Genomic DNA, 138958 nt, shown 5'->3' on the forward strand with positions numbered 1-138958 from the left:
GGTCAGCGCTGGGGGAACCTGAGTGTCCCTGGGGCCAACGCACCCATGTTACAGAGCAGCAAACTGAGGCCATGGGCTGAGCGTGGGGCCCGGGTTTCGAGCCAGGGAAGCCTTTCTGCTCAGGTGCCATCGAGGCCGAGGCATGGTGATCCCCCTCGGTCCCCGGGCCCCCAGGTGCGTTCCTCGGCTGGCGCCGCCCTGGGCGCGTTCCTCAAGGCGTGCAGGTGGGTCTGGGCCCGCTGAAGGTGCAGGGCTGGGCCTCCCGTCTCCCACCGCCTCAGCTCGGCCGGCATGAACCGTGTCTGCGACCCGCTGAGCTGGGCTCCCGGAAGGAAAACACTCACCCTGGGGCTGACTGTGGACTGAGGGCCTCTCACTCCCAGGAATTGTTTGTTTTTAATACGTTTTTATTGATTTCAGAGAGGAAGGGAGAGGGAGGGAGAGATAGAACCGTCCATGGTGACAGAGAATCACTGGTCAGCTGCCTCCTGCACACCTCCTACTGGAGATGGAGCCTGCAACCCGGGCCTGTGCCCTGACCAGGAATCGAACCCGGACCTCCTGGTTCATAGGTTGACGCTCAATCACTGAGCCACGCCGACCGGGTTCGTCTCAGGAATTTTTATCTCCTGTTCACAAAGGGAAGGAGAGCCACGGCCTCGAGGACTTGCCACAGGGGCCAACAGCTTCAGGATCTCCAGCGTGCGGCCAAGACAGAAGCAGACCCAGGGCGCGGACTGTGGCCAACGTGCCCACCGCTGCTGAACCTGATTTGTGTTGCTCAGCGACGACAGTCCTGGGAGGGAGCCATGACGCTCCCACTTGGCAGACGAGGAAACTGAGGGGAGCACCTATCCTGCCTGGGTCACCCCACCAGTAAGGACGGGGACAGATGGAGCCTGCTCCTGCCTCCCCCCCCCTGCCCCACCCCCCCGCCTCCGTCCAGGTCCCTCTGGCGAGTGAGCAGGGGGAGGCGGTTGCACTTTACAGGCGGGGAAACTGAGGCCCTGACTGGCCCCAAGAGGGTCCCACCACTGGCCCAAAGGCTCCGCCCAGCCCGAGAGCCCGAGCCCAGCGGTTTTCCCAGCCTGGCCCGCTCTTCCCAGCCCCCCTGGCTGACACCCATGACGGAGCCACCCCGGGGTCAACCCCTCGGCGTGGGAACCCGACCTCAGGCAGCCGGCGGGAGGGACCTTCCCAGGCGCTGGCACAGAACTCGGCCGTTCGGTACTTTCGGCTTTTTGCAAATCCTGAAATATCGCCTTGTAATTGCTTAATTCTCTGCGTCCGTTCGTTTTACTTACGCTAGCCTGGGGCTCTCCAGCCGGGCGTATTAGAGAACTTTCTGCTTTTTAATAATAATACTTCGCATTTACAAAGTGCGTTTCATGTTCAAAGTGCTCTGCGGGTTCACTAATTAATCAGAACGCCAACTGCCGCCCGGGCAGGTTTGACCAAGTCCTCGGGCTCCTAATTGTGAGGGCGTAATTCTTCCCGCTGCCCGACCCCTGGCCCTCTCCCGGGGCCCCCATTTCTGTCCGCAGATGAGACTCTGGACCCTGGTCCTGGCTGGGCCCCTGGGTGCAGGGCTGGGGACACAGAGGTGCCACCTCCGGGATCCCGTGCAGGTGGCCCCGGTGCCGGGGTGGACACGTGGGGCTGAGGAGCAGGGACTGGGGCACAAGGACACGGGGACGGGGCTCCTGGAGGGGCGGAGAGGGGCGGAGAGGAGAGCCCCGGGCAGGAAGGGCGCCCTGGGCAGAGGGAACAGCCTGTGCAAAGAGGCGGCGTGAGAAGCAGGAGCACGGGGTTGAACGCGGGAGGAGCAGATGCGCGGAAGCCGGGCCAGGCTGCAGCGGCGGGGCCCGCGGAGGGCCTGCGATCGGCACAGACCACGGCTCCTGGGGGAGATTATTCGCCAGCAGCTATGGGCTGAGTGAGGGCAGGAGGGAAATGGAGAGGCCGGAGCTGGGCAGACGGAGAGGGGCACAGACCCAGCCGGCAGGGACCTCAGGGGCCATTAACCGGACTCAGCCCACGGTGACCGGGAGTGAGGGGCACGCGAGGCGTGGGGGGACAGCCTGAGCCCCCCGTCACTGTGGGAAGGGCCCCGAGGGTGGTGCCTTCCTTCAGACTCCCCCCCAGAAGCCGAGTGAGACGTGCCCGAAGCCGTGAATGACCCTGTGCGTTGGGGCTGGCAGGGTCAGGAGAGGTCCGGAGAGAAGGCCAGGGCAGGGCTAGACTTGGCGCTCGCTGGGTGCAGGTGCCACTGGGGGCATCCATGAGGGGGGGAGAGCAGGGTAGAGGAAGGGGGCTGGCGTCGTAGATAGCTGAGATGAGGTAGGCAGAATGGGGCCAGGTCAGAACAAGGTCAGGGCAAGATCAGGGCAAGGTCAGCTGGACAGGACGGTGCCGTGGAAGCCACAGGAGGAGAATTCCAGGGCAGCGCTGGTGTGCCACGGCCCGAATGCGGCCTGCAGGGGCTGCTGCGAGGGCCTCCAGGATTCTGGGAGCCGATGTCAGAAGGACAGGCGGCTGGCTGTGCAGAGGCGTGTGGCGGGAAGGCGTGTGCGGCCGCAGCCGATGGAGGAAAGAGTAAAAGGAGGTTTCGGAAACGGAGAGAAACTCATGCGGGGAAGCGGGAAGAGCCTGGCGGGAGGGGTGCCGCAGAGCTGGGGGTCTGTCTCCCACGTGCTGGGCGCGGAGGGCGCACTCGGGTGGGTGCCGGCAGCGGGGAGAGTCTGATCTGTGGACGCTGGTTTTCTGGGTGGAGGCGGAGGCGAGGGCTTCCACGGGGCTGAAGGACCTGGCCCACCCGGCATCACAGGCTGTGGCCCAGGCCGGGCCTGCCCACCTCCTTCCGAGGAGCCGGGAGGAGCCGGTCTGCAGGATGGTTCCACCACCTGGAGGCGTGGCCACACCTCGGGGCCCGCCGTGCCCATCGAGGGCCCCGGTGTAACTCCCACCTCCTCCTGGGGACCCTAAGGGTCCAGCGGGGGCTCCCTGACCTCCCCCCGCCCGAGGGTCCCACGGGGATGGGGCTCAGTTGTTTGCTCAGGCTCCATTTCTACTGGACCGGCCAGGGGCCCAGGGAAGAGGGCTCCCGCCTGCCGGGAGCCGGTCCATCCTTGCTGTTTCAAGGGACCTGGCATCTATGGCATACGGTTCTTAATATGTTTGCTCACCTTCTTGGCACTATGTGCTTTAACCAAGGTCACCTCTCTGAGAAAGGTTGTTTCCCCAGGTAGGGATTTTCCCCTGAAGTTAGGGAGGGAATAAAACCCCTTAACTAAGTGCCAGGCGGGTAATTAATCACTTTAACTACGAACAATCATGCTTAAGCTACATAATCTTTACTCCCTGGAATGGAGATAAGAAACGCCCTAACCTTTGGAATAGAGATTGATAGGATTGGAATCAACTGGTATAAATACAGATGTAACAAGACAACAGGACACAGAACCTAGATACAGAACCTACACAGAACCTAGAGACAGAAGAACTTCGCTGGAGAGAACATGGCAAAAGATCCTGGACAGAAACTGGCCACAGAAACCTAGAGACAGAACCTAGTGAGAGAACCTGGCTGAAGAACCTAGAGACAGAACCTGGCTACAGAACCTGGATAGAACATGGCAAGAGAACCTGACTAGAACCTGGTGACTGAACCTGGCAAAAGATCCTGGACAGGACCTGGCTACAGAACTTGGTTGGAGAACCTAGCCAGAACCTGGCTGAAGAACCTGGCTATAGAATCTGGTGACCGAACCTGGCTGGGGAACCTGGGGAACCTGGCTGGAGAACCTAGCAAGAGAACATGGACACAGAACCTGGCTGGAGATCCTAAGCGGAACTTCGCTGGAGATCCTGAACAGAACTTGGCTGGAGATCCTGGCTAGGCTGCTGATCAACTGAACGCTGTCTCCGTGTCATTCCTTCTTCGCCGACTCCGTCCACACCTTTGGGGACCCCTGGACCTGCTGGGGTTGGACCCCAGCACCCCCCCCCCCCCTCGATCTGTCCTTCGAGCTGAGGCAGCATCAGGGCTCCGGTGGCTCGCCCTCATCCCCAGCTCCAAGGCCTAAAGCTCCGAGTCTGTGGGCCGCCAGGGTGCAGGGTGTCACCTCCCACTGCCCCCTGGCTCCCCGCGCCCGTGGTTGGATGCACCCCGGCCAGAAGCCGGTGCAGGGGTGGGGGGGCAGAGAGAAAGGTGCCCGGGAGCAGGGCAGCGGCAGGGCCGGGCCCTAGTCTGTCTGATGGTCGCAGAGACAAGGCCCGCTGTCTCCTGGGGCTGGGCCGCTGCCAGGTCTGGGGCGACGGGAGCCGTTGCTGCCCCGAGGGACGGGGAGCACGTGGTTCCTGTCTCCACTCGGGGTTCTGACTAAGGGGGCGTCAGCGCCCCGGCCCCGCAGAGCCCCAGGGCTGGGAAGGAGAGGAAAGTTCACGGAACGGCGCGTCGGTCACAGGCCCGGCCTAGCATCATAATTACCTTTTATTGAGCCCTGTGCCCGACACTCCCCTCAACCCTTCCCATGAACTATCTCACTGACGGTTCGCAGTAGCCCGAGGAGAGAGCTGCCTCTAGGCTGGTCCTCGCTCTGCAGGGGGGAAACTGAGACAGGCTGCAGTCAGTGATGTCCGAGGCCACGGGGCCAGGGCTGGAGCCGGTGCCCAGTGTCGTCCATGGGAGGGTGGGACACCCAGGGGGCGGGGTGTCTCCTGACCGGTGGGGGCTTCCTCGTGGTCAAAGGAGCACTTGAGACCAGAAGTCCGTGCTCGATCTTTTCCTTTTTTTTTTTTTTTTTTTTTTTTGCCGCCAAACAGTGTCAGGCGTGCCTTTACTTTCCACACGCTCACTGCCCGAACCCAGAAAGGGAAGCACCCCGATCCGAAGAGTCCAGATTTCAATGGGGCCTCACAAGTGACTCCCCTCCTTGACAGCCGAGGCCTCATTGCACTGAAGCTCCGACCAGGAGGGCGCCTGCCCCGGGTTCGAGCCGATAGCAATGGGCAGAGCCCTGGTTAAAGGTACCGCTGCTTCCTCGCGCTCCCCGTCTTTTTAACCACAAACTCTTACTCCATGGGACTCTGACCTGGGATCCCCGAGATAGAAAGCAGGTAAGAAAGGTCTGCTCCCCACCCGGCCGGCGTGGCTCAGTGGTTGAGCATCGACCTATGAACCAGGAGGTCACGGTTCGATTCCCGGTCAGGGCACAGGCCTGGGTTGCAGGCTCGATCCCCAGTGTGGGGCATGCAGGAGGCAGCCGGTCCATGATTCCCTGTCATCATGATGTTTCTGTCTCTCTCTCTCTCCCTTCCTCTCGGAAATCAATGAAAATATATTTTGAAAAAGAAGAAAACATACTGCGAAGGCCCTTCTTCCCACAGGCGCCCTGTGTCGGGGTCTGCCTTGCACTTCTTTCCCATTCACACATCCTGGCGTCCAGCTGGGCCCAGGCTAAGGCGCAGGCGGCTGCCCCTGGCGGCTGCCCCGGGCCCGGGTGCCTGGCCATCTTGGCGTGGGAGCTGCACACCCCGTCGCCCACAGTGGACGTGTAACAGCGTGGACAGCAGGAACGTCCGTCCGTCGCCCTGCCACCGGAGCTGCCGCAGCCTGTTCCATCACAGCCAGCGCCCCGGCCGCCTGTCACTCACCTGAGCGCGTCGGACCACACCCTGGCCTGGCCAGACCCGTGAGACATCATGACTGTGACTCCCCCGGCTCCCCGAGCAGCCGGCGGGCCTCGTCTTGCCTCGGCAGCTGGCTCCTGTGCGCCCCGAGATCATTACGGGGAGTGTGTGGCGTGAGCAGCCTCGCTGTCTCCGGTGAGGCGGCTCTGAGCGCTTGCTCAGGGCTCCCCAGGCCCGGGGCTCCCTCCACGGGGGCCTCTGGGACCGGCCACCAGCGGCCAGGGCACAGCTTCCGGTGGCCATGGGCTGAAGTCGTGCCGATGGGCTGTGGGGTGGGGGTGTGAGTGTGGGTGCTTGTGACTGCGAGCACCACCCAGCTCCCCTGAGCCTCGGGGTCACAGCTGTGACTCGGGGAGAATGATGGGTCTACGCTGCGGAGTTTAGGTTCAAGGAGATAAGGCTTCTGAAGCCCTGAGCGCAGGTGCTCGCACCGAGGGGGCGTCCTCATGCAGGGCCCGCCCGCACGGGTCGCTGTCGCTCACACAGCCAAATGCAGATGCTCTTCTGGGAGAAACACGTGCGGAGAAGAGAGGAACACAGCCTGATCTTTGAATTATATTTTTAAAAATCAAGTTGGCCCAGCCAGCGTGGCTCAGTGGTTGAGCATCTACCTATGAACCAGGAGGTCAGGGTTCGATTCCCGATCAGGGCACATTCCCCAGGTTGTGGGCTCCATCCCCAGTGTGGGGCGTGCAGGAGGCGCCGATCCATGATTCTCTCTCATCACTGATGTTTCTCTCTCTCTCTCTCTCTCTCTCTCTCTCTCTCTCTCTCTCTCCCTCTCTCCCTTCCTCTCTGAAATCAATAAAAATATATATATTTTTTAAAGCCAAGTTGGGGCAACTGGTGCTGAGGAGGGTGAACCGGAAAAGGCCGAACGCGGGTAAGTGTGAAAGCGAGGTGGTGGGCGAGGTGGTGGGCGCGGGGGTGGGCGCGGGGGTGCGGATGCTCTGTGTGCACCTTGTATGTTTGAAACGTTCACCATGGAACGGCTGAATGGAAACCATGGCCAGGCCACCCGGGAGTTGATTCAGGGCGCACACGGACTGAAACGGGGTGCATGTAACACCAGCCTTTCCTGAGGGCTGACTCTACGGCAGGCTGGGACCCGGTGTGAGGACAGGAGCCCCGCCTCGGGCCGCTGGGTTCATAGCAGAGACGCAGACAGGCCGCTCGGCCATGATCACGAACGAGGAGCCTTCAAAGGAGGGACGCCTGCTCCGAGTCTGCAGCTCACGCAGGGAACAGCCTTCCAGCCGTGGGAACAGCCTGAGCACGTGGCGGGCGCACAGCGGCCCCAGCCGTTCTGTACCAGCTGACTTGTGAGGCCAGTGGCAGGTGACACCTGAGGGCCGCCTGCGGGGCTGGGCACCCGGGGGTGAGAGGAGGTGAGGGGAGGGCGCAGCTTTAGAGCCGTCACGTCACAGCTGCGGGAGATCGGGGAGCCGGATACAGCTGGACGCCGGCGAGGCGATGAGGCCTGAGCCGGGGCCGGTGGGGTTCGGGAAGTAAGAGCAGGACCAGGCTCTGACTCGGAGGTGGGGCCAGGCCGCTGGGCGGCTCCTCCGGCCCCCACTCCTGGCTGCGGAGACTTGCAGAATCTGAATATTGGGGAGGAACATGCAACCTTTTGGCTAAAAGTGAAGCCGCCGTTGGAACCTTCCAGAAAGTGATGCCTACAGTTCAGCCGTGACGCACACATAGGTTGGCGTCTTGAGTGAGGAAGTGACAGTGGGAGCAGGTCGGCCACTCGGGAACCTCGATGGAGTGAGAAGGGCAGGGTCGGAGGGCAGGAAGGAGAGAGGGTGTTCATGGCAACAAGCGGGTTTGGCAACGGGCCATCCCTGGAGGCCTCCCCCAGAGGGGGCCGGGGCTGGGCCACGGCTGAAGGGCCTTGGGGAGAAGCCAACCAGCTGGAGCCCAGCCAGGGCTCCCGATGGGGAAAGTGGGTGAGTCCTGGGAGCAGTGAGGGGCAGCTGGGGCAGGTGCTGCGTGTCTAGGCAGTGGGGGTGGGGGGGAGGCGGGGAGAGGAGGAGTGAAGACTCACCCAGCCTCCGCAGAGGGACCCTCCCCTCTTGTCCTGCCTGGGGGCGCATCCCCCCCAGCCAGAGCCAACCTGGGCCCATCCCACCACACTGACCTCTTCCCGCGCCGGCACCCCTGGAGCCAAGACAGCGCAGAAAGGCCACGACTGAAGACCGGGCTCTGCTCCCAGCCCACCAGCCTCGGTCTCCTCATCAGTGGAATGGGCGCAGACACGGTCATTTGTTGCCGAGCTCGGGCCAGGTCGCACGTGGGCGCGCTTGGCAGGTGGTGAACCGCTAAGTGGGCACGGGAGGGTGTGGACAGCACTGCCCCGCCCACGGGCATCTGTGCTGCTTCCTCCTCAGGGGCCCTCAGAGCATCCCGGTCCGAGGATATTTTTTCCATTGATTTCTAGAGAGAGTGGAAGGGAGAGGGAGAGACAGAGAGAGAAACGTTGATGTGAGAGACACATCGATTGGCTGCCTCCCATACATGCTCCGACCGGGGCCAGGGATCGAGCCTGCAACCAAGGTCCATGCCCTTGACCGGAATAAAAAATTGAACCCGGGACCCTTCAGTCCACAGGCCAGTGCTCTAACCACTGAGCAACCACCCAGGCTGCAATGGTCTTCCTTTCACCGTAGCTCGCCTCCAGCGCCAGGGAGCTCATGGGCCACACGGTGTCTCCTCCTGCAAAGGTAAGCACCCTCGCCTGGCTGCTCCCCGGTGGTTCTGGGTGACTCAGTGACCGTTGGCACGTCCTCTCAGGCGGCCATCCTCTCACGGGGCCTCCCCTCTTTCCAGGACGTGAGCTGCGGAGAGCCTGCCGTCCAGGGTGTCGCGCACCACGGCCAGGCTGTGCAAACACAGGCGGTGCGGTGGGTGCGCCCGGGGGAGGGGACGCGCGGGCAGGAGGGACCCAGGCGGCTGCCTCGGGGGTTCTCACCCAGAGCCCAGGCTCCCCGAGGGCCGCTCTCATCTTTATTGTTGCTATTCAGGTGTCGAGGGGTCAGCCCAGGGGAAAGACAGACGGACATGGTCTCCTAACCGACAAGGCCCCTGGCTTCCAGTTAGACACCTGCTTCTGCCTGGGTAAAGGCCTCCGTACCGTGCAGGCAGCGCAGACTTAGGGCCTAGGACAGTGATGGCGAACCTCTGACACACGTGTCGGAGTTGACACGCGAACTCATATTTTTGGTTGATTTTTCTTTGTTAAATGGCATTTAAATATATAAAATAAATATCAAAAATATAAGTCTTTGTTTTACTATGGTTGCAAAGATCAAAACATTTCTATATGTGACACGGCACCAGAGTGAAGTTAGGGTTTTTCAAAATGCTGACACGCCGAGCTCAAAAGGTTCGCCGTCACTGGCCTAGGAGGTAACTCGCGCCCCCCTGGGCGCTGCCCCACCTGCCCCCCAGGTATTTAACCACAAGCCCACGGCTGCATGTCTCCGCTCACACTTTATTGCTTTGTTAGCTGAGATGGAATTCACAGACCATCAAACTGCCCTTTTACTGTGTACAATCCAGTGGTCTTAGTAGATTCTCAAGACTGTGTACCCATCACTAGCCACCCGATTCCAGAATATTTTCGGCACCCCACCCCATCAACAGTCCCTCTCCGTTCCCCCATCCCCAGCTGACGACCACGAATGTCCTTCCTGTCTCCGTGGGTTTGCTGACTCTGGGCTTGTTATGTAAATGGAGTCAGAGCGTGCGGCCTTTTGCGCCTGGCTCCTCTCACCGAGCATCATGTTCTCAAGGTTCACACATGTCGTAGCGTCACCGGCCCTTCACGCTCTTCTCGTTGCCAGATCACGTTCCCTGGCGTGGCCAGGCCACACTGTGTCTGTCCGCTCACCGGCGGGTGGGCATTTGGGTGGCAGCCCCTGTGGGCTGTTCTGCAGGACCCTGCGTGGAGCACTCGTGAGCACGTTCATGTTTCCCATTCTCCTGGAGACGTGCCTGGGAGGGGAGCGCTGGGTCAGATGGTCGCTCATGTTTATGTTTTGGGGCCACTGACCAACTGTTTTCCAGACAAACACAACATTTCACATTCCCAACGGCAGTGCATGGGGTCCCCATCCCCCCACATCCTCTACCTCTTACTGATCATGGGCATCCTAACCAATGGGTGGGTGCGAAGCGGTAGCTCACTGAGGTTTCGCGTTGCATTTACGTCATGGGCAATGGAGTCGAACTTCTTTGCGTGTGCCTGCTGGCCATCTGTATACCTTCTTGGGAGAAATGGCTCTTCAAAGCCTTACCAAGCATGTCAGACTCTCGGCTGGCGGGCCACAGGCGTGACATGCTTGCCTTAGCCAATTTGGATTATGTGTCTCTTTACTGTTGAGTTGTAAGAGCTCGGTATATATTCTGGATACCAGGCCCTTATAAAACATACTAGAGGCCCGGTGCACGAAATTCATGCACGGGTAGGGTCCCTAGGCCTGGCCGGCGATCAGGGCCAATCTGCGGGGCAGTCAGGGGGGACCCGCTGGCACCTGCCTTGGCCAGCCTGGCACCACACGCTCACCAACCCCGGTCCCCCTGCCGCCGCCGCCAGTCGCCTCCTTCTGTGGGGTGATGGGGGGGCCCCCATTGGCACCCACCTTGGCTGGCCTGGGGCCTGCAGGCTAGGGGCAGCGCCTGTGTTGAGCGTCTGCCCCCTGGTGGTCAGTGTGCGTCATAGCGAGCAGTCGTTCCGCTGTTTGGTCTATTTGTGTATTAGCTTTTTATTATATAGGATGTGTGCATATATATATATATATATAATTAAATATTTGATAGTAGTCATGAAATACTCAGTACAAGGCCTGGAAAACGAAGTTGGAGAACTCTCCCAGGAACTAAAGCCAAACGGTGAAGAAAGACAGGAAAACTAAAGGTCTGGTCGAGGAGGCCCATTAAGAAAACAAAACAAGACATTCCAAGACTGTCTCCCGCACTAGAGGGCTGCGTGCCCAGAATGAGGTCGAGTTCCTGCACAACGATGGACACAGACCAGTCACCGAGGCGTTCCTGGGAAGGTGGCCGGTTTCAACGCCTTTGCCTCTGCGATGGGGGAGCAGAGAGGCCTCCGGTGGGTCCCGGCCTGGGACGGCTGCGCGGATGGATGGCCCGAAGGAAGGGGCGGCCCTGCCTCCCAGCCACTCCGCACCCCTGAGCTCCCTCCGCCTTCCCTCCGTGGGCCCTGAGGGTTCCCAGACCGATTTTACAGCATGAAACCCTGGCCTGAGGGGCGCTAACCCCTGAGAGGCTCCCTGAGGGCCAGGCCCAGCCCCCTCTCCCTGGGGAGCTGTGGACAGAACAGGTTTCAGGAACAGGGAGCTCAGGGCCTGGGGCAGAAAGGGACCTTTGGTGGCGGCCACAGGGTGAATTTGTGGGGGGAGGGGTGCTTTAGATGCGTCTTGCCTGAGACAACAGGTATTAGCATCCCCCCGACACCCCCCCCCCACACACACACACCCCTTGGTTTTTGAAGCCACCTGGTGCAGAGCAGTGACGCGTGTTCTGGGGCGGGTTGAGTGGTGCACACACTTGCTCTGGGGTTAGTGTGAGGAGACCAGGGCGAGGATGCCCTCGGCCGCCCGTGTCTGGGGGCAGGACTCAGGGGTGATGGCTGAGTCACAGGGCGAATGGGAGAGCCTGCAGCCGGGCAGAGCAGCGGGTTGTGCAACGGAAGCCGGTGAGCTGGCCTCGGGATGAGTACACTCTGGGCAATTATCATCATTATTGTTATCATCGTCATCATCATCGCTGGCTAACCTCCTCAGGTTAATCCAATTAAACAAGGGCATTTTGCAATCGGGTCACTCAGAGGGAGGCCGCGCGCTCTCTGCACAGGCAGCAGTGACAGCCCCTCGGTCTGCACGGTGCTGGGTGGCAGCCCCCACCCGCACGGCCTTTTAGGGTCTGATCCACACAAGCAATTGTAAAGGATGTCCCAAACTTCACGCAAGATTTGAATTTTGCATGAGCATTAACAACAACAACAAAAAATAAAAGCCTAATTTTACTTGGTTTATTGAATCAGTTTCTAATATCTCTTGCCCTTTGATTTCAATCCCTTCAATTTGATAAGCATTACCAAGTACCAATGATGGCCCAGGAGCAGGGACAATGAAGACCAATGAAGACCACAGCTTTGCGTATGTGCCAGCAAAGCCGTGGAGGCCATTTACCCGATGTCCTATTCCATACATAACCCTATACTGTATACTTTATGAATCAATAAACAATTTATAATTTTTAATTATAAACATGTGTTTTCTATCAAAATTACTTCTTGTGTGAATTTTGGGACACCTTTATAAAGAAACTAGCATGATTTCCCCCATTTTAGGAACAAGGGGTTGTTGTGTGGCTCAGAGAGGCCAAGAGACGTGCCCACAGTCACCCAGCAGGAGAAGAACAGCCAAGGTGGAGTGCACCCCCGGCTTCCCCGCCCCAGGGGGGCCGCAGAGGGCCTCCTCCAGGTGGCACCGTCCTGGGCTGCCAGGGCAGCAGGGACTTTAGATAAAATAAAATACGGTAATGTGGGTCGCTACATGGAAAGTACGTTTACCCAGGAAAGAAAACTCAGAATCAATTTTAAAAAATAAAGACAGATACGTTTGTCAATATTAAACTACTTAGAATTGTTTATGGCCAAAGATACCTTAAACAGCGTGTCAATCTAAACTAATAAAAGACAAAGATGCTAATTGACCGTACCTTCCCTACGCCCACCAGCCAATCAGAGCAACTATCTGCAAATTAACCCAACCAAGATAGCGGTTAATTTGCACATACCGGCTGGGAGCGAAGACTGAAGACAACGTGGAAGTAAAGCGCTACAGAAGGGAGCAAAGTAGAGGCGGTGGAGACAGGAACAGAGCTGGGCGGCCGAGGCGGGAGTGGGAGGAGACCCCCACCAGCCGTGCGGTGGACCGGGAGCGAAGCCTGCCTCAGCGGGTTTCGCTCCCTTCTCTGCTTTGCTCCAGCCACAGGAAGCCCTGTGCTTGCAGGAATCTTTCTGCAATGGGCCTCTAGTTGTATATATTTACAATCCAGAGAAAGAGAACCGCTTAGTATCTGTGATAAACAAAGAGTTCTTACCAATTAATGAAAGACAACCACCCAGTAAAAAACGGACCAGGGATATAGGAAAGCAATTCACGGAAGAGCAAATTCAAGCGGCGGGCAAAGTTTTCCTTACGATTCTCGAACACTCCGGTGGGATGGACACGCAATGTATAAAAAGAGTGAGACAATTTGTCACGACTGTAAAACAAGCCAACTTTTAAAAGGGCAGTAACAGCCCAGCCAGTGTGGCTCAGTGGGGACGGGGCGGCACGTTCGGGGCCTTTTTCCTTGGCCCAGACCCAGGGGAAGTCCAGTGACATCTGCCGTCCCCGCAATAAAGACACAGCGAGGCGTCTTGTCTGCTACTTAGCGAGAGGGGACGCGGAGGCCGGGCTGAGCACGCTCCGTGTGGCTCGGGGAGTCGGGAAAACTGCCCCTGGAGCTTCTTCGCCGGACGTGGCGGTCTCAGCCGCCGCCCTCCCCGGGCGGCTGCCCTCCCTGACTGGCCGGTGGGCCGTGCGCCCCGCCCCCTGGACTGTGGCCTCGAGGGCACAGGTGGCAGCTCCTTCCTCTGTGGCAGCCCCAGCACCTCTGGGTGGGCTCCTGCAGCCGGGCCGCGCAGGGGACGGACGAGATGGAAGCACAGGCCGGCCCCGGCTGAGCCCGCTGGCGCCGTTCTGTTTGGCCCAGAAGCCGTTTCCCATCCTTTCTGCCTCGAGGCCGAGAGTCTTCGTTGCTCTGCACCCAGTCGCAGAAGCAGCCGTGAGCACGGCGGCGTTCCCAGCCCGACTCTGAGCCGCCAATGGCAGCCCCCAAAACGGGCTCCGCTTCTCCTTGTTGGTCTAGAAATTAACGTCAAAGGAAGACGAATGGCAAGAACATCACACCCTTTGAAAATAATAAATTCTCTGATCAAAGAAGAATGTTTGGTAAACTTGCCCCCAGTTAAACTAATTGGTTGGTCAAGACGTTTGAAGTTCAGAGGAGAGCGGGCTCTCGGGGAGAAGCCATTTGAGTAATTGGCATCACGCGGCTGCGTTCCGACCCTCCTGGGGAGATGAAAGAGCCCCCCCCCCCCCATCCGGCTCCCGCCTCGGAGAGCTCGGGTGGAAACCTCTGCAAACTCTGCCCCAGGGAACGAAGAGAAGAAACCAGTGTGGAGGGGCGCCTTGTCCAGGGCTGGGCCTGGGGACCCGCTCATTCTTGGGGGGCTGCCCTAGCGTGGTGAGCTGTGTGCAGCATCCCCGGCCTCTCCCCACCAGAGCCCGGAGCACACACCCTCCCTGTGGCACAAAAATATCTCCAGACGTTGCTGGACGCCCCGGGAGGCCAGGTCACCCCGCTGAGAGCCCCCGGGCCGGACCCTACGCCTGCTCTCCGGCTCTCAGCAGAGATTGGCCGTGAGCTTCCGTCCGAACGCGCTTCCCTGTCCTCCCGGTGCGGTGCCCGACGGAGGCTGGGAAGGCCATTCTCGACGACTTGCCTGTGTGTTGCACTGAGTCCCAGTCCCCTCGCTCCCGTGACCTGGGGTGAGGCCTTTCTTCTCTCAGAGCCTCGGTTTCCCCCCGCGGGTGCGGGGAAGCCTCCTGTGGCATGGAGGGGACTCCGTGAGCCCCGCGGGCGTGGCCAGCACACACAGGGCTTGCTGAGCGGTGGCTGCGCTCACTGTCCACACGTCTCCTTTTACACGCGCACGGCACACGCACTGCTGCTCGCTCTCGGCACAGCTCGGAGCTCTCTCCACGGCAGGAGGGGACATTCCTCACTCCTAACAGCCTCTTGCATCCTGACAGAAGGATGCGGAGGCCTGAGTCCCGTCCGTCCACTGTGCCCAGCACATGGGCGGGGGGTGGGGTCTGCGGGGCCACGGGTCAGGCGGGGCTTCTCCCCCGACAACCCCGTCACAGACAAGACTCTGCAGGGGGGTCATGGCTGTGCAGCGCCCTCCCTGGCCCAGGCAAAGGGTCTGAGCCCCACAGGGACCTGATCCAGACCCTGGGCCGCGGGCTAGAAACCCTTAGGCCAGCGGTTCTCAACCTGTGGGTCATGACAATCGGAAAACACATATAGCATATCAGATATTTACATTGTGATTCATAACAGTAGCAAAATTAAAGTTATGAAGTAGCAACAGAAATAATTTTATGGTTGGGGGGCACCACAACAGGAGGAACTGTATTAAAAGGTTGCGGCATCAGGAAGGTTGAGAACCACTGCCCTAGGCAACCCCTAAGCCTGCTGGCCCCACAGACAGCAGCCTCAGGCTGGGGAGGAGCGTGCACAGTCCGGGCCGGGGGCCCCCGCCTTTGGGGCAGGAGGCAGGGGCTCTCCCCGGGAGGGCTGCGGGGTGGGGGCGTGGAAGGTGGGGAGAGGTGGGAGGGGAGCCCAGGGGACCAGCCTCCGCCGTCCATGCTGTGTGGCCTCAGACAAGCCGCCTGACAGCACTGGCCTCGGCCCTCCTCTGCCGCACGGCCCCCCTTCTGCGGGGCTGGGTGCGGGGTTGGGTGGGTTGGGCTCTGTCACCTGTGGGAGCTGACAGCCAGGTGTCCTCGAAGCGTCCGGCTCAGAGCCTCAGCAGGCGGCTCCGGGCACGTTGGGGGCCTGGGAGGGTCTCATCTCTGTGGGCCATGAGGCCACAGATTTCTCTTTCTCTCCGTTCCCATAAGAAGGGGCTTCGGTGGGAAACGCTTTTTGAAGGTAAAGTGAAGGTCCTCACACTTGGCCTCAGAGGTTCCTTGTGGGGAATCAGTGACGTCTGATGGGACAAGCACGCTCAGCGAGGAGCTGGCCAGAGCCGGTGGCACAGGGCCCTGCAGGGCCAGGGGCCTCCCTGTGGGCACCTCGCCAAGCGCCAGGACACACCATGGGGGGAGGGGGTCCCCATTTTCCAGAGAGGAAATGCCACTGCCCTGAAGTCACAGAGCGTGAGCGGCAACGCTGAGGTGTGACAAGAGCGACTAGAAATTGTTGGCTCTTCACTGTTCAGAGGAAGCGGCCTCGGGGGGGGGGGGGCGGGGGGCTGGACCCCGCGTCTCCTCCCGGGACCCCACTCCAGGCGTCCATCATGCGCCCCCTCCTCCTCCATCAGAATGCTCCCCCCACTCCCAAACCCCTCCCCGGACCCATGCTATAATGTCCACGTCTAAATGTATTTTTTTATTTATTTTAGAGAAAGAGGAAGGGAAAGAGGGGGAAAAACACATCAATTTGTTGTTCCACTTATTTATGCATTCATTGGTTGATTTGTGTGTTTTTTTAATTGACTTCAGAGAGGAAGGGAGAGAGAGACGGAAACATCAGGGATGAGAGAGAATCATGGATCGGCTGCCTCCTGCATGCCCCCCACTGGGGATCGAGCCCACAACCCGGGCCTGTGCCCTGACGGACGGGGAATGGAGCCGTGACCTCCTGGTTCATAAGTTGACGCTCAACCACGGAGCCCCACTGGCCGGGCCGGTTGATTCGTGGCTGTGCCCTGACCAGGCAACGCTGGCGTATCAGGACGATGCTCGAACCGAACGAGTTACCTGGCCAGGGCCTCAACGTACGTTTTAAATTTGCCGGGTAGGTTGGGAGGTTGCACGACTCCTCTGCCCGCGTTGCATTCTCTGTGCATCTAACATAGAAAAGGAAAGTAACCATGGCCTTCTTTTTCAGTGTCGGCTGCTTTCATCATGGACGAGGCGGCCCCAGGCTATAGCCTTCACCCCACATCTCACAGGTAACGGGGGCCCCAGCAGAGAACCATCCTGAGGCCTGGCTCGTTCTGCCCACCCCCTGGCAGGGCTCCCCAGCCTGGGACGTAGCTGCACGTACAGGCGGGCTTCCGGGAGAGATGAGAGTGATCGGCCGCCCAGAGCTTTCCCGCACACAGGCCTTGTCTGAGAGCTCCATCTCTCTATTAATCATCTGCTCACTTTTTATTTTTATTGATTTCAGATAGGAAGGGAGAGGGAGAGAGAGAGAGAGAAACATCAGTGATGAGGAAGAGTCATTGACCGGCTGCCTCCTGCACACCCTGCACTGGGGATCAAGCCCGGAACCCAGGCCTGTGCCCTTGACCAGAATCGAACCTGGGACCCTTCAGTCCTCAGGCCAACGCTCTATCCACTGAGCCACACCATTAGGGATGCTCACTCTTTAAAAGAAGGTAACTGACTCACCAGCACCGCTCAGGGCAGGTGGAGACGGCTTTCCTTTTTTCTTATGAAGAAAGAAGCCTAAAGCCCGGCTGGCATGGCTCCATGGCTGAGCGTCAACCTACGAACCAGGAGGTCACGGTTCAATTCCCGGTCAGGGCACAGGCCTGGGCTGCAGGCTCCATTCCCAGTGTGGGGCGTGTGGGAGGCTGATCAATGATTCTCTCTCATCACTGATGTTTCTCTTTCCCTCTCCCTTCCTCTCTGGAATTAATAAAAAAATATATATTATTTTTTAAAGAAAGAAAGAAGCCCAGAGACATGAGCTGGGCAGTTTTGGGCGGGGGGGATGGGTATTTGAACTTTAACTTCAATGCAGAATAGCAACACCTCATTTCTCCTTTATTTTTAATTATTTTTTAATCCTCACCCGAGGATATTTTTCCATTTATTTTTTAAATATATTTTATTGATTTTTTAAAAAATATATTTTATTGATTTTTTACAGCAAGGAAGGGAGAGAGATAGAGAGTTAGAAACATCGATGAGAGAGAAACATCGATCAGCTGCCTCCCGCACATCCCCCACTGGGGATGCGCCCGCAACCCAGGTACATGCCCCTGACCGGAATCGAACCTGGGACCCTTCAGTCCACAGGCCGATGCTCCAGCCACTGAGCCAAACCGGTTTCGGCATATTTTATTGATTTTTTATAGAGAGGAAGGGAGAGGGATAGAGAGTTAGAAACATCGATCAGCTGCCTCCTGCACACCCCCTACTGGGTATGTGCCCGCAACCAAGGTACATGCCCTTGACCGGGATCGAACCTGGGACCCCTGAGTCCGCAGGCTGACACTCTATCCACTGAGCCAAACTGGTTAGGGCTTTCCATTTATTTTTTTAAAGAGAGTGGAAAGGAAGGAAGGAAGGAAGGAAGGAAGGAAGGAAGGAAGGAAGGAAGGAAGGAAGGAAGGAAGGAAGGAAGGAAGGGAGGAAGGGGAGAGAGAAACATCGATGTGAGAGAGACACATCAATTGCTTGCCTTCTGTACACACCCAGACCAGGGCTGGGGATCGAGCCTACAACCGAGCTACATGCCCTTCACCGGGAATTGAACCCTCAACCCTTCCGTGGGCAGGCCGGCGTTCTAACCACAGACCCACACTGGCCAGGGCAGAACATATTATAATTTTTAAAAATTATATGAATTAACCTCTGGACTTTTTTGTTAAGCTTTCTGTGACTATATCTGCCCTTGTTTCTGCTTGCATAGAAATTAAATTTTTGCCTTTTCCTGCAAAACGATCTTTTATAGCCTCCTGGGTCACGATAATAATGCTGCTACTTCTGCAGCGCCTTTTATCCGGGCTCAAAGCACTTCATAAACTTTAATTAATTCTTGCAACAAGCCCGTGAGGTAGGTGAGTATTATTATCCCCATTTTACAGATAAGGAGAGCGAGACATGGAGAAGTTAAGTAATCTGCCGTAGGCCCCAAAGCAGTTAGTAGCTAAGTCTGAACAAGACCACAGAACACAGAGCGCCCGTCTCAGCCCTCGCTGGGCCCCCAGGCGTGATGGATGGGGAGGCCTCAATCCCTGGCAGCGCCCATGTTAAATACATGTTGTACCGCTCCCAGGCATTATGAGGAATTATTCGGGCTGACTCATATGTTTCTCCCATGGGTACTGGCCTATGTTCAGGTGAGCTGGGCAAAGCCTGCAGACCCACTTCTCAGCCCTGAATGCTCCTGCTCCGACATTGTCTTGGCCAGTGGAGTCCCATCCCCTCGTATTTGGACTCAACCAAGCATCTGCTGCGTGCCCGGCACTGCGCCCTCGCCTCTAAATGAATTCTCATGGCAGCCCCATTGTTACACCCATTGTACAGATGAGGACAACTGAGTCCGTGAATGGCACTTATGAGGTCACGCAGCGGCACCAGGATTCCAACCGAGTTCTGACGCAAAGATGAGTGATCTTGTCGCGCAGCCAGCCGACACCCGGCGCCCAGGTCTATCACCGAAAGGGTTATCGATCCTACGATGGCATTTCCAGGGGCAACGGTAGGCGAGTAAAGAGCTTTCATTGTTTTCGTGAGGCAGGGCAGGCTGGCGGCTCCTGTTCTTGGAAGCGTGATTGGCAGGGAACACCCGAGGAAGGTCTGGTCATAGGTGAGGGGTCAGAAAGGGCCGTGTCCTGCAGGGCCCTCCCGGAGGTGCGGGCAGCAGGCTCTCCGCGTCTGCCCAGCGACCCCTCTCCCCTCCCTGGCCTCTCACCCAGACGGCAGAACTCCTTCCCTCGGGCCCAGGCTTGGGATGGCTCAGGGTGCTTCGCTTCCCTCCCTCCCAGGTGACCGCTGAAGCCGGACGGGCCTGGGTTTGAATTCCGGTTCTGCACTCACTGACGGTTAACCTGGGGCCAGCGCCGACCTCTTCGCGAGCCCTGGCTCCTTATCAGCAGAGGAGCTGTGGCGGAGAGGCCTGGCCGATAGCAAGGCCCAGTGCCCCCCTCCTCGCCCAGGATGCCCAGTGGTGATTTGCCCAAGGGCACACCACCGGGCACACCACTGTTCAGCGGAGGCTGGGATCTGACCCCAAGCTTATCTGCCAGAGCCCTTCTCAGAGGAGAAAGGCGCTCCCCGCTGAGGTCCTGGCGACCAGCAAACCTGTTCCTGCTGCCCTTCCCGGGAGGCGGGCGGTGAAGCTGGCGTGTGCCCTGCCGGGGGCACAGCTCTACTCACGCACCGAGGCCGGAGCTCTGCCCACGTCGCCACCCGCCTCCCTGAGCAGATCTTTTCCTCCCTTTGCTCTCTTTTTCCTTTTTCTTTTTTAATGTTTTTATGAATTTTAGAGAGAGGAAGGGGTAGGAGGAGAGATAGGAACGTCAGTGATGAGAGAGAATCATTGATCGGCTGCCTCCTGCACACCCCACACTGGGGGTCGAGCCCGTACCCCGGGCATGTGCCCTGACCGGGGATCAAACCTTCTGGTTCTTCTTCGTTTTTTAAAATCTATTTTTATGGATTTCAGAGAGGAAGGGAGAGGGAGAGAGAGATTGAAATATCAATGAGCCCTGGCTGGCTTGGTTCAGTGGAAAGAGCGTCGGCCTGCGGGCTGAAGGGTCCCGGTTCGATTCCGGTCAAGGGCACGTACCTCGGTTGCAGGCTCCTACACAGCTGGGGCCCTGGTCGGGTGTGTGCAGGAGGCACCCAATCAATGTGTTTCTCTCACATCCATGTTTCTCTCTGTCTTTCCCTCTCTCTTCCACTCTCCCTAAAAATCAATGGAAAAATCTCCTTGGGTGAGGATAAAAAAAAAAGAAACATCAATGATGAGGGAGAATCATTGATTGGCTGCCTCCTGCACGCTCCCTGCTGGGGATCCAGCCTGCAACCCGGGCCTGTGCCCTGAGCGGGAATCAAACCGTGACCTCCTGGTTCCTGGGTGGACATTCAGCCACGGAGCCACACCGGCCGGGCTCCCTTCACTTCCTTTTAGAGCTGGAGAGTCAGCATCGCAAGGACCCTGGAGCTCAGGGGGGCCACCCACCTCCCGTTTTATGGAGAAGCGAGGTTCGTGGCTAAAGGGACCCACGCAGACGGTGCAGAGCCAGGCCAGGCACCGGCCTCTGCCTGCCGCTGGCGGCGCGTGCGGCTGCTCCCGGGTGCAGGTCCGGGCCCTGCCGCCCTCAGCCTCGGCCGTGCACACGTGCAATGAACCCCAGGAGCCGCCTCGCCGCGGTCTGCGGCCACAAGGCCGCTCTGTGCGCTGCGTCAGTGATGTCACCGGGAGGTGTCCGCGTGTGACTGCACGGAGGTGGGACGGTGGCGCGCACTCCTCTGGCTTCAGCCCGGCGGCCCAGCATCTGCCCGGGCCTTCCTGCCGTCAGCGTGCGCCTCCCGAGAGCTAATGGGTGGGTGGAGTCCATTTAGTGTAAAGAAGGGGTTGGTTTTACGAGCAGGAAGAATTGCTTTTGTCCAGCAGCATGAAAAGTGGTTTTAAAGCTAAAATTATGTCACGGGTGGCGCTCAGACGGGTCATTTATGGCACCTCGCGGGCGCTGTCTTCCGAGGCCGGGGCCGTCCCCTCCGGCTCTGAGTCCCCGGGCTTCCCAGGACGTCCTGAAGGGGACGCGGGGACGTGGCCCTGGCAAGCTCAGGGGCCCTCCAGAATGCAGGTGCCGCTGGGCATGTTGCCGTGTGTGCCCCCGACACCAGCGTTTATGGCTGGGACTGAGCGGCAGGGTCCGGGGCGGTCACCACCCGCCCGCATGGCTGCTGGAGCTTCCACGAGAATGAAAACTAAATGCAGTGACAGATGCGGCTTCCCCGTCACTCCAGCCACATCTCAGGTGCTCAGGAGCCGTACAGCAGTGCCAGAACGGACAGCAAAAATACAGTCACCCGGCCGCTGGGGGTCAGTGGGTAGAGCATCGGCCCACACAGCGAAGGGTTGAGGGTTCGATTCTTGGTCAAGGGCACGTACCTGTGTTGCAGGTTCAATCCCTGGCCCGCTCAGGGTCAGGGCACGTGCTGGAGGCAACCAATCAATGTATCTCTCTCACATCAATGTTTCTCCTCCTCTCCCCCTCTCTCTCCTTTTCTCCCTCCCGTCCTCCCTTCCACTCTCTCTGAAAATCAATGATATCCCGAGATGAGGATTAGCAACCTAGGAACACAGACAATATAGTAGTGAAGGCCTGGGGTAGGGGTGGGGGCGGGCTAGAGGGGTCAATGGGGGGGGAAAGGGGACATATGTAATACTTTCAATAAGAAAGGTTTTTTAAAAAGATATTACTGTATTTCCCTTCTCCCCCCAAAATCTCATCCATTTTCAAAAATCACGGATGTGATTTTATGCAGATGGGAGCCGTGTTCCCCTGTGCGGTCGTTTACCCGTCACTGTAACAACACGTTAGGAAACAGTATCTGACGACGTCCGCTGATGCCTCCACGGCCACCCTTCCCTTAAATACAATTCAGGTTGTTTCCAGGATAATATTTCCATATATTTGCTCACATCTCATCTGTTACCTTTTAATAAGGGGTTAGGGGAGGAGTGAGCCTCCCACAAGTTTATGAGATCGTTCCGAAACCAATCTTTATGGCTGGTTTTGTGAACTTACTAAGGGACCTCGCGAAGCTGGGAAGTAAAATACAACAACGTCTCAGGTGGAGGTGTTCCAGAAGAGGGAGCCCCCCGCGCAGCGGCAGAGGCAGAGACAGAGCACTGACAAGGTTTTTGTTTTTTAATCTTCACCTGAGGATATACATACATTTTTATTGATTTTGAGAGAGAGAGAGAAAATATAAAAAGAACAAAGCAGCGATCTATTGCCTCCTGCACAAGCCACGGCAGGGGGCTGAAGCCAGGACCTGGGCAGGTGCCCCGACTGGGAACTGAACCGGCAACCGCCTGGTGGACAGGACGATGCTCCAACCACTGAGCCACCGGCCAGGGCGAGAGAACTGACACACTGTGAGCCCCTTGAGAGCTAGCATCCTAGTCGATAAGCCTACTGGTGCGCAGTCCTCTGTCCAACAACCTGATAATGTAACAGCTAGATGCCCAGGCTGCCAGCGGCGGACAGACTGTGCGGCTGGCTGGCACGGGAGCTCCCTGGCGCACCCTCCCCCCCGCCCCCAGGGGCTGCAGGCTAAGGAGGGCGGGGCACGGAGTGGGCAGTGGGGCCTGCACGGCTGGGGATGATTTAGAAAACCGAACACAACCCGCTGCACGCTGCTCTGCTGGCTCTTCCCACGTGCCCACCGGCTCTTAGCAGCGTCTCTGATCACAGGCTCCCCCTGCAGAGTCCCTCTGTCCCCAACCGCTGCGGAGGGATGCGCGCGTTAATGACATCCATGGAGCCGCGCCCTGCTGCCTGCCCTCTCAGGAGCGTGGGGTTCCGCACCTCACGTCACCCGGGGACTCCCAGCTCCACCGTGGCTCCTGGTTCCCACAGGCGGGGGCCGTGAATTCATGGTGGGGTTTCTCCTGCTTTCCCATCCTTCCCCGGGCTGGCCCTGATCGGCACACCACCAGCTCCCTGGCCAGCAGGTTCGGCCCCGGCAGGAGCCCGGAGGCTGGGAGGCGCTGTCCCCGCGTTGGCTGCTCCCTCTGCGTGGTGCCAGCCCCCCGGTCAGCGCCTCTCTGTGGTGGTGTCCGCTGGGCAGCCCCTGTGACCACAGCTCCGCGGACCCTCGCTCCCTCAGGCCCTCCCCCCGTGAGCGGCAGCCGCTTCCTGAGCGGTGACTTGTTGTCATCCTGTCACCGGCTCCCGTGTTCAACTCCCCCCCTGATCTGCCTGCTCAGGCCTGAGTGACACGGGCAGGACATGCCAACGGCAACGTTCCACGCTGTTGCGTGTGGCTGGCCGCCTGCTGAGGTCTCCGGGGCTGTCGTCAGCGAGGATCTGGCTGGGCTGGTGGAAATGCAGGCTGAGGCCGAGCTGATTGTCTGCACCACAGAGGAGTGACCCGCGGGGGTGGGTGCTGCCCCAGGGGGACCCTCGGTCCGCTGCCTCTGAGCTGGACGTACGGATGGCCCACCAGGCTTGTGCTTCCTGGTGCCTGACCCCTCCCCAGCTCACCCTCGCCCTGCACAAGCCTTTCCCAGCCCAGGCTTCTCCAGGAGCTGTTTCTAATCGCAGAGCAGAGCGCACGGGCCACGGGGGCACCCTGTGCGGCCACTGTCCTGGTGACCAGAACACACCAGAGCCCAGGACTGGGCTCAGCGCCCCCTGGACTGTGAGCTCATCTCCTCCTTGGCAGCCGGAGGGCCCAGCCGGCCCAGGCGCTCACAGGCTGCTTGCAGGGAGACCACAGACCACAGCGTCCCCTCCAGGCCCCTGTGGCTCCGCCCAGCGTGACCTCACTGCAGGCCCTTCGGACTGGGCAGGAATGCGGAGCTCACGCCACCCCGGGCAGGGCGCACTCCCTCCAGCAGCCCGGGTTGTGCAAGGCCCGCCGCGTGCGGTTTCCTAGCGTTGCAGACCTGGGGCTTCCCGAAGGTGGGGCCCGCTAGGGTGGGGCTCCAGCAAAAATGGGGCAGCGGCAAAGCCAGCAGAGGTGCTGCGACATGCCGGGTCAGAGGCGGGCACCCGGAGCCCAGGAGAAAATAAAACACAAGAGCGGCTTCCTTAAGTGGGAGCCTTTGATCAAACTCGAACCCAGGACCCTTCAACCTCCGGGCCTACACGCTAACCACTGACCCAAACTGGCCGGGGCTTGGGAAGAAATTTGGTGCAGAATATGACCAGAGACAGTACAAACACCCATTTTCCAGGAAGTTCTCAATGTTGAATATTCCAGTATACCTGGATACATAAATGCTTGCTATTTCTTTCCAGGCAAACATGACTCCTTAAATCTGTAACCACCATATACCTTTATAAGCCCTTTTGTGTAAATAAATTAAGAAAAAACACCTTCTTCATTAGACGCGTGGCCTCATTTTCGGTTCAAAAATGTGGTCGGAGCTCTCTTTGTGAAGACGTCAGAGAGTCTTAGATCAGACTGCCAGAGCCTCCATCTTCAATCAGCCCCATCAGGCGTGAGAGCATCTTACAGAAAGATCCCGAGACCCAGACAGGGGAGCGATGCCCGGGCTTCCTGGCGAGCTGGTGCCGAGTAGCTGACAAAATTGCAGTGGGTCCCAGAACTTCGGTGGGAACTCAGGATGCGGGTCCGACGGGCAAGGTCCACGTGCTTTTTGATGGTTTGATGGATGGTTTGATGGTCACTTCTTTACTCCTGCGGCAAACACTAACATGTCATCTCCAGCCCTGGCCAGTGTCTCCCAGTGGTTAGAGCGCCAGCCCATGCACTGAAGGGTCTCAGGTTTGGTCCCTGGCCTGGTGGGGGCACATGTGGGAGACTACCAACTGATGTGTCTCTCTCACATGGAAGTTTCTCTCTCTCTCACCCTCCCTGCCACTATCTCTAAATATCAGTGGAAAAATATCCTCGGGTGAGGATGAACAAAACAAATAAAACAAAACAAAAAGCTTATCTCCCCGTTGGGGCAACTTCTGGGTGTCAGGAGGCCAGGAGGCGTCACAGTTAACAAGGACGCGTTGCTTCCCCTCAGGAAAAAGCAGTAGGGAGGACAGAGTCTGCTGAAAATATGCATCTGAGCGAGGCCAGGCTGAGTCACCAGCTTTCCATTCTCAAATCCAGGTTAGTAACCCGACTTCATGACTCAGCCCTAGGCCAAGGCCCCCGAGAGTCCGCCTGCGGTGGCAGGGCCAGCCTTTAGGGAGCAGCGTTGCCTGTTTCCCCATCTGAGTCAGATGCGCCATCTGGGCACAGCCTGAACTCTCACGGCCTGGCCTGGCTCAGTGCTTGAGCATCCATCTATGAACTAGGACAGTGGTCGGCAAACCTCGGCTCTTTGGCCCTTTGAGTGTGGCTCTTCCCAAGCCTTAGGAGGACCCTAATTAAGTTAATAACAACATACCTACCTATATAGTTTAAGTTTAAAAAATTTGGCTCTCAAAAGAAATTTCAATCGTTGTACTGTTGATATTTGGCTCTGTTGACGAGTGAGTTTGCCGACCACTGAACTAGGAGGTCACGGTTCGATTCCCAGTCAGGGCACAGGCCCTGGTTGCGGGCTCGATCCCCAGTGTGGGGTGTGCAGGAGGCAGCCGACCCATGATTCTCTCTCATCACTGATGCTTCTATCTCTCTCTCTCTCTCCCTTCCTCTCTGAAATCAATAAAAAAAAATTTTTTTTAAGTTCCTTCAGCCCCTCCCTGGGGCCAGCAGTGGGGACCATATACACCCATAGGTGCTGTCCTCCAATGGCGTTACCAGCTCAAGGGGTCCACCCCTTGGGGAGCTCAATTCAGAAACTAGAGGCGGCTGTCGCCAGGTAGTTTCATTTCCTTGTAGCAAATAAGGAGAGGGGGACTCGTGTCCCAAACTCTGCTCCCTAAAGGGAGGCGTGGCCATGGCTTCTACAGGGTGTCCCCCCCGAAAGTGTAGGCATGCATTTTAGGAAACGCTGCCTTTCCAGTTATTCCCAGTGTGTCTATACCTTTCTGGGAGGAACACCCTGTATGGACCACCTGGTCAACTGCATGTTGGTTTCTTCTTTGCAGTTGGCTACACACTCAGCTGACCCAGTTCACGGCTGATGTGCAGAACACTGCGCGCCACTGTCACACTGAGCAAGACCCGCCCGGACCCCGGGACTCGTGCTACTGACGCGGGCGCACCCGCTGCGTCTTCGGGACAGTCACTGCCTGCCCGGCCTGGGCACGTGCACTCGCTGCTGGGCCTCTGGGCCTCGGTGTGCGGGCGCTTAGGTAACCCTCCACTGGCCACCCACCCACCGCGCCCTCCGCGGGGACGAGGGCAGGGGCGCGCCTGGTGGCTGCGGGCCCGTTACCTGCCACCCCTTCTCCGGACGCGGGGCCCAGCCTCGGGCTTGATCAAGCCCCGCGTGCGGCTTTGCGTGCCCACTGCTGCCGGCCACCGGGTCGGAGGGCACCTGGATGTGTGAGACGTGGTTTCAGGGCGCAGTGGCTGGCGGGTGGTGTGGGGGGGCCCTCGCAGAGGGGACTGGCCGGGTGCCCCCAGCACTCTTCCCCGTCAGCGTCCCTGTCCCTTCCGGGGGAGACAGTGGCGGCCGAGTCCTTCCCAGGCCCCTTCCACGGGAACGGAGGCGGCGGGGTCCACGTGGCCCACCCGCGTCCGATCTCCTTTCCCTGCCCAAGCGCAGGAGGCCTTTAAGGCCAAGCGCAAGGACAGCTTTGCGTGGCGCGGGTGCTGAAGGACGGCGGCGGCGGCTCCCGGCCCGAGGCTGAAGGTCCGGCGAGCTGCGGGCAGTCAGCGCCCGCGGGGTCCCTGCGGTTTGCTGCGTGTGCGCCGACCTGCCGCAGGGCCGGAGGGCGCGAGGCCGCCGGCGAGGGGCGGGGCCTGCGGGGCGTGCGCGTGCGCAGATCTAGAAGGCGCGAGGCCGGCGGCGGGGGCGGGGGCGTGGCCGGCGGGGGCGTGCGCGTGCGCGGACCTGCCGCAGGGCCCAGAGCGGCGCGAGGCCGGGGGCGGACCGGGCGGCGCTGGGCGGCGCCGGGCGGCGCTGACGTTTAGCCGCCCGCGCCCCCCGCCCCTCCTCCAGGCCCCGGTTGGCCGCCGCCGCCGCGCTCCGCCCCCTCCCTCGGAAGACGCCCGGACGGAACCGATCGCGGCTGGTTTGAGCTGGTGCGTCTCCATGACGACACGCGCGGCGCTATAAGTAGCGGAGCAGCGGCGCGTCGGGCTTTGTCAGTCCCCTCAGCCTCCGCCGCCGCCGCCCCTCTGCCAGCGCTCCGGCGCCACTCGGGCCGGCGGTCTCCGCGGGAGGGAGCGAGGCGGAGGGCGGCCGGGCGGGCGGCTGACGGGGGCGGCCGGCGGTCCTGCGCGCTCGGCGGCGGCGGCTCCATGGGGTCGGCGTGAGGCGTCCGGCGCTCCGAGGTGAGAGGGGCGCCGGGGGGCGGGCGGGGACGGCCACGTGTCCCTGCGCGCCGGGCCGGGGGTCGGAGGCCGGGACAGACCCGCGCCCGGACCTGCGGGGGACACGTGGCCGCAGAGCCGGCCCCCGGCCTGGTGAGCGGCTCCCGCGGGGCCCGGGTTCCCGGGGGCGCGCCGGCCCGAGCCCTCCCCGCGGCGCGGCCGTCCTGGCCTGGGGCCCCGCCTCGCCCCGGGCCCCGCCGACGTGGGGTTCTGAGCCGGAAGCCGCGGGGAGGCCCGTTGCTTCCTTCAGCCGCTGTTTCTCTTTTTCAACCCACGTGGCCCGCGGCGGCAGGTGCCGCAGGTGTGAGCGCCCGCACGGTCGGGCCCCGCTCGCCCGCCGCCGCCGAGACCGGCTGCCGTTCCGCCCGCGTTCGCCGCTTGCTTTGGGTGGGTTTCGCTCTCTGTACGGAGCGGAGGACCCGGCGGAGAACCAGAGCGTTGCCGGGGCTGAGGGTCAGCCCGCCAGCCTGGTCCGGGAGGAAGGTCCAGCCACGGGACCGGGAGGACCCGGGGTTTAGGAGGAGCCCGGGGTGTTCGGCCCCAGTTCAGGGCCTTGGGCGTGGGAGCCCCCTCCCCCGCGAGGCTTCCGGGAAGCCTAAGCCCTCGGTGCCAGTCGGGGAGCGAAACCTCTTAGAAAAGTGGGGGACACAGGGTGCGTGACTTGTTCAACCTCAGGTTGCGCCGCGTTTAGCTGGCGGGGCAGTGCTTTCCGTTTCTGTTGGAGTCAGCCCAGGCTTCCTAGCAGGTGCCGCTGGGTCCGACCTGTGGGTAACGGCCACCGGCGCCCTGGAGGTGTCCCTGGCCAGCCCTCTCCATCGCCAGGTGCTCAGATGAGCTTCAAAGATGCAGGAGAGCAGCGGTCTGTGTAAGGAAGACGTCCCAGGTGTAAGCCTGCGCATCGCCTCGCGCGCACACTCATCAAGACCCTAATTAACGCAGGTGCCCCGCTGCCGCCCGCCCGCGGGCTGTGATTTATGCCCCAGAGGCCAGAGGGCTGTGCCGGCCCCAGTCCCTTGCGTGGCCGGAGGGCCGAGTCGGGAGGTGGGCAATGGCCGACAGTCACATTAGAGGGAGCTGAAACGAGTTCTGCCTGCACGGGCCGGGTGGATGGATGGCAGGCCGCCCCCTGGGCCTCAGATGCCCGGGGCCAGAGCGAGCTGCGGCCTCTGCCCGTGGGCTGCGGGCACTGAAGCAGGTTGCACTCCCCGGCAGGAAGCCGGTCAGTTTCAGTAATGGCGTTCACCGCGGTCATGGTGTATCAAGTCCAAGGACGGTGGCTCTGATTGTTCGAGCTTTTTGCTTACCCATAAGTCACTCGTGTTTGTTTACTTAAGCAAATATTGCAGATAGTAGAGTGCCTGTGGGGATTCCCAGAATTGCTAATTTAGTAGCCACACTAGTCTAAGAATGCTGACTTTTCTGATCAGACACAGCCACTGTGATCTATTATGTTGATTTGAAGATGCAGTTTTTAGAAATACATGCCCACCCTGCACATAAAATTAGCTCATAAAATTCCCAGGAAACTTGAGAGCACCCTGTAAGTTGAGCCCTGGATGTTTCCATGATGCCTTTTAGTTACTAGAAGTGATTCTGTGTAAAGTGCTTGTGGAGATGCACGGTCCTGGGTACGGGACTTCCGTGTGCTGCTTAAAAAGACCCTGAGGTGCTGCGTCTGGTGTCCGCAGATGCTGTAGAGGTTTGTGGGTTCGTGACTTCTGTCGGGAGTAATGGGATTCCCAAACCCAGAGTGAGCTGTGCAGGGTCTGAGCAGCCCTGCTTCCTGGGTGGGCGGGTTAGGGCCCAGTGTGTCCGCTCGATGTGTCCTAAGGGGACAGCACATCTGTGTTACCAGGCATTCCCGCAGCTGCACGGAGAGGACCCGTGTCCCGTGGACTGGGAGTTCCTGGAGAGCCGCCTCTGAACAGCTGGCAATAACTTCCTAAGTCCCATCTTCATTTTCCTTGTAAGTATTCTTGGCTGCTGCACGTTAATCTTGTTCAGAATGACTAAGTATCTAAGGCTTCTGAGTGAATGTCTCCACCCTTTTGCAGAGTGTTGCGTTTCGGAACATCCAGAAACCATGAACGTGAACAACGTTAGTGATGAAGCGTTTGACTGCCATTTCCTCGATGAGGGCTTTACTGCCAAGGACATCCTGGACCAGAAAATTAACGAAGTGTCTTCTTCAGTAAGTGTCTGCAGTCCATGCTGGCAGCGTCGCCGGGCAGAGCGGCAGCGGGGGAACTTCAGTGGGGTCTGGGAAGTGCGAGGGAACTTACGGTCTTGTTGGGGAATTTAGAGTTTAATTGGCTGTGGATCGTCCCAAATAATAGTGAGTCATGTCGGTGAATGAATCGAGGTGACGGAAAGAGGAGGCCGTGGGTGCACTTGGTTTACTGCTCACGTCTGCGTGCCCACGCTTTCTGTAGGACGACAAGGATGCCTTCTACGTTGCGGACCTGGGAGACATTCTAAAGAAACATCTGCGGTGGCTAAAAGCTCTTCCTCGGGTCACCCCCTTTTATGCAGTCAAATGCAACGACAGCAGGACCATAGTGAAGACCCTGGCTGCCATCGGGACGGGGTTTGACTGCGCCAGCAAGGTGAGCGAGAGGAGAGGCCGCTTAAGTTGTTTCCTGGGCGGTAGATGGGGGGCGGGGCTGTGATGTGACAACTTCCCATGTTTCTGTTTCTTTCACTATTTGCTACATGTGTATAGTGTAACATCTCTTCCTTTTCAGACCGAAATACAGTTGGTGCAGAGTCTTGGGGTGCCTCCAGAGAGGATCATCTATGCAAACCCTTGTAAACAAGTGTCTCAGATTAAATACGCTGCCAATAACGGGGTCCAGATGATGACCTTCGATAGCGAAGTCGAGCTGATGAAAGTTGCCAGGGCACATCCAAAGGCAAAGTGAGTTCCTCCGCGAGGGCAGGGTCGGAGACGGGATCTGTACGTTGCCAAACAAGCACAGATTTCCAGTTGCTGATCTTTGTACTCCAGTGAATTCTCTGTGCTGGGCCAGGGGCAGCGTGGGAAAGAGCTTAAACCCTCTTGGCTAGGAAAGCCGTGTGAGACTCACCACAGGACCAGAGCCGAGGGGTCTGTGTGGTGAGCGTGTCCGTGGGCCGCCCTGTAACGTCGGTGCGCTCCCCATGCTTCTAGGCTGGTGTTGCGCATTGCCACCGATGACTCCAAAGCAGTCTGTCGTCTCAGTGTTAAGTTTGGTGCCACACTCAAGACCAGCAGGCTTCTTCTGGAGCGGGCCAGGGAGCTGAACATCGACGTCATCGGTGTCAGGTGAGACTGGTGGGTGGTTAGAGCCTGAGACAGTGCAAGTTTTACAGTTTGTTCCCCACAGTGAACAGTTGCCTTCAGAAATAATAAATGGCGTGTTCTCCTTTTTATCGCCTCAGCTTTCACGTGGGCAGTGGCTGTACTGACCCTGAGACCTTTGTGCAGGCCATCTCTGACGCCCGCTGTGTCTTTGACATGGGGGTGAGTATATGTAAACCTCGGTGCGAGGTGGGCAGGGCCGGCAGAACTAGTCTCAGTTCTAGACTCGGCCTTTGGGGGAGTCCTCAGTGCAGAGGCTGGAGCCTCCTCCATTCTTCATGACTTGTTACAGATCTCGCTGTTTGACCTAATTTTCTTGCCTCCAGGCTGAGGTTGGTTTCAACATGTACCTGCTGGACATTGGCGGTGGCTTTCCTGGGTCTGAGGATGCAAAGCTTAAATTTGAGGAGGTAATTCATAGCAAAGCTGATCAGCGGTAGCTGCTTTAGCAAGTCCCCTAGTGGAGTACTTTACAACCTAAGTGTTGTAGCTGATAACCAGAGGGACTATACAAACATGAAAATAAGTGTCCTGAGCGACTTTTGTGCTATTTAAAATTGTACTTAATATTCTTTGGTTTTCTAACATATGAGTCACTTCCTAAAATGTCTTGGGAAACAATTAAGAAATGTTGCTGTGGTGATGAGAGAACACGCTGACTTTAGTACAGCAAGTGCTCACTTATGTCATTAATAGGTCCTGTGACTTTAAATGAGACGACTCAGAGCAAAACTGTTTTATCCTGGGCTAATGGGTATACATGAGGGTTCAGCTCCGATGGCTGCTCATGTGTTACAGCAAAATGACAACATTTGAACAAAGCGACGTAATTGGGGGACCTGCTGTTCGTCTTTATACCAAATGTGCTTTGCTAGAACTTGTATTTCCTCTATTAAAACATTAAGTGTTTAGTCACTTAGGAAGTTAAGCCCCATTAAATGGTGTTGAAGTTTATAAAATATCCACATTGTTATTTGTTAAAATTATGTGAGGTTGACAGAATAGAGTTTTATCTTGTTGGCATGTATTTGCTAGATAAAAATATTTGGGGGCACGCTGATCCCTTAGTAAGTAGTAATATGTTTGTTTTATCGTTTGATAAAATGGTCCCTATAACATCTTGGAGGACAGAAGGATAGCTAGAGGGGAACCCAAGGGAAACCACGGGGTACGCAGGCTGGTTCTGAGGGGCAGTGTTTAGTTTTTGCTGTTGCCTGGTGATAAGAGCCTCTGCTGAGGCTGTGCAGACATTTTATATCACATCACAGCACTGCGCTCTCCACCGCCTGGTTCCCCTGATGGCTGACTGCTCTTGTCTGTCTCACTCCGTAGATCACCAGTGTAATCAACCCAGCCCTGGACAAGTATTTTCCATCAGACTCGGGAGTGACAGTCATAGCTGAGCCGGGCAGATACTATGTTGCATCAGCTTTCACGCTTGCGGTTAACATCATTGCCAAAAAGCTGGTCTTGAAGGAACAAACGGGCTCTGACGGTAGGTATAACGGGGAAGTCGTTGCACATGTAAGTGGAAGCTGGTACGAAGGTGGTCGCTGAGACTGATCTTCCTCCTAGATGAGGAGGAGTCGAGCGAGAAGACCTTCATGTATTACGTGAACGACGGAGTGTACGGGTCATTTAACTGCATCCTCTACGATCACGCGCACGTGAAGCCCCTGCTGCAGAAGGTACGTCCCGTCAGTGCCGTGGGTGCGTCGGTGTGCCGTGGGTGTGTCAGTGTGCCGTGGGTGCGAGGGAAGATGACTGGTCAGAGTGAGTGTAACTAGGTTCGTTTCTCTCTCCAATGCAGAGGCCCAAACCAGATGAGAAGTACTACTCATCCAGCATCTGGGGACCGACCTGTGACGGCCTCGATCGCATCGTGGAGCGCTGCGGCTTGCCCGAGATGCACGTGGGGGACTGGATGCTCTTTGAAAACATGGGTGCTTATACCGTGGCTGCTGCTTCTACTTTCAATGGGTTCCAGAGGCCAACGATCTACTATGTGATGTCAGGGCCAACATGGTTAGTGACAGTGCGTGTGTGTGGCCTGATAAGAAAGACCTTGGGGCGCTCTCCCTTCCTGGAGCCCCGCACCTGTCCCTCCCCCTCTTCTTCCCCTACAGCATGCAGCTCCTAAATGCTAAGGGTTCCCACAGGACTTACTACCAGGGCAGCAGTGGGCAGCTCGTCCTGGGCCAACCCCTGGACCGGTCTCCAAGACCCTCTTTCTGCCTTCTCAGCCCCACCCAGTCCCTCTCCTTTTGCTGCTTCTGTTCTTAGCCCTTTCTTGTCCTCAGCCCTTCCTGGTGTCAGTGTCCCCAGCTTTAGTAAATGTACTTTTTAGGGGAAAAAAGGAATAGATATCTTCTTCAATTTATGCTCACTCATCTCTCTAATTGAAAGGAATTATGTTGCTTGATTAAATAGAACGTTTTCTATGTTTATTTTCTCCCTATTAAGGGAGATGCTCTAGAACAGCGGTTCTCAACCTGTGGGTCACGACTCCTTTGGGGTCGAACAAGACCATTGGAAAACATATAATTACATATTGTTTTTGTGATTATTCACTATGCTTTAATTATGTTCAATTTGTAACAATGAAATTGGGGGTCACCACAACATGAGGAACTGTATTAAAGGGTCACGGCATTAGGAAGGTTGAGAACCACTGCTCTAGAAAATTTGGAGAATACAAATGGATGGAAAAATCTCTCCAGTAATTGTGATTTGTATTTTCAGATGGTCCCTGATCCATAACCATTTTAGAAAAGTCTGGTTAAGATATTTCTATGTGGCGGGAATATTTTAATGAATGCATGTGACCTGTGGTTTCCTTATTGCCCAAAAGGGGGTTCCGGAAAAATGCTAGCTTTAGAAATACTAGGTGCTTCCTCATGACAGGGACCAAGGAAGGAAGTGGCTCATGGATAAGTTACTGGGAGCTGCTTGGTGTGGTGACTTGGGGTCCTTAACGTGCCCTTCTCTCTCTCTCAGGCAACTGATGCAGCAAATCCAGAACCGCGACTTCCCACCTGAGGCAGAGGAGGATGCTGGCGCCCTGCCTGTGTCCTGTGCCTGGGAGAGCGGGATGGAGCTCCTCCCAGCAGCCTGCACATCAGCCCGCGTGAACGTGTAGACGCCATTCCTGTAGCTGTTACGCGAGTGTAGCTTGACTTAAGGGATTTGGGGGGACCACTTAACTTAATGATTGCTAGTTTGGAATGTCTTTGTAAGTGGGGGTGGCACAGATGGAACAAGGTGGAAGGCCTATGCGATGGGGTCACACGTGTTCCTATGGAAACTATTTGAATATTTGTTTTATATGGATTTTTATTCAATTCTCAAACATGCTACCACAGAGCGCCCCTCAGCTGCCAGGCAAGCATTTGTAGCTTGTGCGTTGGCAGAACCAGCCCAAAACTTAGTGTTGTGACCTGTTTTAACAATAAAGTACCTTGGAAATTAGGCATTGGGAGATCTTCAGTGTGTCTGTTCCACACGGCTCGCCTTGCCTGTGTTTTCACAAGTGGGAATCCATGTTTTCATTTCCCCAGAGGACTTGAGAGTTGGTGAAACTCCTCGGACATGCCTTTTCTGTTGGGCATTTCTGTGTCAAGTCCATGAGTCCTGCATGAAGTTTGCTGGGGATTCTGGAAGGGAGCAGGTCTAGCCCCAGGCAGCTGGAGGGAGCAGGATGGATGAGCAAGGCCATGTCTCTGCAGCTGGCAGTGGCCAACGTCTACCCTCGTGGCTCAGTCCGCCCGAAGGGCCACGGGTGCTGGGACTGCAATGCCCAAAGCCCCTGGTGACTGGCCCCACGCTCCCTCCCGTCCCAGCCAGTGCCCGGGGGAGGTGCATGAGGCCTCGGAGCCCTGCTTGTAGACCGGGGCGTTCCCTTCCCACCTGGGCCGCACTCCCCCGGCAGGCTGCGCGGCTACAAGTCAGGAATGGAGTGCAGTTGGCAGTCAACTTAATAAATCCAGCGACACTTGTAGATCTTTGCCTTCTCTGACCGCTACATCCCCCCAAAAGAAGGCGCATACAGAGGCAGCTGCACCCACAGCCGTGCACAGGCCGCTGCACTCAGAAACAGCAGCTTCTTCACCTTCCCGCTGGCCATGTTTCTTGCCTCCACCCTTCTCATGGGTTTGGCTGGGGTCTGGGTTCAGTGAGGGTGCCGGATGGATGGGCCGTAGTCCACTGTGACTGGTGTCCCTTAAGAAAAGAAAGCGACACGGGGTGGTTCTCCGCCCCGTGTGGGCCCAGCGCTCCTACTGACAGTTACGAATGTCGGTTTCTTCTTGGGTGAGGTTCCCTCACTTTGGACTCGGATTTTTAAAAAGAAAACAAGAACACCATTCGCAGTGGCTTACCAAAACTCCCCAGGCGTGTGCTGTACCAACCCTGCACTCGGGGGAGGACCCGGCACCCTGGGGAGGTGGGGCTCCCTCTGCTGGGCTGTGGAGCGCGTCTGCTCCATGGGCACTCCAGCAGGACCTGTGGCCGGATCGGACCGGTTTGCTCAGCCATTTACACCTGTTGCGCTCTTCCCCGCCTTCTTACCGGCCTCTCCGTTCTCAGGTGCCTGTGGTGCACAGGTGAGGGCGTCTGTGAGGAGGGAGACACGTATTGCTGCCCAAACTTGCCAATAGCTAGGTGGCACGTGAGGTCAACGTCAAACCGCGTAACCCCGTTTAACGGCAGACGCCTGTGAGCACCTGGTCCAGCTTCTGGGAACCAGGCTGGGAAACGAAAGTGCTCGAAAACGCTAAGCAGCTGCTCACGTCGGAGAGCCCGGCGTCTGGATTTCTACAAGAGCGTTTTCATAGAAGAAAGAGTAAACTCTGTTTTAACTTGTAAGTTAAGAGTCAAAGATGAAATGCGAGTGTCAGGTGACTCAGGCTGGTGGAGGGCCCACTTTGGTTAGTGAACCACAATGATTTTCCAATGTCTGCTATTTTGTTGTTAATCCTCACCCAAGGATATTTTCGCCACTGATTTTTAGAGAGAAGGGAAGGGAGGGAGGGAGAGAGACGTTGATGTGAGATACATCGATTGGTTGCCTCCCGCACGTGCCCCGCGGTGGGGGGAGGTAGGGTTGGAGCTTGCAACCCTTGACCAGAACCAAAACCTTCAATCCGCAAACCAACGCTCCAACTATAGGGCCAACCGGCTAGGGCTGCCTGCTACCCATTTAAATGTTAGCTCCGGCCACACTAAAACTCGCCTGCATCTTCCCCGGTAACGATGAAGCTCTGAGAGGTGCCGGAACCGGGGTGGGGGGGGTGGAGGGGTGGGCATTACCAGAGTGGAGGGTGACACTGCCAGGCCCCGCAGTCAGAACCCCCTGGGTGCCAGCCTGGACCAGCCACTCCCCAGCCCCTGGCACCGCCTGAGCCAGCAGACAGATACCATACGTGACTGAGCTTCAACCTGAAATGACGGAAACTTACCAATAGATAGATGGCATGATAGATAGACGGCAGCTGAGAGCTGAGAGTTTGCTCTCTGCCGGGCAACGGGACCGGAGCTCAGCGGAGATGAAACTGGGACCCAGTAAAGACAGGTCCCTGGAGGCCATGGCCTGTGACTGGGATTGGACACTCCCCATGTTAGGTGAGCTTTAGGGAGTCATTGTAACGTGAACCGAAACCTGCTGCGCTCGGCTGCCAGGCCCTGAGCAGGAGCCTTTCTGCGGGGAGCTCGCCAGCCCGGCGGCAGCCCCGCAGGCGCCTGACTCACGTTTCACGGAGCCGGGAAAACCGGAGCCGGGAAAACCCATGGGCTCGCAGACAGAACTCACATATGGGAAGCCACCTGGAAGCTGGCAGGTGGGGAGCTGGCTTCAGCGCCCAGACCCCCTGCTGTGGGTCGATGCCCTAACCCCTCAGCCCTATGTCCCCTAAACCCGTGGTCGGCAAACTGCGGCTCGCGAGCCACATGCGGCTCTTTGGCCCCTTGAGTGTGGCTCTTCCTAAGCCTTAGGAGGACCCTAATTAAGTTAATAACAATGTACCTACCTATATAGTTTAAAAAATTTGGCTTGCAAAAGAAATTTCAATTGTTGTACTGTTGATATTTGGCTCTGTTGACTAATGAGTTTGCCGACCACTGCCCTAAACCCATCACTTTTTTTAATCCTCACCCAAGGATATTTTTCCATTGATTTTTTTAGGGAGAGTAGAAGAGAGAGGGAAAGACAGAGAGAAATATCAATATGAGAGAAACACATCCATTGGTTGCCTCCTGCATGAGCCCCAACCAGGGCCCAGGCCGGGGAGGAACCTGCAACCAAGATACGTGCCCCTGACTGGAATCGAACCTCTATCCACTAAGCAAAACCGTCTAGGGCTAAATCCATCGCTTTTAAATATATATATATATACATTTTTATTGATTTCAGAGAGGAAGGGAGAGGGAGAGATAGAAACACCAATGATGAACGAGAATCATTGATCGGCTGCCTCCTGCACACCCCTCACTGGGGAGTCAAGCCCGCAACCCCGGGCCTGTGCTCTGATGTGGAATCGAACACTGACCTCCTGGGTCATAGGTCGACGCTCACCACTGAGCCACGCCGGCCAGCCCCTCAGCCTCTTGTTTCGCAGCTGGGATGCAGGCCAAAGAGGCCAAATGATTCGAGTCAAGAGAGGCAGCCAATCAGGAGGGCCTGGGAGGAAATAGGTCCCCGCTGCCCTGGCCATTTGCTGAAGAAAAACCGAGGCTGGAATGAGCCCCTTTCTGCGTCCCACCCGGGCGGGGACGGGGCTCCAGTCCTTGCTGTACCCCAGCCTCATCCCAGCCCAAGGCGGTGGCAGTGGATGGCCAGGGCACCTGTGGCTCCCAGCCCTGCGGGGTTGGCACCGTGAGCTGTGGTCATGCGTGGGCTCGGGCTGCACTGACCCCGCTGAGTCCAGCTGGCAGTGACCAGGCCCCTAATGGTCCCACCCCCCTGAGCTGGGGGCTGGTGCGTGTGCACCTGACGGGTCATTAGCGGGAGGTCAGGGACGCTCTGGGCTCCAGGCGGAGTGAGCACCTGGGAATCCTTGCTGCTGTCCTGGGCCACGGAAGGATTTTTCCCATCCTGACTCCAGAATGAGGAGGGTCAGGTCATGAGGGGACAGTCTGTGCCTCTGGCCACAGGGGTCACCGAGGTGGAGCCTGAGTCCAGGTGACCTTCCTTGGGCTGTGGTCTCGGTGGTGAGGGCTGAGCAGGGTCTCAGGGCCTCTGAGCCGGCCGAGCTCAGGAGGCCTGAGCTGGACTGAGGTCAGCCATTGGCATGACCCTCATGTGCCCTTGCCCTGGGGGTGCCTGGGAGCTGCCCCTCCAGTGTCTGACCGGCCCTGAGTCCAGGGTACCAGGCGCCCAGCCTCACATTCCAGAGGCTGGGTCATTCCCAAAACACCAGGCTCTGGGAGGCCCTCCCGGCCACAGCCACCAGGGGGCAGCAGCACCCAGCGCCCAAGCTCCTCTGCAGGCGGGGCCCTGACCCAGTTCCCAGGTCACCCAGTCACTCAGCAAACGCTGGCGGAGCCGATGGGGACAGGGCTGTGGGGACAGGGCTGTGGCCTGGCTCAGAGGGAGATCCGGGGCTTGAGGAAGGGGCTCCCGCAGCCTTGTCCCCAAACCGGGCTGCTCCCCCCGAAACGCCTCCTGAGCCCGACAGGGGAAGCCCAGCCCTGGCCTCCTGCCTGGCCTGTGAACAGCTCCTGGGGCCCTGCAGCCTGTGCCTGCAGCCCCTGCCTGTCGGGAGTGGGCGATGCCCCCAGTCACCTCCTGAAGTGCCCACAGGGCCCCGCAGCCCTGGGCTCTGCTCACAGCCGCCCCGCCCTAGCGTGCACAGGTGGGTGCTGTGGGAAGGGAAGGGTGCTGCCTTCACCCATCCTCCCCACCCCCCACCCACGGAGCTGGCCCTGAAGCCAGGGTCCAGGTCCACCCCCATGACCAGTGTCGCCTGCGTCCCATCTCTGCACATCTCCATCCGAGCACTTCCCACACTGGGACTGCCCCACAGGGTGCCGGGTCCTAACCCTGGCTCTGACCTCACATCCACAGGAGCAGGGGCCACTCCAATGCAAGGCCCAGGTCAGTGCCCCTGGCTCCCAGAGTCCTGTCTGGCTAGTGGGAAAGGGAGGGCCTTGTGTGCCAGGCCCATGTGGGTGCGTTTCAGGCAGGGACAGCGGGTGGGCCACATACTGACTCACTCGTCCATTCACTCAACTCACCGCTGAGCAGCTGGTTCTGCCCTCCTGGCCCTGCGGAGCAGCGCATGGGCGGCTGGGGGAGTGTAGGGGTACCGAGGGAGGACGGGGACAGCTCCTGGAGGGAGGGACACTGCACGGAGTCTTAGGAATGACCTGGCATGGAGGGGGGTGGGAGGAGAAGAGGCCATGGGGGTAGAGATAGTGATGGAGAGAAACTTGGGGTGGTGGACACATAACAATATACAGATGGTGTGTTATAGAATCATACACCTGAAACCTGTATAATTTCATTAACAAATGTCACCCCAATAAATTTGGTAATAAAATAGTAATTTAAAAACAAAAGGAATGGCCTGGCATATGGATGAGATGAAGTTCGAGGCCACGGTCAGCCCCCGTTGGGACCAGGGGCAGGGCGGTGCCCACAGCAGGGGCAAACCTGGGCTGGCTGATGGCTGGAGGGCAGAGGCGTGGGTTCCCCCACCCCACCCACCGGAAACTGGCTGCGAGGGCTGCCACTAAACGCAGCCGCAGACTCGTCCCTAGGAGCCACCCACCTGCCCACAGACCCAGGCCACGTCCTCCGGAACGTCCGCGCCAATTCTCTGCACAGGATGTGCCTGGAGGTGCGTCTGCAACACCCCATGCAGGACAGACACACTTCACACTGGGCCCGTCCCACAGCCGCGCCCCAGACTCAGCCACAGACCACATCTCCCGTCCCTCCAACCACACAGACCTGCACACGCCCAGGGAAGGGGCGCTGCTGGGGCCGCATGTGGCCTGCCTGGCTTAGTTCCCATTCTGCCATGGGCATCCCGGGACCGAGTGAGCCCGGGGAGGGCCCGGCTGGAGTCGGTGATGGTCTGTGGGGCAGGGCCCGCCCCTCCCGGCTCCTCCACCTGCAGGAACCTCAGGCCCTTGTAAACTGAAGTGCGCGGGAGCCGGTCAGTCACGTGGGGGAGGAGTGCGCAGGCGGCCAGGGCATCCGTGCCACACGTGTGTGCGGGAGACAATGGCCTCCTCCTCTGGGTGCACCCTCCGGTCATCTTGCTGATTATACCACAGGGTAGGGGAGGCAGGGGAGGGGGCAGTGTCCCCGGCAAACCTGCCAAGAACAGGCCTCTCTTATTCCCACCAGCGCTTCTCGGACCAGGCAGAGGCTGAAGAGCAGGCTGGGCAGGTCTGTAGACACAGCGACAACTACAGGGACACCGAGGGGTGAGTTTACCAGCAGCGGCTGGGCCCACCCTCCCGAGGGCGCGAGCGGAGGGCAGCGGCTGGGGCTCTCAGGGGCCAACACACGACTCGGAGGATTCTGTTTATTTGATCATTTTAATACAGGAAACGCCGGGCCGGCCACAGGACACCCCTGACACAGACCCTGCATTCCCGGGGGGGCCTCCCCGCAGCGGGCGCGCATGCATTCCTCGGCCACGGGCGGGTTGGGCATAAATACCACAAGAGAACCGGCTCGGGAGGATCACAGGCCACAAGGGAACCACGCTCGGAGGCAATCGAGGCGTTAAATACGGGACCTACACGTGACACTTCACATCACAGCACGGGTAGGGACACAGGACAGGGAAGGCGACCGCGGCACAGACGTGCGCGTGGCTTCGGTTGAGAGAAGACGAGCTGGGTGCTGCCATGCATGGAGGCCGCCTCCTCGCCGCTCCCGTCCTCCCTCCCCATCACCTGCCATCACAAACACACCCGGCCTGCGCCACCTTCAGAGTCCCACCGAGTCCTCGTGGGTCCGGGGCTCCCAGCGGCCATAAGCCCTGGACGCGGGCGGGAGGGTGGGGGGAGGCCAGGCGGAGGGGGCGCGGCTGCAGGGGGCCGGGTGAGTGCGGGGTCACCTGGCCGGCCGGGGTAGCGGGGATGATGGAGGAGGCATCCGCTGTTGTGAGCAAAGCTTAACCGGTGAGAGGCCTGCGCTCTTGCCATCGGGCGGGCGCCGGGCTCAGAACTGGCTGGCGCTGCTGGGGTCGCACTGCAGCAGCCGCACGATGGACGGGTCGCTCTTGGCACCTTTGATGAACTCCTCCAGGGACAGCTTGCCTGGGGGGGGGGGGGCAGGAGTCAGCGATGCTCGCGGGCTTTCCCTCCCGAGCACGGGGACCCCTCAGCCACCCCCTGGGCCGTGTGAGCCTCACGAGGCCGGTTGCCATCCCGGTGCCGCTTGCTTCGTGGGCGTTTCGGGAAAACCCTTTTGCTTCCCCTGCTCACGGCTGACGGGCACACCCAGTGTGGCCACATGCGTGGCCGGTGGCGATTTCAATCCTTTTAGAGTCGCCCCACGCTTTACCTAAGGAAGGTGTGACTTGTCCAGAAAACACAGGGCCTCTGCCTCTCACCCGTAACCGAGCCAGGGCTGGGGGGCCAGAAGCAGCCCCGCCCAGGGTGACTGCCCACGGGGGGAGGGGGGGCCCGGCCCAGGGTGACTGCCTACGGGGGGAGGGGGGGCCCGGCCCAGGGTGACTGCCCACGGGGCGGCATGGCCCAGGGTGACTGTCCACGGGGCGGCCCGGCCCAGGGTGACTGCCCACAGTAGGTGCTTCTGGCCCATCTGCCCCTGGGGTGGGTGGGGACTGGTGACACATGCGCCGCCCGCACAGACGCAGACGTGGTGGGCAGGACGGGGTTTGAAGCAGACACTGTCGGAGCCTGTGCTGCGCTCTGCTGCCACCAGGGGGAGGAGACTGGGGGGGTCGAGGGAGGAGAAGGAGGTTATGAGGGGGCAGTAGGAGCTCGGCCTGTGCCCAGCGTGTGCCCAGCGCTGAGGAGCGGTCAGCCGCCAACCTCTCCGCCTCAGGGACTTCAGTGCATGGCGGGGCCAGGGGGACAGCCGTCGCAAGGCCCCTGGCAGGACTGACGGGAGGAGGTGCTGGAGGGGTTCGGCCCAGGCCTGGTCCGGGGGCCATCTCAGTTAGGGGGCTTCTGCCAGGCCGGGCGCGGCTGCAGTGACAGGTCCGGCTGTGGGCAGGGCGCCGCCTGTCCAGCGGAGAGGGCCCCCAGCAGGGGCAGGCTGGCCGGCCCCACAGAGACTAACAGCGTCAGGCTGGGGTGTGGGGGGGGGGGATCCTTCAGCACGCGGGCCACGCCCACAAGGCTGCTCGTGTCCCCATTTTAGAAGCTCGGACACCGGGGCTCAGGGGTGCAGCCACAGGTGCGAGGACAGAGTGGGGTGCAGCCCCACGACCCTGACCTGCCCCCGGCTCTCCCGCAGGCCAGCGGAGGGCGGGTGCCTGGGGGACACGCTGCAGGGGAGGGACCCGGCGCCCTACCGTCGTTGTTGGTGTCCATCTGCCTGAAGATCTTGTCCGTCCGTTTCTCCGGAGTGGACTCGTCCTCCGGCATCTTCATCACGGAGGACACCATCTTGTAAATAGCCTGCAAGGGCACATGGGGGCGTGAGCTCAGATTCCGGAACATTCCTGGGCGCTGGGGCAGGAGTGAGCTCCCGTCCAGCCCACACCTCGGCGCAGAGAGGGGAGATGCTCGCCGGCCCCCAGGACCCCCAGCTGGAGGCACGGCCCCGCCACTCCCAGCACCCGGCTGAGGATCACGGGTGGGGAGTCAGGCAAAGGAAGCCGGATACGGTGATGGGGGCTCAAGAGCCGGCCAACAACCCCACCGCAGCGGTCAGAAGAGGGGGGCCGCCTCGGGGGAGGTGCCCAGAAGGCACGGAGGGAGCCTTCGGGGGGCTGGGAGCGCCATAGCTCCCTGAGGGGGTGACGCAGGCCGGTCTGTACAGCCCCTCCCGCTGCACACACAGCTGGGAGCGTCTCACTGTGATGCTGGACCTCAGTTCAGAATAAAGACTCCGCCCCTGAACCCCCGAGAACCACAGGGCCAGCCCTGCCAGGGCAGCTGGGGCGGGGGGTGCACCAGGTCGCCAGAAGGATGGAGAACCCCTCCTCAGGCACTGCCGTCGAGGGCTCAGCCCCAGGGTCCCGCCGGGCAGGGGCCGTGCGTGGGGTGCGTGTGTGTGCGTGCGTGTGTGAGTGTGTATGTGTGTGCGCATGTGTGTGCGTGGTGTGTGCATGGCGTGTGTGTGTGTGTGCGTGTGTGTGTGTGTGTGTGTGTGAAGGGCCTCAATCAGGCCACTGACCAGCAACTCGTCAGTCACATGCTGGGCAGACGCACGTGGGCTCGGTGCCCGATCCGAGCCTGCGCCGTGTGTCTGTGTGGAACCAACTACAGGGGACCTGGGTGGCCACACCTTTGCTCACGGAGCCCTGAGGGCCGTGCCGGTGGAGAGTGCCTCCGCGGGACGTCTAGACCCGAATCCACGGGGGCGGGGGTCTGATGGCAGCCCGGCCCTGAGGGCCCTCTGGCTGCACATCGCTAGGCACCGGGAAAGCCAGCTCACCCGGCTTCCCTCCAGAACCGCCACACAGCAGAGCCTCTCACAGGTGCGGCCGCTGATGTCCGTCTACCTCACAAGTGCACGTTCCTGGGGGCACTGCCAGCTGCTGGGGCCCCTCAAACCGGGACTCACAACTGCCAAGGGTCCCCTGAACCACTCAACGCTCAGCTGCTGATTATCAGGAAACCTCCTCCGAGCCTCAGCTTGTGGGACGTGCAGAGATGGGCCCTGAGGGCTGTGGGACCCAGCTGATGGCCAGCACTGACTCGCCCTTCAAGTGACAGCTGCTCACTTTCAGGAGGGCACGCCAGAGGGGCAGGCACCACCGGGACAAAATGCCTGCACGCTGTGGGCGGGAGGGGGAGGGGGTGGAGGGGGGAGGGGAGGGAGAGGGCACACAGAGCCCTGCCTGATGGTGGGCCTGGCCCTGAGGACCCTCAGCCTCTCCCCTGGTCCTCCCACCTGCACCATCTCAGCATCCCCCCCGGCCCCTCCCACCTGCCCATCTCAGCATCTCCCCGGCCCCTCCCACCTGCCCATCTCAGCATCTCCCCGGCCCCTCCCACCTGCCCATCTCAGCATCTCCCCCGGCCCCTCCCACCTGCCCATCTCAGCATCTCCCCGGCCCCTCCCACCTTCCCATCTCAGCATCTCCCCGGCCCCTCCCACCTGCCCATCTCAGCATCTCCCCGGCCCCTCCCACCTGCCCATCTCAGCATCTCCCCGGCTCCTCCCACCTGCCCATCTCAGCATCTCCCCGGCCCCTCCCACCTGCCCATCTCAGCATCTCCCCGGCCCCTCCCACCTGCCCATCTCAGCATCTCCCCGGCCCCTCCCACCTGCCCATCTCAGCATCTCCCCGGCCCCTCCCACCTGCCCATCTCAGCATCTCCCCGGCTCCTCCCACCTGCCCATCTCAGCATCTCCCCGGCCCCTCCCACCTGCCCATCTCAGCATCTCCCCGGCCCCTCCCACCTGCCCATCTCAGCATCTCCCCGGCCCCTCCCACCTGCCCATCTCAGCATCTCCCCAGCTCCTCCCACCTGCCCATCTCAGCATCTCCCCGGCCCCTCCCACCTGCCCATCTCAGCATCTCCCGGCCCCTCCCACCTGCCCATCTCAGCATCTCCCGGCCCCTCCCACCTGCCCACCTCAGCATCTCCCGGCCCCTCCCACCTGCACGATCTCCAGCATCTCCCGGCCCCTCCCACCTGCCCATCTCAGCATCTCCCCGGCCCCTCCCACCTGCCCATCTCAGCATCTCCCGGCCCCTCCCACCTGCACGATCTCCAGCATCCCCCGGCCCCTCCCACCTGCACGATCTCCAGCATCTCCCCCGGCCCCTCCCACCTGCACGATCTCCAGCATCCCCCGGCCCCTCCCACCTGCCCATCTCAGCATCCCCCGGCCCCTCCCACCTGCACGATCTCCAGCATCCCCCGGCCCCTCCCACCTGCCCATCTCAGCACCTCCCCCGGCCCCTCCCACCTGCCCATCTCAGCATCTCCCCCGGCCCCTCCCACCTGCACGATCTCCAGCATCCCCCGGCCCCTCCCACCTGCCCATCTCAGCATCTCCCCGGCTCCTCCCACCTGCCCATCTCAGCATCTCCCCGGCCCCTCCCACCTGCCCATCTCCAGCATCTCCCCCGGCCCCTCCCACCTGCCCGTCTCAGCATCTCCCCGGCTCCTCCCACCTGCCCATCTCAGCATCTCCCCGGCCCCTCCCACCTGCCCATCTCCAGCATCTCCCCCGGCCCCTCCCACCTGCCCATCTCAGCATCTCCCCGGCTCCTCCCACCTGCCCATCTCAGCATCTCCCCGGCCCCTCCCACCTGCCCATCTCCAGCATCTCCCCCGGCCCCTCCCACCTGCACGATCTCCAGCATCCCCCGGCCCCTCCCACCTGCCCATCTCAGCATCTCCCCCGGCCCCTCCCACCTGCCCATCTCAGCATCTCCCCGGCCCCTCCCACCTGCCCATCTCAGCATCTCCCCCGGCCCCTCCCACCTGCCCATCTCAGCATCTCCCCCGGCCCCTCCCACCTGCCCGTCTCAGCATCTCCCCGGCCCCTCCCACCTGCACGATCTCCAGCATCTCGCTGCGGCTGATGTAGCCGTTGCCGTCCAGGTCGTACATGCTGAAAGCCCACTTGAGCTTCTGCTCCAGCTTGCCCCGGGAGGTGACGCTCAGCGCGATGATGAACTCCCGGAAGTCGATGGTGCCGTCGCCGTTGGTGTCGAAGGTGCGGAAGACGTGCTCGGCGAACTTGGAGGCGTCGCCGTAGGGGAAGAAGTTGGCGTAGATCTTCTTGAACTCCTCCACGGTCAGGTGGCCGGTGGGGCAGTCCTTGAGGAAGCCCTTGTACCACTCCTGCAGCTCGTGGTCCGTGAACTCCGTGTTCTCCCGCAGGTCCTGCAGCACCTCGGGCCGCAGCTTGCTGTTCTGCTTGCCCATGGCGGCGGGCGGCTACACCTGCGGGACAGGGCTCTGCTGGGGACACGGGCAGGGCCTGGCTCCCCACCCCTACAGCCACCCAGCGGGCAGGGACTGTCCCCTGTGGGCCCTGCACCCAGGGCTGGAGGGGCCCCCAAGGGCCACCACTGTGCCCGGCCGCCCTGGCCCCTCCAGGCCCCCTGGGGGGAGGGGGCCTAGTCTACGAGGCACTGTTCCTTCTCTTCCTGGCACATGCCATGCCGGACCACACTGCCCGGGCCAGGAGGCCTGGTGGGCGGGGACTGCGTTCTGGAGATGGAGGGGGCATGGAGTGGACCCTCCACTTCCGGGCCTGGCTCTGGGCCACTCTCCCAGGGAGGACTGGGGCCCGTGGGGCACAGGCCCGAGTCTTCCTCACGCGGCTCAACCAGGCTTCCTCACCTGACCACCAGGCTTCCTCACCTGACCACGCCCCTTTCTCCGTCTCCTGAGAAGGCTCCTAATTACCCCGTTTGGGGTGCTCGGGGGGAGCCATGCTCTGCTCACAGCAAGCACCCATTCTTCCCTGATCCCCCCTGAGCTGACGGAAGGGAGCCGCCTGAGCCCGGGATGACTGTGTGGAGCACGTGGCCCTGGAGCCTGGAAATGCCCCGGACTGTGTTAAACAAGGAGATTTGGGCCGTTTGTGCCAGCAGTTAAGCAGCCCCTCAACGGGCAGTCGGGTGACTGCACCCCCATCTCCAAGGGGGGGCCTGTGGGGACTCTGAGGAAGTGGGTGCAGAGCCAGCATGGGAGTTACAGGGAGGCCTGCTGCCCGACCCGCCAGCCTCAGCCCACATCACTGGAGGACCTTTCTCTGGAGAAACTGACCCACCCGTGCACCCCCTCCCACGACAAGACCTTTAACTACATTTGGGGTCCTCCACAAAGCTGGCCACCCTATCAGCTGCTGCTGTTTTTGTTATAAAAAATGATAAGGTCTAGTCACAGAGCATGAATGTAATCCAATGTGGATCATCTTTGGGCATCTCAAATAAACTCTGAACAAATCCTATATAATAAAAGGCTAATATGCAAATCGACCGAACGGCAGAAGGACCAGTCGCTATGGTGCGCACTGACCACCAGGGGGCAGGCACTCAACACAGGAGCTGCCCCCTGGTGGTCAGTGCGCTCCCACAGGAGGAGTGCTGCTCAGCCACAAGCTGGGCTGACAGCTGGAGAGCACAGTGGCCCGCAGGGAGTGGGCCTAAGCCATCAGTTGGACATCCCCTGAGGGCTCCCAGACTGTGAGACACACACCTGCCCCCGCCCCCAAGTGCATGAATGTCGTGCACCGGGCCTCTAGTATTTATTAAGAACATATTTCAAAACCACCACTATCCTGGGGTTTGGGGGTGGGGGTGGGGAAGGGGGAACACAGGCATCGGGCATAAGTCCTATTTCAAAGCATTCATCAGGCCCGAGCGCACAGCAAGTCACACACTGGTCCATTCGGGCAGCAAATGAACTAACAGCAACTTACTAACCGCAGCCACCATTCGCCAAGCGCTCAGGCTGTGCCAGGCGGGCGAGGGCAGACCCTTTCCAAACAGTGACACTGACGCCCAGGGGCACCAGGCAACCTGCTGAGGGCCCACAGCCCATGCCGCTGGGATGTGAACACTGGTGCGTCTGAGCTCCACCATGGACCCTGGACCCTGGGAGGTGGGCAGGGCAGGCCTGGCACGTCCGGCCATAACAGAGAACAGCTGGGAGACAATGAGTGATGCTCAGGAAACGAAAAAGATAATTTTATTTTGGAGAAAAACTATCAAGAAATTATGGATGACGCGGAGACACTGCAGCTCTGACCGAGGGCGCCCACCTCCGCCTGTATGATGTCTGACCAGGCCCATTTAAAGCCATTTTTAAATTCGGTAACTTTAATTCTAGTAGGAAGTTCAAGGCCGCTGGTGCTCTCAGAGGCTGAGCACTGACCTATGAACCAGGAGGTCACGGTTCGATGCCCAGTCAGGGCACACGCCCGGGTTGCGGGCTCGATCCCCAGTAGGAGACGTGCAGGAAGCAGCCGATCAATGATCTCTCTCCCTCTCCCTTCCTCTCTGAAATCAATAAAAAATATATATTTTTAAAAAACAACAACTGGATGATGACTTTAAAAGGCCTCTGGAGGTTCGACCCCCCCCCCCCAGGCCACCTCTAGGGGGCAGGGTACGCCGCAGATTCCAGGCGCTGGGGAGGCAGTGCCGTCTCATCTTAGAGGCAAGGCGCTGAGGCCATTCTGGGCATGCGCTGTGCGCAGCAGGTGGGCTGTGAAGTGTGAGGGTCCCTGCGCGGAGGGAAGGCACCAGGGCGCCCCAGCCGGTGTCCACCTTGCTCCCTTGCCATCCACCCTGCTCCCAGGACAGGTCCGCTCACCAGCCTTCCCGCTGTGACGTGAACGGAGCGGGAAGTGGAGCCCCTGGGCGCCCGGCCCAGCCCACGCACCCCGGCATCGCTGGGCCGGCCACGGTGCTGGCCAAAGCTCGGCTGGCACAGGTCCTAAGAACCACACTTCCCGCCTCTCCTGAGGCTCTCGGCGAAGCAGGCGGCCTCGCGGGGACAGTGGGACCTGCATGCGCGGTGACCCGTTGCCAATGAAGTCAGGGAACCAGCTGTATCGATAGGCTGGCTGGCGGGGCAGACAGCAGACAAAAAGCAAGCTTTTCTGCAAAGCCAGCGCCATCACCCCGTTAGCCAACAGAAATGGCCCCCTGGGCAAAAGCTCCCGGGGAAGAGGAGGCTGCCGGCACTGCGCCCCTCGTTCCTCCAGGTGAGCAGGGGAGGCGCCTGCCCGCAGCCCGGCTTCCAGCGCAGCTGCCCAGAGGAAGGGCCGCGCCCAGGGCGGGGGCAGCGAGCTGGGGAGGTCAGGCTGCAGGGAGGCGGGGCGGACACCAGAGGGCGCAGCGGGGACAGGCTTCCCAGGGCCTGAGCTGGAGGCCCCACCTCCCTGCTGCCTGACCCCGCCCCGGCCACGCCCCCCGGCCTAGTGGCTGCCTCAGTTTCTCCATCTATAAGCCAGATCTGTCCAGGACAGTAACTACCACTCCCATGCGGCCCATCTGGATCCGTACATGTGCCCTGAGGGTAAAATACACACTACATGCGGACGGCTTTAGGAGGAAGACTCAATGCACAACATCTCACGGATAATTTTTCCATCCTGATTACATGTGAAATGAAACATGGTGTCCTGTGAGGTACAGCGGGCTCCATTACTCGGTTGGTAACATTCATCTCACCTGTTTCCTTTTACGTGTTTAAATGTGTCTACGGGGAAAGTCAACCTCACACGTGCAGGTGGCACTGTACTTCTCGTGGCTGCTCGGCCCTGGGCGACCCCTGGGACACACTGTGTATGGATCTGGGGCCACCAAACGGACCTTCTAGTTCTCAGGTCATCAGCATCCGGCTGGCGGCGTGCAGCCCTGACCCAGCTGGGAGTGTCCTTGTTTACTTCTCTCCCTAGTGCCCTTGAGGGAAAGATAATGGTGTTTGCATTTCCCAATGGTGCGAGTCCCACCAGTTTCTATTTTCAGCAGCTTCAAGAACTCTGCCAGGGGCCAGCTGCAGTGGGGACCCAGGTCCGATCCTGGCGATCCTGGCTGTGGCTCGGGGCATGGGGTGTGAGGCGTGGGGCGTGAGGCAGAGGGGCAGGGGCTGTGGGGCAGGGGCTGCAGGAAGGGTCGTCCCTGCCCCCTCCTCGAGGGTGAACTGGCAAAGCCGGATGACGGGGAAGGAAGAGGTCAGAGGCTCTGGAGCCCACGGTGCAGGGTGTGCCTAGATCCAGATCCCCCTGCTGACCGGGAGCCATTCCCGAGGGCTTCCTGAAACCCTGTTACATCATCAGTCTCACTGGCGGGATGGGCTCCAGGCCAGTGACTGGGGTTTTGAGAAATCCAACGGAAAACCCTCCTGACTTCTGTGCACATCCCCAGCAGCTTAAAGTCCCCATGACTCCCCAAAGTTTAGAAAATAAATAAAAGGGGGGAGGGAGGAGGGGGGAGAGAGAGGGAGGAGGGGAGAAGGGGGAGGGCAGGGAAGGGAGGGGGAGGAGGATGGAGGGAGGGGGAGGGCAGGGAAGGGAGGGGGAGAAGGATGGAGGAAGGGGGAGGGCAGGGAAGGGAGGAGGAGGAGGAGGGCGAAGGGGGAGGGCAGGGGAGGGAGGGGGAGGAGGATGGAGGGAGGGGGAGGGAAGGATGCAGGTCAAGCAAGGCACAGAATCCCTCCCCACTTAGCCATCCTCCCTTTCCACTCACCGGAGGCTGAAGTGCCCTAACTGAGGCTGGGAAAGGAAGAGGTGGGGAAAGGAAAGAAAAACCCCTAAAAGAACTCTTTCCTTGCAGGCAGGGCTAATGCCCAGGAAGAGGACCTGTGGGCCACCCTCCCACACCTCTGCCTCGGAGACACCAGTCCCTGCACGGGGCTCCTTGCCTCAGTGCCCCGCAAACTCCTACTCACCCACCAAAGCCCGACTCAAATGCCACCTCCTCCGGGAGGCACTTCCCAACTCCCTGCCACGGCTCTTTACTTTGCATCCCAGCGGCATTTCCTTAGCCTATTTCCAGGAAGGCCTCGGCTACTGTGATTCATTTACTGTTTCCCTGTGAGCTCCTGGAGGAAAGAGAATACTGCCTCATCCGTGCCAGCAGGAGAACCTGCTAAGCCTGTTCTAGCCCCCGGGCCTCACATGGCCGCTCCCTGCACCCCGGTTTCCTCCCCTGAGGACCTGCAAGGCCGCTGCCTCAGCTTCAGGCCTTCCTGGGGACGCAGCCCCTGAGGACAGCATCGGCCCTCGGACCTCGTGCCCAGCCCTCGGCCCTTGGCCCTCGGCCCTCGTCAGAGCGGCTCTCCTCTCCGCCTGGCACCATGTACATGGATCTGTTGGCCGCCTGCCTCCTTGTGTTCGCTGTGTCCCCGCAGCGCCCGGAGCAGAGCCTGGCGCATCAGTGCTCGGCAAACACACGTGAAAGAACGGCTTTTTTTCCATTGATTTCAGAGAGGAAGGGAGAGGGAGAGAGAGAGAAAACTATCATCAATGATGAGAGAGACTCACTGATCGGCTGCCTCCTGCACGCCCCCCACCGGGGATCGGATCGAACCTGCAACCCGGGCCTGTGCCCTGACCAGGAATCGAACTGTGGCTTCCTGGTTCATAGGTCGATGCTCAACCCCTGAGCCCCGCCGGCCGGGCTAATGGAGCATTTGAAAGAAATGTAAGCAGTCCCGGCAGGCTGGTCCCTGCACCTAAGGCAGGGGCTACTCAACATCTCCGGCCCCTGCCCAGCCCCTCCATGGATGTCCCCCCGCGTGGGCAGCCCTGGCTCAGGGTGCGTGTCACAAGTGGGGATGTCGGATGCCAGCCCCGCCACGTTGGAGTCCCACGGGCTTGGCACGACTCGGGGGCCAGCCACTGTGGGCCAGAGCCCGGCGGATGGCAGAGTCTGGGTCCCAGCCGCCCTCCTGCCGGATGGGAGCCGCAGCCCTGCCCCGGACCAAGTCCTCCCAGCGGGAGGGGGATGGGCTACAGTGCCCAACGCCCCTGGAGCGGACTCAGTGGGTGCAGTGGTTGGGGGCGCCCGGCAGGGCCCTGGAGTCAGGCAGTTCCCAGCCTCGGTGCTCCATCCAGACCAAGCCCCTCTGCTCCCCTCCACACGGGACCAGACGCAGCTCCAGGACTGGGTGGTGGCCCTGCACAGAGGGGCTCACCCCGGGCAGCAGGCGCCCAGCTAGAGGCCCAGCCCAGGGCTCCTCCCAGCCCCTCCCCCGCCCCAGCCTTTCCGTCTTTTGTCTCTCTCTCTCTCTCTCTCTCTCTCTCTCTCTCTCTCTCTCTCTCTCCCTCTCAATTGATTTCAGAAAGGAAAGGAGAGGGAGAGTAAGATAGAAGCATCAATGATGAGAGAGAATCATTGATTGGCTGCCTCCTGCACGCCCCACACTGGGGACTGAGCCTGCAACCCGGGCCTGTGCACTTGACTGGAATCGAACCTGGGACTCTTCGGTCTGCAGGCTGACACTCTATCCACTGAGCCACACCAGCTAGGGCTCGGCTGTCTCTTAACGTCTCTGGGCCTCAGTTTCCTTGACGGTAAACTGAGAATAAAGGTCCCTACCTGTGATTTTACAGCGTAGCCGTGAGGAGAGAAAATGGAGGCTGTGAAAGGACTCGGACAAACTTATAGCAGAGGCTGAGCCCAGCGTTTATGATCAAATAGCCGGGGCTGCTTACCGGGCTCAATCCTCAATCGCAGCGTCAGACAGAGGCCGGGACACATGCGGGCGGGAGAGGGAGGGCAGTGACACTCCTGCTCCCCCAGAGGAAATGCGGGAAAGGATGGGCGGAACCCGGCGGCCTCGGCCAGCTCAGCTCCCGGGCTGCAGCCGAGGCTCCGGGGGCTGCCTGGTTGTGGGCCCCGGGACACCCTGACCGCCAGCCCCCAGGGTGGCCTCTCAGGGGAGGGCCTTCCCACCACATCCCAGGTGCAGCGACCAGGACTCGGGGAATTTCCTCTTAGAGAAAACAGCATGAGCCACGTTTACCACTCACTCATCCATTAACTCCAGAGCCACTTCGCACACTCACTCATCCATTAACTCCAGAGCCACTTCACACACTCACTCATTTGTTCACTCCACAGCCACTTCACACACTCACTCATTCATTCCACAGCCACTTCACACACTCACTCATTCATTCCACAGCCACTTCACACACTCACTCATTCATCCCACAGCCACTTCACACACTCACTCATCCATTCCACAGCCACTTCACACACTCATTCATCCCACAGCCACTTCACACACTCACTCATTCACTCCACAGACACTTCACACACTCACTCATTCACTCCCCAGCCACTTCACACACTCACTCATCCATTAACTCCAGAGCCACTTCACACACTCACTCATTCACTCCACAGCCACTTCACACACTCACTCATTCATTCCACAGCCACCTCACACACTCACTCATTCATCCCACAGCCACTTCACACACTCACTCATTCATCCCACAGCCACTTCGCACACTCACTCATTCATCCCACAGCCACTTTGCACACTCACTCATTCATCCCACAGCCACTTCACACACTCACTCATTCACTCCACAGCCACTTCACACACTCACTCATTCATCCCACAGCCACTTCACACACTCACTCATTCACTCCATAACCACTTTACACACTCACTCATTCATTCCCCAGACACTTCACACACTCACTCATTCATCCCACAGCCACTTCGCACACTCACTCAGTCATCTCACTGCGACTTCACCCACTCACTCATTCATTCCACAGCCTCGTTTACCACTCACTCATTCATCCCACAGCCACTTCACACACTCACTCATTCACTCCACAGCCACTTTGCACACTCGCCGAGCTCGCACAGGGATTTTATGCACGAGGACCGTGAGGTGTAAAAGGGACCGCTGTGGGCCTGACGTGAAGAAGGTGTGGCGCAGTCAGAGCATCAGGGACAACGTTCGCGTGGACAAGGCCACGCCCCGGGGAGCTGCCGTGCGCCAGGAGGTGTGAGGTGGAGAAGCACGTGGCTGGGCAGGGCTGGCTAAGGGCGCCGTGGCTGGAGAGGGGCCAGGGCCAGCCTCCAACTTATCCTGGGAGGCAGGGAGCTCAGGACAGCGTCTTGGCCTCAATGATTCTCAGGCCGGAGTTTCTGGGGGACCACTCCCAGCTGACGCCAGTCCCGGCCACACAGCTCTGGGCCTGTCACCTCCCAGGCATCCCCCTGAGCAGCGACAGGACTAGCAGTATGACAGCAAAGACCAGGACCAGCCCACAGGGTAGATGAACAAACGCATTAGGGAGGGCAGGGAGCGGAAACATGCCATCAGCCCAGGAACTCGGTCTAACCCCTTGATGGTCAGTTCCAGTTTGTCAGGTCTTAGTCCACAAACACCTGGAAAAGTGCCTGTGAGTCCAGCCAGTGCGGCTCCGTGGCTGAGTGCTGACCTATGAACCAGGGGTCACAGTTTGATTCCCAGTCAGGACACATGTCCAGGTTGTGGGCTCCATCCCCAGTGTGGAGCCTGCAGGCGGCAGCCGATCAGTGAGTCTCATCATTGATGTTTCTCTCTCTCTCTTCCTTCCTCTCTCTGAAATCAATAAGGACTTTTTTTTTAAAGTGCCTGTGAATTCGTTATTAGGGAAAGGCGGAGGGCTGAAGGACAGCGCGTGGGGCAGGGGGAGGAGTGGCGTCTGGGGAGCAGGTAAGAACTGGCTGCTACTAGGACCTCGGCCATTTCCCCTTCAGCACAGAGTCCGTCCTGTGCTCTCGGCCGTCACTTTCCTCGTCTGTGCAAGATGACTTTGGACAACGAGGCCCGAGGCGTCCTCGAGCCCCTCACATGGTCTTAGGGTCTCTGTATGAACCCCCAGGGCGGCTTCCACACGGCTGGGAAGTTCACCCACTCAGCTGGGATCGATCCCTCCCCCCCAGGACCTCAGTTGGCAGATCACCCGCTTAGCGCGTCTCCCAGTGGACCATGAAAAGCAGAGCGCGGCCAAGTTCCTGCTTCAGCGATGATTAAAGCTTCAGTTCATGGGCCGAAATGAACCACTGAGGTCTGGCCACATTCTAAGATATCCTGGATAGAAACAGTCTGTAAGAAACGTCTCTATAATAATAAATGGGTAATATGCTAATTAGACCGGATGTCATTCCAGACGTCATTCCGGACATCCTTCCTGACGAAGCCGGGGTTGGAGGAAAGCCCAGGTTCTGGTGCCTGCCGGTGGCCGGAGGGAAGTCTGGGTCCCAGGTGCCAGAGGGAAGCCGGGGCCAGCAGCAGGGGAAGGAAGGCCTACTCTTGCACCAATTTCGTGCATCGGGCCTCTCGTTATAAATGTTAGACTTAAGAGGTATTTTAAAGACACGCATGGCCCCCTGGGTTCTGTGTCCACTAACAACGGGCTCCATCTGCCGGGCAAGGCCCACTCTGCGAGGGGCTGCCCCTGGCCGGCCGCGCCCCTGGCGGGAGGCTGCCCCAAACGCCTGTCTGGTATCGCTTATGGCTCAGCACACGAAACCAAACGCATTTCCTTTTGTGTTTTTAATCCTGGAAGAAAACTTCCAGTGAATCATCTCATGTTCAATGTCTGGGGAAGAAATAAACACAGCACGTCATTCCCAATAAGAAAGGCATCGGCCAGGCTGAAAGGTCAGGCGCGCGAAGGGCCACAGGCCGGCCGCCGCCTCAGCGGCCGCAGTCCTCAGCGGTCGTTAAAGGGGCGCTTCTACCAGGAGTGCAGACGGCTCATAAAAGCTGCCTTTGCCACTTCTAGGAACCACAGCACCAGGAGCCCTAGGCTCTGCAGGGCCCGGGGCCACTGCACAAGCTCACACACAGGAAGTGCACGTCAGCACATCAACAAGCACCTACTGAGTGCACCCTCAGTGCTGAGCGCCGGGGACGCACAGAATGAGAGGCCTCACAGCGCTTGCGGTCTCTTGGGAAGGCCAGGCCTGGATTTCCTCTTCTCTGCGCCCAGGTGGCTCCTGCTGGCGCTGGCACCATGCTGGGGGGGGGGGGGCAGGGCGGAGGGGAGTATTGGTTCCAGAACAAACCGACGGACTCTGGCGTTCAGCCTGGGGCCCAGGTCCCCCACTCACCCTTCACCCCAAGGACCTGGCGCTGAGTTCCATGAACCCAGGGCCCGGCTAGGAATAATCCCACACCAAGGAGCCGGCACCTGCCACTCGGGAAGGACAAAGGAAAGACATGGGAAGGACATGGGAACTGATAACAGGAAGGAAGTCGGGAGGAGGAGGAGGAGGAGGAGGGCCCGGCTGCTGTGGGGGCTCCTTGCAGACAAACCCCAGCCCCAGCGCCTCCAGGCCCCGCAGCGTCACAGGGGACTGGGGCCTGCGGAGCCCCGTCTTGGGAGCCGGCCTTCCTGGCCAGGCCCAGGTCTCCGAGCTCCATCGAGACTCCCTGGCCCAGAGGGTCTCCGCCTGCACAGCGTTTCCTGGGGGACCCCCGCGGTCCCAGCACAGCCCACAGAGTGAACATGGACTGGAGCGTGTTCCCAGTCACAACTTCTGAGCTACACGTCTGCACGGTGTCTGACAAGTCCAAGAACATTCAAGAGTCCACAGGACAGAACATGTGGGGTCTGGGCGCTCTCAGAAGCCTGGGCCCACACCTGGGACCGTGCTGGCGGCCTTGGGAAGTGAGAAGGGTCGGTGTGGGCCGGACCCGAGGGGCCCTGACCCAGGTGCCAGCAAGCAGCTCGACTGCGAGGACATCGCTTCATCGCTCATTCATTCATTCATTCATTCACTCATTCATGTGCAGCCTCCCTCTGTCCCCGCCCCTGGGCACTGAGCAAAGACCCGCTGGCAGTGACAGATGAGAATGCCAAGCCAAGTCACGTGTGCCCAGTGTGTGCACACATGCGCGCCCCGGCCGTCGGCCCACAATGCCCGTCACGCAGGAGCCTGTGGCTGAGGGTTGCCTGGACGCCCACAGGAAGTGATACTGCAAAGTCAGCCTGAGTCATCCCAAAAGCACCCGCCCGCCGGCCCGCAGGCCTCCCAGCGTGACTTACCCAAGGCCGAGCGGAGGTGGAGACAGAGCAGGGATCAGAGCCTCGGGGCTGGTTCCCGTCCTCGCCGGGGCCACTAGACCATGCCCTGGAAGGGAGGACCAACAGGTCACTCGGGTGTGGACCCGGCCCAGAGCCCACGCCGCTCCCTCCCCATGCTTCCGTGGCCAGTGGGGGGACCACGGCTTTCACAAGTCCCACGCGAAGCGCAGAAAACCTGGCTCCTGGCCCGTCCAGCCGTTCAGGGCAGGGGCCATGGCCCGTGCACCTCCTGCCCCAGGAGGGAGGGACGCCACCCCAGTACCGACGGGAGAAGTCCCCCGTGAGGCAGGGCCACCCTGGGGTGGGGCTGGAGCCAGAGCTGGGCGTGGCCTGTGGCCTCTGTCGGCTACCCAGGTTCAAGAGCTGCGGCAACACTGAGCGCTGCGGCCAGTCACTCAGGCGCCTGCGGCCACACCTAACTGCCAGACCTGGGCACAGGGCGGGTCGCAGGACATCCACCCCAGCTGTGGCCCCACAAGCCACGAATGACCAGAGGCATCATGACCAACATGCTCAGTGACCGGCTCAGGGACGGACGCCTTCTACCCCAGGCCACCTGCCTCCCAGACGCACATCCCTCTGGCCAGATGTGCTTCTGCCGTGGGGCCCGTGTGGCCACGCCCTCTGGTGTCTGGCTCAGTTTCCCAGACAGAGCAGGGGGCGCCCTGAACCCCGCGGAGGAAGCCGGCGCAGGACACCAGGAGGCCAGGCCTCCTCACGGGAGGGAGGAGGGGCCGCCATGCCCCAGGCCCTGCAGGCCCTGGCTCCCAGGCTGCGTGGGAAGGGCCATTAACTCGAATTGCAAATTTCCCCTGGCTCTGCCGCTAAGCCACAGGGGCTCCGCCACCAGCTCCCGGTGACAGATAAAGATTACAGTCATTGCATCAAGTACAGGAGTCGTTATGCAGAAATAACTGTGCTGAGTTATAGCTGGCGGCTCCTCATTTCCGTCCAGCGATGGTCACACAAGCGGTCCAGGAGAGCAGCTGGGAGGAGGCCCCGTGATTCAAGCAGACCTGCTGGCCCCCTGGGAGCTCTCTGGGACGGCCTCTTCCTCCCAGCACCTGGGGGGGGAGATGTAAGACACAAAGCCCTGGGAGGGCCACACCCCCAAAGTCACCCCACAGGGGCCCTGCCCTGGACCCCCTTGGAGGCCCACTTCACACACCATCCCCCCCCCTTCCTTCACCCCCACCCCCGCCCCAGGCCTTTGCCCAGGTCAGGCCTAAGGCACCTTCCTCTCTCAGGTTTTGGGTCTCTGGACTTCCTTCCCAGCACAGAGCAGGGCCCTGGGAGCGCAGGGTGGGAGCAGAGGGGGCTGTGTGGCCGACCGCCCGGGTTCAAGTCCTGGCGCAATTATTTCCTAGCCGTGTGACCAGCTCATTATTCCACGTCCTAGCACACAAGATGGAGATGTTAATCCGGCCTACTTCACCGAGTTCTTGTGAAGATTAAATGAGCTCATGCACAAAGAACGGCTTGGCACATCGAACTCTAAATGTCAGCGATGACTGAACACAGACAGGCCTCCAGGGCGGCTGTGGGGGTCTGAGCCCACCCGAGAGACACAGCCGCCGGCGCTGGCGCGAGAAGCAACAGGCAACCCAAATAAAGAAACACAGCTGATGCCTGGCCGGCTGGCTCAGGGGTTGGGCGTCGACCTAGGAACCAGAAGGTCACGGTTCCATTCCTGGTCAGGGCACATGCCCGGTTGCAGGCTCGATCCCCAGCAGAGCACGTGCAGGAGGCAGCCGAACCATGATTCTCTCTCATCATTGATGTTTCTCTCTCTCTCCCCCTCTCCCTTCCTCTCTGAAATCAATAAAATATCTATTTAAAAATATGTATTTTTAAAAAACAACAACTTAAGACTGTAAAAACTCTTAGAAGAAAACAGGGACAAATCTTCATGGCCTTGGATTTGGCAGTGGAGTCTTAGGTATGACACCAAAAGCCCAAACAACCAAAAAAAGACAAATTGGACTTCATTCAGATTTAAAACTTGTGCTTCAAAGAATACAGTCAAGCATACGAAAACACAAATACAAAATGGGTGAAAAATGTATCTAATAAGGGGCTTGTATCTAGAATATACTGTATAAAGTACTCTGTGTGTGTGTGTGTGTGTGTGTGTGTGTGTGTATTTAGTTGATTTCAGAGAGGAAAGGAGAGGGAGGAGAGATAGAAGCATCAATGATGAGAGAGAATCATTGATTGGCTGCCTCCTGCATGCCCCCTACTGGGGATTCAGCCCGCAACCCAGGCATGTGCCCTTGACCAGAATCAAACCCGGGACCCTTCAGTCTACAGGCCGACGCTCTATCCACTGAGCCAAACCAGCTAGGGCAAAAACTCTTATGACTCGATAGAAAGACAACCCAATTAAAAAATAGTCAAAGGACTCACATAGATATTTTTCTAAAGAAGAGACACGATGGAGCCAATAAACACGTGAAATGATGCCCAACACCACTAGCTATTAGAGATGCAAACCAAAACCACATCGAGCCCCCGCTTGGCACCCACCAGGATTTCTGGAGCCAAAATGCCAGGCCCATACACGTGCTGGCGAGGAGGCGGGAAACCAGGGCCTCCACGCACGGCTGTGGGGACGTCCACGCCGCAGCCGCTGAGGAACAGCCCGGAGCTCCCTCCATCATCACACCCGCAGTCGTCACACAGCCCAGGAACTCCGCTCCGAGGTGCACACCCAGGAGAAACGAAACCGCACGTCCACGCAAAGCCTGCACGCAACGCTCACAGCAGCGTCGTTCACAGGCACCAAAGGGTGACACCGTGTCCGCAGCTGATGAATTTAAGCAAAATGCGGTCTCTGCACACAATGGACTATTGTCACTCAGCCGTACGCAGGAATGAAGTGCTGGCCCAAGCTACAGCGCAGACGCGCCGAGGAAATGTGCAGAGAAGAAGCCAAACCCAACAGGACAGAAAACGGGCCCGGCCGGGGTGGCTCAGTGGTTGAGTGTCGACCTACGAACCGGGTGGTCTGAAGTCAATAAAAAATATAATTTTTTTAAAAAGGACAAAAACTGTATGATTCCATTACACAAAACATCCAGAATAGGAACGCTACAGGGACAGGCAGATTCCTGGTTTCTTGGGGCTGGGAGAATGGGGGTGGGGGAGGGGAGGCGACAGCTCCAGGGAATGGCTTTCCTTGGGGGTGATGGACGTCACCCAGACCTGACGAGCGGTGGGGCACACGTGTGTGAATGGACTGACCGCCGCTGCATCGCTGACTGTGCGTGGACTGTACGGTGTGTGAATTCCATCTCAATAAAGTTGCTTTTAAGAAGGAATCCACGCCAATGCTCTTGGACGTCTCTATCCCAGAGGCCAGAAGGGCAAAGAGCGGGGTCACCGCTGCAGGGCCGGCAGACCGCAGGGTTTCCCAGGGCTGCCGCCAGGGGCCATCCGGGCATCAGCTCTCATCGCCCCAGGCGACCGAGAACCCGGCAGCCTCCAGTCCAGGGGCAGGGCCGAGAGCCTGACCGGTGCGGGGCCTGGCCCAGGTGTGTGCCCGATGTCAGCGTGGGCTCTCGGGGTCTCTCTGTGTCTCAGGGGTGAGGGGCCGTCCCTCGGTGTCACTCCCGGTCGGGTCCCGAAGGAGCTTCCGTGGACCTGCAGCTCGGCCCTGGACCCGCCCAGGCGGCCGCCCCAGCACTGCAGTCGCCACCTAAGCGGGGTTCGCGGGCCGTTTCTGGGGTCAGGCCTCCTCCTGTGGTGCCGGCCGGGGGACCTGTGCCCACTGCCCTCGCTGCCAGCCCTGGAGGCACCGGGAAAGCATCCTCTTCCACGACTGGGCGCCTCCTGGTGTCAGGCACCGGCTTCCCCCCCGCACCGACTGGCGACAGGAACCCCCACCCCTCCGGCCGCTCACACCAGGCGCACGCGGACCGATCGCTCTCTATTTCCTGCAGCTCAACTGACGCAGGATGCCGGCGCCCGAGGGGAGGATGGAGCGGTCGGAGCCAGAGGCGCACAGTTGGTTGGGGGTCAGGGCGTCTCGGAGGGGCTGCGGCCCAGGATGGCCAATCCCACCGCGGTCCCCATGGAGACGGCAGCCGGCAGGACGCTTCCATGTGGACATCTGCACCAGGACCGCTCTTCGCAGCGGCCTTTTCTCCCACTGCCCAGTTCCAGGACCCAGCAAGGGGGCTGCGTGTCCTGCGTGTCGCTGGGCGTGGGGTCCACAGAGCACTGCGTGGACGCCAAGAAGGGCAGGTGAGAGCGCCCGCCTGCAGCGTCACGAAGGGGGCCTGCTGGACCATGGCCAGCCTCGGGTCCCCCGGGCACTGGGCACCAGCCTCCACACTCCCGACGCCCTGCAGGGCACAGGCCTCTGTCGCTCCCACCTCCACTCCCAGGACCAGCGTATTTGAGCTCCTGTCGCCAAAGGAACCCACCACCTCCCTCCGCTCTGCTAACTGCTGGGCCTGCTTGCTAAAGATGACCGCCCCCATGACCCAGAATTCAACTCCGTGGTCTGCGCCCAACAGAAATGGACCCACGTCCGCCAAAGCCGTGTGCAAGGATGCTCGTGGCCGCCCGGCTGGGGACAGCCCCTCGGGAACTGTCCCGAGGCCCGCAGACGGATAAACAGGCCGCAGCGTCCGTCCAGGGGGCGGCCTCCACACACGAGGAGGCAGCCAGGAGAGCGGACGCTGGCGAGGAGAGCGAGGCGGCGGCCACCCGGTGGGGGCGGGACTAGGAAGGGTCGTGGGGCCTCTGGGGCTGGTTAGCAGGTTGCTCGTTTGTGAGAATTAAACACGCTGAACACGTATAGCGTGTGCACGTCAATGCACTCAAGCTCAACTTCAATGAGACGTTAAGGACAGTGAGGCAGCCCCCTCGTCCCTGCCCACCCGGCCGCCGGCCGAGGATGGTGGGGTGGAGCCCATGTTCCCTGAAGCACAGCCCGTGGGAGGAGCGGGGAGCAGAGTGAAACCCGGACCCCGCGGAACCTGCCTGGGAACGGGCGTCGGGGGCCGGGGGTGAAGGTGGGCGTCGGGGGCCGGGGGTGAAGGTGGGCGTCGGGGGCCGGGGGTGAAGGTGGGCGTCGGGAGCTGGGAAGGGGGTGAAGGTGGGCGTCGGGGGCCGGGGGTGAAGGTGGGCGTCGGGGGCCGGGGGTGAAGGTGGGCGTCGGGGGCCGGGGGTGACGGTGGGCGTCGGGGGCCGGGGGTGACGGTGGGCGTCCGGGGCCTGGGGTGACGGTGGGGTCGGGGGCCGGGGTGAAGGTGGGCGTCGGGGGCCGGCGGGGGGAGAGGGGGACAGTGAAGGCTCTCCTGCCTGAACCACTTTCTCAGGAGCCCACCGCGCGGAGCCCAGCTGCCCGTCTGGGATGAAGGGATGTCTCTGAAAACAGATAAATTATTCATTCCCCACAAGTGAGCAGCAGCCGCTTCCCGCACCGGTTGCCGCACCACAAACACCCAAAGGCTTGGTGAATCCTACCAGCCACAGGCTCGGGGGGCAGACACCGGGGTCCGCCGTCGCCCCCCATGGACAGCGCTGGCCGTGACCTGCCCCACTGCCCCGTCCTGCATCGCGGGAAACCAGCACCGCGTCCGATGGGAAGTCACAGCCGCCCGCCCGGCAGCGGCGGGGAGACGGGGGGAGCACCCCGTGTACCCCGAGAGGCTCGGCCCCCAGGAGCCGCCAGCACTCGCAGCCTCCCTAGCGCTCCCTCCTGGGTCGCATCCCCTTCCAGGTCAGGGACGCAAGCCTGGCGCCGGGACACTGCGTGTCTGGGAGGTGCCTGGAGCTGAGGTCACTGGGAGGAAGGGCTCAGCCTGGGGTCACCCCGATCAATGCCAGCTCAGCTGGCTCCACAGCGGGCAGCCCCGTCAGCGTCGGGGCCTCTCCAGTGGGTTTGTTTGTTAATAGATTTCTTATTGATCTCAGAGAGGAAGGGAGAGGGAGAGGGAGAAACATCAACGAGGAGAGGGAATCATGGATGGCTGCCTCCTGCACGCCCCACACTGGGGATGGAGCCTACAACCCGGGCCTGTGCCCTGACCAGGAATCTAACCGTGACCTCCTGGTTCCTAGGTCCACGCTCAACCCCTGAGCCACGCCGGCCAGGCATACTCTGTGCCCGCCTCCCTGCTCTCCCAGAGGGCAGCTGGTGCAGAGCCACCCTCCCCTGCACTCAGCACGGCCGCTGGGTGGGCAGCTCCCAGAGGCAGGACAGGGTCCCTATGCCAGCACCCTGCGCCCCATAAACTGACAGCCCTGCAGGAAGCGCAAACCGCCAGGCGGGGGCCGAGAGTCACCATGACACGCGGGGCCAACGCGGCCAGGAGCAGACCGGAGGGCGCAGCTTTTTAATTGTATTTCTTTTGCCCTGTACCTTGCCAGCTCTCTGGTAGGATGTTGCGTAACTCTCCTAATTAAAATGCGTGCTTTGGCAGCCGTGTCCCCGGGGCTCTGGCACGCTGCCCCACTGACCGGAGGACAGGCCGGGGCTCAGGGGAAGACCCAGGTCACCCTGAAGGAAGGAGGGGGGACCTGAGGGCAGGGGCAGGCCAGCCAACCAGCCGGTCCCCCAAGCCCCTGGGACAGCCAGTCAGGAGGCGGGGGCTCCATGGCCTGTCCGCCTGGGTTTCCCAGAGGCCCAGGGGGCACACAGACCTCGAGGAGAAAAGCATAGAAAGTCCACTCGGCAGGAGCCCAGGCGAGGGGGGTGGAGGGGGCTAGGGGTCCCCAAGGGCCCTGGTCTGAAGGTTCGACCAGATAAGCTCCTTGGGGACACAACAGAGAGGGGGGCGCAGTGCCAGGCTGGGCCTGCACGGAGTGAGGGCACCGCAAACCCGTGGGGCGCTGCCGGTCGGGCCCGCAGGCTGAGGACCAGGCGGGAAGAAAGCCCGCTTCTCAAAGCTGGGGGGGCGGGCTGAGCGAGCAGGGGCCTCAGGTCCTGGGTGTCCAGCTCTAACCCCAGCAGGGCCCCAGCCTGGAGCCCGGGACACGGGCGGGAAGACGGAGGAACCCCCGTACCCCAGGATAAAGGCACCTTTTGTCCTTGGCTTAGAAGTCGGAATCGGAAAAGCCCCCGACGCCGGCTCCACTCGGCACCCATCTCCGGCTCCAGGATCAGAGCCGTGCTTGTCACGTCAGGTCACTTCACATTTTAATTTTTCTATCAACAAGCCCGATGAGGACGAGGACAGCTGAAGGCCTCGCCGCCTCGTGCCTTATTCATGCAGCAGCAGCCTGGGGAGCGGGGGAGCTGCCGGAGGCCGCCCGGTCGGCCCCTCCATCCCGGCCTCAGTTTCCCCGACTCTCACTCCAGGCGGGGACCTTCCCCACCTGCCCAGGGTCCCCTCGGCGCTCAGGCCTGGCAGCGGCTGTGGCTCTGAGCCGCGACGTCGCACCGTCCAACACCTGCTGCCCTGGAGGTCAGGGCCGCCAGAGGGAGAGGGCGACACTCCCTTTCCGGGCCCTGAGCACTGACCTGCCCACTGCGGGGGGCACTGAAGGGACGGGGTGCGAGAGGCCCCCCACATCTCGGGGTGACAGCCAGGGCCCGGCCGTGGGGACTGCCTGGCAGGGCGAGGCCGGGTGTCCCCCGCTGCCCCGCGGCCTCACGAGATGAGCAGGGCGGCCTCAGAGGGTCCGAGGCCTCGGAAAGGAAGAGGCGGAGGGAGAGGCTGGCCTGGAGATGAGGGAAGAGGACACGGCCTCTGCATGGCCCCCCTCCCCGCGGACCCCTCTCCACAGACAGGATGCTGGGCAGGGCTGCGGGCAGGGGGGGTGAGGGGGGTGCCAGCACTGGGCTTCTGGCCGGGATCACCGGCGCCTGCACCCACCCGGGAGCTCGCGGGCCTCAGAGCCCAGGAGGCGCCCGCGTTCACGGGACACAGAGCCGCCGAGGGAGCAGTGCCGGGTTTGCTAAGAGGAGCTCTTTGCCGGGGAGTGGTACCCGGTCAGGCCTGGGCGGGGGTGGCCCAGCTCCGCCTGCGGCCCAGCTCCAGGGGCCGGTGGGTAGTCAGACGCTCTCCCTTCCAACCCTGCAGCCACCAGACAGACTCAACCCTGCAGACACGCCACCCTCTGGCCCGCCTCCCCGTCCCATGCCCACCTCGGCCACCCCGGCCTGCGTCCCTGCTCTGCCAACCGCTCCACGGCCTCTCACGGGCACCAGTGCACCTGGGGTCCCCACAGGCCTGGGGGCAGCCCCATAATAGGTCCAGTTCAGTGACAGCCTCAGATGGGCTCCACCTGACAGGCGAGGAGCCTGAGGCCACAGTGGGAACTGGAGCCCGTCCTCCCACGACGGGACTGCGTGCCCCGTGAGAGCCCTCAGACCCCAGGACCGGGCACCACTCGACAGAGGAACGTACCCCGGGGTCTTCACCATCAAAGGCTCCTGCTGCTCTATTGGGGGTCCTGAGTCACACGCCCTGGCAGGCTCCTGTGTCCCTCGACAGCCTAGTGCTGGTGGTCACCTCCCTGTCCGGAGCCTGACCTCAGAGTCCAGGCATCACAGGCCAGCTGTCTGAGGGCCACCCTCCCCTGCTCCCGGGAGCCTCCTCCTGCCAGCGCCCACCAACTACCCCTCCGAGACAGCCCAGCGCTGCCCGCGGGACCACAGATGGGACCAATGCACAAAACAGGCCAGAACTGAGCTAGGCCACACTCCTCACCAGGCCCCAGGCCCCCTCCCCAGTTTCATACATGCATTGTGGGCTCACGTGTGCACACCAATGCTGCCCGCCCTCCACCACACCCGCCCTCCCCTGCTCTAGAACTGCAGGACCCAGGCTGGGAGGACCGGCTGGGAGGACCACCTGGAGGCCTGGGGTGGGAGCAGTCACTGCCCAGGGGAGGAGCTCCAGGAGGGAGAGCAGGACAACGGCCCCTCGTTCACTGGGCTGCCTCCCCGGCCCAGGCCTGTGGGTCCCACTTGGGCAGAATGCAGGACACAGCCCGAGGCCGGCCGCCCGGACAGGGCCCACGGCTGCTTGCAGATAAGCGGAGGCACACGCGGAGATACGGGCTATATATAGCAGGGCGCCCGGCCTCCCACAATGTCAAGCACGTTTCACGCAGTGAAAAGGTTTCAAGGACACACTGGGGTGGCCGAATGAGGCCACAGCCGCTTCCTTTTCCAAAACCCTGAGCTGAACGCCGGCAAGTGTAACGCGTCCTGGCCGGGCTGGATTCGGGCTTCTCTGGCTCCCGTTCGGCTTTTCCCAGGCCTCCAAACGCCGCCCGTTCATCGCTGTCTGACTGAATGGGGAACCGGTGACAGGGCCCCACAGCTGGCTGGCTCCACCGCCACCTCCTCCAGGGAGGCCTCCGGCCGCTCCCAGGCTCCCACGACGCCAGCTGGCACCCCAGCCCTGGCAGAGCCTCCGCGAGAGCCCCTCCCTCTGCCCTGGAGCCTAGGGGTGGGGGGGTCCCCCAGTTGTTGAACTCGCTCCTGGCACCAGGAGGGGGCTTATAAGGCTGGCCAGGCGGAACTGAACGATGAGGCAAGAGGGAGGCCACGGGCACTTGTACCTCCTTAAATCGGCCACAAACAAAGGCGGGTTTTATCAGCGCACTACCGGCCTCGTGTGTAGATCAGGTTCCCATTCCTTCGAGTCTTAGACAGAAGCGTGGCTGCCCTCACACAGTCCCGGCCCGGCGCCGGGTGGGAGACAAAACCGAAGACCCCGTGCAGGCCTAGACCCGCTGCAGCTTCACCCCCACATGCGATCACCCCCACCCCCAGCAGAGTCTAGCTGACCTCCTCCTCCAGCTGACCTCGCGGGGGTGGGTGAGGGCAGGGGGCTGAGCACCCTCTTTCTGCATGAAATCCCCTCCCTGAGGGTCCATAGGCGAGAGCTCACCTCCTGGGTGCGGGTGGCAGGCACCGGGGCTTACACCTGCCTCATCTCGGTGCTGGGGGAGCACAGCTCCCGCTTCCCGCAGCAGCAGACAGCGCCCCCCCCCCCCCAGGGCCGCTCCAGGCAGAAGCACCGATGCGCAGGGCAAGCAGCCCCCCTCACCCGGCCCCCCTCGGCCTCAGGGACTGGGGAGCAGGAAGGCAGGGCCCTCAGGGCTGAGAGGCATCCCGAGGCCGTGATTCTCCGGAAACTGTGTGGCCCCCAAACCCAGAGACAAGGTGCCCTGGGGAGAGGAAAGAGCAGCTGGCACGGAGGAAATAACCCGACGGGAAGGCTGGGCACGGAGTCGGCATGGAGTTCTGTGGCTGCCCCTTCCTGGCCCCAGGAGCCCAGGGGAAGAGCCCCCTGCAGCAGGCAGCCAGGACCGCAGTGCGCCCTCGAGTAAGAGGCTGGCGGGCGGGCAGCCTCCGTCCTGTCCTCGGGCTTCGCCGTCCAGGGAAGAGCCGCTGGCGCCAGCTCGGGACCTGCTCTGGGGAGAATCCAGTCCTTAGACTTTGCTCGGCCGCCTCTCCCCACGCGGGACAGATGCTGGCTAAGAAATGAGGCCAGTTGTGGCAATGGCTTCCAGCAGATATAATCGAATTACCTATTTCTGAATTCTGCGAGCACTGAACGCTGTAATGCGATTCCTGAAATGTCATTTGGAGCCGCGGGTGCAGGCGGCGAGACGCTCAGTAAACACATCATCATTCAAACCCGTCACACCCGCTGACCCTGAGCCCTGTGCCCGGCGTGGGGCTGAGGCCGGCCACTCAGGTGAGGACGCCACGGCCGGGCAGGGCCAAGGACAAGATCCAGGGAGGCAGCGAGGAGTAACACTGACCGGACCCGGGAGGTGTGAGGCTGGGGAAGGGCGAGGGCCGCCGATCTCGAGGGAGGAGCGCTCACCGCGCCTGGGGGGTCAGAGGCTCCCAGGGAGCCCACAGGCGTCTCCAACGCGCCACTGACCGCTTGGCTAAATGCCAGGCGTGCGCTGAGCCCTGGACACGGAGGGGAGAGCTCTAGTCTAGTGCATGCGCACCTGTGGGCACATGCACAAACACACATGTGCACACGATGTACCCTGACATAAACGCATGTGTGCACACAGACACACATGCACACACATACATAAACACAAGAACATACATGTATACACATGCAGAGACACACAAATGTGTGTGTCCATACACACGAGGGCATCAGTGTACACACATGCACATGTGCACCCACACACATGCATGTACACATGTGCACAACAGAGTCCCAGCTGCGCAGGAAGGAAGGGGGAGGGGGCGGGGGCCTAGGACAGCCGGGCCCCAGCGCCCAGCCTCGCCGCCTGCTCCAGCGGCGGAAAGGGGATCCCGCAGGTGCAGATAAGCGCCGGCGGGCATGTCCCTGGCCAGGCTGCCACGGGCACAGCGTTACAAGAGAACATGGCGAGGCCTTGCCTCCTCCATCCCCACGGCTCACCTTTCCTTCCTGCAGGAGCGCGGGCTCGCTCGGTGAGGAGACGGAAGGCACCGTAGCACCCCCCTCCCGCCCTCCCCCCCACTGGGAGCTGGTGCTGCACTCCCAGCGTCCCCCCGCGGAAGTGAACCCCGAGGACCCCGGTCGGCCCCTCTGGGGCGCAGGGCCCGGGCACTCCAAGCCCTGCCTGTTGTCACACTCCCCGCCCCCAGGTGCTGGCCCCACCTGATGGCCCCAGCGCCCGCCCAGCCCCCTGCCACGGCTCCTCCCCTGCCTGGTCCTCCCAATCCGTGGCGGCCACCTCCCTCCCAGGCTACCCGGCATGGGTGCCAGCCTGCGCTTCTCCCCGGGCGGCACCCAGCCAGTGCTCAACCCAGCCAGTGGCAGCAGAGGCCCTGACCTGCCACCGACCAGCGGGGTGCCCCGGAGCACATGCCTTCGCCTCTCTGAGCCTCAGCTTCCTCGTTACAAGAGAGGACGCCCCGTTCCTGGGGTTCTTGTGAGAATCAATGAGCTCATGTAGAGGGCAGCATGCGGCCAGAGCCGTAAAGAGGGAAGGCTGCTACCAAAAGGGAAGTCGCCGTAAGAGAAACGCCAGCCTTCGGGGTGACGGCGTAGAGGGTACAACACGAGGGGGCTTGGCATGACGTTAGCATGACGGACAGAGCTGAGGAGACTGTTGGCGATGGCCGGTGACTCGACCCATCACCTCAGCCCCCCGGGCATGACGGGGCTCACACCACCGCCGAGAGGCCAGATCCTTTGCTGGGCGTTCTCCCTGCCAATCACTCGAAGGCAATTAGGGAGACATTCCCACCTGAGAGATGCAACCGTGCTCCGGGGGTCCCCCCGCCCCGACCGAGGGTTGTGGGAACCGCGTGCCCACCCACAGCTGCCCACTCGCTCCCCTGCACCCCGGCCGGCTCATGGAGAGACCAGCTGAAATGAAAAGTGCATCTAAGACAGTTGCCCGGCCGGCGTGGCTCAGCGGCTGAGCGTCGACCTATGAACCAGGGGGTCACGGTTTAATGCCTGGTCAGGGCACAGGCCCAGGTTGCGGGCTCAATCCCCGGTGGGGGGCGTGCAGGAGGCGGCCGATCAGTGATTCTCTCTCATCATTGATGTTCTTTCTCCCTCTCCCTTCCTCTCTCAAATCAATAAAAATATATTTTTAAAAAGGCAAGGCTGGAAAGGAAGGAAGAAAAGAAGGGAGGAAAGGAAGGAGGGAGGGAGGGGGGAAGGAGGGAGAAGACCCCCCCAGAACCTTCTGGGATGTGCACGGGGCTGGGCCCTCACGTCAGGACCGCGGCCACTGTTCTGTCACAGGGATTTGTGCTCCAAAGGAGAGTCTGAAAGGGTCCGAGTTGTTGGGTTTTGCTTCCGTCTCTTAGCCTCACGGCAGACACGCAGGGACCCTGTGCAGAAGTCTCTCGTGAGAGGGGCGGCCGATCCCCTCTGCCCTCGGCCCGGCCCCGAGTCCTGGGAGCCAACGACCAGTGTCCCGGACGAGGCTCTGCACCCGAAACCCATCCACCCAGCAGCTCAGCGCAGCCCCTTCCAGGGACGCCACCCATCACCCTCCACCCCGTGGGGTTGGGGGTGTAGGAGCCCCCCTCCAGCCACGCGCTCTGCAAGGCCCTGCCTGCCCCCGGGACCCGGAGCCTCGTTCCCGCCCAGCACCCCAACCCGAGCTCTGGGGGCGCGTCAGCCTGAGGATGAAATGAACGAGCAAATGAAGAGGGAGTGATGGCGCTGCCCAGCTCACAGGTCAGCCAGGGGTGCGAGGAAGGGGGTACGATGCAAATTCAGGGTCCCCCAAGCTGCGGGAAGGGGTGCCCCATGTGCGCTAACGCGTCTGTAAATCATCAGTTCGCCGCCTGCCGCTGGGGTCCCAGGCTGACGGCGCCCGCGGGCAGGAGGGACTGACTCGTCCCGGGGAAGGGAAGTGCGGGCTGTGGTTCCTGTGGGTTTGGAGCGCGAGGCCACCAGCCGCGGGCCAGGCAGGTGTGAGCTGGGCACGTGGCTTCCTTCCTCTGCTCTGCTCTCGCCGGGAGGGCCGCCTGGGGAGGGCCAGCGGGAGGTGCCCCCCCGCCCCGTGTGGCTCAGGGCTCCCCAGGGGCGGCAGGAGAGCGCCCCGTGCGGCTCCGTGACCCCGCTGCTGCGTGAAGGCAGGACCGGCGGGAGCGCAGCCTGGGCGCACAGGCACCTCGCAGCCAGGCCGTGGCCGCGGCCACAGGGCCCACGAGGAAAGCAGGTGCGGGCAGCCCCGCCGCCTCCTGCAGAAGGCCCGGCACCCCATCATCCGCCCGGGGGGTGGCCTGGAGCCCCTCGCCGCCAGCCCGCCCCTCTGCCCCGCAGCCTCCACCGCAGGCCCCGGGTGACGGGGACACAGGTGGCTCTTCAGGTGGCTGCGCTGACCTGCTCCCGCGCTCCTCGCAGTTCTGTGCACAGAGCAGGTGGCCCCGCTCTCCTGGCAACGCGACCCTGCACGTCCTCCGCTCAGTCATGGCGACCAAGGCCTCCGCAGCCAGAAACTAAAGCCGGACACTTCCTTCTCCCACAGGTCCCTGCGGCCGCCCACAGGAGGAGGCTGGACAGGAGGCGGCTGGACAGGAGGAGGCTGGACAGGAGGCGGCTGGGGAAGGCCCGGGGCAAGACCACCACCACGGTCACAGCCCGCCCCTCCCAGGCAGAGCCCGGGTCGTGGGCCGGGAGGGCGGCCAGCTTTCCCTTTCTGCCCACAACACACGCTCCCGCCTCAGAACCGGCCGCTGTTTCATCACAGGAGGCCAGGCGCCTTCGTGTTCTTACTGCTGCCGGGGACGGACTGGGGGAGAGAAACACGATTTCTTGATTTTCTTCTCGACACGGCCGGTGGGGAAACAGCGAACGAACGTAAATGGGTTCCGTCCGCAAGCACCGCTCGGGGGAGAGAGATGGGGATGCTTCCCGCGCCCTGACTCCCCGACGGGAGCGAATGGAGATGCCGGAGGCTGTCTGCTCTCCCAGCACCAGCCCTGGAAACGCAGCAGCACCTGCGGCCGCGCCCCACACGCCCGCCCTCCCACGTCCGGCGGGTCGGCAGGTCAGTACCCTCCACAGAAGGGCTCCCATCACACACTCACACCGTGAGGAGGAGGAAGGAGGGAGCCCGCCAGTGTGGCTCCGTGGCTGAGCGTCGACCTAGGAACCAGGAGCTCACGGTTCGATTCCTGGTCAGGGCACAGGCCCGGGCTGTGGGCTCCATCCCGTGCGGGGCGTGCAGGAGGCAGCCGACCCATGATTCTCTCTCATCATGGATGTTTCTCTCTCTCCCTCTCCCTTCCTCTCTGACATCCATACAAACATTTAAAAAAAAAAAAAAAAGAAGAAGAAGAGAAAACGCTATATTAAGACCATGCATGTGTCCCCAGACCTAGTTCTTTCCCTAGGTCTGGTTTTCTAAATGCTGGTGATAAAAGAGAGAGAGAGAGAGAGAGAGAGAGAGAGAGAGAGAGAGAGAGAGAGAAGAAGAAAACACAAGATTGTAAGAAAAATGCACGGAGGAGAAGGAACAAGATCTAAGATGTAGGTACAGGCCCTGGCGGGGGCCGGGGTGTGACTTCGTCACGTGGCTGTCACCCCTCTCAGCTGTCCCCTCCCCACTGCCCCAGCACACCTGTCCGTCCTCCCGGCCGCCCCCAGCAGGAGCAGCCTGTGGGGGACAGCTTTAGGGATGAGGCCACGCAAGGGCTGTGGGTGGGGGCAGTGAAGGTGGGAGCCCCGCGTGTGGTCAGGGCAGAGCTGCGCCCAGCGGAGGCGGGCAGCTGAGGCCCCGGGAGGCGCTAGGAGAAGGCGAGGGGTGTCCAGTCGTCCACCCCTCACCTCATGCCAACGCCAGGTGCTCTTCTCTGCAGGCCCAGCCCCGGGTGGGGTGGCCACGGGCACAGACTGGCTATAGAGCCGGGCAGACCTGGGCCCCCTCTGACCTCGTCCTCTGGACCGGCCTCTCTGCCTCTGCGTGGCTGCAGGACCGAGAGGACGGGGTGAGCGGAGCGTCCCGCTGTCCCCACCTCCCCAGCTCACACCCAGCGTCCAGCTCTACCTCAGCCCGTCCTGGGGGACCCGGCTCAAAGCCACCCCTGAATCCCACCGGCGAGAGGGGCGCTCCCACCCTGGGCCTGCAGCTGGGTGTCCTTAGGTAAGTCACCTGACCTTGCTGGGTGTCAATTCACGCACCAAAGGCGTCATACCTGTCTCCCGGGGTCATTGCCAGGAGAAGAGCAACTGAATGAAGGTACAAACAAGTCAACAGACGGGGCGGGCACAGCAAGCACATGGGGGTGAGCGGTTATCAGTCCAACCTGTCGCCAGGGACACGCGTGTGGGAGCATGGCGTGCGCTCTCTCCCACAGCACGGGCCGGGGCTCGCTGCAGGACGCACGCCAGTGAGGGTGGGAGGCGGGAGGGGGAGCTGCCCTCCGCAGGACCCAACACACCGCAGGGTCCAGGGCTGCCTTCCCCAGCCCCAGGGCCCCACGCCAAACCCGGGGTCCCGGGGAGAGCAGGGCCAGGGGTGCGAGTGACTCACGGCCCTGGCCTCGCGCCCCCATTCTTCCCCTCCTCCGGGTCTGTCTGTCTCCATCGGCGTCTCTGTCCCAGCCCTGCCTCGGCCTCTCTCTCCCCCTCCGCACGCTGGGCGGGCAGGGCAGGGCCTCGGGCTGGGCGAGCAGGGCAGGGCCTGGGGCCGTGGAGTCAGGCTTCCTCCACGCCTGGTTCTCGTGCCGCTCTAGGCAGGGCAGCTCCGGAGGGAGTTACCCGCTCCCAACTAATGCTCACGACCAATGTTCCGGGAAGAGCACGCGCCCTCCAGGGGGTTCCCGCGCCTCCCCCGGGGGCTCCACCTCCGAATGAGAGACCACTTAGCAGCCTCTGCGGACCCGAGGGAATCCCGCGAAAGGCCATTCTTCTCTGGAAACGTGTCTGGCTGCGCGAGTCCAACCTCCCAGGCCCCTGCACAGCCAGCTGCTCAGTCCCCCGAGCCAGGGCAGTGAGCTGGTCACCAGTGAAGCCAGAGTAGCCGACGTCCCACCATTCCCAGGGTGTCGCCCACAGACTGACGAAGTCGCAGCCAGTCCCCGAGAGAGGCTGTCATGACTAGACACCCATCCTGGCTCCTCACTACAAGGATCAGTCCATTGTGTGGCTACCCTGGCAAACTCCTATACGCCCTTCAAAGCCCAATGCAAATGTCCTTTCCATGCCACTGCTGCCCACCCAGCTGGCCCGCCCGCTGATCCCTCGGGCCTCCAGGAGGCTGCTGTGGCCCCGCCCTGCAGGTCTGTGACCTCAGGGCACTGGGACACTGTTGTCCTGTCTCCACCTGCCGGCACCCCACCCAGTGCCTCACGGAGGAGGCTCTGTGAGCTCGTCAAGAGGGGACCTGGAAGGAGGTGACCTCGGTTTGCAAAGCATAGGTGACACCACCAGCTCTCATGGGGCCGCACATACAGGACCAGGCGCTCTTGAAACACCCGGGCCCTGGCCCTGGCCGGCTCGGCTCAGTGGACAGGGCATTGGCCCGCAGACCGAGGGTCCTGGGTTCGATTCCGGTCAAGGGCACGTACCTCGGGTGCAGGCTCGATCCCCGGCCCTGGTCAGGGTGTGTGTGGGAGGCAACCCACCCATGTGTCTCTCTCACATCAATGTTTCTCTCCCTCCGTCTCTCCCCCTCCTTTTCACTCTTTCTAAAAGTCAATGGAAAAATATCCTCGGTGAGGATTAACAACAGAAATTTTTGAAAGAATAAATATTCTAATATATCACAAGCACAGCGAACACCTGGGCCCTTGCACGCCGGGTCCCCACCCAGTTCTCCATGCGCGGAGCCAATGCAGAATCCAGAAACGGCTTCTGAGGAGCTAGCACCCCTGCCTGCTGGACGGTGGGGCCGTGAAGGAACGTGACCCCTGGACCTGGCGCTGATCCCACACCCGGCCTCCGGCTGCACGGCCAGCCCTGGGAGCCTCAGTTTACTCCTCCGTACAGGGAGGACACAGGTGCCTTGGAAACAACTCGGTGAGTGAACCTGAGAGGGGCAGCCCTGGCCCCAGCCTTCACTGGGCACGGCCAGCCTCGGTTTCCGCCGAGAGAAGAGATTGTAGGTTCTGCTCAAGTGAGCAGAGAAGTGGCCACTTAGAGCGCAGGGGAGGACGAAGGCCCCGGAGGCCCCGGGGGCCTTTCTGCCTGGCAGGCAGGGGCGCTCAGGAAACCCGCGTGGAATGCAGCAAGCATCCGTGGCAGGCTGCAGGGCTGCGCGGGGAAGCAGAGCAGACTTCCGCGGGGCCTGAGAGCGCTGAAAGCGGTTTGCGAGTGGGAGCGCCAGGGGGAATCGCTGAGGACTGATTAAGCAATAGAATTGCACAATGTTGGAAGGTGCTGACGCTGGGGAGTGAGCACCCTGTCACGGGAGGAATGCAAGCCCAGAGAGATGAGAACTCGCTTCACAAAACTCTAGTAAAAAGGATCCAGGCCTGCGGGGGCGGGGGTGGCGGGGGTGGGGAGAAGGTGTGTCAGGGACACAAGGTGAGAGTCAGGGACCCGGGGCCACAGAGGTGAGTTGAGGACGCGGGGACCCGGGGCCACAGAGGTGAGTCGGGGACCTGGGGCCACAGAGGTGAGTTGAGGACGCGGGGACCCAGGGCCACAGAGGTGAGTCGGGGACCTGGGGCCACAGAGGTGAGTTGAGGACGCGGGGACCTGGGGCCACGAAGGTGAGTCCGGAGGAAAGGGAACAAGGAGCAGCAGACAACAGAGAAGGAGGACGTCTTGCCTGCAGTGACTGCCGCCTTCACTGAGGTTAATAAACACTGAAATCGATTCCTTAATTTGGTGGGAACTAAGCCGCTTCTCGGAGCTCTCGGTGCAGCCAGGAGGCTGGCTCACGCTGGGGAGGAGGCCCGCGTAACCTCACACCACAAAGATCCGGATTTCCTGGGGGGAGGCCAGAATTCGGAGCATTTTTAAAGAGACACGAGGCTTCTGCGTTGATAGGTGCAAACTAAGAGGGTTACGAGGTGCATCTCGCCCGGCTGGCGTAGCTCAGGGGTTGAGCGTCGACCTATGAACCAGGAGGTTGCGGTTCGCTTCCCGGTCAGAGCACTTGCCCAGGTTTTGGGCTCGATCCCCAGTGTGGGGCGTGCAGGAGGCAGCCAATCAATGATTCTCTCTCATCATGATGTTTCTATCTCTCCCTCTCCCTTCTGCTCGGAAATCAATAAATATATATAAATAAAGAAGTCCATCTCACTGCAGCTGAACGCCTCCATCAGGGATCCAGCCCTGCCCCCCCCCCCCCCCGCCACCTGCTGGTTCAGCAGCCGACAATGATCGGAATGAATGGGAGATGGCCGAAGGGGTGAGCGGCTGGCCTTCCCTGGGGGCCCCGGGTCCCCCTGCCGCACCGCTCCCCCATCCTCATAGTTACCCTCTCCGTCTGAAATACAGTTTGCTAAGCCAGGGCCCTGTCTGAATCGGGGAGGACACCGGCGTCGGGGGTGGGGAGCTCAAAGCAAGCGGAGGTGGCCCGTGCTTGGTGCCAGGCACCCCGGGACCCCAGGAGGCCTCCGGGAATTCCCAACCGCCTCCGGACAGGGACAAGCCCACAGCGCCAGGGGAAGGCAGTGACCGAGGTCTGTTCAAACCTGCAGGGAGCCCAGGCCAGAAGGACCCGGCGTGTAGGCGCTCCTTTGAAGGAAGAGAAGGCTATTTGGGACTGACACCCCTAATCAGACCCTGGAGCCCCAGGGGAGCCCCAGGAACCTCCACGGAGGGGTGGTAGGCGTGGCCATCGGCAGCCTGCTTTCCTCGCCCGCCGGCCTCACGCCTCACCCGCAGGTCAGGTCGCTGAGCACACTTCGTTCCTAACAGGATGGCGGTGACCCCAGCCATCACCAGCTGGGGAAGCTGTCCTGGGAGGCCGCGTCCCCGCCCCGGGCGGTCCTGACCCAGCCTGGCACCGAGAGAGGAGGGGCTCCGAGGGCAGAAGGACAGAGCCGTGAACTTGGGAGCAGGCTGGCCTGGCTCAGGTCAAGGCTCCCACCGCAGCCAGCACCTGGGCAGGGCTCTGGGCCGTGGAGGTGGATGCCATAACGCTGGCTCCACTTATCTCGAACATGCTGTTCCTCTGAGGACGGAAACAGCCTGTCCGGCTCCACGAGCAGATAAAATCCCGCAGAAATAGTCTGGGGGGGGGGGGGGGTGAGAGCGAGAGGAACACACGTGGGAAATGGAATGTGGGAGTGTCATCAGCGTGGTCCTGATCCAACCACCCAACCGACGGGGGAGGTAGAGAGGGGAGGGGGGGTAAGCCGGGGGGGGGGGGTATAGTGCTGAAGACAGAGTCCTCATAGTTCTGCTTGGCGGCAAGGACGGCACCCAATCAGCCTGGATGAGCCCCTGGGTGGAGTCTGGTTCTGGTGAGCTGCCCAGGCATCCCAGTGGGGACAGTCCTGCCTGATCACTCACACGCACCTGCTCCAGACACGGCACCCCCAAGGGTATCGGAGGTTTGTGTTGTTTAACTGTCTCTGGGAGACAGAACTGCCTCCTGATCCAAAAGGAAAAAAGCTACGGCGGGTGTGTGTGTGTGTGTGTGTGTGTGTGTGTGCTGGAGAGTGGGGAGTGGGGAGGGCAGGGGACAAGCCAGCTGTGGGGTGAGGGAGCCCTCCTCCCGGACGCCAAAGGCTGTCGGGTTGATGACAAGCTCCCTGTCCCCTGGGTAAGCCCAGGACGAGGATTCATGCACCCGCCATATCCCAGAGCTCCAGCCTGGCCTCTGCCCCGCCTGACCCCCCACCCCCACCCCCACCCCGTCTGCAGCACTGCACAGAGACCCTGGGGAGGCCGGCCTTGCCCTACACCCCCCTCACCCCCTGCACCCCACCTCCTCCGGGAGAAAGGCACAGATGGAACGGAGCTGCTCCCTGCCCAGGAAGCCGTGGCCCTGCTCTGACCCCAGGTCTCAGGCCCCAGGCATGGCACACACATGCGCACACATGGGCACGCACCCCCTTTGGAGCACACACTCAGACTTGCCCGCAGACTCACACGTGCTCCCAGTGGTTTGCGCACACAGGCCATCTGTGTGCTCAGTCTTCCCAAGCGTGGCCACACGTGCTCAGGGGTCGCCCCTCTGTGGGGAGGGAGGATTCCAGGTCAGTGACTTGTTTTCTAGTCTCTACATTTTCTAAATGTTCTACAGGGAACGTGCATGTCCCAGGAAAAGCTCAGGTACCCAGTTTCTAAACGTCCACAGCAAGTGGTAAGTAGCATCTGAGAGGGATGCAAACCATTAACCTCGTTTGATCCACATAACAGCTCAGCACGGGGCCCCTCCATGTCGCAACGGAACAAGCCAAGGATGAGAGATGACGCAGCTGCCCAAGGCCAGAGCTATACATGCCCCGACCCCGGACACAGATCTTCACTCCTGGGAAAAGACTCCTCCGGCATTTCCCAGAGAGAGAGGGGGGAGGGGGGGAGAGAAAGAGAGAGAGCTGGGGGAGAGGGAAGGGGGAGACGTGTACGTGGTGTGCGGGAAGCCCGTCTTACTCATCTGATTATAAAATATTTCTGAGCCGGCAGATGGTACAATAGCGGCTGCAGATGCCCCGATAGCTTGATGTCTTTGCACAGGGCTCCATTTCAGGGACCTGGCGAGTGACACCCAAGAAGCTGCTCTGAGTTCCATGGAGACAACAACCGTGCAATTTAAGAGACGCCGTGCAAGGCCTCCGCTCCACGGATGCGCCTCCATTCGCGCTTCCGAGACGAGAGCGGGCCTACAGCTGATCCCAGGACCCGGGCCGGGCAGGACCTGGCTCTGTTACATAATTCATCCTGGGCTCAGAGGCACGGCTCTCCCTTCAGACCCAGACGGCGAGGCTGTGGAGGGAGTGAACATCAAAGCCGGCTTCCCGGTCCTCCCGGATCAAAGCCGCGGGGCGGCTGAGTTCACGCACTCAGTCTTCCGCACGCACGGCTGGTTCTGCCGTCTTGGGTTTTGTTTACTTTTTAATAAGGGACCCGTCGTGCCGGGTCATCAACAGCTCAGTCGCCTCGTTAAAAGGCAGCAGCAGCCCTAGCAGGTTTGGCTCAGTGGCAGGAGCATCAGCCTGCGGACTGAAGGGTCCCAGGTTCGATTCCGGTCAAGGGCACAGGCCCAGGTTGTGGGCTCGATCCCCAGTGGGGGGCGTGCAGAAGGCAGCCGATCCATGATTCTCTCTCATCACTGATGTTTCTGTCTCTCTTTCCCTCTCCCTTCCTCTCTGGAATAAAAAAAGTAAAAAAAAAAAGGCGGCAACAGGCCAGGGCCCCGTGCAGAGGCACTGCACCATCCGCTGGCCCTGCGGGGTCTGCACTTAAAGACCCGGTGCCCGGCGCTCTGTGACCCGCGGGAGGACTTCCCGGAGGCGCCGGCTGGCGGGGCTTCCTCTGGAGCTGCCTGCTGAGGAAGAGGGCGGCCGTGGCCAGGGTCCCGCCTGCACTGATGACACGGAGGGACCGCGCGTCTCTCTCCTCTGGTCGCTCCTCTGCCCTCTTACCTCTGACGCTGCATGCCCTGCGTGGCCAATCCGTGTCCCCCGGCAAGGATGGTCCGTTCCAGCCAGGCCACGCTGAGCTGGCAGGGGCCACGCTCCCGCCGAGGTCTGCAGTCCCAGGCGGCTGCAGCTGGCAAGCCCGTTCACCAGAGGCCCCCACCAAAGCCACTCCTCACCCTGTAAATGCTGCAGACGTCCAGGTCCAGAAACCTCCAAAGTCAGAGGAAAAGAAGGGAAAACCCGGAGGACAGGAGGAAGAGCTTACATGGAAGTCTGCAGGCAGAGGCAACGGTGGCTCACCTGCTCGCTCACCTGGTGGCCCACCCTCCAAACAGCGGGGGAGATACAGTGCCATCAGCCCTTCACACACTAGTGCGAATTAGCACCAGCTGCATGCATCTTGCCCCACAAGAGAACCACGGCTGCCAGGATGGGCCTTCTTGGCAGAGGAGCAGGGTAAGAAGGAATAAATTAAGAAGTGTGATGTGTTTTAGGAGTGGGACAGGCCTCCGTGGGTGCTGGAGTGGGCGTCTTAGGGAACAGCAGTCTTTGGCAGGATGGGCACACTAGGGAACGGGGTGTAAAGAGGAACAAAAAGGGGCAAATGTTTCCCTTGTCCTAAAACTCTGCCACCCTCAACCGCCCCGCCCTTCAGTCAGGGAGAAGGAATCCAGTCCTCCTCCCCACTCCCTCCCCTGCCCGTCCTTCATGGAGCCTGGTCGGGAGACCACGCTTCTGCCACGCAGCTCAGCCACGCCCCGGCTTGACATCAGCCTGCCCACAAGTGGGACAGGGAAGTGGGTGGGGAGAGACGCAAAGGGCTGCGTCCACGCCACAGCCCTGGATTCAGGCCATGAGGCCGAGGGGCGGACAGACGGAGAGACTCGGCAGAGGCGGGGCCAGGGCGACCCGGCCAGCCTCGGGGCGGGGCCTGGGGAGGGCGGCGGGAACACTCTGTGCCTCTCGGTGCCTGGTGACAACACACAACTTGGAGCCTGGTGACAACACATAGGAAGGACTTCACCACGGCTGGCTCTCCAGTCAGAGGCCTGAGCACATCGTGCCTGGATGTGCGCACCCCGGTTCCTTCCCGCGCCACAGGCCGGGTCCTGCACGCCCAGGCACGCGCACCTGCCGGCTGGGGTCTTAGTCCCTCCCAGAACTCCCCGGGGTTTGTCCTGTGGGCTCTGTCCCGTGGGCTCTGTCCCGTGGGCTCTGTTATGTTTTAAAATATGTTTTCATTGATTTCAGAGAGGAAGGGTGAGGGAGAGAGAGAGACATCAATGATGAGAGAGAATCATGGATCGGCTGCCTCCTGCACACCCCCCACTGGGGATGGAGCCCTCAACCTGGGCAGGTGCCCTGACCGGGAATCGAACCGTGACCTCCTGGTTCATGGGTCAGTGCGCCACCACTGAGCCACACTGGCCGGGTGGCTCTATGACTACGTCTGCCCTCCCCCACCAGGCTGTGGGCCAGCGACCGCAGCTCATGGAATCCCAGCCCGCAGCTCTCTGGCCTGGCCCACACGCGGCAGGACCTTGGCGTTCCAGGGGCGCCTTCCAGAGAAGGCAGGGAGCCCCCTGGAGCCGACAGCGCAGGCCCCCGCCCCCACGCTCACGGCACAGCGAGTGACTGGCTCCTCACCAGCAATGAAAATCCTGTCCTAAATCTTACGAACTCCCGTCTGCACGAAAGACAGCGCAACTTTGAAACAAAGGACCCCCAAAACATTACACTTCTGGGTCTTTTCCAAATATTAGGGTTTTCCCAGGGTAATCCCTGGTGTTGCCTTTAAGACAGCGACCTCCTTCAGGAGGCGGGCCCAGGCCAGCCTGTGCTCCATCTGCCCCTCCCACCCCTCAGCACAGGCGGCCTGCTCCCCCGGTAGGCTTCTGCAGGCTTCCGGCACCTTCCATGTACCTGGGAGAGGGTTCCTGCCCCCACCCCGCGGCCACAGCAGAGAAGGCGGGCAGCACCCTGGAGTTCAGCCTGGCACAGGCTGCAGTATCAGCCTACGCCCCGGGGGAGGTAAATCGGACCGCCCAGCACACAGGCTAAAGCAAACGGCTGACACTGCCTCGGGTGCGAAGATGCTCAGTTTAGCGCCGTCAGATGAACTTTATTTGCAGTTTATTACACACCCAATACAGCGTCCAGAATTCATAACAGGTGTGTGTGTGTGGGGGGGGGGAACCTGGCCCAGAGAAGGGAAGTCTGAGGGTTAATTTCATGAAATCCTCAGGATTATAAAGGCTCTTTCCCACCCAGAGGCAAGTGCACAGGACAGGCCCCCGGGGAGGGGGCAGAGGGCTCCGGGCAGCCGGCGGGCTCAGAGCAGTCCCGGCACACGGGGCCCGGCTAGACTCCTTAGAGGTCAGACTGAGTCCCCAGGCCTCCCCGGCACCGAAGTGACAGCATTGAAGTCAAGCTTTGGGAGGGACAGGCTTGAGGTTGGAGCCCAGCCCTGCCACGGACGGGCTGCGTGGCCCCTGCGTGGTCCCCAGGTCAGCCCCCTCTGAGCCTGCATCTCCGCGGGACAAAGGGGTGCCACCCCCCCAAAGGCCTGCCCAGGCCCACGTACAGGTCACCTCCTCCACTGCTGCCGTGACGCTCCGTGTTATCTGACATTGAAGGGCGTTAGCAGGACACGGCTCTGCAGTCCCTGCAAAACATGTTCCTTATCACGACTGTGGCGCAGTCCTAGCCGCAGGCCCCGGGGCAGGACAGCCAGGCCGCCCGCCCGCGGTCGCAGCACCTGCAGACCCACACGGAGGTATGAACACCTCCCTGTTCAAGTGAGGAAGCTGGGCTCAGAGAGGTTAAACCACTTCTCCAAAGCCACACAGCTGGTTTGGGGGCGAAATTTCACACTCAGGCGGGGAGGGGGGGGCAGTGCAGATGCACCCCCACACACACATTTCCATTTGATTTCCAACTTTCTCAAAGGCCGCGGTAGGAGAAGCAGTGAGTCATGTGCCCACAGGTGTCACCAGATCAACATAAGCAAGTGAAAGAACGTCATCCCAGCACCAGGAAGCCCAGACTGTCAGGAATCCCTGCCCTGGGGGGGCAGGAGGAAATGTCTTCCCTCCCTCATCCCCAGCCCTTAGTCCCCACCTGTCAAGCCACACTCTGAGGACGGAGAGAGGGGAGCAATCCAGCCCTGGGGGGTGCGAGGAGACCCAGGCCCTCAGCGGTGCTGGCTCCTGTTTCACCGCCGCTACTGAGCCCCCTGCCCCCACCCCCGCCATCCATCGGAGCGTAGCGAGCTGAACCCGCACGCTCTGTGCCTCGATTCCCCACCTGAGAACTCGGATGACAGCACCTGTCTCATGGTGCTGTTCGCCTCTAAACTTTCTTGCAAAAAAAATTCCAATATGGACAGAGACGAGCATGATGACGAGCATGATGAATGACAAGTATGATGAATGACGAGCATGATGAATGACGAGTATGATGAATGACGAGTATGATGAATGACGAGTATGATGAATGACGGTGCTGTCCCAGCTTCAGGCGCCCCCACTCCTCCCTCTGTGCTGCGCTCACGCCCCCCCCCCACCCGTCTCCCTGGAAACCTGCCGTCGGTGGCAGCCTGGAGGGTAGAGATGGCACAGGCGATGCAGCTGGGCACCGGCAGCTGGCACGCGGCGAGCACTCAACAACAATGGCCTCTTCCCTGCGGTTACCGAGCACGTGAGCCAACACGGCCACTTCGGCCGCACGGAGCCGGCGTGGGCAGGTGGCCCAACATCACAGCCCCCGCCCCGGGAGCCCCTGCCGGGGCCCAGCGACGCCAGCGGCACCTCCTGAGTCTGCACCCCAGCCCTACCGAGTGGGAATTACACCCCCTTTACAGACGGGGAACCGAGCCTCAAAAAGATGAAGCAACCTGTTCCATAAAATACACAAATACCCAGGCCTGTCTGATGCCCTCATGTTGCCTCCCGGTAACTGGGCCAAATACTGTCCACTATGACTTGTTCTTTCTTTTTGTTTTTAAAGTATGCGCGTCCGTGGTTTCTAGTATATTCACAAGGTTGTACGGCCATCACTGCTCTCTAATTCAGAGCATCTCATCACCCCGAAAAGCCCCACACCCCTGAGCAGGCACGCCCACCCCCCCTCCCCACCAGCCCCGGCACCGGGATCCACTTCCTGTCTCGGGAGATGGCCTCGCTCGTCGGGCGGGTCTGCACCCAGGGCCTGTGTCGGCCTCGGTCACTGCGCCTCCTGTTTCAAGGTTCCCCGTGCTGATGCTGAGCCAGCACGCCGGTCCCCTCGTGGTGATAACGGCCCCCCGTGGGGCGGACCGCGCTCCGCTCATCCGTGTGTCAGTGGGCGGACACGAGGACTTCCGCTTTTTGCCCGTACGCATCATGCTGCTGTGAACAGCTGGGAACACGTTTTTGCACGAACGTGTTTCTGTTCTCTCGGGTGTATGCCTGGCAATGGCACTGCTGAGTCGTAGTGAAACTTTCTGCTTAATTGTCCAAGGAACTGCCAAGGTGGCTTCCCAGAGCGGCTGCGCCTGTGCGTCTCCATCAGGGAGCTGACTCCGCCTCCCTGCCAGCGCTCACTGTCCACCTGCCCGTCCTGGCCACCCCAGCGCGGGAAGTGCCACGTGTAGGATGCACGTCCATCACTCACTCCGTCCTTCGTGAACTCTCACGGCTCCTCACAGCATCCACATAAAGTGTGCGTGTGTGGGGGGGGGGGGGGTTACATCTCGCAGGTGAGGGACCCGTGGGCTCGGAGGACATGAATAACCCGACAGCGAGGCACCTCAACCCCACAGGCGCCAGAAGCCCCGTGTACAGGCCTGGCTCAGCTTCTCCTCCGGTTTGGCCGACCCGACGCTGAAGTCCTGCGAGGGACTGAGGAAGGAACCCTGACCTTCAACCTGACCGCGGTGAGGGTTACACAGAGTTCAGCACTTAGATGTCACTCCACCCCGACCGGTCTGAGATGTGCCTCTCGAACAGACAGCCGTCCATGCCGTCCTGCGACTGACAGGATTACCGACGCTCCCTCGCCTTTCCTGAAATAGTAAATCCCTTCCCAAGCGGCACTGGGACACAGATGAAGCGCTGCCGCCGGGCTGGCCTGCCCCCTGGGCACGGGCCGTGCCCCTCTGAGGACGGCCTGGCCAGCACTGGGCGCAACTGGACACGCAGCAGGAGGGACAGTCCAGTCCCGGCTTCCAAAGGCCAGAGGACAGAGGCGGAGCCCAGAGCCCGGAGCCCAGGGCCTCTCCTCATACCAGCTGTGCAGCCCTGAGCACATTTCTCAACCTCTCTGAGCCCCAGGCATTGCAGCTGCACATCAGCAAGAACCACCTGCAACACTAGCCTCACGGGCGGCGGTGAGGAGTGAGCAGAACACGAGAGCAATGTGAAGACGACCGAGCTTGGGGGCGGGCAATGCAGTGGAGTATTTCCAGGTGACAGTATTTTTGTCCTTTAAAAATGGTCATCAGGACAAACAATTTAGGTACAATCCTATATAATAGAGCTAATATGCTAATTAGACCGGATGGCAGAACGACCTTCCGGAACAACCAGTGGGTGGGGCCAGGCCAAGGGCCAAGACCCTTGCATGAATTTCATGCATCAGACCTCTAGTTTCACAAAGCAGCAAAAGCTTTAGAAAGGTGCATATTCCTAACCGATGGGCAATTCTAAGAATTTATCCCGAGGCAAAGTCACACAGCTTAGGAGGGGGTGGGAGAATATGGGAACGTTCATCCCAGTGTGTGGTTAACTATGGGACTCAAAATATCCACTGTCCCGGCAGGGGGGGGGGGGGGATCAGAGACGCTTCCCACAGCACCCACGGCAGGTTTGCTTTAGCCGATAAAATTCGAGGGGGACTGACAGTGGTGATGTCAATTCCCACTTCTGAGCAGAAGCATAGAGCGCCATCATGTTGTACCACCACCTTTTTTCTTTCTGCCACAAGACCTGCAAGGTCACCAGGGCTGCTGCCAGCCTGGATCCCAGAGGGACAAGGGCACAGAGCAGGGCCACAGCCAACAGTCTATGGTCATATAACTTGAGTGAGAAAAGAAACCTATGATGTTGCAAACCATGAAGATTTGAGGGGGCGGGGGGGTCATTTGTTACTGGAGCATAACCTAGCTGACTGACACACAACCATGTTCCTAATAGCGCAAACCTGCAAACCACCTACACAGCTAGCTAACTATAAGTATGTGTCTGTTATGACATAGAGTCACATATGTATGTGTCTCTACAATAGAATGCCAATAAAATGTCGATGTTGGCATAGCAGAGCATTCTCAATATGCTGTTAACTTTAAAAAGCAGAACGTAAATCAGTCTCCAGAATATTAAAAAACCGTAAGTCAACAAGAAAAAGATAATCTGCATCCCCCTACACACCACCAAAAATAAACGGGCAAAGGAAATGAACTTGCAGTTCACCGCGGAGGAAACCAGAAAAGACAATAGACGCTGACGAGGTGCTCCCCTGGCTAGAACTCAGGAAAGCACAAATCGAAACAACCCCGAGATACTATTTCACACTCATCAGATAAAGGCGTTAGGATGGTAACGCCTGGCCCTGGCCGGTTTGAATCAGTGGGTAGAGTGTCAGCCTGCAGACGGAAGGGTCCCAGGGTCAGTTCCGGTCAAGGGCACGTATGTCCGGATCTCCCGCCCTGGTCGGGCGTGTCTCTCTCACATCAACGTTTCTCTCTGTGTGTCTCTCCCCCTCCCTTCCACTCTTTCTAAAAATCAATGGAAAAATATCCTTGGGTGAAAATTAACAAAAGAAAAAAAAAATGGTAACAAGTGCTGTAGAAACATGGGGAAAAGGAACTGGTTGATCCTGGTAGCAGGAGAATAAACCTGGAGATCAAATTAGTGTCCAACCGTGACCGTGAGCATGAGCATGAGGTAGGATCCAGCGATGCCACTGCCCGACAGGCTATCTGCAGGGACCCTCCAGGGCCCTTGTGTTGGTTAGCTAGCTGTGTACACTGAGCCGGGTCAAACAGCAGGCTCTCTGGGTCACGGATCTAGGGGCAGCTGAGTGGGTGCCTCCGGTTCAGGGCTTCTCATGAGGTCCTGTTTGGGCTGCTGTCCAGGGCTGCGGACTCATCTGATGGCTCGGCTGGGATGGGTGTGTGCAGATCTGCTCCAAAGCTCACTCACACGTTGTCGGCAGCCTCCCCACGGGGCTGCCTCACCACACCTCAGCGGCTTCCTCCAGGACAAGGGACCCAAGAGGCAGCGAGAGAGAACGCCAAGATGGAAGCCGCAGTCTTCTCATAACCTAATATCAAAGGGATGGCCCATCCTTCTGCTGTTTTCTATTGGTTTTCAAGTCAATATGTCCGGTCCACACTCTAGGGGCGGGGATGACACAGGGTAGACAAACCGCCAGGCTGCCTTCCAATGTCAGCATCGTGCCGTGCCGAGAACAAGGAAACGACCTAACTGCATGTAACTCAGGAAATGGGAACATGGGGGCTGACTGACATAATGAAGCTCGATGAGCAGTCAACAAAAGAGAGAAATGCGGAGAGCCACATCTACCTACCAGCATGACAAAGCTCAACACCATGCTGAACAAGGTGTCAAAGGCACACGATATGAACAGCAAGAGCCGTTAGAACTTATGAGGACATCTAACCCAGAAAAACGAATGTCGTGTTTCAGGCTATAACCATGTTGGTAGGAACACAACAGGCCCGGGGAGGCCCTCCACTCCCTGGGCGGGGAGCTCCCGGGAAGGAGCGCGCGGAGGGAAGGAGAGGTGGCCCGGGTCTGTCATGTCCACGGGTCTTTCTAGAACAATCGATCACAATCAAACGAAAACATGATCTTCTTTTACTGAACAGGCACATTTCTATGACATGTATCTATGAAGTCCGGACACGGGGGACCATCTGTCGTTCCTTGGAGACTGAAGATGCTCTGGGTGGCGTTGTGTCTATTTACCTAGGTGTCCGGGCTTCGTGGACACCTGTGTGTAGACAGAGTGAGTCTCAGGGGTGCACGACAGAAGGCTGGCAAGAGAAATATGGGGGGCAGGGTGGTTAGGGGCACTGTTTCCTTCTTTGCTCGTCTGTGTTGTCTAATCTTACCAAAGCGATGCAGAATTGTTGTGTAAACAAGAAAGAACTTCCTCCAAAATTAAGTCAAGCTCAAAGGCAAATCGGACGGTTGAGCACCGGGGAAGGTTTGGGTGAAGGGAGGAGTACACCTGCCTCCTTTTTTTTTTTAATATATTTTATTTTTATTTTTTTAATATATTTTATTGATTTTTTTACAGAGAGGAAGAGAGAGGGATAGAGAGTTAGCAACATCGATCAGCTGCCTCCTGCACACCCTCTACTGGGGATGTGCCCGCAACCAAGGTACATGCCCTGGACCGGAATCGAACCTGGGACCCTTCAGTCCACAGGCGGTCGCTCTATCCAAGCATGTCAAACTCGCAGCTGGGGGGCTGCATGCAGGCCGAAAGTTCATGCTTGCTCCATCCACTGAGCCAAACCAGCTAGGGCTACACCTGCCTCCTTAAGAAGACGAGACACTGGGCCCGGGAGGCCCACCTGCCCCTGTGTGTGGCCAGGTGAGGTGCACCTGCGTCAGGCCCCGGGCGCTGAAGGAAGGAGGCTGCTGAGACTGATGTGCTGGCTCCCCTGACCTCCAGCTCAGGCAGACCCGCCCCCCCGCCCCCCCCCCCCCCGCGCCAAGGGTTCACAGAGAGCAGGGTGGGAAGCAGAAACCCACCCCAGCTCCCAGAGCGCAGGCACAGGCATCTATAATTCATTGTGACCACGGATCCAAGCTCCTCTCCACTGCCCAGTGCCTACTGTGAAAACGCATTGCTTTTATCACAGGAGAACAAATACACTTTAAAAAGAGAAGTACCTCTCCCAGCCGGCCTGGCTCAGTGGTTGAGCGTCGACCTAGGAACCAGGAGATAATGGTTTGATTCCCGGTCAGGGCACAGGCCCGGGTTGTGGGCTTGATCCCCAGTGTGGGGCCTGCAGGAGGCAGCCGATCCATGATTCTTTCTCATCATTGATGTTTCTCTCTCTCTCCCTCTCCCTTCCTCTCTGAAATAAAAAATATATAATAAAAATTGTTTTTAAAAAGATGAACCGTGTCCAGCATGGCCAGGGGTGAACCTGAGGTGGGGGGTGAAGGATTAAAGAAGACAGACTAGAGAATAAAGCTGGGGCGGGGTAGGACGCTGCCCTCTGACGGAGAGTCAGGCCACAGCCTGCAAGCTGCGTCTTTATTTTATAGCCAGATTCCATGAGGCAAAACACGTAATGGCGTGGTCAAGATGTTTGCAACGCCCTCATGGGTTTCAAATCTACTCAGTTACATGCACCTGAATTCTATCAAGCCCACATCACCCGGCCTCCTGGAACCACAGGTTTGGACCATAACGTCAAGTTACAAGTACAGTGGGGCCTTGACTTACGAGTTTAATTCGTTCCGTGACAGAGCTCGGAGCTCCAATTACCCGTATGACAGATCATAAAGTGAACGAGTGAGACACGTGATGCTGGGCTGATGTGGCATTCACTGTGACGTTCGCTGCGCCAACTAGCGGCGGGGTGTCTGAAGCTGGCTCGTAACCCGAATGTTAGCTCGCAACTCAAAGCAAAAAATCGGCCGAGAGACAGCTCGGATCTCGAAAAACTCGTTCGTCGGGACACTCGTAAGTCAAGGACACTGTGTAGCCTTTGGCTGTAATTGTGCTGGGACCTGCACGTGGCTTTGCCACGAGAGGATCGTGCCCTCTCATTAGTCCCAGGCTTCAACCTGTCCAAACGCTGCAGCTCAGCGGTTCTCAACCTTCTGGCCCTTTAAATACAGTTCCTCATGCTGTGACCCAACCACAAAATTATTTCCGTTGCTACTTCATACCTGTCATGTTGCTACTGTGATGAATCGTCATGTAAATATCTGATCTGCAGGATGGTCTTAGGCGACCCACAGGCTGAAAACCGCTGCTGTAGCCGCTCTCCACAAAAAGTACCTTTGTCCACAGCCTCCGTGCCCAAGCCCAGCGTGACCAGCTCATACAGGGACCTCCACGCCCCTTGGATCCGGTCTCCACTCAGCCCTCCCACGGAGCCCTCCGCTCCCCCAGACCTCGACCTCGGCCTCCATCCTGGCTCCAGCCTGGTCAGCTTAGCAAGAAACCCCCGCCCTGGATGTCTGGTCCCCCTGCATCCCGGGTCCCGGCCTCACCCCCACCTGAGATGTAGGAGTCCTTGGCCTCCTCTAGCAACAGGCCTGTCAGGAGGGCGGCTCAACCCCCCACCCCTGATGGCCCCCCAGTGATTTTCCACCCACTCAGGCCCCCCTTCTGCTCCTTGGCTGCGAACCCCGCTTGGCTTGCCACACTCTCCCTGTGGAAGTCGTCCTGAAAGAAGTGCCCCCACCATGGAACAAGTGATAGGATAACAAGGGGCACAGGGGCCACCCCACCCCCAGCAGGAGCTGCCCGAGAAAGGGGAGGGAGGGAGGGAGGGAGGGGTAGGAGGGGCTCGGGTGGAGGGTGGGACAGGGGCTGGAGGGAGGAGGGCGGCTGCAGAGAAGACAGACACCTGTAGGCCGATGGGACTGGAACAGACACGGAAACGAATGTCGGAGAACTGGATGGACTTCAGGCCCCTGTAAGGAGGCCGATGCTCAGGAGACGAGAGAAAAGAGACGCAGAGAGGTCAGCCGGAGGGGGCCTGGGGGACGCAGGGAGGGGGCCTGGGGGACGCAGGGAGGTGGCCGGGCTCCGGTCCAGCGCTGCCTCTAACGCTGCGGCCTCGCCAGGTCACTTCCCCGGGAACCGCCCTGTCACCCTCCGCGGCAGGAAGGGCGGGGAGAGGAGATAAGGAAGCAGGCGCTGGGCACAAACAAGGGGAGCCAAGCACGCCGCTCCCGGCACCGCCTGGCTCCCGGCACCGCGGGCCAGCTCAGCCTCGGAACCACACGCCGAGCTCACCAGGCTGTTAGGCCGAAGACCCAGTTTCGGAAGCCCATCCAGCTGGGGGCGGCCAGCTCTCTCTCGGGGCGGGTCAGCGGGTGACGGGCATCCTCCTCACCCACCGGCACCCTGGCTGACGGCCAAGCGAACCCCGTGGAGCCTCAGCCTCCAGCACCTGCCTTCTCCCGTCAGCTCCCCAAGCGGTGGTTGTCCCCCTAAAGCTAGTCCCCGGGCTGATATCCACCAGGCTCTGGGGTGGGGGGGGGGACAGCTGAGCCCATGGCCCTGCCTGTGGCCTGGAGCAAGCCTCAAGGCTGGCAGCTCCGTCTTCGAAGTGACCAGTGACCAGCAGGGGACCACTGTGGACAGCCAACCCAGGGCCAATGCCCGTCCCCTGGTCACACCAGGGAGCCCCGCCTGCCGGGCCCCCCAAGCTGCCTTCCCCCAGCCATGCTCTGGGCGTCCAGGACAGTTCCCAGGGACAGGGGACAGGCCGCCTGGCCTCAGCGACCGCTGGTGAATGCATGTGGAGTCAGGAAGGGGCTGGGTTCACAGGCCACAGAGGTGAGTGCTGGAGGGAGCGTGCCCGCACCCACGATGGGCTGGGAGGCGGCTCCGACTCAGCCTCAGAATAAAGACCCTCGGGCCCCACGCTAATCGGAGAGCGCATGCGGATGCCGAACCGTCATCGACAGAACTCGGCTGATCCCCGACAGCCTCACCAGGTCGGCTCACTTCCCGCGAGGAGACCGAGGGTCTGAGGAGATGGGCGGCCTGCGTGGGCTCACAGGCCGCGAAGCCGAGAGCCAGGGTCCGGCCCACCAGCCGCCGGCACGCGGACAGTCTCTCCTGACCTCAGCCACCCGGGGAGCAGCTCTGTGCCTTTGGGGCAACAGAACTAGTACCCACACCAGACACGGGAAGGTCTGTCTAACACAGGTAGTTGCAGAGCACGTCTCCAGCCCTGAGGCACGCGGCACCACAGAGAAGGGGAGCCGGACCCCAGGTCACGCAGGCCACAGCCTGGAGGCGGCCACAGCCAGGAGGCGGCCACAGCCTGGAGGCGGCCACGGCCAGGAGGCGGCCATGGCCAGGAGGCGGCCACGGCCTGGAGGCGGCCACAGCCAGGAGGCTGCCAGGGCCGGAGGGCGCGGGGCCACCGGGAGGATGCGCCCGGCTCAGGCCCTGGGCACGCTCGTCTCCAGGGAGGATCCCGCTAAGACATGGGGTCCCCTGTTAAAGTGGGGTCAGCCCCATGTGCTCCGGCCACCCGGGCAAGGAGCGCTCAAATAGCCTGGCAAAGAAGGGCCCCAGAGGCGCTGGTGCCAGGGCTGGGCAAGGAAACCGTCTGCGTCTCCGACGGCAGGGCTCGGCGTTCCCCAGGGCCTCCCGTCCAGGCGGACGCTAGGCCGGCTCTGCCAAGGGTTAAAGGTCAGGGCAATGACCTATTTCCCGCACAGAGCTTTAAAGCTCCCCATCTGCTTCATGATGCCCACCCCCCCTCCCCCCTCCGCCCCCAGCAGAAAAAGGCAGTGGGATCTCGGAGTGCAGCCCCAGAGGCACTAATTAGCCCCAATGCAGCAGGACCAGGGGCAGGGACAGTGCCAGGGGGCCCTGCGCAGCCGGCCTGGCCTCCTCCCAGCTAGGAGGGCAGAGGCACTGCAGCCCCAGCTCCGGGCACCTAGAACCCGTGCTAGTTAGGAAGCTCCCCACGCAGACATCCAGGACCGCATGGCGGCTCCGGGCCTGGTGGGAACTGAGGCCTGGTCAGCCAGGCGCTGGCCCGCGGGTCTCTGGGCCCAGCTCTGAGCAGCCCTCTGAGGAAGCGGGCGCAGGAAAGCCAGCTCAGCCCAGCTCCGGAGCCTGCACCCCTCCTGGGGCGGCCTCCTCAGAGCCTGAGACCTCGGGCAGGCCCCACGGAACCCCAGTGTCCGCATCTGTAAGACAAGTATGGCTCAGAGAAAAGCTCGGAGAGAAGGTGACGGTGGCAGCTGACGGGCTAGCAGTGTCATCGGAGGGGAGCGGGGCTGTCTCCCCCGGCTGCTGCTGCACGAGAGGATGAGGGGCAGCAGGAAGCTTTACTTCCGTGGAGTTACCCCTGGGTTTCCAAAGTCCCAGCTCCCTCAGTCCAGTCCCAGACGAAGTTCTGCGGAGCTAAATCCAAGCCGGGTCCAGTCCGGCACTGGGCCAGCTGCAGGCCATGAGCCCACTGTGTGCGGCCCACACGGCCGTGGGCTTAGAGGCCAAAGCAAGAGAGCACGCCCCGAGCCCCCAGCCCCCAGCCCCCAGCCCCCAGCCCCGAGCCCCCAGCCCCCAGCCCCGAGCCCCCAGCCCCCAGCCCCCAGCCCCGAACCCCGAGCCCCGAGCGTCCCAAGAGGAACCAGAGTGAGCTCCCTGCTTGGGGGATGATGTAGCCCCACGCTGCCACGCGCACGCAGGTGTGACTGACAGCAAGCACCTTCCCTGGTCCCCCCAGCTTCACTGGGCGCCCTTCCACCTCCCCTCTGTTGGGTCCCTGGGGAGAGGGGCCCTGCAGCGTCCTGGTCGAGTGCCCACGTGGCACGTGGGTAAGGCCTCCCCCCCTTGCTCCTTCCCGGTCACTAATAACCAGCGAATCACAGGGCATCATTAGCGCTCAGAGGTCACCCTAACGACCCCCCCCACACACCCCAAAGAAAACAAACAGGACCTGGTCCGGTTGCCCACCGGCTGTGAGCCAAGACGATAAAGACCCATTTCCACCCAAGTCGGTGACAGGCACGGCAAGACCAAGCAGGCCACAAGCCCGCAGGCCAACCAGCAATCCCAAAACTCAGGGCGGAGACTTCTGACATGTGCTAGATGCCTGTGACGCTCATGGGAAACTGAGGCAGGGAGGCAGTGGCTCTTCGGAACCCAGACCAGACTGCAGAGAGGCCCAGCCCGGCCAGAGAAAGGCGGCGGGAGCCTGAGCCAAGCCCAGGAGGAATTTCTGAATCGCAGACGCTCGCTGGATAGTACCGTCGCCATGGCAACCAAAGTCTTAACAACTTTGGCATTTCCACAACCCTGAATCGATCCAGTCCTCAAAATTAACATCACAATGAAATGGTATTTGCATTCTAATTTATTTTAATTGGCTTTTACATAACAACAGAGTGAGCGAGTTCTTAGGAGTGGGGGCCCTTCGCAGCAAGGTGAAAGCTAGTAATTTACGGTTCTCGCGTTTGGGAGAATTCTTCACTGACGGTCTGGAAGCAGGATTTGCTAATCCTCCTTCTTCTCTGAGACGACGGCAGGCCCTTCTGCCTGCTGAGAGTCACGGTGTGGACTCCGTGCCTCCCGTTGTAAAATTAAAGATGCGAAGGCTGTGGGTGCACGAGCACAAGGTGTGCGAGGGAGGGTACGGGTTTTGGTTGGGGGTTGGTTTTCCATGGACGCATCCCCGCGCCTAGAAGAAACGCTGGCGAAGAGTAGGCACTGAGGACCCACCTGCTGAACGACGCCGCGTGGGCTGGCAATACCTTGGGTCAGCGCTCCCATCGGGGCTCCGGTGACCAGCACCCCGGACAGTGCCCGTTACCTGAGTGCTTACTATTTCACCACAAGTGAGGATGGTTCCTGCCTAGAGAGGGGGCACACTTCTGGGCTGGCAAGGACCAGGGGTGCCAGTGGGAGGGGAGGGGTCTCGCCTGGCAACCAACCCCTGTGACTGCCTCAGGCACACCCCCCCCCCCATGCCACTGAGCATCCACCCACTGCCCAGCCAGTTACAGTCCGGAGGCAAAGCCCCACGCGGACAGAGGGACGAACAGGAACGTGGCTGGTCTGTCTACTGGGAAGAAAGACGTGTGTTTTCAATGCTGTTCCCCACCCCCACCCCACCCCCAGCTGCTGTACCAGGACGGCCGAGGTCAGGTGCACGGGCTCAGGCAGGGAACAGGGATCCGCTGGCAGGAGAAGCCCTGCTGCTTCCAGAAGGCTGTGGGGTGCTCACCAGGTGTGGGAGAGTGGGGAGCGGGACTTAGTGATGCCCAGAAGGAACAGCATGTGCAAAGGCCCAGAGGACCCTGAGGGTGACAGGAGCTGCCAATCAGCGAGTTCAGCTGTCGGGTGGGGGATGAGGAGTGGGACGAGCAGTGGAGGGCTTTCAGGCCACGCTTAGCATGTGGACTCTGTTCTGGCAGCGAGGGCCTGAGAGCGAGTGCATCTGAGAAGGCTCACGCTGGGTCCGTGTGGGGAATGTGGCTGGGGGACAGGGGTGCCGGAGACCCCTGGGAACGGACAGTAATGTAGGCAGGTGACAGTGAGTGCAGCACAGGCTGCGATGGGTCTGGGGATCTTATCTTTGTTTTTTCCTTTTTTTAAAAAATTGATTTCAGAAAGAAAGGGAGAGGGAAAGAGAGGCAGAAACACCAATGATGAGAGAGAATCATGGATAGGCCGCCTCCTGCACGCCCCACACTGGGGATCGAGCCCGCAACCCAGGCCTGTGCCCTGACCGGGAATCGAACCGTGACCTCCTGGTTCATAGGTCAATGCTCAACCCCTGAGCCACGCCGGCCGGGCTGGCATCTAATCTTAATGACTAACTCAGAGACCAGCCAGACAGGACGGAGGGAGGGAGAGCTGAGCAGGGGCCAGAATGTCAGCCAGGCCTGGGTCTGTCACGGGGACTTGGGACACGAGGGCTATTCGGTTTGGATATTCCATCAACATGAGACCCAAAGGCGGGGTTTTCTCTGTGCCCGGGCTCGGCAGTGGCTCAAGAACGCCACCTGCTCCCCCGGCCTTCCCACATGAATCCAGCCGCGAGGCCACGGCCGGCTGCCCCACCTCCAGAATTACATCTGCTTCCAGGCAGGGCCGAGGACCAGCCCGGAGCCTCCGCCTGGGACCCGGCTGCTTACTCAGGGTGGGAGCTGGGACGGGAGAGCAGGCAGCCGCCTCGAACGCCTCACTGCGTTCTCCCGGCCGGAGGGCGAAGCCGTCAGTCGTCCCGCCTCTGAGCAGAGGGGCCCCGACATGCTGTTCCCCGTGCCCGCTGTCCTCCTGCCCAGCTTCCACCGGCTGACTCCCCGTTTCTTCCCAGCCTTTCTTTGCTCAGATGCCCCCCCCTCATGAGGCTTTCTCTGACCACCCTGTTTATGACTCATCCTCACCCACCCCCACTCCCCGTCTGATACTCCCACCCTTCACTCATTTATTTTTTCCACAGTCATCACCTCCTAAGCATTACTACATTGTCCCTACGTTATCGACCCATTCAGCTCACTGTCTGTTGGTCCCAGCTAGAAACAGAAGCCCAGCGATGCCAGGACTCTGCCTCGGTCACTCTTTGTATCTATATCCTAGCATATATTGATTCCAGAGAGGAAGGGAGAGGGGGAGAGAGAGAAACATCAGTGATGAGAGAGAATCACTGACTGGCTGCCTCCTGCACACCCCACACTGGGGATCGAGCCCGCGACCCCGGCATGTGCCTTCCTGGTTCATAGGTAGATGCTCGACCACTGCCGCTGCCTGGATCATTCTTAGCACAGAGCCGGCACACAGGAGGCGCTACGTGAGTGAGTGAGTGAGTGAGTGAGTGAGTGAGTGCAGTTTGCCGACGTGGGGATCCTCTTCCCAGCCCCAGTCTCTGCTTAAACAGCGACTATTCAACACAGAGTCACCACCGCTGGGAGGCCCCAGCTGGGAGGAGAGAGGAGACCCCTGTGGGAGGTGAGGGGCCGTGGAGCCTGGGCAGCAGTGTACCAGGAAAAGCAGGGGGGCAGAGCAGGCCCCGGGGGCTTCCTGGTGGAGGCAATCCCTGAGCAAGGCTGGGAGCCGGGAGGGCGATGTGGGAGGGTGCAAGGAGCCAGAGAATCTGCGGCAGGAGGGTTAGCGCACGGGTCCCTCTCCTCCAATAATGGCGCGAGAATCACGACGCGTTCTTTCCCACACCACCCACCACGGGGAGCGCTCTGCAGGCGCAGGTCAAGTGAACAAGTCCCTGAGAGTTTGACACCCAAGTCCCCACCCCACCCCCTGCCTCAGGGGACCACCCCTGGGCTGTAACCCCGGGGCGGGTTTAGGGGAGCTGCTTGCTAAGCACAGGCTCTGACGGAGCCAAGCTGACTGTACCTGACAAGTGCTTGTCCTGGAGCAGTAAGTCCCAGGCCCAGCACACAGCAGCCGCCCTCCCCGCCTGGCAGGCAGCAGGCGCTGTGGGGGGCACGGCTGAGCAATAGGAATGTTAACCCCTTTCCTTTTGGGGTGAACCCAGGATGCTGGCGAAGGAGATGGTGCCGGGATGAGGCATCGCAGAGTCTCCCGGAGTCTCCCGGCTGCTCTAATGAGTCCTGCCGGAGGCTGTCATTCCCATTCCACAGACCAGGACGCACAGGGCAGTGCCAGGCGGGGCCCTGGGACCTGCGTGGGGAAGGCGGTGCCCTGGGGAGGGGAGAGGACAGGGGCGGGTCACAGAGGTGCCTTTTCCTTTAGAAAGAAGTCTGATCGCTGCCCGTCAGACAGTGCGCAGTCAGCCCCGCTCCAAGAAGAGATATCTCGCCCTGGCCAGCGTGGCTCAGTGGATAGAGCATCGGCCTGCAGACTGAAGGGCCCCGGGTTCGATTCCTGGTCAGGGCACAGGCCCAGGTTACATACAGGAGGCAGCCAATCAATGATTCTCTCTCAACATTGATGTTTCTCTCTCTCTCCCTTCCTCTCTGAAATCAATAAAAATGCATTAAAAAAGTAAGAACAGACCAACGAGACAGTCGGTGTAGCACCCCTCCAGCAAGGCCCGGCCTTCACCCCACGGACAGCAAGGGGTCCTCAGCCAAGGGTGGCTGCGGGCACACTGGGAGCAGATCAGCCCGTGGCCCTCCTTGGGTTCCGCTGTTTGCTTGGGTCACAACCACAGTACAAGTTGTACGAGGGCGGGGCCCCCGACAATCTGGTTCACCGTGTGTCCCCAGAGCAGGCGTGGCCTGTGCCATGCAACCGCTGGCCTACAGGCTGGTCATGGCACACTGACGGGAGCATGCGGCTTCACGAGGAGAGTTTGTTCCGGTTGTGTTCTGGGTAGGCGTCCCCTCGATGCATTTGAGTGTTCTGGCGCGAGGTGGGGGGGGGGGGCAGTTAATAATTGAGCAAACAGAGCAGAGGGCACAATTATGTCAGAAACCACTCTAAGTCAGCGAACACAGACGGCCTTGTTTAGAAAATGGAACCGGCGCACGTAACTCCAGGGAGACCACGTAAGCGGAGGCTGGTTCCTTCTGCAGGGCACCTGGCAGACCCCGGCACCGCAGGGACGCGCCCGGGCGCCATGGCAACCTACCTGTCTCCAGCAGCAGAACTGCCCCCCTGCTTCTCCCGGAGCCCTGCAAACACCTAAGGACCAGCTTTCAGTCTCCTGAACACCGGGCCAAATTCGCTTTTTAAAACATGGTTTCCTTGCGATGAAGCTCCTGGAATCCCTGACGGGAGGAGTGTGGGATGTTGCTGACAGCTACGTTTCTTCCTTTCTTTTACTTATTTATTTGTTTACTTCTGTTCGTCCTCACGGGAGGAGATTTCCCCATTGCTTTTCAGAGGGAGGAAGGAAGAAGGGGGGAGAGAGAAACATCGACGTGAGAGGCACATCACCTGGTGCCCCCCCCAGGTGCCCCGACGGGGGACGGGGAGCACACCGCCACTGGGAATCGCGCCCGAGACCTTCATATAATGACGCGATTTTTTTAAAAAAATTCTAATCCCAGAAGCTATAAGCAATCACTGAGCCGGTAGCAAAGGCAGCCTCGGGGTTTCGGTTTATAGCAATATTATTTGCCTGGAGAGACAGCCCGGTCCCCGAGCATCTCTCTCCTTCGCTCGCCCTGAAATGAATCTTCCCTATTAGCCAGTTTCTCTGACGGCTGGCCTCGCTCTCATGACTTCCTGCTGCCGACTCCCTCCTCCCTCGCCGGGACGCGGGCAGGTTAAACCCCTGAGAAACGACGGGAGAACAGCCTGGGGAGCCTTTGGAGGGACGCCACCCAGTCAGCAATGGCTCCCTCGAGAGCTCAGAGGGCCCTGCTTCTCAGCCGGTGAATAGGGACCGTCTGCCCCGATGTCGTCAGCCCACGGTCATCCCAAAGGCCAACCCCATGCCAGCCCAATATGGACTCCAGGTCAGAAGCAGCAGCAGCAGAGGGATGCGAAGGCTCCTCCCAGATCCTCCAGGATCACAGGAGCTAAGGACCAGCCGTCTGGCCCTCAGGGGGTCTGGCCCTCAGGGGGTCGGGAAGGAAGGGCCGGATGGGGAACAGAAAACGTTACTTTCAAAGAGGGAGCTGAAGGCCCGGCCAGCAGCTCAGTGGTTGGAGCGTCATCCCATACAGCAAGGCTGCAGGTTTGATCCCCGGTCAGGACACACACAAGCAGCAACCAATGAGTGCGTGCATAAGCAGGACAACAAATCGATGCCCCCTTCCTCCTCCTCTCCCTCCCCATCCCCCCCCCTCTCTCTCAGATCAATCAATAAATAAAAAGGGAGCTGAAAAGCATCACCTGCTGGACAAACAATGAGATGAGTGCTGGAACAGGGCCACGGCCTGAACACTGGTGATGAGAAAAGACGGACGCAGGGGCAGCTGGGCCAGGACACCCAGTCACCTCATGGACACACGCAAGGTTAACCCAGCCCGAGCCAGGAAGGCTCCTTCCAGGGCAAGAAGCCAAGAAAATGCCCAGATTCAAGCACAGGGAAAAGAAACACAGTCTCGCCCGTATACTAACTCCACCCTCCGCCATGTTGAAATGGTGAGTTTCTTGGAAGACACGGAACGTTTTTCTTTATATCCCTGTTAATGAAGTTGCTCAGTATTGAATTCAGATGAGATTAACAAATTGCAATGATGCACAAAGAAATTCTAATGATGCATCATGATACATTCCCACTCCTTCAACCATCGCAGGCATGGAATGTGCAGGTTCCAGCCAGTCTGACTGCAAAGGGAGTTGGCTAAGCAAATAGAGAGAGTAAACGAGGTTATCAGAGGAATGTGCTCTTGGATTCCTTTTAAAAGCCTTGTTTTTCCCCTGAGTGCAAACGTAATGCATGCCCATCGGTGAACATTTGGAATTTAGAGAAACCACTCGTGACCCCACCGGACTCCACCGCTGCCAGCCGTTCGGTCTACTCCCTTCCCATCCATTTCCTCCCAAATGGAACTGAAGTGACGCTGCATTTGGTTCTCAGCTGCCTACTTTGGAGAAATGTTTGAATTACTTATTTTCAACTCCTTTCGCAAGCTCCTACTCGCCTGCTCTGACACATGTCCCCCTGTCAAGGGATCCTTAGTAAGTTATGAAAGAGACCAACTGGAGGCGAAACCTGGCCCGGAGTTGGCATGAGCACTCACACTTCTGTCCGAAAATAATACAGGGATGTGTCTTCCACAACCCTCCCTAGTTCCAACTTTTTTCTTCTCTAACTCACACGGAGTCAAAACAAGAAGTTCAGGCCACCGGTTTCTCCGGTCCCCAGCGCTGAGACCTCCCAGGAAGAGCAGCATTGCATCAGCCCCCGGGGAGGGCCACGCCGCGGGCTGGGGTTTCTGGCCAGTGTCCTCTTAAGGCGCTGCAGGCAGCTTCCGCAGATGGCCCGGCTGTCCGGCCCAAGCGAGCTCCACGGCCTCCAGCGCTCCCACGGCGCATGCCCCCCCCCCCCAGCACTCACCTCCTTCGTACCACGAGCCCATCTCTTGATCTCGGGTGCCTCAGCATGCAGCACCACTCCCGGCCCAGGGAACTGTAAGAAGGTGCCGCATGGACGGGTGGGCGGATGAAACACAGAGAGTTCACCGCCATGACTTCAGGACCCGCTACCCCTCCCGTCTAATCTGAGCCCACTAATTGGTTCCTCGGGATTATCCGCTTCTTCTGACTTACAGTGCCTGCTCTTGAGGCGGCAGTTGCTAAGGCATCTGACTTTCTAGGAGGTGCGTTTTCTTCGCAGTCAGCTTAGCCAGGAAAGCGCTCCCTGTGCTTCAGGCTGGATGCCCCCACCACTCAAGTGCACACTTTTAACCATCGGTCTGCGGTGTCGAGCTGACAGAATCTAGAGGCTGTCTAGCCCTGAGCTCCATCTGACAAATGAGGAAACTGAGATGGAGATAAAAAGACATCCGGGTCACGTGAAAGCCAGACATTAATGGCGGTCACTCGGCCAACCCTCGAGGCTGTGTGGCTCCCCGACCGCTGTCCTGCAGTTTTAATGTGTGAGACACCCGCCCGCCAGCCTGAGCACAGAGCAGCCCTACTGCACTGACTCCCAGCACACCCTCTGCTCAGGGGGCCCGGCCCAAACAGACAAGCCAAGTCCTGCTCCCTCCGTCTTTCGGTTCTGCTCAGGCCCCCACCAGACCGATGGGGGGCACCGCTCTGGTAACAGTGACCCTGACTCAGTCCACTGCTTCAAATGCTCATTTCTTCCTGAGATGCCCTCACAGACGAACCAGAAAGCATGTTTACCAGTTCTCTGGGCATCCCTTAGCCCAGTCAAGTTGACATAAAACTAACCACCAGAGCTGGGATTCTCCAAGAATCTTCCAGATCATTCTCATGAGGCCACTTTTCAGAGTAACATTCTATCATCTACCCATTCGGGTTCCCTACTGGTCATCCCCTCGTTACCCCCCTAACAGTAGTGCCCTGCACCACCCCACCCCTGGCAACAAAGAGCTAATTCAGCCTAAATGGGCTCTGTGATGCCACGCCCAAAGGTTGGAAAGGAACCCTGAGACTTGGTGATGACGATGGTAGCGGTGATGATGGTGATGATGGTGATAGAGGTGATGGTAATGATGACAATAGTTGGTGATGGTGATGTAATGGTGACAGTGGTGATGATGATGATGATGGTAGTGATGCTGATGGTGCTAATGGTGCTGATGGTGATAGAGGTGATGGTAATGGTAATGGTGACAGTAGTTGGTGATGGTGATGGTGATGACTGTGATATAATGATGGTGATGATGATTATGGTTGTGATGGTGATGGTGCTGGTAGTAATGGTGACAGTGATAATGAGAAAAAGGGTGAAGGTGAGGATGTGGTTTACTGGGAAGCCAGCAGCTGGCCCACAAAACACACGGGGAGGAGCTGTGGGCCACAGTGAGACCGCTGCTCGGCTCGGGGCCCCTGCGGAGAACCTGGAATTCGTTGCCTGTGCTGCATCTCCCCGCGCCCACTCCCACCAACGAGGTGAAATAATCCCCGAGGCAGAGCGTCCACCTCACAGCCAGCTCTGGGACACGCAGCCCGCCTTCCTCCTTTAGGTCAGCCAGAGCACATCACAGGAACACACGCCAATGAAAGCAGCCATGCTTCATCCCGTCTTCAGAGAACGTGGGTCACACTTGCCCAAGGTCCGGCCTTACCCTCCGTCTGAGGCCCTGCCTCTTCTTTTTAATCCTCACGGGAGGATATTTTTCCCATTGACTTTTAGAGAGAGTGGAAGGGAGAGGAAGAGACGGGTGGAAACATCGATGTGAGAGACACATCAATTGGTTGCCTCCCACATGCCCCCAACCAGGGCCCATGCCCCTGACCAGGACCGGGAGCCTGCCACCGAGGTACGTGCCCTTGACCGGAATCGAACCCAGGACCCTTCATTCTGAGGGCCGACACTCTATCCACTGAGCCAAACCGGCCAGGGCTGAGGCCGTCTTTACTTACTGGGAAGAAGTCACAGTGGCCGCCCCGTGTCTCTCGCCCCTGGTGACTGACCAGGCTGCGTCAGGCAGGAGACTGGCACCGCCCGACTGAAGGATTTGTAAGAAAGCCTGGTTCCCACCACCGCCACCCCACCCCACGCTCCGGCGAGGGGAGAGGGAGCCACCACCCCACCCGCCTCGGTCCTGCGTGGGGCAGGCTTTTCTGGACATGCCACGCTCACTCTGCCGGGTGACTCTCCAGCCACATAAACACAGAAAACGGCACAGCGTGGAAAAGGACATTTTTAAACCCTAGTGATTGATCTGGAGAGGCTCTCACTTCCCTCCACAAGCGGGTTCCCGTGCAGCCGCGAGAAAGGATGGGAGTGACAGGGAAGGGCGGGGAGCTGTGGTCAATTCCATTTTCTGGAAACGTCTGTTAAATGCACAGGAAGGAAGCAGAATCCTGAGCATTTTGCTGGGGGGGCGGGGGCGGGGGGAGGGCGGCGGGTGAGGGGAACACTGTGATCCACAGGCCGCTGCACAGAATCGAATTCTGCCAACGTCCCCAGGAGTCCCACAGCCACAGGCACCCTAGCGCATGTGCACCCGAACTCAATACACACCTCCCAAGCACTCCAGGTGGGAGGGGAGGGGGTTCCGGCCTCCTTAAGTCTCATCGCTTTGTGCATGCCCCCTCCCCCCAAGTTCATGGTCACCGTGGCTTCTTCAAGGAACCGAGAGATGCTTCTCAGAAGACATGAGCTGGGACAACCCAAAATGGCAGCTCCCTAAACTCCAAATCGTGACCTCCCCCCCCCCTCACTGGCACCCTTCCAGGAGCCTGGCACACCCACTCAGACCGCACGCCTTACACTGCAGCCTGCGTCAAAACATGCCTAAAACACCTGAGTTTGAAAAGAAAAACTTGAGCAGCAGAGGACGCACTGAAGGTGGGCACACTGGTGGTATATAAATTGCATCTCAATAAAGCCGTTAGTTAAAAGCACCTTCTTTAAGGATGAGTAGGAGGTTAACAGATGAATCTGGGAGGGAGGGAGGCAGTGCCACCCCAGCCCCTGTCCCCACCCCCTCCAGACACCTGCTCTCATCCTGGGTGTCAGCTTGGCCCATGCTCCTCCTGGAGTCCCAGCAGGGGGGGCGCTCCCACTCCCCACACCCCAGCACCTGTCATGCTCCCGGGCTGTTTGATGCTCTCCCCACCCCCAGTCCAAGATCCGCCCCACCTCAGGAGGGAGGCCTGTGCCCAGCCCTCCAGGCCCAGGGAGGAGCAGGCACAGAGCCGGTGCTCAGACGGACAGAGTGAACCTGGGGGTGGCGGACAGGGAGCGAGATGACAACCTGTTTTTTTTGCTCCCAGGAGGGACAGCGTGGGGAGGGGAGGGGGCAAGGACGGGGAGGGACAGCGCCACGGAGGGGACCCATTAGATGAGGGGAAAGAGCACAAACACTCTCAGACCTCTAGCTGGGAGGAGCTGGGAGGAGCTGGGAGCCAGCGCCAACAGGCAGAAGGGGGGTTTCGGTGATGGGGGCGGTGTGGCTCTGCGTCCGTGCGTCCGTGCGTTGGGTCTGAGCATTGGGACAGCTCCGGCTCGCTCACCTGACTTAGCACAGCCCCCAGCTCAGGGGCACCCCCCTTGCCCAGGGGCACACAGAGCAAGGGAAGGGTCTGACAGGCAGCAGGGTGCAGAGGCAATCAGGGGAGACTTCCGGAGGGGAGCCAGGAACCCCCAAAGCCTTCTTCCTGTCTGCGGAACGCGGCAGCTTTATCCACGGGGGAAGCACTGAACAGTCAGTCCTGAGCGCTTCTTAGCCAAGGGCCAGAGACTCACCCCTCACCCTCCCACTTCCCGTCCTGGAGGCAGGGGGGCTGTGCTGGCCGGTACCCCAGCTCGGGCTCCCACCACCCTGGCTGCACCTCTGAGTGCAGGGAAGGCCCAGCCCTGGGTGAGCAAGTGGGGGGGGGGGCATGAAAAGAGCCCAAGACGGCACCTTCGCTTCGCGGCCTGCGGTGGGCAGGGAAGGCTGAGCAGCGGGAGAGCCCGGCTCGCTGGGGAGGCGGCGGCAGCTGACAGGCCTCGGAAATGCTGAGGGATGAAGCTTTGCCTCAGAAACTCAATTAGACCTGAAAGGACACAGCAGGACGGCCTCGGAGAGGACTGACTGTGCCTTCGGGTGATTAAAACAGAATTCCTGAGACCTGCACCTTGCTCATCAGGGCCCAAGCAGCGTAGCGCCTGTCAAACGGTATTGATGGCCTGGCGTGAGCCTCAAGCCTCAGGCCACTAGGTTCCGACGTGGGGGTTTGAGAGAAACCATCTCCCCGCGGGCCAGTGGCACCGAGACGGCGAAGCCCGCTCCGCGATCTCCGGATACAATTACCCCCTGTCATCCCCTAATTAGAAACCCAACCCAAAGGGCCACGTGAGATGCCAGCTGTGCAGCCTGACGTGTGGGCATGAACACGCGAAGGAAACCCAACGAGAGGGTGGCAAATGGTGCGTCCCCACGCGGAGCACCAGGACAGCGCCCTCCTTCCCCTCGCACACGGCACCAGGTGCTACAAACCAGCAAAAGGCGCACAATCCCCCATCAAGTCTGGGCTGGCAGCTCAGAAAGCGGCGGCCTTACCCCACCGCCAACAAGCGTGATTGAGGGCCGTCTGGAATGCGAGGTCCTAATGCAGACCTGATCCCGGTGCAGATAACACTTCGGCGGCCAAGCAGCTGACTTCTGGTGCCAAGTGCGCTCTGGGAATGAGCGTGAGTACCCTGGCTTGGCACGGGTTCATGAGCCGGTGCTGGGAACTCGGCACTCTACCACCAATGAGTGGCAGCACCAGGTCTTAGGCTAAGTGTGGGGGCAGGACCACAGGAGTAAGGAGGGCACGGACACTCCACACGGTCCTTTATGTGAAGGGCAACCCTCGGAACGGTGCACGCGGGGCGGGAGGCAGTGGGTGCAGCCCCGGAGACAACGCTCCCGCTTCGCCAGGACGGAGCTCCATCCATCCGCAGCAGCTCCAGGGAGAAGTGCGGCCGGGTGTGGGCAGCGGGGAGCCCACCCCTGGCCCCTCTTGGAGCTCTCATTCTGCACAGCCAGAAGGGGCATGCGGTAAATTCCGAAGGGATCTGCCAGCTTCTGTTCCTCTCCGTCTCTCTCCAGGAGGGACTGCTGGGAATGAATGGACGGGTTGGCTAGAGTTTGGGCAAACCTCTGTTCTTCTGGGGCTTTGACTAATTCTTGTTTCTCGGGTCAAAGGAGTTTCCAGGCACCCGATTCCCAAAGCCAAGTCTCCCAAGTGATTAGGGCACACGGACGTCTATTTCCCGCCCCACAGAAAGCGTCGCGGGCCAGGCTGGCGCTCGGCTCCCAGCGAGCAGGAGGCAGAGCCCCCGGGCCTTCTCTCTCGGCACATTATTCAATGAAACCTCAAGAGCTCGGTAATTACAGGCACTTCCCAAAGCCAAGCAGAAACAGACCCAGAGCCAAAATACTGGTTTGCTTGAGACAAGGGGCTGGTTTTAACCAAGGGGGGAAAAAATAACCCAGCTTTTGGTCTGCCTTCTGAGAAAGCCAGGCAGATTTTTTAAAAATATTATTACTGAACCTGGTTATGGGGAAGAGAGTAGGATTCAGATCCAACGCCCCTTCTCTGCTAGGATATAAAGCCCCTTTGCCAAGCAGGTTGCAGCCTGCGTGTGCCCCGGACCCCAAGCAGGAGGAGTTCACATACTCCGTACCCCCTACCTGCCATCGCTCTGAGAGCTCAGAGCTTCCGTCCGGAGGAAGACAAACCAGAGGAACCAACCCGGAGTTTGCTGTGCTGGGTCCTGAAAGCCTGCAGAGGGCTCCAGCCCCCCCCCCCGCCCCTCCCCCGCGCCCAAGCGCACACACCAGGACACCTGCAGGAGGCCGTGGCCACCGTTCGACGCCCCTGCCCATGCCACGCCAGCTCCATTTTGCGAGCTCGTGCACCGTGAGGCTGGCTGCTCCCCTGGTGAGAGGTTATTTTGGTGCTCAGACTGGGCAGGGTCCTGAGAGGAAGGAGCCACAGGACAGGGAGGGAAGGAATCGCTGGCCCTGGCAGAAGGCAGCTGCCAGATGGCCCTGCTGGGTCGGAGCAAGCGCTTCGGTGCTGTGGGCAGGACTCTGAGGGTGCCTCGTGGGCAGCGCAGCGTGCACACTCACTGCAGTTCAGTGGTGCAAGGAGCAGGTGGCAAAGCTACATATTTTTTAAATTAAGGTGTGGGACTGGGATGCAGGATCCCACAGGAACCCTCAGCCTCCTGCGCGAGGCTGATGGGAGGTGTGGGGGGGTGGGGCCAGGAGGGTGTCCACCCCGGCAAACACCCTCCTCTAGGGGGAACAGGCCCAGCCAGATGCCCGGGGCACCATCGATCTCTGCACCTGCAACTGCACCTGCGGGGAGCGCCCCTCGCATCCATGGCTGTCAGATTCCGGAGCTGCACTCCCCGAGGACCGAGGACCGGCACTTGTTGAACAAAAGGGCTCCTCACAGCCGCTGCCTCCGCCCGGGAGAAGCGCCCCCGCTCGGCGCCGGGGCCTTCGTGGCTGGAACGGGGCCAGCGTCCACGCTGCTCGCTCCTGCTCCTGCTCGCTGCAGGCGGCCTGGAGGTGCGACGAGGAGGCGGCGGCGGCGCCCCCAAACTTTCTCCAACCTCCGTGCTTTGCGGTTAAGTTAGGGCCGGGAGAGAGGCGCAAAACGCGCGCAGGGGGGAATGTACGCGCCCCACCCATGATAAAGGGGGGGAAAGGTTTAACAAAGAAACTCCGATCCCGTGAACGGAGCACCTACTGGCGCCAGGCACCGGGCCAGGAGCTGCCTCCAGTGCGTTCTCCTGGACCTGTCACCGCAGACCCCGAGGGACCAGCTGCCCCAATTTGACAGAGAAGCGACTCACAGCCCAGGGAGGTGGCGTGTCCACCGGGCGCGTGCGGGTCCGGCGGTGCCAGGCTCCTGGCTCGGAAACAGCTCCCCCACCCCCCCCCCCGCCCGCCCGGGAAGGAGGAAGCAGACGGCCGCCGGGCCCCTCCCCCGGTCAGAACGCGCACAGGCGACCCACGTGGGCCGCGCGGACCTGCGGGGTTAGTGGGGCTGCCCCCCAGGCCCGTGCCCGCCCCCGAGACCCCAGCGGTCCCCCGGCGGCTCGGGGCTCCGCATTGCGCGGGGCAGGCGGGCACCGGGCTCGGAGCGCGGGGCTGGACCGCCCACGCCCACCCGCCACTCCAGCCCCACGCACCGCCGCTCCCACTCGACACCCGCCCCGCACCTGTCCCCACCGGCAACTGTCCCCGACACACAATCCACAAATGCCCCCCCAAAATGTGCACACACGGATCCCCACGAGGAAACGCCACTCCAGGGCACACCACCGTTCCCGGTTCCCACTACTCCAGCGCACAGAGAAACGCAGGAAACCCCAACACACACACACACACGCACACGCTTACACACTCACATGATTACACACTCACATGCACATGCTTACACACACGTAGCGAGCCAGTGTGTGTGAGCGTGCGACACGCGCGCACCCCCTGAGCCCGCACCCCCCGAGCCCCGCAGCCCGCCGCTTGCCTACCTGCTCCAGGGCAGGACGCGTCCCCCGGCTTCCCGAGCCCAAGTTGGGCGCCGCCGCGCGGGGGTAGGCGCCGGCCGCCGCCCGGGACTAGCGCGCTGAGGCCGGGAAGGGTGGCTAGGAGAGCGGGCCTCCTCGCACCCGCAGCCGCCGCACCGGCCCGGAGCTCATCGCCGTCCAGAAAAACAAAAGGAAGCCGGCAGCAAGGGAGGGAGCGAGCCGGAGGCACCCGCCCGTCCGCCGCCCGCAGACGCCGCGGCCCGCCTGCCAGCCCCGGGAAGGAAGGGACGCGAGGGCGGGGCCCGGAGGGGCGGGGCGCGGGGCCGGGGGCGGGGCGCGTGGTCGGGGGCGGGACTCGTTGTCTAAGACTCGCCTAGGCCACGCCCCCAAATTAGCCCCGCCCGTCGGCTGGCGCTCCGGCCACGCCCCCTCCATGGCCACGCCCCCCGCTAGCCGCTCGGCGCGGGACCCCTGCTCCGGTCCCCGCTGGCCCCCAGCTCCTCCAGCGCCCTCTCGGCGGAGCGGCGTCCTGGCCCAGCCGCAGCCGCAGCCCCGCGTGGATTTCGGGGCGCGGGCGGGGGAGGGGGAGCCGAGCACTGGTCCCACCTCCGAACCCGTGGCCTCTGGCCTGCGGGTGTGGGAGAGGCCGGGAGGCGGCGCCCAGGAGGAGCCGGTCCCCGCCGGTTCCCCGCCTCCCGCCTCCCGAGGTCCCTGCAGGAAGTGCGGCCTGGGTGGCCCAGAGGGGAAGAGGCCGAGTCGTCCCGGGCGTCGCCTGGCACCTCTGACCCCGCCTGCCCCCTCCCGCCGCCGCCCGCCCGAGAGCAGACACCACCGACCTTCCGCGCCTCCCGGAGGGAGGGAACCCGCGTGCGGAGGAGGGGTCTGCACTGGGCTCCGGTGACTTCGATCACTCCGGGCAGTTTGCGCAGGCCTCTGAGGCTCCCTGGCCTCGGCTCCCTCCTACAACACGGGGAGGAAGAGGAGGAGGAAGAGGAGAGGGAGGAGGAGGACGTGGGGGGGGGGAGGAGGAGCGAGCTTCCTCGCCCTCCCCTCCCCGACGCCTGTGGGTCTCTAGAGGAAGGGGCTTGGCTGACAGCTCAGCCCCGGGCACAGGTGGCCTGAGTCCCAGGGAGAGCAGACCGTGTTCCCCGGACCCCCTCCATCCCCTGCCCGTGGCACCTGCGTAGGAGGCAGTAACGGGGACTTCTCGCCCAGCAGCTCCGGAATCGAAAATCAGGGCCTTAGAAGAGCAAATATATCCACACTCCACCACTCCCACCACCACCCACCCAACCACCCCAAGCGAGGTAACCACAGAAACAGCCAGAAATGCGGAGCTGGGCCTTGGCGTTAGGCAGACAAACTGGCTTGCTGGCGTCTCCAGGGGAAAACTCAAATCCTCCTCCGCCAAATCGGGGCGCGGGGCTCCCACTCCAGGAGGCTGCCCCGAAACGGTGGAGGGCGGCTCCCAGGGGGGTTGATGGGGCCTGGCAGGCACCGAGGTCCGAGCCCAGCACCCTGTCTCTTTGGGCAGAGAGCAAAGCCACGCCCACAGTGGTGATGCCATATGGAGCCAGCTCTGGCTCCGTTCTCCCCAGCCGGTGGCTAAAGTCATGGAGTGGGCTTCCTGTAGGTATCCAGGCAGAGGGTGGGGTTCCCGGTGAGGGGCCCTGGGTCAGATGCCCAGACCACTCCCAGCAGCCAGGCGGCCGCAGATCCTGGGTTAGCAGGAGTCGTTTAGGTTCTGCTGTGGTCACGTGTCTGACCCACTGTGGTGCAGGTTGGCAGGTGTGGGGAAGACCACCCCCAGGTGCTCCGGAACTCCGCATCTTCCAGCTAGAGACCCACTACCCTCCTCCAGGGCCCCCGAACCTCCACTGGCCCTGGGAGCTCTGGCCAGCAGCCCAGGGCTCAGGGGTCAGTAGGAGCCAGGCCTGGAGGGGGCACACATCACTTCTGCCCACATCCACTGACCAGAGTTAGTCACAGGGCCCCCGGATGCAAGGGGTCTGGGAACTGCCAGACGAAAGCAGCCGCTTTGGTGAGCTCATCACGGTGTCTCCCCCCCAGAAATGGGGCCCCTTCTCCCACGCTCAGTCGCAGGGCAACGGGTGCCCCCACAAAGCTTGATGATGATGGTCACCTGCAAACCCTGACCACCTGCAAACGCAGCTCCTGGGAGAGGGTCGGGAAAGCCTCACAGAGCAGGTGGCCGTCTTGCTGGGCCTTAAAAGCAAGGAGGAGGGGAGGCATGGCAGATGCAGGCGAGAGGCAGGGCGGGCGGTGAGAAAGCTCAGGGAGAGAGCGCAGACGCAGACTGAGCCTGCTCCTGGACCCCGCGTCTCCCACGGACCCCCGCACCTGGCCTGCGGGGCTGTTCTCTGCCCTGGCCTGGCTGCCCCTCTCTCCCCAGCCATCTGGAGCCTACCTAGCCCTCGAGGCTCAGTTGAGCTCTCAACTAGCCCTCTGGCCTCCCAGCTCACATGTGCTTCTCCCTTCTCTGAGTGTCTGAAGAAGGCATGCGTCTCCCATATCTCAGCTTGTGAGATGCAACCTGCTCTCTTCCTTCTGTGTCTACGGCACCTTCAGGACCAGGACCGTAAACCCTGACAAAGCTTCGTGGAGGGAGGGCGGATAGCAGTCACTCAGTAAGTACTTGGGCATTTAACAAACCAGAGCCAATAAAGCAAAGTCGGGGTCTGGTATCGGATTCGTTTCCGGGGGCTGTCATCACAAAGCACCACCGGCTGCGTGGCTTCAAGGACAGGCATTTTTTGTCTTAGAGTCCTGGAGGCCGCAAGTCCACGGCCAAGGTGTCGGCAGGGCTGGCCCCTTCCGAGGGCCATAAGGAAGAGTCTGGGCCGGGCCTTCCCCCGGCTTCTGTCACCGCGGGTGCTGCTCAGCTTGTACACGCTGTCTCCAGCCCGCATTTCACATGGCCTTCCCTCCGTGGGCGTCTGTCTCTGAGTTCAGATTCCCCCTTCTTATGAGGACACCAGTTGCATGGATTTGAGCCCACCCCTCCCTCAACGCTCTCTCCCTGACGCGATCATCCCTAAGCACCTATTTCCACATAAGATCACCTCCACCGGCACCAGAGGTTAGGCCTTCACCCTCCTGACGGGGGAGCAGTTGGACACATCATGAGCGCCACACCGCACAAACAATCCGGCTTCCACACGATGGCTGCAGGAACCGAAAGGTGGGAACAACGGATTGTTCTTAATCACAGTCCTATCTGCCTTCGTTTTTTGCGGCCCTTTGACCTATGCCACTTCCCCTGTGCTTGAACGTATCCCCACACGTTACAGATGAGGACACCTACGCTTGGAGAAGTGAGATGTCCACGTCACATATCAGGATCAGTGACAACAGGTCTAAAAGCCAGACTCAGTGTCGCTGGGCTGGGCCCACGCGGGCTTGGGAAAAAGCAGTATTTTAAAAAGTTACATGTGGCACGCTGATGAACTTGAGTGTGTACCCTACTAGGGAGGGCTTTCCAATCGGCATCGTCTAGCTCCCAGACGTTTGAGGAAGTGGGGGCCAGCTTGCTTCCAGGTCCGCTTTTGCTTCTGTCGCTGTTTCATTTGTCGTTACAGCGGGGACAAGGGTGGCTTCTGGGATAGAGGAAGCGATTTTCCTGAGGGCAGAGGCGGCACCTCTGGCTGCCCGCCCTTCCCCTGACCCCGGAGGCTCAAAGCAGAGGACCAGCCACAGAACATGCTGGAAGGAATCGGGTCACTAGGCCATCTTGCTTATACCTGAGGACCACCTGTGTTCGTGGCCTACGTGTCACCCAGGAAGTGTCACTCAGAGGCACACTCTGATGGGTCCCCTTCCTCCTCCATCCTGGGGAGCTCCAGGCCATCAAGTAAAACTAGTGTCCTGCCAAAACCGGTTTGGCTCAGTGGATAGAGCGTCAGCCTGCGGACTGAGGGGTCCCAGGTTCGATTCCGGTCAAGGGCATGTACCTGGGTTGCGGGCACATCCTCAGTAGGAGATGTGCAGGAGGCAGCTGATCGATGTTTCTCTCTTATCGATGTTTCTAACTCTCTATCTTCCTTCCTCTCTGTAAAAAATCAATAAAATATATTTAAAAAAAAAAAAAAAGAAAAACCAGTGTCCCTTCTCCTAGAGCAACTGCTGTGGGCGGCATTGTACCCCCCACAGATTCATTCCTTGGAGCCCTCACCCCCAGAGGGCCTGTTCGGACTTTTAGGAGGAAATCAACAGTAAATGATGTCACAAGGGTGGGGCCCTAGTCCCATAAGATTGGTGGCCTTACAGGAAAGGAAGAGAGAATGCGATCTCTCTCTCTCTCCACAGAAACCACGCTAGGACGAAGGAAGGCAGCTCCCTGCCAGCTGGGCAGAGAGTCCTCACAGATTCCGAAGCAGCCGGCACCTCGATCGTGGGCTTCCAGCCTCAGGGGCTGTGAGGAATCCATGTCTCTTGCTTCAGGCCCCTCCAGCCTGAGGCGCCCTGTGGTGGCAGCGGAGCTAAGACACATACATGCCTGAGCATCCTCATCTGCTGCCCCCACCTGCCCTGCTGCCCCTCTCCAATCTCAAGGCTGTGGTCCCTGACCCTGTGCTCAGGACTAGCCCTTTGAGGACCCTCTCTTGTTCCTTGAGACCCTGCCCTCCTGTCCCTGCTCCCTGCCCGGGCCTCTGGGGAGCAGGGCGAGAGGGTGGCAGGGGTGACAGGGCGCCTGGCTTGCCGTGAGGGCTCGGGGTCTGGACTTGTCTCTGGCCGCCAGAGGAAGGTGAGCAGGGTTCCAGGTCAGGTCACCTGGAGGCAGGGTCCAGCGCCTGCAGCCAGTTGCATCAGGACCGTGGGGCGGCCCTTAAACCTGCCTGGGCCTCTAGAACCACCGCCTGGGAGGGCTGAGAGGCTTACATGGGTAACAGCGGGCACGCACACGTCCAGCCCAGCGCATTCTCTGCAGCAGCCCCAGCCAAGCCCGTGCAGGGTCTGAGGTCCTCACGTGTAAAATCTGGATGTTAAGGTCTCCCTTGGACTCAAGGCGGCGGTCACGGTGGCCTGAGAGACGCTCACTCAGTGATAAGCACATCACCTTCCTCTTCAGCGACTCGTTAGGACAGACGTTTAAAGGAAACCAGCCCAGCGACTCTGTCGGGAGACGTGGACGCTGGCACTTGGTAGCTGTGTCTCCTGAACAAGATTCATTCTTCAGTGAAGGAACCTGGGGGGAGGGGGGGTACAATTCCGCTCACCTAACCGCGCTGTGTCCTCAGGAACGCTGGGTGCTCAGAGCGGGCGGAGGGGCTCAGAGGTGCCAGGAACCAGGGTGGCTTGTGTGCCACTGAGGTGCACGCCCGGGGCTGCGGGAAGGAGGCTCTGCACGAGGTGGCCGGGCCGGGCCGGGCTGGACTAGGCCCCAGGGCAGATGTGCGGTGCTGGTTGCACAGCTGGATGGACGAGGGCCTGTGCCCGTGCCCTGCATGACCCGAGCACAACGTGGTTGCCCAGTGCAAGAGGGGGCACCTCGCCAGCAGCCTGCCAGCCCCTCTGCGGGAGCCCCCCAGCCCAGGGCCCTGCACACCAGGCCGACGCCTTTCCGTGGCGCTGACCCCGGAGGGGCACAGCCCAGACGCTGGCTGCACGTCACTCATGCTGCATCACAAACCCAAAGACAAACCCAAGCCGCCACGTGGACCCGTTTCAAACTAGTTCCAACCGGAAAAGGCCGCTTGCCCTTCCAGCTCCACTCCTGCCGGCTCCTCTCCGGGCAAACAGAGCCCCGGGCGCCTGAGAAACCCGCGCCCCCCCCCATCCCCGTGCCCTGAGCGGGGCAGCAGGAGAGGGTCTGCCCGACACAGGCCCCGACTGACTCATGGGCGAAGTCACCCCACAGCCCTGTGCGTCTCTCCACCAGTAGCCGCACCGCCCAGACTCCAGCAGAGAAAGCGCCAGCCCCGTGCAGAGGCTCATGTTTAAGAGAAGGACACAGGTGAAACCCATGTGGACGAGATGCTCTACGAAACCCAGGATGCAGGAAACGTTAAACCTCCCCCTGCCATCAACCTCAGCACCAAGACTGAGATATCCCGCAATCGCTTTCCCTAAGCCTTTGGAACGCAGCTCAGTGTGCGCCCTGCGCTTCCAGCCCTCTCAGCTCGGACTCACCGCCGGGCGGTGCGTATAGCCACACGCGGCCGGCGCTGTGTCTGGGTGGGCAGAGGTGGGCCACTGGGTCCGGCTGCTGTGTGTACCCCAGTCCCGCAGCCTCTGCCAAGGGCTCGCTCAGCACCCCATCACAGCGGAGCCTGCTGATAACTCAGGCCCCAACCCAAAGCCGGCCTCCCCCTCTCCCTCGCCTCCCCCTGCTGGCAGGCCCTTCCCAGATTTCTCCACTAAGGAGCACCTTTTGCCCATTAGCACTCACGTCAAAGTTCAAAGGTCACTCCCCTAAGCACAGCTCTGGCAGCCAGCACCAGCCCCCCAGATCCTCCGCCCTGAGCCTCCTCTCCCTGTGTCCCTCCCTCAGGCACCCAGGCCCAGCTTTGCAGTGACCTGCCCGCATCCCACCGTCATCCCGGGGTGGGGGCTCATCTGTCCTGGGGTAGCTCCAGCCCAGCAGACGCGCTGTGGCGGGGGCTGGGGGTGGGGGGCATTCCCTGGGCCCTGCAGTGGTTGGCAGTGGGCCTGGTGCGGGGGGACAGGACCCATGGGGCTGCCGGAGTCCCGGGGAGCAGAGGGCCGCGGTCCCTGCAGCGCCTTCCTGGTCTTTGCTCAGCCCCATCCGCCCCTGGAGCTGCAGACAGGAGCTGGGCTCATCCCCGCCGCGTCCATGAGTATTGTTAGGGCTCAGGCAACAGATGTCTGAGGGGTGTGAGCCAGGAGCAGGCACCCAGCCGGTCGGACAGGGAAACTGGGATTTTCCCTCCTCATTTTCGCTGTACCACAGGGATGCAGCCATCGGGTGGGGGCACCTCCCAGGAGCAAGTGCGGCTTTTATCCTCGGCCCCCAGGGCGAGCAGCACGAGGAGGCGCCCACGCCCAGCCCCCCCACCGGGGCTGACCCCACCGGAGAGGTGCACATTGGGCTGGGTGGGGTTGAGGAGCTGCTGGCGGGGGCTGCGAGTGGACTGTAGAAGGACCGCTCAGGGGGCAGCACTGGGGAATCCGGCAGCCAGCCCTGGAGCCAACCCCGCTGAACAAACCCCTTCCCGCAGGCTGTATGGCCGATGCCTCCCTGACGCCCAGATGCCAGCAGCCAAAGGGGCCTGCTGGGTGGGTGGGGGACGGGGCCCGGGACAAGCCTCTGGGCTGGGCAGTGCTTGCTGACACCCCATAGTAACTGGGCCAGTGGGCGGGGGGGGGGGTGTGGAGAGGGGGATGTGGTGGCCCTCGGAGGGCAGGCCGCAGCGGTGACACCCCGCCTTTCCCTGTCTTTCCTCGCTCCCACGCCAGACCCAGCTCTGGGCCCTAAGGGCTCGGTCTTGCCTGGGGTGCCGGTTGAGAACCCACAGAGAGGAGAGGCCGCAAGCCCTCCCTGCTCCTGGATGGCCTCCCTCCGCCCTTGTCCCCAGGAGGCTGCTGGGACCCGCTCGCATTCGCTGTGGCGGGACGCTTACCCTGCGGGCTGCTGGGCCCGGGACCCCCAGGCTGTGCCGGAAGCAGGGGCGGTTCGCTCATCACTCACGTATGTATCGGGCAGACCTGCTGTGTTCGTCTGCGCAGCCTGTGCCCCAGAAACAGTCCCCCGCGCTCCATGCACTCTGTACCCCAAGTACCTCGGTTCCCCCGCACCGAGCAGTTCTGCAGCGAGGTGCCCGCGGTCAGCTCAGTTCTGGCCCGACAGCCCGGAGGGAGATAGCGGGGTCCCACGGCGCGAGCCGGTCTCACCAGGCTCCCCTCCTGCAGCTGTGACCAGCGCGCCAGGGGTGCGGCCCCTGGTTACTCTCTGCTCCTGCGCACGTGGGACCTGCCTGACCCCCGCTGGGCGTCCGCAGCGCTCACTGCTGGCTGGATGCACAAACGCCTTCTCCCATCGGAGGGAAGGCGGGTCAGAGAGGGGACGAGGCGGCCTGGGCCCCAGGACTGCGGGGCTGCGGGACCTGCTGCCGCATCTGCTCGCTCACCAGGCTGGTGCCACCGTCGGGGCAGGACTTGGGCTCCTGCCACCGGGGCCTCTCCAAAGGGGCTCGAGGGTCCTCACGGTGCCAGCCTCCTCCAGGGCAGCTCCCCTCCCCTCCCCGCCCCCCAAGGACCAGGCAAAGCTGCCTGCCTTTCCCGCTTCACCTCGGGAGCCATGTGGGACCACTTCCCGTCGCCTCTCGGCCCCACAGACCAGTCCTGACAGATTCCGCGGGAGAGGACCACACGGGCAGTGCGGGGGCGCAGCCACCCGGTCAGCACGAGACTGGCTGTCGCCACAAGCCTCACTCAACAGCAATGGTTTTTTATATTTTTTTAAAATATATTTTTATTGATTTCAGAGAGGAAGGGAGAGGGAGATAGAAACATCAGTGATGAGAGAGAATCATCGATTGGCTGCCTCCTGCACGCCCCCCACTGGGAATGGAGCCTGCAACCCAGGCCTGTGCCCTGGACCAGGATTGAACCTGGGACCCTTCAGCCCGCAGGCTGTGGACGCTCTATCCACTGAGCCACACTGCCTAGGGCGCAATCCCCACTTCTTATGAGGACACCAGTCCTGCTGGGTCAGGGCCCATTCGCCTGACCTCACTTTACCCTCATCACCTCTGTAAAGCCCGTCTCCAAGGACAGCCGCATTCTGAGGGCCGGGGGTCAGGTCTTCGCTGTCTGGGTTTGGAGGGGACAGCACTCAACCCGCGCAGGAGGGATGGGCACCTTCTCCAAACGGGAGACCCGGGGGGGGGGGGGGGGGGGGGGCGTGCTTCCAGGCGGGCCCTGCCCCGCGGGTGCTGGCGGGTGAGTAGGAGTGCTCCGGGCAGATGGGGCAGCTGGGAGCTGTGCTCCGTGAGCAGCAGGAGGAGAGGCGAGGACCACGGCCATTCAGTGTGTGAACTCGGGGTCAACCAGGAGTCCCCCTCCTTTCATAATGGCCCCTGGGTCCCCTCCCCCCAGCCCGGCCCTCCCTCTTGGAACGGAACCGAGGGCTTGGGAGGTCGGGCCCTCAGCACTCAACACGTCGCCAGGCACACACCCACGTGGGCACTGCTCAGCGGGAGGGTGACTGGGGTGCAGTGTGGCCTGGAGCGTGGAAAGTTCACTCGGCTGGAAAGAGCAAAAGGAAGTTGGAAAAAGAATTGAGCCCAGCCCCAACCACAGGAGTGATACGAGTGGGCGAGGCCACTGGGCCTTTGGAAAATATGAATCCACCCGTCGGGGGGGAAAAGAGAAAGCAGGGAGGTGTGTGCGAAGGGGGGCGGGGTCTGGCCCCGGGGACAGTGCCCATCCCCCCAACAGAACCTACCCCAGGAGGACAGCTGTCTCCTCCTGTCCCCTTGGCTGAGCAGCCTGACTCCGATTCCTGGGAAGAAAAAGGCAGGTGACAGAGCGAGGCTCCTCTGATCTGAGCCGCGACACAGAAGCACTCGCAGGAAGCAGAGGGCGTGTCCACACACACACACACACACACACACACACACACACACACACCACCTCCCACAGCCCACACACACACACCACACTTCCCACAGCCGGAGACGGCAGCCTCGCAGGCCCTAGATAGGGGTGCGTGGGCAGGGCTGGCCTGAGGAAGGCGTTGGCACCAAAGGGGGCTGGCTGGCATGACCCATCTGCCAGGTGGAGCCAGGCAGCCCTAATGGGCTTGGTCCCTGGGCATTTTCCTCCTGGAGAAGCACACAGAAGCCTGGGTGATGCCCCCATGGGAGGCCCCCCAAGCCTCTGTTTCACCGCGGACAGACTGAGGCCTGGAGAGAGGATGTGTCCCAGGTCCCTCGGCCGATCGGCCCAAGCTCCCTCCTCGCTGTCTGCAGGCCTGTCCTCGCCCCTGTGCCATGTGCCCAGGCCTGGGGTCCGAGGACCCTGGGTGCCCAGGGGCACCTGCAGCAGGTGCTGGCAGGAGGGGGTCCTCCTTGCTGCCGGGCTGCTGAGAACCCAGACGCAGGAAGACCAACGTGAAAGGCACAGAGTCGTTTGTGGCACAGAGCTTATAGCTTCCAAGCAGCTCCCTCCGCCCCACACTCGGTCTCGCCCTGGACCCTGTGGGGTCTGCGGTGGAATCAGCGCCCCCGGGCGGAGGAGGGGACCAGGTCCAGAGAAACGAAGCGATTTGCCCAGGGCTCCAAGGTCCTGGCGAGGCAGAGCCCTCAAAGCCTTGCACCCAGCTCCAAGGTCAAAGCTGCCCTCAGCGTCCGCACATCGCACCTCCCGGCTTTTAGGCCGCGGCCAGGGCTGGGCCTCGGCCGGCATCCTCAGACCCTTCGGTCTCAGACCCTTTCCAGGCTTCAAATTTCTGAGGCTCTGTGTATGAGGGCATATTTATCAATAGTCCCTGTACTAGAAATTAAAGCTTTAAAACTTCAGCAATATTGTTATTAATCACTAGAAATAGTAAGTCCAGCCCACATGACCATAACAACATTTTATTTTATTTTATTTTTAAATATATTTTATTGATTTTTTACAGAGAGGAAGGGAGAGAGATAGAGAGTTAGAAACATCGATGAGAGAGAAACATCGATCAGCTGCCTCCTGCACATCTCCCACTGGGGATATGCCCGCAACCCAGACACATGCCCTTGACCGGAATCGAACCTGGGACCCTTCAGTCCGCAGGCCAACGCTCCATCCACTGAGCCAAACCGGTTTCGGCCATAACAACATTTTAAATGGAAAAAAAAACACCCTATATTTTCTAAAACCAGAAAATATGTAGTGAGACGTTGGCATTCTTTTACATTTTCATAAATATCGTTAATGTCTGGCTTGATAGAAGATTCTGCATTTAATAATAATGAATCGGTTATTAGTAATGGGTTATGATTGTTACGTGCTCCTGCATTGAATCTATTACAATAGAGTCAATTCCCACGCCTGGAAATCGCCACCGTACATTCACGAGAGAAAGAATCATGGAAGCGAGTAGTGTCTTAGTCCTTCCTCGTGTGCTTTGCAATTGCAACTGGTGGTCCTCCCCGCTCCTCTGCTGGTTTGCAGTTAATTGCAGGTGCTCCCTCCGGGGGTGGCTCCGTGCACTCAGGGGCACTGTATTGCATGGTCACTGTCGGAAGACTGCTCTCAGCACAAGGACCTGCACACATTAGCTGAACCGAAAACGGAGCCAAGGCAGGAGGAGGGGGGGGCGGAGGGGGGCACAGGGGCTGGGCTGAGTGGGGGCACCAAGGAAGCCAGCCTGCAGATGGCAGGAGGAGCATCCAGCCCCACCCGCTCACCACCTGGGCAGCCCCCGCCCCGCCCCTCCCGGGGGCTCCAGGCTGTCTGCGCAGGGACAAGCTGGGTCCCTCGGTCAGCCTCCCACCTGCCTGTGGCCGCCTAGAGGGACAAAGAGGGTCTTTTCCATTCTGGTAGCCCCGCCGCCTGCCAGCAGGACCTGGCACCCAGCTGACGGTCAGAGGTAGGAGAAAGGAGGCTTTGACAGGGAGGAAACCTTAGTTCCCAAGCCCCCTTGCCAGAGCAGCTGGAGGGCAGCGCGGGAGAGGGGCGCGCAGGGCAGGTGGCTGGCGGCAGCACCAGGGCAAAACTCTACACAGAGGGAGTCTGTTGGCAGCTCATCGAGGCCCCTGAAGACCAGCTGTGCCCCAGCGGGCAGGGCGCCTCGCTCCGCAAGAGATGCTGTCTGAGGTCCTGCGATAAAGCCAACTGGGGAGGGTGGGGCCACCAGGAAGCGCGGCGATGCCCTCTGTCCTGCAATGCCCTCCTCTCGGCGATGCCCTCAGCCCGGCGATGCCCTCTGCTCGGCGATGCCCTCTGCCCGGCAATGCCCCCCCTCGGCGATGCCCTCCGCCCGGCGATGCCCTCTGCCCGGCAATGCCCCCCCTCGGCGATGCCCTCTGCCTGGCAATGTCCCCCCCTCGGCGATGCCCTCCGCCCGGCGATGCCCTTTGCTCGGCGATGCCCTCCGCTCGGCGATGCCCTCTGCTCGGCGATGCCCTCTGCTCGGCGATGCCCTCTGTCCTGCAATGCCCTCCGCTCGGCGATGCCCTCTGCTCGGCGATGCCCTCTGCTCGGCGATGCCCTCTGCCCGGCGATGCCCTCCGCCCGGCGATGCCCTCTGCCCGGCGATGCCCTCCGCCCGGCGATGCCCTCTGCCTGGCCCTCTGCCTGGCAATGCCCTCAGGGGGCGCTGACCTAGCCTCTCCCAGCGGCTGGGGGTCTTTCTCATGCTCGGCACGGGCACCTCGTGAGGGTTTGTGGAGGTGCTCCTTTAAGCGCATCAGGAAACGTGTGCCTAGAGGAGCTGCCAGGTGACCGCGCTGCCCGTGCAGGTTATCTGCACTGAGAACCGGGGCCCTGGCGGCCGCGGCGGGTTTTCTATCTCAGGTTTTCTCCCGGGGGAGCCCACGGGGTACTTGTAGCCGAGGCGGCTGGATGTTCTGGATTCTCGGCAAATCTGGACGGGCTGGGAGCAGCCACTGTGCCCTCCGAGTCCAGGGCACGTGGGAAGCGGGGGAGCGAGGCCGGCACATGAGGAACAGCAGAGACCGCGGGGCAGGCGCAGGCGCAACCAACGCGGGTCCTGTTCGCTCTAGATTTCTTCCAGAGGCAACCACAAGGCTATGGCCTTCAGACGCGTCTCCTCACCCTAGCCGGTGTGGCTCAGTGGATAGAGCACCAGCCTTCAGACTGAAGGGTCCCGGGTTCAATTCCGGCCAAGGGCACATGCCTGGGTGGCCGGCTTGATCCCCAGTGTGGGGCGTGCAGGAGGCAGCCGATCCATGATTCTCTCTCATCATTGAGGTTTCCATCTCCTTCCCTCTCCCTTCCTCTCGGAAATCAATAAAAAAATATATATATTTTAAAAGACGCTTCTCTTCTGCCGTGTCCTGGGCTTGTCCAGCGAAGACTTCGTTCGCCCGTGTATCTCCAAGCAGCCGTGCGCGTCGTCAGGGTTTGTAAACTTTCCATAGAAAATGGTCCGAAGGAATCAGCTGGTGTCTGATTTAACCAGAAAAGCCACAGGAGCCTATGATTGATGGTTAACAAGCATTTTTCTAGAAAAATCCAGGACATGGTAGGTGGGTGGAGGCCTCGGGCCAGGGATCCAGGTCTCTAGGTCCCCAACCCAGTCCGACTTTCCCAGGTGTTGCTGCCATGTTTGCATCAATGCGCCCCCAAGCTGCATCCCCAGCACCTCCCGTTAGCCGCCAAAATGTTCAGGCTGTGCCGGGAGGTGACCTGGCAGAGGAGAGGGGAGAGGGGAGGGGAGGGGAGGGGAGGAGAGGAGAGGAGAGGAGAGGAGAGGAGAGGAGAGGAGAGGAGATGGGCGGGGAAGAGGGAATGCCGGGCGGGCGGGAGGGGGTGACTTGCTGGCAGGGAGGGCATTGCACGGCCCTGAGAAACACAGGGGTGCTTAAAAGGCCATCATTCATGCGGCTCCAACGGCACCTCTCTCCGGCTGGTGGAAGCTGTGTGCTCCTGGGAATGTAACAGAGCAATAGCCGTTTTAATGACACCCCTCCCAGACTGTGCCCCTCCCGCTGGGTGCCGGGGGGCCAGGTGTGCCCTCCAACATGGGCACGACCCGTCCTCCTGAGTGGCCGCGAGCTGCAGCCTGGGGGACTCCCTTTCCCTTTTCCTCCACGGCTTCCGAGTGATGTCCCGGGGTGGGTACACTGAGGCAGGGTTCGCGCGCGCGCGCACACACACACACACACACACACACACACACTGCAGCCCAGCAAACAGCTCTCCCCCCCCCCCCCCCGAGCACGTGTCAAGGGGAAGCCCGCAGCTCCCACATCTCCCTTCTGGTCCTGCCGGCGCCCCCAGCACATCAGCATCAGGGCTGTGAGCCAGCGGCTCCCTCGCCCGCTGGGCTGGGACCCACCCACCACCCACCACCCACCACCCACCGCCGGGGCAGCAGCCCTGCCAATTAGGGAGAGGGAAGCCGTCCTGGAAGCAGCGGCCTGCTTGGCTGCAGCAGGAGGGCCTCCTAGCACAGAAGGTCCCGTCACTTGTTTGCCTGAAACGCTCCAGCGGCTCCGTCTTGCTCAGAGCCCAACTCCCCGCCCCGGTCCGCACGCTGCACAGCTGGCCCCGCTCGCTCAGCTCCGGCCTCTGCTCCGTGACTCCGCCCCCTCCCCCCCCCCCCCCCCGCACGGCCTCCTCAGGGCCTTTGCACGCGCTGCTCCTCCTGCCGCAGCACCTGCCGCGGGCGTGCGCGCCTGCCCGTGTGCTCAGAGGAGACGCCCGCCCGCCCTGCAGAGCCAGCAACACCGCCCTGCCCCCCGACACCTGCCTTACTTTCCCCGTAGCCCTTGTACTGGCTGACATAGTATGTGTGTTATTTGTCTATCAATTTCTTTTACTTTAATGTTTTTATTGATTCTTAGAGAGGAAGAGAGAGGGAGAGATGGAAACATCATTGATGAGAGAGAATCACTGGTCAGCTGCCTCCTGCATATCCCCCACTGGGGATGTGTCCAGACCAGGAATCGAACCAGTGACCCCCTGTTTCCTGGGTTGACGCTCAGCCGCTGGGCCACACCAGCAGGGCTGTCGACTGACTTCTTGCCCCTCCCTCAATGCACGGATCAACACTAACAATGAAAGTAGTGACCGGGTTTATTAGGCACCTGCTGTATGCCGGGCACAGTGACAGACTTGGTAGCCATGAGGGACTGAGGAGACAGCCCCCATCCCCCCCAGCGCCCATTCCCGGGGGGCAGAGAGGGGTGGGGGCCCCACATATTTCCCCGGCTCCGGCACCGAGACCCGTGGCCGCAGACACGTCACGGCCCCCAGGGACAGTGTTCCTGGCTGCAGGAGGCGCACGGAGCAGCAGGGCTCCGTGGACCCTCCCCTCCCCCCCGCCCCCCCCCTCCGCTGCGGCCACGAAAATGACAGCCACAGGAGAGCGGCTCTTGCCTCGCGTGGCCCTGGTTTCGTCGCTCCCATTAATTTCTACCGTATTTTTAACATCCTCTGATGCCCTCAATTGTTTCCTCATTTTCATCCTCGTTTCCATTGCGCCCGGGGACCAGGGGCCTAATTTTAGCGAAGGTCACCGCAGCGCTCTGGGGCCGCCCCCCTTCTCGACACAGATGCTTCGGGCAGTTTCTGCTCCTTTGGTGGCGGCCCGGGCTCCGGGCGGGGCCACAGCGGGGCCTATACCTGGCAAGGACTCGCTCAGCCACCCCCGGGGAGTCCGGGCTGGCGGGCGCTGGCCTGGGTGCATTTGGAAAGGCCCAAAGCCGCAAGAGGCCCGACTGACCGGTCGCTGCTTCAGCCTCCTGGCCGTCTGGGGGAGCCAGGCCCAGAGGGGGCGTTGCATGAGGCCAGGACTCAGCTAAAACCTGCCGCGACCCGAGAGTCAGGTCAAGAAGAACGGAAGTAGGACCATGCCCTGTGGGCGCACCCCAGCATCCACCGCAAACCAAACACCCCCGTTTAATCATCGGGAAACACAGCACCCACCTGCACTCTGCAGGCTGCGGCCGGCTCAGGGCCGGGCGTGGCCGTGACTCCATCGGCACAGGCCTGGACCAACCTTCACTGGTAAGGCTGCGTGTCACTGAGAATTTCCTGGAAACACGAGGTGGAGTCACCAGTGCCCTTGGTTGACCTGCTTCCCAAGATGCTTGTGTCCAAAGGAGAGGCCACCTGAGTGGATGCAAAACACAAGGGGGTGTTAGGGGGCTACCCAGGGGGAAGCCTTGAGGGCTGGGTTCATCAAGTGGCCATTGGGCTGGAATGCAGACTTGCTCACCTACAATCTAGCCCCGCCCAGGCCCCTCGGTGAGCAGCAGTGAAGAGGGGGGGGGGGGTGGCCACGCAACCACTTCCCCCAAGAAAGCGGGACTCCTCAGGCAGGGCCTGCTGCCCTCCTCCCCGTGCACCCTGCAGGCCCCCCAGCTCTGTGTCCAGGCACGAGGTGCCTCCCCCACTCCACCAGCACCCCAAGCCTGCCCACTGCTTCTCCCCTCTGCGCTGGGGCCCCTCGCTCCCCCGCCAGGGGCAGGGCCACAGCAGGTGAAGGAAACGGGGGGGGCTCTGAACGCTTCTCAAAGGCAGCCAGTCCCCGTGGTCCGCTTTCTGGGGCAGCCCCTTCAGAGGGGTCAGTGTGAACCCTGCCCCCAGGGACCCTCCCAGGGACACCCACCGCGTGGGGAGGACGCGGTGGACAACTCTGCCTGTGACCGCGCTTCCCTGCGTGGCCTCCCCCAGCACCCGGCCCCTCCCGCAGCTCAGCGGCCACTCCCTCTCCGAGCCTGTGGAGCCTGTGAGAGCTCTGGGCCTCCCCTTTGCTATTTTTCCTTCCATTTGAGAGAGAATCAAGTGGGTGTGGAATGCAGCTTGAGTACCTTGGGGTGGGGGGTGGGGACGCTTGGAGGAAGCACGCCCCCCACCAGTGAGCCGGCCTCGAAGGGGCCCTGCCCTCCGGGGTCACCGGAGACCACACAGCTGGGCTGTGGAGGGGGGGCTTCAGGAGACTTTATGGGAACTGACCACCAAGTACAGCTCATTCGGGGACCAAAATGTCTCATCGGGCGGCTCTACTTTTCAGCAAGTGACACCTCCTCCCCGCCGTCCCCCCAGGCCTGTAGAAAGACCTGGCCCGAGGCCTGGGGGACTGTCACTGAGCCACCCCTTCCCTCCTCATCCTCCAGGCCTTGCTTCCTCTGCAAGGCGGGAGGTGGGGGGACTGGCACGGTGCCCCCACGGAAGCCAGACACTCAGGCCTCTCGGGACCCAGATGGACGAGAGAGCCTCAGGAAAACCAACACCACAGCGCAGCCACGGTGGGAGGGGCCGGGGGCCAGGGCGGCCACAGACCAGGCGCGGTGCCATCACTGACGCAGCCGCGGACGCTCATGAGAAACGGAGAGGGGGGGCCGTCTGAGGTGGTGCAGCTTCTGGGTGCCCCTGCCACCGATTCTGGGAGACCCTGTGGAGTCCCCACCACCTGGGCCTCCGTCCCCCCTGAGCCCAGGGAGGGAGTGGAACAGAGACCTCAACCCTTGGGGATGCCACAGGGGTCCCCGAGTCCGCACCCCTGCAGGGGCGGAGGAGAGCTCTGGGCCAGGCCCTCAGGAAACCCCGCCTCCTGCAGCCTCGGGGGCGCAGGCAGGAGCAGCAGTGAAGGGGGGAGGGTGGCCGCACTTGTCACCCCGCCCGCCATCCAGGGGGACAGCGCTTTGCTGCTCAGAAGCTGCTCGAAGGAACGGTCTTCCTTCTACGGACCGACAGGCCTCCTGTCTGTCCAGACGCTGCTGCTGTGGGAGCAGAGCCACAGGGCCCCGGAGACCATCTCGCGGCTCCCTGCCCTTCCTCGGGGCCCGGAGGAGGGGGCCTGCCCAGGTCAGGGTCGCGGTGTCTGAGAGTCAAGTCAGACGGTTGGTTTCCTCCATCACAAGGTTCCCAGGGCCCCTCCACAGGCCCTGAGCCAGGTCAGCCCTGGAGGAGCCCAGCCCGGGGCGGGCAGAGGCTGGCTCCACGCACACGAGGAGGAACAAGCAGAACAGCGCCAAGGTCAGGCCCGGCGCAGGGCGGAGGAGGGTCTGCCCAGCTCTGCCCAGCTCTGCCCAGCACCAGATGGGTGGCCTTGGGCAAGGGGACACGCCTGCCTGAGAAATGGGAGGACAGCCAACGCTGCCGGCCAGGTCGGAGGTGACGGCAGCCCGGCCCAGGGCCACGCATGTAGCACGCAGCGGGCACCCTTTGTGTCCCTGGTGGTGGTGGTAGGGGGCTTGTAGGGGGTGTACGCAGAGCTCAGAAGGGCGGCGAGCTGCTCCCACACGTTCCCTCTGGCCGGCTCTCCCTCAAGCAGGTGCAAGGGCGGGAGTTCGGGTGGTCACGGGGCCGCTGTGGACAGTGGGGGCAGCTGAGGAGGTGGGATGGTGCGTTGTCCCCAGGCAGCTGCCGCCCAGCATCCCAGCTCCCCCGCTGAGGCGTCCGGGGCAGGGACGGTCTGGGGGAGGCCCGGGACAGCGGCTGGGTGTTTCCACAGATCTGTGCACCCCGTCACCACGGCCACCGCCACGGCCACAGAGGAGAGAGGTGAACGGACAGACCTGCTCTTCCCAAGGCGCGGGCCCCAGCGCCCAGGCTCCAACGCCGGCCCCGCCTCTCCCTCTGCTGGCAGAATCGAATCGTCTCCAATCAAATGGTTCCGCTGCACAGGCCCCGGCTGCTGGCAACATTATCTGCAAAGAGAATTGTCTCCGTATTTGGGGAATAAAACTAGAAAGCACTTGATTTGATCAATGGCCCCACCGGAGGCATTTTCAGACGCGCATGCAGCCGCAGCCCAACAACAAACATGTCAAAGACAGAAGAAAGCAAGCGTCACGCTGCCTGTGAGTCATGGCTCTGTGCCTCCCAGGACGCGCCTGGGGGTCCATCCCGGAGCCACGCGTGACTCCCGCCCCACGCGGCCCTTCCCTGAGCTCAGCCAGGACCACGTGCGCACACAGGCCCCATCGCATGGCGGCGGGACCCACCTCCCTCAACAGACAGCATCCCAGGCGCCATAACACCCCAGCAGGCTCCCGTCCCCTCCCCCCAGGGCGTCCTGGATCTAGAACACCCGTCCGGTGGCCCATGGGTGCGATGGGACCGTAGTTAGTGGACGAGGCTGGAAAGGAGGGAGGGAGGGGCGCCTGCTGATGTCTGGCCTGATCGGGGCGCTGGATGTCTGCTTTCGGGTGAAGATGGGTCCCCAGCGGTGAGGGCGGTGGGCAGGTCAGGACCAGTGGGGCCATCTGCAGAGGGGCCTGTGGTGGACCCCGGGGGCCACAGGGGGAGCAGGGGGCCGGAGCTGCAGGGGGCCGGAGCTGCAGGGGGTCCGGGAGGGTGGAGAGGGGAGGGTGGTGGGCAGGGACGTGCCATCAGGCTCTGCAAAGGCCAGACTGAGCAGAACCCACCTGAGGCAAAGGGCAGGGCGGCTCCTCCCCCCACCCCACCCCCATTCTGTGTGCTGGGCTCTGGTCCCCCTTAAGCCGAACCCCTTCAAGTCAGCTGGGCTGTAGCAGAAGCCATCGTGGCACTCCTTTCGGACCACGTAACTCAGAATCCTAGCTGGGGCTTTAGGGAGTGAAAGCGGGTCTCGTCCTGGGACGCGGACGCGGACTCGGACTCGGATGGCTGAGACGCAGATGGCCTGCCCGCCGCCCGTTCCAGGACCTGGGCTACGCGGCCCGCACTGACGGCTGTGCCCAGAGCACGCGCCTGACCCCCTCAGCCTCCGTGTGTGAAACGCCTCCAATCGGATATAACTCGGGGGGTGTCCAGGGCAAGAGGACGGGCTTCACTTTGTAAACTTCAAGCACTTCCCGGCGTCACAAGTCACTGCCCTGTCCTGCGACCCATGATGGGGAGGACAGAGAGCGGAGATGGGGGACTCCCCACCCTTCGCTCTCAGAGACGGTGACCGAGCGAGGAGGCCCTCGGAAGCGTCTGCTGGTGGCCCGGAGCAGGGGCGCTCCGTCTGCCTGGTGTTCCCCGAGAAGCCGCGTCGCACCCTCACCTCCCGGGACAGCCCCTCAGTCCTGCTGGCGCCTGGCATGGGACCTCCAGCCGCAGGTCAGGGGCTGGCCCACCGCCCCGTCCCGCAGCCAGAACCCGGCCACCTAGGGGCGCCGCTACAGGGCCTGGCCCCCACGCGCTCCCGGACCCCGGAATCAGCGAGCCCCCGGAATCAGCGAGCCCCCACGGGCTCCCGGACCCCAGAATCAGCGAGCCCCCGGAATCAGCGAGCCCCCACGTGCTCCCGGACCCCAGAATCAGCGAGCCCCCGGAATCAGCGAGCCCCCGGAATCAGCGAGCCCTGGCCTAGCCATCGTCCCACGGACGCTCGCCCAGGAGGAGTGTCTGGAGCACAGACAGGGAGGGCCTGCGTCCCCAGGGCTGAGCCCCTCGCTCCAGGGCCAAGTCTCCACGGACCCCGCCGCCCGGGCGTGCGTCCCGCCAGCCGTTCCCAGGAAAGCAGGCGGGGTCTGGCCTTCCTGCCCTCGGACAGGAAGCAGCGGGGGACGCCCACATGGAGCGGTATTTCCTGAGAGCTTGATCGCGAAGTCTGCAGGCCCGCTGGCGAGTGAGCCTGGCGACCCTGCTTCCCCGTGACCTAGGTGGCCCGGCTCCGCCCGGCAGGCTGGATGCCCCCTCCCCCCCAGCACAGCTTCGGCCTTGACCCTCCTGCAGTCAGACCCCTCCCCCCATCTCTGCTCTGCCACGTGGCTGCTGAGCTCGGCTTCATTCATGACGGGTCCCCCGCTTGCCAGGGCGGGTTCCAGCTCCAATAGAAGCTTCCATCCCGACTCTCCCTTTCCTGCTCGGGTTCTGGCTGAGGTCCAGCTTCTCCTGGGCCCCCCCGGGGGGGGGGGGGACACCCCGTGCACACACTCAGCCTCCTTGCTCCGCCCCACTTCCCCACACAGCTCGTCACCCATCACGTCCTCATTCAGTCTCTGTCCCCCACAATGTGAGCCCCGCAGGGCAGGGAGGCGGCCTGGGACTCTGTAGGAACCCCAGACACTCACCGGAGGCCTCTGCAGAGCTCCGGCCAATGACACCCATCAGCACCCCAAGGCTCGCAGGCCAGCAGGTCCCGTGGCCTCGTAGGGCTTGACTCCACCCCCACTGTGGGCTGTGCCCTCCGTCTCCCCACACGCACCTTGACCTTGAAGCTCCCGCTGCCCTCTGCCCTGGAGCTCCCGGGGCCGAGTCTGGCCACGTGTGTCGCATGCCACTGTGTGCAAAGCACGCTCCGGGGGCCTCCCGCGAGGACCGGGGGGTGACCCTTCTGCATAGACGAAACCTCTGGGCTCGGGAGGCCCCGGCTCCGCCCCGGCTCCCGAGTCCTGCGCCTTCACAGCTCTGGGGCCTCGCCACCCGAGCAGCCCCGGGGGCACTGGCGTGGCCCCATTCGCAAAAAGTGCTTCCTCGGCGTGAGCCCAGCCGGCCTCCCTGCGCCCGTCCGCCCCCAGGACCACGGCGCACACCCCGGCGGCTCCTGCGAGCATCCCCTCTCGGCCTAACACGCTCCCGGTCCCGCCAGCTGGTCCCCCGTGGCCCGGCTGACCCTCTGGCCAGCCCGAGGGGCAGGAAGGAGGGCGTTTCGGGTCCGGGTTTTAGGAGGGGCCCGGAGACTCCGGTGAAACTGCCTCATGGCAACCGGGGCAGAGCCTCCCTCTGCGGCCGAATGCGTGATGCTCCGCACGCAAGCACCCAGCCTCACCCCAAGGTCAGGGAGCAAGGAAGCAGGAGTGAGGGTCGGCCCTGATGTGAGTGTGGGTGCAGCTCTGCTGGGGACAAACTAGGAGAACGCTGGCCTGTTGGGGGCCGGGCCTCAGTTTCCCCCCAAGGCCTCCCGCCCGGTCAGGTCATTTCCAGAGGAAGACGGAGCCGGCCCCACTCAGGCCTTAGGGGCTCTGCCGTGAGAGGGGTGGAAGCACCCCAATGGTGGGCTCCTGGCTGCCCTCCAGCTCCCCACTGAGCCCCCATCCCCTCCTCCTGGTCCTACTTCCCCTCGGCGCCTGGAGTCACCGCCTGGGGCACCTTGGGGAGCCCGGGACAGGGACCCTGGAGCCCACAGCTCAGAGGCTGCGCCCTGTGGACTCAGGCCCAGCCCGGCTGCCCGCTTCTGGGGTCCTAGGCCCCTCCCCCCTTTCTGGATGCACCTGACTCCAGCCTAAGCAGCCCGCAGGGGCAAAGCTGGAGGGGCCTTCCCAGCTCCCCCTGAACGCCCATCCACACCCCAGGGCAGAGGCAGGACCCGCCCAAGGCCACCAGGAGGGTTCAGAACAACCATGTTTATGTTTCCCAGGAAGGCCGGCCACCTCCCCGCCTCCCGGAGGCAGTCCCCGGCCTCTCCACGCACCAGGAGATAAAGCGCCAGCTGGTCCTGGGTAAACACCGTGACCCCAGTGAGGTCTGTGCGCCAGCAGCCTTCCTCAGGGGAGGAGGGGCCTCGGCCTGCCCCCCACGCAGACCCCAGCCCAGCTCTGGGCAGCGGCCCTCCCCCAGTCTCCTGGGAGTGACTGTCTCTGAGAAGGAGGGTCCAGTCTTGGTTCTCACCTTGGCTGTGCGTTAAAACCACTGGGAATTACAAGCACAGCCCCAGCCCGGCGGGTGTGGCTCAGGGTGGAGCTTCATGGACCCAGGCACCAAGGCAGCCGTGGGCAAACTACGGCCCGCGGGCCGGATCCGGCCGTTTGAAATGAATAAAACTAAAAAAGACCGTACCCTTTTATGGAATGATGTTTACTTTGAATTTATATTAGTTCACACAAACACTCCATCCATGCTTTTGTTCCGGCCCTCCGGTCCAGTTTAAGAACCCATTGTGGCCCTCGAGTCAAAAAGTTTGCCCACCCCTGCACCAAGGGGTCACGGTTTGATTCCCTGTCAAGGGCACACGCCCGGGTTGCGGGCAATATCCCCAGAAGGGGGCGTGCAGGAGGCAGCCAATCCATGTTCCTCTCTCATCATTAATGTTTTCATCTCTCCCTCTCCCTTCCTCTCTCCCTCTCATATCAATAAAAACACTTTTTTTTAAAAAAAGTACCGGCCCCAGGCCCAGGGCACTGACTTGAAAGACCCCGGTGGCTCCAATGCGAGCCAGGCTGACCCCCACGGAGCCGAGTAAGGACACCCCAGGTTACAGGAGCCCCGTCACCGCACCGGAGCCAGACGGCCAGTGGGTAGCGTGTCCCCCTGTCGGTGGGTGAACATGCCCTCCGAACCGCTGCACGTGAACAACCAGCCACAGAATCCGCAGGTCCCCGCGGGCTCCGTCACCCAGAGGGCTCTGTGGGGACGGCTCCCGGTTGGCCTGGCCGCACCAGCAGGGAGGCTCACACCCACAAGGAGTCATAAGCACAGCTCCTGCAGTGGAGACGAGTGGACGCCCTCGGGGGGGGCGGGGGGAGTGTTACCGCCGCAGCGAGCTCCGTCATACTAACAACAGAACGAGCGCGGAGGGGAGGCCACACGTGACACGCATGGCCATCCGGGCCGCTTCACCAGGAAGCTGTCACGCCACGCTCCCCCGGGAACCACCCGTCCCGGGGAACCTGCAGGTCCCTGGGGAAAGCGGCCCAACGAGAGGGGGAGATGGGCGCTGGGCGGTGAAGTGGGGGTGACGCAGGGGAGGCGCTGGCCTGTCAGTCCAGCCTGGGAGAAAGGTCATTGGCGAGGGGCTCGATCCTCCTTGGCACTTCACTCACCATCACCGCCTGCCAGGCCTGCGCCCCCAGGCCGGTTACCCGGAGCTGCGATGGCTCGGGGGCTGGCGAGGCCTTCGTCCCCACGGCCAGCCTCCCCCAAGCGAGTGGGCGCAAGGCCGCCCTCATTCAATGTCTCTCCACGCAATTAGAGTTTTCCTGTCCCACAGAACATTTGATTAAAAGGCCTGAAGATAAACGAGTCGCAAGCACTAATGACGGTGTTTAAGAGAGCGACACAGTTTAGAGAAACCCACCTCCATCGAGTTTAAGCAGAAAAGGGGCTTTACCGGCTCGCGATGCGAAGACGCCCAGAAGGGATGTGGGACGCAGACGCGGCTGGTGGGGGCTCCGATGGGGCCCTGGCTCTTCTGTCAGGTACAGGCCGCTGCTCTCACCCTCCTGATGGCAAAGGCTCCCCCTGCACGTCCCGGCTCCCATCACCTCAACCGGCCGGGGAGAGAGGCGTGCCCGGCCCCCCTCGCCAGCAAGGGGCAGCTCTCCTGGTGGCTCCTGCCCAGTCTGACCCGGGGGATGAGGGTCCAGTTGGCCAGGCCTGGCTCCCTAGCCGCCTCTGGACCCCTCAGGGCGGGGGGAGCGTCGGAACAGAAGGTAAGGACTGTGAGCAGGTGAGGGTGGGTCCCCATAAGAGAGAGAGGGCTCCATTGGTCACGCTAGGAGATCCCTTTCCTCTCCTTCACTGCTCGCCAACTCGGGACCGAGGTGAGGACACAGGCTCGGTCATGCTCAGTCCGACTTCTGGAACCGAAGGACCCCAGGTCCCCGGGTCTGTGCAAATGAGGTGGTCAGCTCTGCTGACCCCAGCCCTGGAGGACAGCGCGGGGGGCCCAGCGGCCAGCCCCCCTCGCCCGTGCCTGTTCACACTCCTCACCCGCCTGCCCAGCTGCCGCGGCTCCACACAGCTCCCCACTGCCACCCCTGCAACTCAGCTTCCACTGACACGCACTGGCTGCCTCTCAGGAGTCGCTCGTTTCATTCCCTTATAACGAATGCGAGGTGACCAACCACCTCTGGGGTGCTGGGCCCCCCACTTCCCTGGGCTCAGAGGATGACTCAGCCTCTGAATCTGTCCTGGGGGCGGGGGGTCACCAGGGCGGATGGGACCAGCCAGCCTGACTCTCTCCATCCACACTCCTGGCCCTCCGTTCGCGGCCTCCTGCCCTGTGCGTCTCCACCCTCTCCTCTGCCGGTGCCAGCGGGGATGGTGCCGTCACATCACTCCACGGGGACAAAGGCTTGCGGTGGCCGCTCGTGGTGCGATGAGCTCTGTCCTGGGCCAGTCCCCCCGAGTGGAGTGCGGGCTGCACTGTGATCAGCTGGGTGGTGGCTTCCAGACCCTCGGGGAGCCCTGCCTGGTCAAGGGACGGTCCCTGAGCCCCAGGGTGGCTGGGACGAGGAAGCAAGATGCCGATCGGGAACCTGTGGGTGAATGTAAGGGGCTGTGTGTGCACCGGGACGGAGTCGTGGGCCTCATCACCATCATCACCATCACCATCACCATCACCACCATCACCATCACCACCACCACCATCACCATCACCACCACCACCATCACCATCACCATCACCACCACCACCATCATCACCATCACCATCACCATCACCACCATCACCACCACCATCACCATCACCATCACCATCACCACCACCACCACCATCACCACCATCATCATCATCATCATCACCATCACCACCATCACCATCACCACCATCACCACCACCACCACCACCACCACCACCATCACCATCACCACCACCACCATCACCACCATCACCACCATCACCATCATCACCATCACCATCACCATCACCATCACCATCACCACCATCACCATCACCACCATCACCATCACCACCACCACCATCACCATCACCATCATCACCACCCTGATTAACAACCTCGCCCCCGAGGGAGGCACAGGCGACAGCAGCCTCTGTCCTGGCAGGTGACTCAGGGGACAGGCTCCTGCAGGAGAACCAGAGGCCTGAGCGTGACCCTGGGACCGGGAGACACACGGCCCCGCTGCTCCTGAGGCCAAGAAGAGCAGCGCTTCGGGCGGAGCACAGCGAGCAGGACAGTCATTACCGTGATGACAGCCGCCGCTGATGGAGCCACACCCAGAATCACTCGGCTACTGACGGGCCTGCTGGAATCACTCGGGGTCTGCGGGCCACCAGAGGGCCGTGTCCCGGGTCCCAGGGAGAGCAGGTGCCTGAGCAGGGGAGGTGAGCGCCTGGGGCGTGCGCTGGCATCTCACGGCAGCCCGGCCGTGCTGCTGCCCTTCGGGACCCTGCTTACTGTCTGTCTCCAGTTGGACCAGCCCCCTCCGCACCAGCAGGGCGCCTGCCTCAGGGTGGGGCGTCTGCAGGGGAGATGGTCTGCCCCTGCTGAGCTCACTCTGCCAGCCCCCACCTCCCCCTGGACAGCGCTCCTTCCCGTGTTGTCAGAGCGGCCTGGCATTCTCCCGGCGGAGGGGTGGGCACCCCACCATGTGCTCTCCCCAGAGCCAAACTACTTCCCAACAGCAGCAGCCCCCTCGCACGGCACACGCCAGCCGGTACCCAGCCTGGCCGCCTCGCCCCCGGGTCCGTGAGGGCGTGACAGAGTCAGCACTGGGCCCAAGCCTGGCACTCTCTCCAGAGCCGCCTGGCACCCGCCGCGGGGTGGGGGGCTGCGCCCAACATCCACCCAGCAGAGGGCTGGCTCCTGCCGGGGGGCACAGGTTCCCTCGGCAGGAAACGCAGCCGTCACGTGGCGCCGGGTCCGGGTCCATCCGGGGCCAGAGGCGAGGCCCGGGAGCGCTCGCTGAGCTTCCTCCCCATCCAGCTGGTGTCCAGCCGGGGCTGCCTCCCGCACACGCCCGCCGAGGCCAGGCCCGGCCTCCAGACCGCGGCCGCAGACGCACAAGGAAGCCCAGGACCCCAGGCGGCCGCTGGGCAGCGGGGACAGCCGCTGGGAGACGGGCATGGGCTGTGTGAAGTCACACCGCCCCCGGGGAGAGGAACTGATGGCACAGGCCAGGTGTGCGGCTGCAGCGGGCTCTCTCCGCACGCCGGCTCCCCAGGCGCCCCCGGCTCGAGCAGAGCAGGCTCCCTGGCCCTGGTCCCAGCTGCACGGACACCCCTGGAGGGACTCTGTTTGCCTGCAGCTGACGGGGAACCGGCCGGCACACAGGCCTGGGGGAGCCCAGAACTCCCCTCTCATCTGCATGCCTCCCTCTCGCAGGGCCCCTGGCGGGCAGCTCCCCCACCGGAGTCCAGCTTCAAAGAGGGGTGAGTGGAGAGGTGGGGGGCCCCCCACCGGAGGCAGGGGCGTGATTCACCCGCCATCCCCCAGCGCGAGCCGTCATCAATAATGGATCAAATCCGGATGCGGTGATTCAGGGAGTCAAATATAGCAAGGCCACTCGGCATCGGCGACAAAATGAGATGAAAGGGTTCACTGCTTTGAATGAAGAGGCAGGCAGAATGGAGCTGAGAGAGAGAAGGAGAGAAAGAGAGAGAGAGAGAGAGAGAGAGAGAGAGAGAGAGCGAGAGAGAAGGAGAGAGAGAGTGTGAGCCAGGGCACGCCTGGAGGTGCACTAACTGAAGACCCGAGCCCCCCAGCCCCGCGAGGCGACCACTGAGGCTGCTGGGACACAGGCAGCAGACAGGTCTGCACCCAGGATGCTGGGAAGAGGGAGCTGAGGGCGGGCGCGTTGCGGACCGGCAATAGCACGGCCCTCTCCTTGCAGGGACGTGAATAATTCAATGTCTTCTCAGGAAAGCGGTTTAAATGTCGTTCTAGAGAAAGTAAACGGGTTGATCCAAACTCGCCAACACACAAACACGAAGCTCCCCGAAGCAGCCTTCCGGCCACGCCCTGGGAGCCTCGGTCGCTGTGGCCTCCCTGTCGCAACTTGGCTTTAAGCGCGGCGAAAGCAAAGGCAGTGCCCCCCAAGTCCTCTGAGCAAAACCCCGCAGCGCAGCACGTGCCTGGGGGCCTGCGAGCACCGCCGCCCCCGTCGCCCTGGCCATCACCACGCTGTCGCTGTCGCTGTCGCTGTAGTAGTTGCTGCAGCGTGTGACCCAGTCTTGGAACCTGGTGGTGAAGTTCTCCAGTTTTGTTTTCCCTCCTCAAGGTCGCCTGCTTTTTCTCGGCCCCTTGCATTTCCATATAAGTTTTAGAATCGAGTTGTTTGTTTTTACACGCATGCGCGCACACATGTACACATATGCACATGAGCACGCATACATGCACACGCACACCCTCCCCACCACCGCCTCCTAGATCTGCTCACGCTGCACTGTGGCCGCCTGTCCGTCACCAGCTGCTGCAGACAAGGGGAGCCGCCCGGATCCAGGCTGGAGGTGCAGTGGGGGCAGGGGTGCTATGCAGAGGTAGGGAAGCCGTCAGCACCCTGAGGTGGGGCGCCAAGGTGGCCCACTGCTGCACCCAGGGCCACTGCTGCCCCCGAGCTGCCACCCGGAGCACAGTGCTTATATCCTTGCCACTGGGAGGGTGAACTGTGTCACCATAGGATTAGCACGCTAAAATCCTTGCTCAGCCAGTGTGGCTCAGGGGTTGAGCATTAACCTATGAACCAGGAGGTCACGGTTCAATTCCCAGTCAAGACACATGCCTGGGTTGTGGGCTTGATCCCCAGTGGGGGGTGTGCAGGAGGCAGCTGATCAATGATCTCTCTCACCATTGATGTTTCTTTTTAAATCCTCACCCGAGGATATTTTCCATTGATTTTTAGAGAGAGTGGAGGAGAGAGGGAAAGAGAGAGAAACATTGATGTGAGAGAAACACATCGATTGGTTGCCTCCTGCACGCCCCTGAACCAGGGCCCAGGCCAAGGAGGAGCCTGCAACCAAAGTACGTGCCCTTGCTGGAATCGAACCCAGGACCCTTCAGTCTGCAGGCCGATGCTCTATCCATTGAGCCAAACAGGCCAGAGTATCATCGGTGTTCTTTTTCCCCTCCCTCTCCCCTCCCTTCCTCACTAAAATCCATTTTCTTTTAATGCTAACAAATGTTCCTCCTGACTCTGGGGCCATGCACAGCAGAAACTCACCTGACTGGTTCAACTCCATGTCCTCAGAGCCATAGGGGGCCTGGCACTGTAACAGGTGCTGGGTACACATTTGCTGAATGAAGAAATAGTGTGACTTCCCCGCACATGACGCAGAGCCGGTCCGCCCGGGCACGGACTGAAGCACAAAGCCAGCTCTGAGCGGGCTGGGCCTGGGGTGGCTGCCCAGAGCTTCCCAGCCCAACATCGCCCGAGACGGCGACACGGAGGGAAGAGCCGCTGGCCCGGGGTGAGCCGAGTGCGAGGGGCTGCGGGACATGGCGGGACTTCCCACAGGCCGTTCGCTAGGAGGCTCTGCAGCTCCGGGGAGACTGTCACACGCCAACCCATGGAAAGATTTTTGTTCCCCAAAATGAAATATCACAGCAGCTCACGCAGCCAAGCGTGAACCAGTAGCCCTGCACACAGCTTACGTTAACAGACGCGTGCGGCACGGGCTCTCCGCGGCAGAGTCCCCCTCCCGCGAGGTCCCGCGAGGTCCCCGCGAGAAGAATCGGGCTTTGTCACAAGTGACGCGCGTGGAGGAAGCAGGTGCTGTGAGCCCGCTCAGCTTGCGGGACGACCTCGGCGCTGCGTCCGCACCAGCCCACACACACACACACACACACACACACACACACACACACACACACACACACACACGCCCTCCAGGACTGACTCGGAATGGAGGCCTTCATGATTTCATGACTCAGAATCGTCTACTCCCGCCCCCTGGGTCTCGCCGCGGTCCCATTAGAGTAATCCTCAGGCTGGGAGGGCCCCCGTTGATCCTGACGTAACAGTTGCTGAGCTGAGTGGCTCCCTCTCCCAGCCCCCACCCCACACCGGGGCTGGGGGCCTCAACTCTGCACAACCGTGTCCAGAACCAGAACCGGGAGGGAGAGGGAGAACAAAGGGGCGTTTCTCATGTGATTCTGTTGGGATCAAACAGGAAAATCCTTTCTTTTTTTTTTTTTTTTTTGAATAGGTATAATTTTTTAAATGTTTTTATTGATTTAAGAGAAGAGTGGAGAGAGTGAGAGAGATGGAAAGATCAATGATGAGAATCATTGATTGACTGCCTCCTGCACGCACCCCCACTGGGGATCGAGCCCACAGCCGGGCACGTGCCCTTGATGGAATCGAACCCAGGGCCCTTCAGTCCACTGCGCCAAACTGGCTGGGGCAGGAGAAGCCGTTCCTAGCACCTCCCTCACAGGTTCCCTCTAATATCTCGTTGGCCAGACCAGGTTACCTACTTATCACTAAGCCCGAGGTCGGCAAACTGCGGCTCGCGAGCCACATGCGGCTCTTTGGCCCCTTAAGTGTGGCTCTTCCTCAGTCTTAGGAGCACCCTAATTAAGTTAATAACAATGTACCTACCTATATAGTTTAAGTTTAAAAAATTTGGCTCTCTTGCCAAAGCCGGTTTGGCTCAGTGGATAGAGCGTCGGCCTGCAGACTGAAGGGTCCCAGGTTCGATTCCGGTCAAGGGCATGTACCTGGGTTGCGGGCACATCCCCAGTGGGGGATGTGCAGGAGGCAGCTGATCGATGCTTCTCTCTCATCGATGTTTCTAACTCTCTATCTCTCTCCCTTCCTCTCTGTAAAAAATCAATAAAATATATTAAAAAAAATAATAAAAAAAATAAAAAATTTGGCCCTCAAAAGAAATTTCAATCGTTGTCCTGTTGATATTTGGCTCTGTTGACTAATGAGTTTGCCGACCACTGCCCTGAGCCAATCACCTGGCCCTGGATGCCATGAGGGCCTTCGACCATCAGCTCACCCCCAGGACCTGGGCAACATCGGGGAGAAAACAACGGCTGGGGCCGATGTGTCCACCATCCTGGCCCCCACCCTCTGCGTGACCCTGCTCCTCCCTCCCTTCCATGCCAGTGGGAGGATGTCCGTCTCAGACATCACGCACACCAGCCGCGCTGCCGTGCCCACCCTCACCCACACGGGGCCGACCCAGCCTCGCAGAAGCTGGGAGGAGCCCCACTCTGCTCCGCAGGAAACAAGCAGAGGCTCAGATTGGACGGGGGCGTGGCCCCAAGGCCCCAGGAGTCGGGCCCCTTGGGACGCGTCTACGCCTGTCGCACACACTTTCTCCGGGACCGATTCGGAGCCTGGCCCGGGGCGTCCATCAGGGAGCGGCAGCCTCCTCCCGGCTCCCTGAGTTGCAGCCCTGTTATTTGCCACCATACATCTCTCGCTTTCCCTCTCAGGGATGACTCATCAGACGAAATGAGGCATTTTGGAGTAAATGATGATGGAGCTGAATTATTCAAACTCCTCCAGATCCTGAAACGACTTTAATGTGTTTATGTTTTGCATTAAGCGCCGAAATGGGCTGAGGGCTCGCAGGATTTATCTTACTTTGTGAGCTGCCTCTGTTTCACACTCCAGCCAGGACCAGCCGGAGAGAAATGTCTGGCCCTCGCCGGTTTGGCTCGGTGGGTAGAGGGCCGGCCTGCGGATGGAAGGGGCCAGAGTTTGATTCCGGTCAAGGGCATGTGCCTCGGCTGCAGGCATGGCCCCGGTTGGGACGCATTCAGGAGGCACTCAGTCGATGTGTGCCTCTCTCTGCCCCTCCCCCTCCCTTCCACTCTCTCTAAAAGATCAATGGAAAAATGTCCTCTGCTGAGGATTCACGAAAAACAGAAAAACACACCAGCGCGCGCCCCGCTAACTCCCTGCGCCTGCCTTCCTGCTCTATCGCATGTGTCCGTCGGCGTCGTTGCCGCCATCTCACATTTGCTCTGCTGGAGCCCAGCCCCGTCCGTGGGGCGGGAGGACTGCTCTGGGACCGGCTGGCTTTGCTGAGAAGTCCGGAGCCTCGGCCTGTTGTGGGGGCGGCAGAACGGCCCGGTTAGGGCGTGCGCCTTGTGAAACCCGGACCTGAGCTGCGAAGCAGACGGCATCGGAGGCCCATCGTGTCGTGACTCACAAGTGCCCACATGGTCCCCTGGCACACAGTAGGCCCTCACGCAGTGCCGCTGGCCGGGAGGATGGTCTCGGCACTGTGTCCTGAGCAGGGACAGGCCCCTGCAGGTGTGCCCGGCGGCCCTGAGAAGAGCCTGGAAGGAGAGGAGAGGAGGGGAGGACGGAGGGGGAGGGAGGGACGGAGGCCTGGGCGTCCTGCCCTGTGGGAAGCTGGTACCCTCCCCAGGCCCACGGGAGAGAGAAGCCCCCATCTGGGTGGAAGCTCCGAGGCGGGAGGAGCACGAACGTCCCAGCCCCTCCCTCCGCCTGCACCTGCATCTCCAGCCAGGGCTCCCCCCCTGCCAAGCCCAGGGCGATGGGGCAGGTGGGCCATTGGCAAGTCCATAGAGACCGGCCCCGGGACCCAGACTGAGCAGAGAAGAGCGGGAAAGGGACAGGGGAGCTGGCAAAACGCCCTGACTGAGTCGGCCACTGAGTCCTCTGGCTGGTCAGCTAAGCTCTCGGGACTCTGTGCAGCCCCCCGAGTCTCAGGCTGTCAGAGCAGAGGGGCCCGGAGCGGTACCATGTAGGGGACAGAGGCCGAGGTCTTCCCGCCTCACCCCAGAAGAGGACACAGCCTATCGGTGGGAGGGGCCATTGAGTTGGACGCTGAGTCATGGAGAAGGCCCCGAGCCGTGAACTTGGGTTTTCAAGGTCCGAATGCACCAGCTTTGGGCACTTGCTGCTCACACAGGACTGGCCCCAGACAGGCACCGTCACCCCCCAGGCTTCCCCTCTGGGTGGGGAAAATGGGTTTGTTTCCCTGTATCATCCCTGAGCCTTAGCACAGCCCCACTTAACGGGTCTACTACCAGGTTCACGGGCAAGAGCTGTGCCTGTGCCCATGTGCAGGCTACAGGCAGCTGTGCGTGTGCTGTGTGCAGACTGTAGGCAGTTGTGCGTGTGCCG

The 138958-nt window shown here is 61.1% G+C and overlaps 2 protein-coding genes, 1 long non-coding RNA gene and 1 other non-coding gene across 10 annotated transcripts; 2 read left to right on the forward strand and 2 right to left on the reverse strand.

Moving 5' to 3' along the window:
* Positions 1-26996: 26996 nt before the first annotated feature.
* ODC1 (ornithine decarboxylase 1) lies at positions 26997-34234 on the forward strand. Of its 5 annotated transcripts, none has more exons than XM_059660548.1 (12): positions 26997-27134; positions 29281-29391; positions 29480-29616; positions 29858-30031; positions 30170-30342; positions 30595-30729; positions 30846-30927; positions 31092-31175; positions 32098-32260; positions 32341-32453; positions 32576-32790; positions 33763-34234. In XM_059660548.1, exons 3-12 carry the CDS (start codon positions 29509-29511, stop codon positions 33902-33904), a joined length of 1389 nt encoding a protein of 462 aa, XP_059516531.1. In that variant the 5' UTR covers positions 26997-27134; positions 29281-29391; positions 29480-29508; the 3' UTR covers positions 33905-34234. The 5 variants fall into 5 exon arrangements, with proteins under 5 accessions (XP_059516531.1, XP_059516530.1, XP_059516533.1 ...); XM_059660547.1 differs by lacking the exon at positions 26997-27134 and adding an exon at positions 27158-27386 and having other exon boundaries at positions 29482-29616; XM_059660550.1 differs by lacking the exons at positions 26997-27134; positions 30595-30729 and adding an exon at positions 27159-27386.
* Positions 34235-40281: 6047 nt separating this feature from the next.
* On the reverse strand, positions 40282-106953 carry HPCAL1 (hippocalcin like 1). 3 transcript variants are annotated; one of them, XM_059660552.1, is made up of 5 exons: positions 106661-106952; positions 56409-56493; positions 45427-45822; positions 42264-42369; positions 40282-41037 (listed from the first exon to the last, which is right to left on the reverse strand). In XM_059660552.1, exons 3-5 carry the CDS (start codon positions 45802-45804, stop codon positions 40940-40942), a joined length of 582 nt encoding a protein of 193 aa, XP_059516535.1. In that variant the 5' UTR covers positions 45805-45822; positions 56409-56493; positions 106661-106952; the 3' UTR covers positions 40282-40939. The 3 variants fall into 3 exon arrangements, with proteins under 3 accessions (XP_059516535.1, XP_059516536.1, XP_059516537.1); XM_059660553.1 differs by lacking the exon at positions 56409-56493 and having other exon boundaries at positions 106661-106953; XM_059660554.1 differs by lacking the exons at positions 56409-56493; positions 106661-106952 and adding an exon at positions 49068-49221.
* LOC132214083 (small nucleolar RNA SNORA72) lies at positions 71184-71270 on the forward strand. Its single transcript, XR_009448180.1, has one exon. It is a non-coding gene; the product is annotated as a small nucleolar RNA SNORA72 (small nucleolar RNA).
* A 14211-nt stretch (positions 106954-121164) lies between the features above and the next one.
* On the reverse strand, positions 121165-127394 carry LOC132213846 (uncharacterized). Its single transcript, XR_009448080.1, has 3 exons — positions 127300-127394; positions 122237-122422; positions 121165-121359 (listed from the first exon to the last, which is right to left on the reverse strand). It is a non-coding gene; the product is annotated as an uncharacterized LOC132213846 (long non-coding RNA).
* Positions 127395-138958: the final 11564 nt, after the last annotated feature.

This window comes from Myotis daubentonii, chromosome 12 (genome assembly GCF_963259705.1).
Source record: "Myotis daubentonii chromosome 12, mMyoDau2.1, whole genome shotgun sequence".
Classification (NCBI taxonomy): domain Eukaryota; kingdom Metazoa; phylum Chordata; class Mammalia; order Chiroptera; family Vespertilionidae; genus Myotis; species Myotis daubentonii.

Bases quoted from the DNA above. Each gene is read 5' to 3' on its own strand.
- ODC1 (XM_059660548.1), top strand. From the start codon at position 29,509: ATGAACGTGAACAACGTTAGTGATGAAGCGTTTGACTGCCATTTCCTC. The intron at 29,617-29,857 runs GTAAGTGTCTGC...CGCTTTCTGTAG, and splicing joins TTAACGAAGTGTCTTCTTCA to GACGACAAGGATGCCTTCTA. The intron at 32,261-32,340 runs GTAGGTATAACG...TCTTCCTCCTAG, and splicing joins GGAACAAACGGGCTCTGACG to ATGAGGAGGAGTCGAGCGAG.
- HPCAL1 (XM_059660553.1), bottom strand. From the start codon at position 45,804: ATGGGCAAGCAGAACAGCAAGCTGCGGCCCGAGGTGCTGCAGGACCTG. The intron at 42,370-45,426 runs GTGGGAGGGGCC...GTGCCCTTGCAG, and splicing joins AGATGCTGGAGATCGTGCAG to GCTATTTACAAGATGGTGTC. The intron at 41,038-42,263 runs GTAGGGCGCCGG...CCCCCCCCCCAG, and splicing joins GATGGACACCAACAACGACG to GCAAGCTGTCCCTGGAGGAG.